The 144,179-nt window shown below is 33.6% G+C and overlaps 1 long non-coding RNA gene across 1 annotated transcript; it reads right to left on the bottom strand.

The window, feature by feature from the left end:
• Positions 1-65,973: 65,973 nt before the first annotated feature.
• On the bottom strand, positions 65,974-131,887 carry LOC118201451 (uncharacterized). The gene is made up of 5 exons (XR_015038529.1): positions 131,514-131,887; positions 69,370-69,435; positions 68,883-68,926; positions 68,671-68,761; positions 65,974-66,305 (listed from the first exon to the last, which is right to left on the bottom strand). It is a non-coding gene; the product is annotated as an uncharacterized LOC118201451 (long non-coding RNA).
• Positions 131,888-144,179: the final 12,292 nt, after the last annotated feature.

Below are 144,179 nucleotides of genomic sequence, written 5' to 3'. Positions count from 1 at the left end.
CCTTTTAATTTTAATTTTATTATTATTATTATTATTATTATATATATATACAAAATTCGTAACATTGCCTTTTTCCTAAGGACTGTGCGTTCCTGGTAGTACAATCCCTGGACAGGAAGCCGTACTTACAACTAAAGAACATCAATGCAATACTAAAACTATAATTTTAATAATTAACATAAAACAAATCAAATACTAAATCAATAAATAAAAATCATAAAATTAGAAATTTATGAACAAATATGACCATTGTCTTTGTATAATACTTACATTGCGTACAGTATCTGGAAAACGTACTGTAGTTGTAGGAAGGAGGATAGCCTGTGTAAACAGCGATTTTAGGCTTGAAATCTGATGACTTATGAATCCGAACTACGACTTCATTCACCCTATTTAGGACTGTGTAAGGACCGACCCAAGGTGACTGTAGTTTTGAGAGACAGTCTTTTCCGTCGAATCGAATTCCATAACCACACATTGGCACGGTTGTTGAATGGATGTCCTGTACCTCTTGTTTCGTATTGGGTCTTCATCTTTTCCTTCGCCAAGATGACGCGCTCTCGTGCAAATTTGCGCATCTCTTCAAACCATGCCTGGAGATCTTGAATGTACTCCTCAAGCGATGTAGACACATCCGGAGGGCAATCAAACAGGAGATCACAAGGAAGCCGAAACTCGCGTGTGTGTGTGATTATGGCAAAGCCTCGAAGGTTATCTGCCTAAGAGGAGGGATGCCTTCGTGGAGGACTTTCTAAGGGAAACTGGCTCGTATACACGTTACACATGGGGAAAACCACGAAAACGCCCATGCAGCCAGCCCGTTCGCGGGATTCGAACCTCGGACCGAACTACAAGTGTTCAGCGACTTTACCGCTCGGCCGCTGGTGGGCCCCCGAAACTCGCGACCGAAGAGCATTTGGTTTGGGGATACTTTAGCCGGTACTTTAGTGGACAACACTGCGATAGATCACTAAGTACAGAGGTAACTTCTGGTCACAGTCCTGTTGATTTCTGGAAACAATCAGCCAGAGGTTGTTAAGGATTAAACCACTCTACGATGCCTTTTGACTGAGGATGTAAAGGCGTAATTTGGGTTTTGTCGATGACGAATAGCATGCAGGGTTCTTTAATTACAGCCGAGATAAAATTCCTTCCTTGATCGGAATATAAATAAAGAGGCACTCTAAACCTGGAAATGCAACGCTGTATCATTACCTCCAGTACCGTGATAGCCTCTTGATCCGGGATAGGATACACTTGAAATCAATTTGTGAAGTAATCAGTGACAACAAGGATGCATTTGTTACCATCAGCAGTTCGTGGCAGGTACCAGGACGTCAAAGGCTATTCGTTCAAAAGAAGCTCCTACATTATTAACGTTGCAGCTTGCCTCGGCTGCGTTTCTTCTGCCCTTTTCGACCCGCACAAGCATCGCTCGATTAGCACAACGAATGACATCTAGAAAGAATGACATTAAGCACCCATTTTTAGGTTAAGTTGAAATACAATTAATGAGACGAAAACAATTATGATGTACAGGCGGGAAGATCATATTACTTACCTTAAGTAATTAATCTCCATATTTTGCGAAAGCTTCAAATAAGGTAAAAATTTAAGCTTAGTAAGAGAATACTGCTTTTTGTTCAAATGCTATAATGTATTCCATTAATTAATGAAAATGAAAATCGCTACTTCAAGGCCAATAATTTATTAATGCAGTCGTTTATTAGTGGTTCTTTTTATGACAATTTATGAAATGTAATCTGGTTCTTCGGAGAAGATCAAAAGTTAATTTCAGGCATTCTTTATCCGTTCTGGTCTTTTATACATAGATTCATGATACTCTGTGGCATCAGTTAGCAAGTATGTAAATACTATTATGTCTCTCAAGATTAACACCTCCCTAACGTGACCACTTCTGAGGGTAACCGATATTGAGAATATACAGAAATTTCGATATGATAATTTTATTATTATTCCCTAAGACAGCGACTTCCTTCAGAGATAAATATATTTATTTAGGAGACTGCTAAAATATTTAATTTTGGTATTAAACTATAATTATTTCTGGGCTTTGGTGTTGTCACCTCAAAGACCTCGCTGAACTTGTGACGTCTTCTATAGTTGGTGCTGTGAACCAATTATGCCTGGTCTACTCTTAATTAGATATTAATAGCGATGTTTGCCATCAAAGGGGGACTATGAAGGTCGCTCTTCTTTGTTGGAGCTGCCGTGCAGTGTATAGAACTCGTGAATTAGGGTGCACTAATCGCTAAACCGATCGGTGTCTGAAACGTGCTATTTTAGCGATATCTTTTTATGCGCGCCGAGCGCAGCGACAAAGATTAAAGAGGTGGAAAAAATTCGACAAGGAGTTAACATCGTAGCATTTACCATAATAGTTTTAATGATAACCCCTGCATCATTACTGTTGCGTGCATACAGGGTCGTAATGGATTGAATGCACCCAGAACCGATGATAGTTTGATAAAATTTATTTTTCGCCAAAAGAAACACTTTGCACTTCTCGAGCTTTCCACAAAAATAATAGCACAGGTTCTCACATTATCACAGAATACAACCGGTAGTTAAAATTTCAAACTACTAAGACCGTTAAACACAGCACAATCGAAATCGCATCCAAAAGAAGAAGCTCACGCAAAGATGTCTCAATATTTCGAACTCAACGCTGAACTAAAGAACTGAGAGCTGATGCTTTCCTCGGTCTTATGTAGTTTTGACCCCGGAAGCCGAGAAATCTTTAGTACCTTCCATTTCTCAAAATTTATGGAAGGCATATATAGTGAAAATTACGTATAAGCGCCGAATACGATTGCGGTAGAAGTCAATTACAGTTTTACAATTGCAGTACCAATTACAGTTATACCTGAACCGGAACAAAATGTCGCCAAACGGTTGCCAAATTTGGTGACTAAATGTGGCGATAAAAATTAGTCGACAAAACCATCACCAGCTGGGACATATCTCGCCAATTTAGCGAGTCAGCCATGTACCTCAAAATCAAATACACTTGCCCCAGTAACCTTATTTTTTGGCAGAGCTTTACTTTTTCAAACATTTCATGTTACATTATACAAAAGATACTACAATTTAATTAAAATTATTTACATATATACAAAATTCGTAACAATACATATTATTATTTCACATAGTGATGTTATTTGTAGCAGCGGTTCTTAACCTTTTGACAATCACGTACCATCTAAACAAAAATTGAAAACCTTTAGTACACCAGTATATTTAGCAATAATTATTTTTTAATTTCTTAATAGAAATAATAAAAAAAATTCTGAAAGCTTTTAGGTTTTATATTATGCTCAAAGAGGCGTTTTTTTAACGTTTTGTGTGTCATCTTTATTTATTAAATATCATATTCTTCTAATTTAAACCATAAAATTCAATTCAACAGTAATATCATAAAATATTTAAAACGGCATATTTTTAGAATTTCCGATATACAGTCTCGCACGCTGGAGATAAAAATGTTTTTTTTTTTCTTTTTTTTTTCGGTACAGTGTTGCCGTTGGTCGCTTTAAATAGTTGAGTATTAATCAAAATTTTGTTAGAGTGTTACAAAATATGAAATCAATAATAAAACAAATTCCAAATTAGGGCTTTCGGGCTGAAAGCTTTCGGATTTTACATTACGCCCAAAAGGCTTTTTTTTCAACATTTCGTGTGTTACTTTTATTTATTAAATAATATCCTGTTCTAGCCCTCCTGGGCTAACGCCCTTTGGCTGAAAAAATGTTGCCATTTGCACAACTTATATATTAATTTTAAAATTTAGTGCGAAATTTGGGCCTGTTTTAGAGAAATCAATTTCTTTATGTCTGATGCTATTTTAATTAGTTTTAAGCGTAAATTAGAATCAAGATTTAATCTTGTTCTGTATTTATTTTTTAAATATAACATGGAAGGAAATCCTTGTTCACAGATATAGGTTGTGCAAAGAGGCAATAAAATTTGATAGCTTTATTTGCAATGCTTCTAAATTCTTTTTTCGGTTAAGCCGAAAGTTAACAAGTGTGTTATTTTTGAAATCTTCAGAATTCGATCCCAAGAAATTTCTTTCAATTTTTCTTTTCCTTCTCGAGATAAAATTTCAGGTATATTTGAACAAAATGGATTTATAATCCAATTTTCTTTTTCGTAATTCTCGGGAAAATGCATGTTGAAATTATTTATCAATGAAAAACAATGATTTTCAAAGTCGGCTGCTCATTCTTCTTCTATTTTCAAATTGTTTTCGGTTAGAAAACTTTTTAAAAGTGGCAGAAAGCATAGGATATTATTATACAATTCTTTGATTATAACCTCGAGTTTTTTCATCATTGCGTTTATTTTTTCTCTAATGGTAAACAAACTAACACTTTGTCCTTGTAATCCTAAATTTATTTCATTTAAATTTCAGAAAATATCAGCTACATATGCTAAACGCGCCATCCATAATACAATAAATAAACATTTTTGCAATTCAAATTTTGAATCACAGAGGAAAATTTGAATTTCTGATCTAAGTTCAAAAAGACGATTTAAAATTTTGCCTCCGGTTAACCACCTTACTTCGGAATGTAACAAAAGCATTTCATGTTCACTACCATCTCTTGGCATAAAATCGCAAATATTATTGAAGTGTGCATATATTCTTTGAGGTGTGTGTGTGTGTGATTATGGCAAAGCCTCGATAGCTATCTGCCTAAGGGGAGGAATGCCTTCATGGGGGACTTTCTAAGGGGATACACGTTTCTAAGGGGATATACTCGTATACATGTTACACATGGGGAAAACCACGAAAACGCCCATGCAGCCAGCCCGTTCGCGGGATTCGAACCTTGGACCGAACTACCAGTATTCAGCGACTTTACCGCTCGGCCGCTGGTGGGCCCATTCTTGAAGTTGAAGCTCGGCATTAAATAAAATTAACAATTTTCACAGCATGATTTAAAACGATTTTCAGGCTTTCAGGGATTGCTTTGGCTACTAAAGCTTCACGATGTAGTGAGCAGTGAGTAAATTTAGTTTCAGGTGCGACTTTCTTTATTTGAGAAATCACTTTGGAATGTTTTCCTTTTAAAGCCCGAATTCCGTCACTGCATACGACAATGCACTTATTCCAAGGAATGTCATTCTCAGACATAAAATTGTCAATTACTTTGAAAATTTCATTTGCAGTTGTTCTGTCATGAAGAGATTCACAAATAAACTTCTACGAAACGTATGTAATCTAATAATTGAACAAGTTCATTATATCAGTACTTTCATCCAATTGCATTGCAAAATACTGTGTTTTATTTTTTGAATAAGTGTCTCTTTTATGGAATCTGCCATTTCATGAATTCTTCGACTTACTGTATCATTTGATAACATACTATTGTTAAGTTCATTAGCCGCTTTTTCGTTGAGTAAGGTTAAAACGTTATCTTTAGCTGCTGTAATATAAAGTTTTCGCCAATAGTGTAAGACTGTCCAGTCTTAGCAATTCTTAGGCTTACCAGCTTTCAAAGCTTTTTCACTTGAAGTAACAAAACCTTTCATTACTTGTATACTATTTTTGAACTCCGATAATTTACTCTTAAAATATTTCTTCACATTTATAAATTGGCATGCTTAGATTCAAGATGTCTTTTAAAAAACGATGGTTTCATACTTTGATTGGATAATAGTTCACCGCAAATGACACAATGAGGTTTCCATTTCATCTCCATTCCAAGTAAGCGTAAATGATAAATAACTTTCATTATGTTTTCTAGAAACAGTTTTTCTTTTCAATATTCTCAAGTGCTAGTAGATTGTCCTGGATCCATCACCTGTGAATCGTCACTTTTGCGCTTAGTCAGTTCTAGTCATTTTTCCATTTTGAAAATTTTGATTTGTTTTATTATTTTTTCACAAATATTTAAATGCACAATATATTACGAGTTATTCAAAAACGGAAGACAATATTCTCAAATCGCGTAGAAAAGTCAGGAATACAAAGCAACAAGAAGACAAAGTACCTGCTGTTAGAAACAGCAAATCGACACAAAAAATGATTCTCATTGAAAATGGAGAATTATAAGCCATGAAATGGCGACATAAAGTGCTGACATGCTAATAAATCTATAAACTCTAAGAGAATTAATGAGATACTATTATCTTTTTTATAGGAACTTATTTTTATTTCCTATTAAATACAGCATCCATTTCTATCACGCCTTTTAAAAATATCCTTTATGGCAAATTTTGTTATGTCTACGGCTAAGAGAATATTTGCTTCTTTGCGTACCACCTATTTTTCTCTTGCGTACCACCAGTGGTACGTGTACAACCGTTTGAGAACCCCTGGTCTAGAGGAGATATTCTTCATAAATAACTTAATACATTCGTATGTTTTCCCTATTATACTACCAATAACACCATTTTCTGTCTGTGTAGCTGGTACTGTACAGCAGAACCAATGTTCAAATAGTACCAAATAGTCCCATTCGTTTTCGATGTTAATTGAATCACTTCTATTTATTGCTAAAGTTATAGCGTGGCGAGTCTATTTGAATTTTTGAAGCCTGAAACAAGTGGACAGATGATAGCAGGGGCCAGACACCCCGACGGCTTTCATAGACTGTTCGGGTAACGTCCGGATCTTAAAACTGTCTTGAGTTGAACCCTCCTTGGGCCCCACAAGGATAGCAGGACCTCATCGGGAGTTTATTTTGTAATGATAAGACGACAGTACAGTGCCATACTGGGGCTATAGGCATTGCACATTTCTCACATATGTTACACAGGGGCGATACTAATACTTAGGGTTATGCTAACACCATATATGATGATTCCCTATAGATAAGACATGAAAATACCTAGCTGGAACATTATTGCCTGTATACTATTGGAACTTGAAACATGAGAATATCAGCTATGTCGCCTTCGGGATTTGAAGTCTAGACCTGAGTGCTGGCCGGACTTGCTTCCAACTGCGCCCGAAGTAACTGTGAATCGAAGGTGGGGTGGGGTAAGAACGGAGAAAATTCCTTACATTTGTTTTACACTTAAAGGGCTACTGGAAAGAAAAGGAACCCAGTCACCAAATCCAGGTAATGAAGAATTATTCTGAACCACATTTTGTTAGATATTTTGAAAGCCTAGAAACACGAAAAATCAGCCTTGCTTCTACCTTGATTAGAACTCCAGATATTCCAAGTGCTAAGCGGACCTGCTTCCAATTACAATACGACAGTGCAGGATAAGGAAGGAGAAAATACCTTATAAAGTAAGTGTTCACATGCATTATTTTTTAATTTTGAATTTCTTAGACTTTTCTTGTAAGATGATTGTGGAAAAAAGTAAAAGCATACAGTTTCGAAAATCGATTACAACTTTTAGGGGGGCTATTGGAGGTGTACTGCAAAAGAAATCGGCGGATAATTACTAAATAAGTTAAGTAAAATGCGGAGCCAAAGCATTAAAACACACAGAAAATGCAATAAAAGAGAAAGACTACAAACATGTTAAAAAATATAAAAAAGGAAAACGCTTGACTTAAAGAGCTTTATGCACGAAAATAGCTAATCAGTGACAAAGTTCTTTAACGAAAAGACTGCAAGGTATGCATAGCAACTTTAAATCAAGTAATTTAGCGTAAGGAGTGAGCAGTTAAGAATTATTTTGCCAAAAGGTCGCATGGAAGATGCATATCGTTTTTATAAATTTGTGTAAAGTAAGTCCTTCCGTGTGGAGATTGCCCTCATAAATAAAAGATTAAAACCATTTATAAGATTGAACAGACGGATCTGTATCATCATAATTTGCTGACTAAATCACTGCTACTTAATTATTTTAACGCGTATGTTCCCAGAAAGTTAAAATAAAATAAAAATCTTGTGTGTCATTAAGTAGGAAAAACTGAGAGTTGATTATACTACTTGGAGTAATAGTTTGGATATAGGATTTGCGTTTCTTGATGCAGTATTTAATGCTCCTTTGCTTTAATCTATACAGTGTGTATCAGTACACCAGTAACAAACTTTCAGGAAAGCATTTTACTGTCGTCGCTCAGAGCATTTTACAGAATGTTTTTGCTCCTGAAGAAGAGGGACCTCTGTCTGAACCTCCTCGAAATCGACAGAGTTTTATTTGAAATCTACGCCAAAGTAAAGTTACAATTTTGCCTAGTTTTAAATTTAACATTAGAACGCTTCTCTTCCGATTTGATGTCTCAGTGTTATTTTGTAAGTTCATTAACCAGTACATTATTTCTTCTCTACTTTCGCTACTACTTTCGTCGGCTTCTACCAAAATACAAATTACTTAATACATTTAAAAGCAGGGTTCTTGAGTTCAAGACAAATTGTGAACCGTGTGACACGTCTATATGGACACGTCGTACCGTACTGAACACGTCATAATGACGTGTTCAATATGACAAGTCCATGTGAGCCTTTTGTTAATGATAACCCCTAGATAACTTAAGTTATTTACACAGAATTTGTGAATTATTTTGATTTACAGAATTTGTGAATTTACCAGGAATTTGCGTTAAGAATTCGTGAATCGTGTAAGATCGTGGTATCGCAAACCAACATTCTGTATTCCTTATAAATTACTCTGGATTGTATGTCAACAAAAAGAAAAGGATGCTGCGAAAAAAAAATAAAATTTCGTTTCTTATGTCTCGAAAGCGCGACTTAGAACATGTATTAGATATAGATATAGCATTGTTCTAAGATAGGTATTTTGACACAAAATCGGACTTTTTCTGAAATAACATACCACATTTTCCCATATTTCGATTCTACGACTCAAATTATGCCTAGATATTAAATTTTGAAAAATTTGGTGCTAAATTTACGGAGAAATTCAAAAATTTATCTTGGCGAATTTTTTTCGGTTTGGACACTTGGCGAACTTCTTAATATATGGTAACCAATTTTCCTTTCCCTTCCGTTATGCCGGAGCGGAAAAAAGGCACCTCATTTCTGTCCTTTTACGTTGTGTATGAGCGGAAAACTCACATAGTTTCTACTTCCAAATAATTTTAGCTAAGTGTTTAAACCACATCTGATGTTTTATGGCTTTCAACAAATATGTGAAATTTCAAAACGCGCCAATATATAAATTCACGTATACTTTCAGAAATTTTGAATAAAAAATTGTAATTTTTTGCAGGTATGCTTAGAAATATGAAAGGAAATAAAAGTCAAAGTTTACATCTGACTTGGGGGGGAAAAAGGCAAAAAAGGCATAGCCAACAAAGGTATACCTCGGGAAAAACGAAAAAAAGGACAGTTCTATATCTCCCGTTCTACTGGGCAGATTGACAAAATTCAAATGGCGTTTTTCATGTGTCGAAAGCGCGACTTAAAATTTATATTAGATTTATATACAGCAGTGTTCTAACATAGGTATTTTGACACAAAAACGGACTTTTTCTGAAATAACATAGCAATATTTTCCATATTTCGATTCTACAACTAAAATTATGCCTAGTTATTAAATTTTGTAAACTTTGATGCGAAATTTACGGAGAAAGTAAAAAAACTTATTTTGGCGCAATATTTTCTTTTTGCGCTAAGAATAATTCACTTGGTGAACTTCTTATTATATGGCAACCAATTTTCCTTTCCCTTCCATTATACCGCAGCGGTGCCTCGTTCCTACCTTTTTACATTGTTGCATGAGAGGGAAAAAAGTCCCATCGTTCTTAATTTCAAATAATTTAACAAAGTGTCTAAACTACGTTTGATGTTTTATCTCTTTCAACAAATATGCCAAATTTCAAAACGCGCCAATATTAATTCTCGTATATCTTCGGAAATTTTGAATACAAAACTGTAATTTTTAGCAAGTGTGCTTAGAAATATGTCTACTTTAAGATGATGGTAATAATTTTATAGATTATAATTAAAATGTTTTAAAATTTATAAAAATTATTAAAAAATACAAATTTTAAAAATAAATCATAAAAAATGGGTGAATTTTATTTGGAAAGAATCTGAATTTCAAAATGTTAAAGGAAGAATCAAATAAGCTTAATAAAAAAATAGAGATTAATAAATATATGCCAAACTCAATTAAGATTGAGGAGCTAAAATCTTGAGAGCTAATTTTTTAAAAGCTACTCGTGCGATTTTACAAAACTTGGTAATTTGGCGTAATATAAGTCGTAGAATCGAAATATGGAAAACAAATTGGTATATTATTTCAGAAAATGTCCGATTTTGTGTCAAAATACCTATATTAGAACAATGATGTATATAAATCTAATACATACCCTAAGTCGCGCTTTCGAGACATGAGAAATGCAAGTTGAATTTCGTCAATCAGCACAGTAGAACAAGAAATATAGAAATGTCTCACTTTTTTTTTCGCAGTGTACCTATACATTATAAAGCTAATTCTATTCTACGCATCTGCAGCCAAGGTGTCAGCCTCAAAGGCAGACTTCCGCAAACTTCAGGTAGTAAAGAGTAAGATTTTGAGAAGAATTGTAAACGCACATTACATGATTAGAAACAAACAGATCCATGACGACTTGAAAATTGACCCTATAGTAGACCACATTACTAAACCTAATAAGGTTCTTCAAAACTGGACTTAGCTGTGATGCTGCAATTTTTCAGTTCTTAGTTACCAAATCATTCCAGTAATCTGATCAGACCATTTGCTAGACCATCTCATAATCTGATCAGACCATTTTGCTACTCAATGCTTAAAGATCACAGCTGCATAACCTATAACTTTGATTACCAACTTTTACTCGTTTTCTTGCCCTGAGTGACTTGTCTCTCGTCGCCTTTCATTACGCTCTTGAAGTTTCACCTGATAGCTCATCAAAGTCATGTGCTCTCAGTGACTTAATTTCCTTATCCACTAGTTTATTAAGGCCCCTTCTGGACATAAGCAACTTCATATTCAGTTATCAGTATCAATTCAACACAGAGGTTTTGGTAGCTACCACTGACTTCAACTCTGTTATTTCCCTTTGCAAAGGGAATACTGACTTTAGTTTTAGTAGCCGTAATTGCTCGTGAGAATCTGAGGACTGAGGCAAAGTTTGTAGGCGCGCTTACTTCAGTCTGTTTCTTAATTACCACAAGCTGAGGAGATTTGAGTTTTGCACCATTACGCATGATATTCAACTGACAGGCTGATGAACATGTAAAAAGCTGTATCTTAAACATTCTTCTGAGATGGTGTTATTTTACTTAGAAGTTAAGACTAGACGATAAGTCAACTGACTGACTTTACAGTTCCGGAAATTAGCAGTCACCATAGTTTGGATTCGCAAAAATCTTTATTAGAGTTTAAGGGAAAAGGAATGTAATGTATAACTAAATCGTACATAATTATGTGATTGGTAGCAAGGTAAAGAATACATAGAAAAAAAGAAGTAGGAAGAAAAAAAGAGATGAAAAAGAGGGGAAGAATAATAATTCATATCTACTTGGAGCATGTGGAGATTAATTAAGTCAAAATAAAAGAAAATCTTTATATGGTGGACGGCAAAAGGCGAAGAAGACAAAAGGACCGTAAAATATTAGTCGCCAAAATTAAGATGCTATGTTTTTTAATGATTCTAAGGTCTCTTGGAGTAACTGAAAAATAATTACAACTAAGCTGCCATTTCAGTGGTGCTAAGCCTCTTGGAAGTTTATTAGCATTTATAGCATGTCTCAGTCAAGAAAACGCCGTCTCAATGCAGTAATAAATCTCAGTTTAGGTTCCCAGTATAAGCATAAAAGAAAGGGTAAGAACTTAAAAAAAAAAAAAAAAAAAAAAAAAATAGAACGAGAATTTAGATTAAACTTCCAGCCATGGTTGTAACTTGAAGAAAGTGATTTCAGATCGTTTCATCTTCATTAAAGTTTTGTTGACGGCTTTCCATTACGAGTCCTTGTTAAATACTTTGGTTAAGCCATTTATATTGATAGCAATTTTTATTATTTTGGTAACTTATGCGAGGAAGCAAATATTAGAATTTCAGGTTGTATCTTAGCCGAAGGTTCTGCTAATTAATGATTTAGTTAAAAAAATATTTGTTCCTGAAACGTGGCGAATATCTAAAACCTTTCATGCTTAAGGTTTGCTTCTGAAAAGCGGTCCATGAATTAGCTTAAAAACTTATTTTTTGCTGTAGCAAGCCTTTATCTATTTTTTAGCATCAGAATTCTTCCCCTGAAAGAGTAACTGCTAAATGCAACATTCCAAAGCCTTACACATTTTCATAAGCTGTTTCAGTCCTCTAAATGTTTGAATTACAATACATACTATATTAGATTCCGTTTCCTTTGTTTTTGATTGTAATATAAATTACATGAGTTTTCCCTTTAATAGTGACTGACCTACTCTACAGAAAATCTTCTTCCAGGAGAACTACTTTTAAAAATATCACGAGAAACTATCTAGGTTTTAATATATGTGTTTTTCAAGTTGTTATTCAGATGCCATTCATACTTATTCCAAAAAATTTGGGAAATAAGTTAAATATTTTCGTATTCGCAACCTTCTTCTTCTTCATTATCAGGAAACATATCTTGCTCAGCTTATTTTTACAATAATGCATGTGATTTCATTTTTCGTTAAGGGAAACAGTAAGGAAGTAAGAACTTCGGTTTCCTTGAGTCTTCTTTAGTGATTTGAATCACAAAGCCGAAATAATGCTGCTTTGAAATCTTCAGTAAAATTTGCACACATTTCTGCATCAATACTTTTTATCAAATGACCTTCTCATCAGTGAAGAATGTTAAGTGAGATGCTATGTAGTGCTAAATAAGCAACTGCGTTATAGCAAGGCCATTAAGAATAGGTTACACAAAATTCATATCAGTAGATATGCAATGTTAGTATTTTATTGCACATTAATAAAATACTTTCTAAGTTATTAGTTATTGCATGGTAAGAAAATATTTTATACAGTTTCAAAGTGATTAACATAGCTTGAATAATAAGATGCATTACTCAGTGAGTAATTTGTTAAACAAAATGCACATTACATAGTGATAAATTAGAAAACTAGAATATTTTGAGTAAAATATTACTCAAAGAGAGAGTACTGAAAAGTAAAGACTTTATCAGTTTCAGTGTTGTTTCTTAAATTTAAAAGCATGCTGTCATTGTTGTCTTGTCTTGCTCCTGAATTTCATGGAAGAATGTTTGCCGGAGCCTCAAGGAGTTTGCACTTCTATTTCCACCACAATTTTGAGGAAGAATACCCCGAGGGATGGTTCAAGGGTCTCCCACCCGTCTCCCCTACCACCAATATTTAGTCCACACAGGCTCGCCATATATTTAGAGTGCCTCATGCCGCAAAGACACTATACATTTACAAACATCCATACTTTTGGACCCGGGCCCTTCAATACCGCAGTAGCCTCCCTAACCACTATACCGTCTGTGCGGCAGCTAAACTGATAGTAGGTAGTAAGGAAAGTTAGCACAAAATTCATTTATATGGAACATTCAGTTCCGTGTAATAAATGCATACATGCTTGTAAGTAAATGCTGAATTTAGTCATTAAAGAAAGCTGTGAAAAGTTTACAGAACAGCAGACATTTTATCTAAAATATTTTAGCTTTCTTCGCCATAGCTTATATTTTCAAATGAGAAGTCTAAAAGCAAATTTCTGATATAATTTAAATTAAAGAAAAATGCGAATTTAGAGCACGCTATGGGAAACTTATTTATATGGCCTCAGTATTTTAAACAACAAAGCTATTCCATTACTATAAGCAATCATTTTGTAGAAACCAAATGCCGCAAGAGAAAGATAAAAGGGCTTGTTCTATAATTATAGGCTTCATTGTGTGTTAACTAAGGCCATATATAATATTCCAAGTTCTCATTGTTGGAAGTTGAATTTACATTTAAATTTTATGGTATAACTTGTTAGAAACTATGACCAGAATTACTTCACTTTTATCAAGTATTTGAATCATGCAATGGGTTCTCTTGCCAACGGAAAGTTAGGAGAATTCATCTATTATACTTGAAATTTCACACACAATTTAGCGCAAGCTAAATTCAAAGAACTCCCTAATCGCCAATTTAGTCGGTTTGGAATACTGGTCTCTAGTGAAATGCATATAATATAAGCAAATTCTGAATGGGCTGGTAACAAAGATAAAGCAGAATTGGCCAGGAAACTGAAATTAATCAGATGTTGAAATAGTTTCGCAACAGTTCCTAAATATATATTTGATATTTCATTTGAATGAGTACAAATCCGACTGTTTTATAAATATTTTAAATCATATCTAATTGGAATCATCAATGATTCGTTTAACGATAATCATAAAGTGACTTAAATAAATATAACGTACATTGTATTGTGGCTGAAAAGCTTTATTTTGCGTGATGGAAAAGGTTAGAGGATTTCTCAAACGCGTATTAGCATTTTTTTCTCTTATTTGATGTCATTAGGTAAGGAAAACGGAAGGAATGGTGTGCGTGAGTATAAACAAACGTATGCGCTGTAGGAAGATTTTGCTGTTCACAATCGGAGGAAAGCAAATTCATATAAATTAGCTACAAACCCTTTTAATTTGAGGTCTTTCAAAGCATTTTTTGGTACAGATAGAATCCTTTTCACTAATAGTAACTACAGTTTACAGCTTTTAAAAATTGCTCGTTAGATGTTTTCTTTGTAGAGTCATTAGGTTATTAGGAAGCAGGAGACGAGAAAAATGTGCAATGCCTTCAACGGGATTCGAACCTGAACCTCTCGAATACGCATCGAGTGCGCTAATCATTACGACACGAAGGCATACCGAAAGGAGGGAGAAAATACATTATACACTCTCCGTTTTTAAAGGGCGACTGGGGATTAGGGAACCTAATCCCCAATTCCTGGTGTCGAAGAACCATTATTCACCACCTGTTTTAGTTCGGGCGCCACTGTAGAATCATTAAGTTATTAATAAGCAGGAAACGAGAAAAATGTGAAGTGCCCTCACCGGAATTCGAACCTGGACCTCTTGAATACGCGTCGAGTGTGCTAATCATTACACCACGAAGGCATTGCGAAAGGAGGGAGAAAATACCTTATAATTTCTTTAGCCGTCTGTAGGAGAAAGTGATTAATGACTTTGACTACCCTACCGAAGGCTCGCGATTAGATTCCGGAGAAGGCATGGATGTAAACTGTCTGTCCTTTCATAGGAGGCAACGGTGGCCCACCTATTAGCTGCCTCCATAATGAAGTAACCATGGCTTTTGGCCTTGGTAATGGCTAACGCCTATAAAGGCTAGTGCTCGCCTTTATAAAAAAAGTTTGTTTCTTGAAAATATATAGATCTTTAGGAATGAAAAATAAAAAAGAAAGAGAAGTGATTACAGATACCTAACCAAACATTGCCACTTAAAAAGGATTTTAAATTAAACCAAAAAAAAAAATTGTATTTAAGCCATGAACATAAATTCATCGATACTTAAATCAAAGCTGAAAAACATTTTTTATTTCGTTCCCTATGAATATTTTGGATTATAAGATGGTGTATGGTTGCTCAATGCTTTTTTGCATTATTTGTTTCAAAGGGGAAGACCTTAATTAATAATGCAATGTAGCATCACTAAAGAATAATTAACATGTTATTTCTTACGTTGAATTTTTCTTGCATTTTTACTGCTTTGTCTGCTCTACCAGAATATGTAACTGAGGTGAGTTTAAGTTGTTACTTAAGTGAAACTCTAGTTTAAGAAAGTAGGATTGGGGACCTTATGCCGCACTGGTGAAACTCTTCTGTTACTGACTGCTTTTAGCCCTTTTGCTACGAGCCAATGAGTTTCTCGTTGACTGAACTTATATTAATATTCTGGAGACAGGCTACCAGGATTTCAATTTGAATTTTGACTTCCAATAATTTTAGTCACTGTTGCATGTTTACTCCGAAAAAAAATTGTTTAGTTAATTGTTTTAGTTTATTTTTTTTTAATTTCAAGCTGAAATGCAAATAAATCCTTTAGTTGCTTTTTATATTGTTGTAATTACTTACTTCTCAGCGACTGATATGTAAAGACGGCAGAGTAATTTATCCCTTCCCCCCCTCGATAGTCTGAGAAGGTTAGACTAGTGCACAGAAAAGGTATTCCCAAAATTTTTCTTGTGTCTACTTCTTGTAGAGGGATTATTTTCTTCGTCGACACCCTTAGAAATTTGTCTGTAATATACAGCATAAACCATAATCATAATACGAATAATTCCATATAAATAACTTAAAGAAAACAATTAGATTAGCTATGAGGGAAAAATATATTTATTACATTTATGTTTTATACTCTTTTATATCATTATTACTTTTTATTTTACAAATATAAACAAGTTTCCAAAAATTGCATATTCTAATTGCAGAAAAGCTCGATTTTAGAGAATATAAGCTCGATGTGTCGATGCAATTTCTTAATATTTGGCATAAAATTCCTTTATTTAGTTTTTAACTTCGCTCAAAAATATTCAACTCTTTTTTTTTCTAATTTTGAATTCTCCCTATTTTTTATTGTATTTTCTTGTGCTTTTGCGTTTTATTTTCATAATATTACACTTGACAAAAATAATTACGCATTTAAAAAATATTGATACTAAAAATATCTAAAATAATTTTAATGTGTTTCTTTACCTTATATTTAGTTCTTCCTTACTACGTGATACAGCTTTATATCAATAAACAGTGAATTATCAATTTCATTAATAAATTTTTTTGCAATCAAAGAGATCTTGAATATGACTGCCCATTACCGGTGCATACTCGACTATCGAAGCCTTGATCATCATAAGCCCCTTCTGAAATTTCATCGACCCCCAGGAGGTCCATATAGGCCCCGTTGAGAACCGTTGGGGTAGAGTGAAGGCCAACTGAGTTTACTTTGTAACCGTCATCTGAGGCTGAACTAAACTGTGCTAGCCTCAAAAAGTTATCTAGGTGTATTCCACCTAGGTTCCTTGAGTTAATTTTACCACTAAAATAACTAAACTCTTCAAGCAAACAGATGCAGATGTATTTAGAATGTATTCGACATCACCACTTGTGACAGTTAAATTTAAAATAATGCAACATAAGATTACCAGTCATCAGGATTTGTCTATAAACACAAGTTGGTCCTTAAAACTGCTTCTAATTAAAATATGCGATTTCCTCTAACAGAGGCTACAAGTTTCGTCGATGACTGCTGAGAGCGACTCAAAATTCTGGAGTTGACAGTCAAGTCTATTTTTAATCTGACGTGAGATAGCGGTTAATCGCAAAGAGACATATTAATATATACGATTTCTTCTAACAGAGGCTACAAGTTTCGTCGATGACTGCTGAGAGCGACTCAAAATTCTGGACTTTGTTGACTTTCAAGTCTATTTTTAATCTGACGTGAGATAGCGCTTAATCGCAAAGAGACATATTAATCGGAAGACAGTCAGCGATAATACCAAAAACTCTCACACACAGTTACGAGTTATTCCTCTACCTTCACACTAAAACTGCTTGCCATTGGAATCTGCATAAATTATGTAATCAGCGAACCTCAGCTAAATAATTCAGTAAAAGGACACATAAATTAAACTTTATTAGTGAAACTTAAGCATAATGCCACAACTTAATTATGTAAATTTTGATATTTGTAAAGAATGACTGCACAAAGATGTCGTCTGTCATTTGTCGATGGTCTATGTCTATGCGTTTGTCATGGTACATTTTTAAACCGCGCAATTTTAACAAGCTTCTCTCTACTGCACATTTTGCGAAAAGAAATCGACATTGTTTTCATTTAATGAATATATAGCTTTTAAAAATAATGCTCCAAGAAGAATAGTTATTTAAAATTCTATTAAAACGTAGTCTAATGAAATATTTAGCATTTATTTTAGATAAACATTTTTATCGGCACTTAAGTTGCCAAGAATTTTATGAGAATTTAAAAAATTTCAAAACCATCAAAATAATAATTAAAATGTAATAGTATACAATGAAAATTTCTCACTTTGTAAGTCAGGTTGTTCTCTGTTAGACCTCTGAAGATCTTTCAATTGCAGTAATATTTGAATGAAACTGGAAAAAATCATTAAATATAGTGCTTTTTTATGTTTTCTTAGAAGATATTTGTATCATAACCGTTTCTTAAACAAACAATTAAAGGACACACTCTAGTCTCAAAATTCCAAGCATGAGGAAACACAAAAGAAATTTTGCAAAGAAATCGGATTATTCCTAAAGAGAATGAATACAAAACTGCTGTTTTGTAAACAGGAACTTCCAGAGCGGCAAATAATTAACGAAGAAGCGCTAACGCGCACGGGGAACAGGAGATTTATGGATTTCATTCTGATACTGAAATATGTAATACTGAGTTTAATTCTGCATATAGAATTTATTTATAGTCTATAAATTTATAGTTATGTATAGACTACAAATTTTTATAGGATATATGCAATGAGTACGAAATACGAATGTATTATGGAGAAACCGCAAAATGCTAGCAGAAAATTGGTTAATGAAATTGACGAAAGTTCTATGAGTGAATTTAAGGAAGAGGATTGAACGATACTGTAGAGGTAGAACGACATGGTATTAACAAACTGCAAAATAAGACCAGAATGTTATTAAAATGGTTTCAGAATTGAAGTCACATCTCTATATACACGAGCAGAAATACTATAAAGTGTACAAAATTTAAAACTATGTAATCTCTACAATCTATAACATAATACATTTATCATTCAAGTACCTCGAAGATATTTTTGAATGGGTGGAAACGGCGTTCAAAAAAGTTTTAATTCAGGTAAAATAGATTGAAATAAATAAAAGGGAAAAAATGAATAAAACCCATACATTTTCGCTTCGTCGTTTCTTCTCATTTCCGTATGATCTTTTTATTTAGATATCGTATAGCGCATTTTTTTATTCACAACTGCTTTCAAGTTTTAGATATTATCCGAAAAACGGATATCGGAAAACGATCTTCAAGTTCAATCACTTCACCAGAAGAGATGCAGGAAACGATGAGAATCGGCGATGGAGAAAAGAATGAATCGGCATATCTATTTTTTTATGCAATCCTGTGCACAGTATGCACATGCGCACACACTAAGCAGCAGATATTTTATACACTGTGCTACTAGTGAGAGAATAGTGTATCATCAGGATGATATAGATTAAGTATATTGCCTCATAGTATAAGAAGATAATACAACTCAATCGCAATCCTTCAGAGATATGGTAATAATAAATGCTAATAATTTAGTGCTTAAAACATCTTATCCAAACTAAGATGCAATCTACATTAATGAATGCGTATAAGATCGATAGTTAGATTTACTTTAAAAGAAGAAGACTTCGGCACTATTTTTAAAATATAAATTATATATATATATGTATTTTTTAAACAACTAAATTAAGAGAAGGAATTAGGATAATCTGGTTATGTGACAAAGCACCCGAGAGTTACAAGGGTGTCTTAGTGGAGGATTTTCTTAGGGAATGGCTCTTATTAACATAATTCATGAAGAAAAACACAAAAAAGCCCCTGCAAGCAGCTCTTTCATCAGGATTTGAACACGGGTCGAAATATCGGTTTTCAGTGCTTATATCTACTTAGCGAATGGGTGATTTAAGAGAACGATAAAGTTTTGTTAAATATTCGCTTCTTTTAAATATAACAATGACAAAGTGGTTTTTATAACAAAACAGTATTTAATGTATTTCAAGGCTTCTTGCCTGAATAAGTAATATTGTTGCGCATTAGCGTGCTTCATAAATTATCTTCCTCATTATCAGAAAAGGATTTCTTATTTTGTTATTCCAACAAATTTTGCTAAAATTATGAGTAAAAGGCTCAGATAAATAATTTTAGATGTGTTCAAAAGAAATAGGATTCTATTGCCTTAAGCCGTATAAATTCCCTCTCCATGCCAAAACATATTTGGTTACTGAAAGCGTAAACTAAGAATTACGATATCGAAGTAAAGCACAAAGGGTATTCACACATTTTTGTAACGATTTTGCAAACATTTATATATAAAAAAACCTTAGAATTTATTTTCTACTATGTTCAATCTGATAGCTCTTTTGTTGAACTATCATATTACATCTTGATTTCCAAAATAAAATTCCTTTTCTTAAAACATCAAAGTTGATTTTATTCTACTCCTTCATAATCGTCCAGAGTCCATCCAATGTTTTGGAATGCCGCTTATTAAAGAGCTTGTTTTAAAAGTGCAAAAAAAGTTTTAAAAGTCCAGTAATCCACAGGAGATAAGGGACTTGGGTGGGATGCATTTACAGGAAGAGCTTCAGGTTTCATTTCTCATTTTTTAAAAAATAGAGCAGTAGATTCAGTGGTTTGGAGCCTTATCCTGATGGAACTTAACGCAGTGAAGATTGTTTGGATAAAGAGATGAAATACCTTCTTTAAAAATAGGTGTTAAAACATATTTCTAATAGTAATCTGAATTAATTTTAACATTTTATTCTCAATTCCTCATTTCAAGTTTTCTATTATAAGAAAAACCAGTAATAACCATAAAATTCTTAGAAAAATCGGTCTTGTTTTCTATGAACCAGCATATTAAGTCTTTTTCTCCTCCTTTTTCGGTGCTCACCAGCGGCCGAGCGGTAAAGTCGCTGAACACTGGTAGTTCGGTCCGAGGTTCGAATGCCGCGAACGGGCTGGCTGTATGGGCGTTTTCGTGGGTTTTCCCATGTGTAACGTGTATACGAGCCAGTTTCCCTTAGAAAGTCCTCCAAGAAGGCATCCCTCCCCTTAGGTATATAGCCCTCGAGGCTTTGCCATAATCACACACAAGCACCTCCTTTTTCGGTAGTAAATCGATCTTTCTCTATTGCAATGAGATAAGTCTGTCCAAGCCTCATCAGCTGCTACAATATATTTCCATTTTTCACCTGCCAAATAATTTTCATAGCAATCTACACGTAGTCTTACGTTGAGAAACAAGTTTCGGCGTTAAGAGACGAATAACATTTTTTTTGTTTGTTTTGATTAGCTTTAAATCAGATTTTATAATTTTGTTCACAGTTCCTACAGAGATACACTGGTGAAATAAATTAAGAGAATTTGCATATTTTATAGAATTGCATGAAAAGAACTGAACTGAAGGAAAAATCACTGCCTCTAGATAAAAATACAAATCTTGTACGGCAAATACATAAGCGTACACGTACACAGGTGACAGGTGACGGAAGACGGGGACGCCTGGTGTTTAACATAGGTAAACAGGCGTGTGTCCCACGCCCTTCCCTATCTAGGAATAACAACTCCCTGGGGCCCCGTAAGGCTGCCTCGGGAGTTTATAATACAGATTTAAAGATCAATACATGGCTAAACAGGGGCTGAGGATTATAGTTTGACAAACACGAAAAGTGTAATAGATATAGCCAAAATTTTGCGTAATAAAGAAACTATGTTTGCAGTGGTAATACACCTCTCACATAGCTGCAGGCCCAGCAGCGGCCGAGCGGTAAAGTCGCAGAACACTGGTAGTTCGGTCCGAGGTTCGAATCCCGCGAACGGGCTGGCTGCATGGGCAGTTTCGTGGTTTTCCCCATATGTAACGTGTATACGATCCAGTTTCCTTTAGAAAGTCCTCCACGAAGCCACCCCTCGCCTTAGGCAGATAGTTCTAGTGTGCTTTGCCGTAATTAAATAAACCAAACCAAACCCACATAGCTGCATATTTAATTGCAATGGGCCATTTCTCATTATGATGCAATTACTAAGAGTGTAGTGCAATTAGATATGCTGAAAAGTATAGGCTAATGCACTAATTACAAGGGACAATTACAAATATCAAGCGCCTGTAAAATGCATTAAAAACGTGAGAGGATTATTACGCACTGATACGCACATTTTTGCGGAATTTCTTCCCACCAGTATATTGTAATTACTGAAAACCCTGGCGAGAATTATGAATTTTAAAGGTATTTATTTAGAAAAATAAACCGTAACGCATAATTTACTACAGCTTTTATTGAAGTATTTATTGACTAAGGCATTTTCTTTAAAGACAGAAAGTTACAGGAAACAAATAAGGTTCTAATTACTATGTTAAAACTTTAAATTCATATATCAATTTTAGAATAAATTATTATTAAGGGGTATAAATATATTATTAAAAACTAGCGAAATTAAATGAAGTTAGATTTTGGAAAACCTGAACGTTAAATCTGCACTACCATCTGTAAACATGCACAAGTGATCGCATGGTTATTGTTGTTGCGACTAAATCCTCAAATGTCTGTCCTTATCAGAATAAGCCCACGAAATTCATCTTGACAAGGCGTACAAGTTACGCCTATCGTTGCCAAGAGCCTTGGGCACCATATAGGTGACAGTACGATTTTGCCCATTTCCACCCCAATTTTGAAAGAGAGTGTCCAGGTGGGGTTCGACGGTCTCCCATCCCTTTTCCCTTCCAAGCAAACAACACGAAAGCACTTTCCGCTGGTCCTATATTTAAAGTGCCCCCATGCCGATAAAGGCACTATAAATTTACAAAAAATAATGCCTTCTCCAGGATTCGAGCCCGGGCCTATCTGTACGGTAGTCAGAGTCACTAACCACTATCCCGTTTGAGCGTCGTGGATTTTCATAAGTAAGTAACTCAAAGTAGAAGTGCTTAACATGCATAACCCAGTTACTTGATTGTTAACTGTTAACCCAGTTACTTTATACGTATTAAGCATGCATAACTCAGTTATTTAAGTAGTAAATTTCCAGAATCATGTACAACTCTTAGTTACGTTCCAGTACTTTGTCTAGAACTTTTTCTGGAAAGTACTTGGCCTGCGAAGAATACCAACGTATGTTTTCACAGATCATATCTGAAATAAGTCTTTTATATGTTCCCAGATGACATCAGACCGGGGACAGAAGATAGAAGGTAGCTGACCAGTTTTAACAGGTGAATTGGGATCATCAGTACCAATGGAATAACCTTCAAATCAGTAGCGGCAGTTTCTATCAGAAGAGCAACTTTATTAGTATTAAAAACTCCAGGATCAATGGTATGCAGAAGTCTCACAGTATATCTTGGCGATAACCGTTGGTTTATGTTGGAAGTGGGAGTGTTGGTCGGTAGTATCTACTTTCTTTATGTCTTTGCTCTGAAAGAAAGTCGTCATACTTTTTTTTATTTAAAGTCACCTCTTCTACGTTTACTTTTCGAAAGAGTTCAGAAACCATATTCTTTTATATACATTCACATGAAAAGCTTAGATTTCGGAAGCTGTATAATTAAGCAATGTCTAGAATAATTACGCTTTTGAGCAAGTGTTAACAATGCTGAACAATTACGCTGTTGAGCAGGCAGCGATTTAAATCTATCGTTTTGTAAGGTGTTTCCCCGCCTCTTTTCCTAGTGCCTTCACTGTGTAATCGGAAAGCACGTCCAGCTAGCAGTTCGGAGATTCAGAAGTTCGTATTCCGACGAGGATTATCAATAATTTCTTCAGTTTCTTAGGTTGTAAAAATTCTAATTAACTCTAGAAGTGACGTGTGAAGTAAAGTATGGTGTTCGATAATTCGTTTCCACCTAGATTTGGCGAGCTTGTCCCCTCCTCTCCAATCTCCCTTCATGTGTGAGAGAATGTAAGGCATTTTCTCTTACTGTGTAACTTCGCGGTTTAACTGGAAAGCAGCCTGGCTAATAGTCGGAAGGGCTGGAGTTTTAGCCGGAGTCGGAAGGGAGGAATGTCTATGACAGGCTGTTCACTTGTAGTAACACAGGATTCCAATGTCTTTCCTTTAAGGGCCTTGTATACCAATGTAACTTAACAACATAGTTTAAACATTGTCGCCTACCCAGCCTCCTCCCCTCGAATCTTAGCTGTGGTGCACAGCTAGTAGATTTCTTCTCTAAATAACACACAACAACAGCTTAAGCATGATAGCAGGCCTGTTATCCTCATGGGGGTGTAGACAGAAAATTTATTACATTAATTTCAATCCAGTTCATCATAAGGCTTTCAGAATTTTAATACTTTTGTTATTATTTACTTACTACCTTCCTTGAATTGTGACGCCAAATTTTTGTTTTTCCTTTCCTCCACTTATTGCTTCCAATACAATATGAACATTGTTCCTCCTACATTTGAAAATCTTTTTTCCTGCTGAGAAGCGGGAATTGTGTCTGACTGATAGAGTTTTACTCAAAACATACTCCAAACTAAGGTTGCTTGTTTGCTTAATTTAAAATTTTATATTGGCTTTTTCTCCTTCAGTTAGATTTAATAATTAATGTTGCAAAGCTACCCGAAACATAAGACTGTAGCTGTTTCAGGCTGAATTAATGGATTTTAGAGATATCGAGGAAAAAAAAACTCTTTCGATTTTTAGCTTTCTACATAATATATATTTCTTTTATCGCAACAAATTTCTTTAACATATTCAATCATATTCCCGATGCTTCAAGAACAGTTTTGACCCATAAAAGCATAGTGACAACAATGTTCAGAGATATAAATTAACCTTAAGATTTAATTTAAAATATAAAGACCATTTTCACGACATAAATGGTTTATATGGCCTTAAAAATAGGTTTCTTCCTGTAAAACATTATTTATCACATTACAGATCTTTAATAGCTTTTAATATTTACGCTCGAAATAACGATTTTGTAGTATAATACTACCTCATATTTCCTAGAAAAACCACGTTATTTATTGCCCTAGCACAAGCAGTTGACTTTGCAACGTCAAATATATTAATTATTTAAGTTAATTAAAAGTGTGCAGCCAGATTGTTTAACTGTTAAGAAACTTCGGAGTTTAATGCATTACAGAATAATGCTAATTAAAAACTTTATTTATTCAGACGGCATATATTTTTCTAGAATTCCGATGGTTGCCATGTAAGTAGAACGCATTATTTCGAAACTAATTTTAATTATTTCTTTATTTGTTTTAAATTTGAAGCAAATGAGCGGATATAATTAATATTATATAATGCTTAAAAATTAATATTTATACAGCACTCTAGAATTAATTTTGAGCTAATTAAGTTATATGGTTTATTTAACCATACTTAAATCTCTTTCAAAAGTTACAGACGCAGAGGAGTGTTGTGTTTTTCTTAGGATTTATTGTTTGCGGTTTGCATTTCTCTAAGAAAAAACGAAATGAATTTTGTTAATAGTGAAAAGCTTTTAGAAAACAATTCTTGAATCCTAAAAATTAGTTAGCCGATGCCAAGACATTTGCAAAAGCTCAAGCCTAAAATTTCATAGCTATATTTACTCTTCTATTACCTAAAGCCCACCAGCGGCCGAGCGGTAACGTCGCTGAACAGTGGTAGTTCGGTCCGAGGTTCAAATCCCGCGAACGGGCTGGCTGCATGGGTGTTTTCGTGGTTTTCCCCATGTGTAACATGTATACGAGTATATCCCCTTAGAAAATCCTCCACGAAGGCATTCCTCCCCTTAGGCAGATAGCCCTCGAGGCTTTGCCATGATCACACACACACACACACACACACAAGTAAAATTACAAGTAAAATTTCATTCTGAATAAAGACCTACCAGGAGCCCAACGGTAAAGTCACTGAACAGCGGTAGTTCGATTCGGGGTTCGAATGTCGGAGAACGGGTATTCGAACACCCTTTAGGCAAGTAGCCCTCGAGTGCTTTGCCATAACCAAATAAACCGGACCAAACTTAGCACCTTTAATTAAGTAAATATACGTGCGTCTTGAAATACACCCAAATCATTCACGCTGTATATTGGGAGAAGAGGAAGAATTCTGATATAAAGTATCAATAGGTTTCGAAAATTTAATGAACAGAATATCTCTTTCTCGTGGAAATTGTTTAGAACTTTAAAGTTAAGAAGTCAAAGGCTTGAATAACTGGGGTGTTTAAAAGATTTTCGTCCTGTGTTCGCTTGTGGTGCAGTAAGTAGTCCGTATATCTGCTCAAAAATCTAAAGACAAAGGGTCGTTTCTCTACAAAGGCAAAAGTCAAAGTTCGTAATTTCTCTTAATTTGTATGCAAAGTTTAGGTTTTGAAAATCCGGTACTTTTGTAGGTGTTTAATCGGTTTAAGAAGACTTTCAAGACGTTTTTAGGTAGTATTAAATTTCTACATTAAGAAAATACCTGCTTCTAAACGAAGAACGAACGACCTGCGAATTCTTTTGTTTGCAGTGTCTACAGTATCACGTATTGGGAGTGCATTTAAAATTCTAGAACGCTACTTCACGAAGCTTCTTCTGCTCTGCTATAAATAGGACGCTAGGCGCTGATAAAGAATTGCTTCCGTAAAACCCCCGTGCTTCCATAAACTATGCAACAGTATTTTGAGAAATTAAGTAATTTCTTCTTTCTTACCTAGGATACGCTGAAAGAACGGGCTTTCATATAGTGATGATAAATTCATGAAAAAGGAAGTATCGGGCAATTTCTTAACTTAAAAGACAGCGATAGGATCAAAGGAATTTTAATTCAAAAATGCTCTGAAATTCAGGCTTCTTTTTTAACAACATTCTGTTAATCTCCAAGCAAAATAGGAAATAGCTATTTACTGGTTTTTGAAGAAGCAAATTTGCTATTTGAGCTTTGAAAGAGATTACAGTTCGCTGATGTAATCGCTTTTCTAACAGTTCCTGTTTTTCTCTTATTTTATTTATCTTAAGTAGTAGAATACTATAGCAAACGAACCGGCGATTGCTTCGCAAAAAGGAAAAACTTCTCTACTTTTATGGAATTTTATCTTTTTTCGTGTTTACTCGTAATATATTTTCCAGATTTTTTTTTTTTGAAATTTTTAGAGCGTTTATTTCAAAATGCGCTTTAAATCACTGCATAGTTTGTTTTAAAGGTTTTTCGTCACCAGGTACTGTAATATGTTTTTTTTTTTCAAATTTTAAAAAACTCGTTTTTTAATTAAAATTTTATGTTTGAGAAGCGACTGAATCAAAATAAAAATACAGTTACAAAAAATGCTGAGAAATACTTATTGGAATATTTTGCTGACTTTTCCGTGAAATAATACCTTGATTTCATAGTTGAAAGTTGAATCTGAAATTACTGTTTTCCTTAATTATGGTGTCCATTAACTTAATAAAACGATTCCAATGTGAGTTTCCCCGGAGGGCTCTCGAATAATTTAGGGCACTGATGCGCTGCACATTAACCGACAGCACTGTAAAGGAACAAGGAGAATATAGTGTGGCGTGAATAACTAACGACCTTATTAGACTATGAAATCTTTCGGGCAATGTGTTTCTATGAGAAACCCGTCGGATGAGCGTCAAAATATAGTTAGCCATCAGTGTGTATGTTAACTGGAATGCTAAATTCGTATTATCTGTCCTTCTTCGAACCTTACTGATAGACTTATCATTCGAAGTTCAGCTTCTTGGATCTGGAAATTAACAGTCACTTTTAATGCACGTACGCTGGAAAGGTTTCTCAGGTTGATGAGACTCAAATAAATAAGGGTACTTCTTTGTTATAGCGGTTCGTAACTATATTCGGCCTTGCTAGATTTGCGCCAAGATCTCAGGTATAATTTTGCCAAGCTCGTGAAGCGCAAATGTAAAAATAAACAGCACAGTATATAATAATGTTGCGTGCGTACGGATTCGTAATAGATTGAATGCACAAGTCCGATAAGAGGTTAATAAAATGTATCCTTATCAAAAGAAATATAATCTGGAAAGATGGAATTTCCCTCAGAGATATTCGTACGAGTGTTCAAAATATCACGCAATATAACCACTAGTTATACTTCATACTACTAAAAATGTTAAAATATAACGCAATGCAAAGAAAAAGTTAATCCGATCTCACTCTGAATTCGTAGCAATAACAACAGCAGCTATCTAAACAACTCAGCTGAGATGTTCTCTCTCTGGGCTTTTTATAGCTTTCAGTCGCGCGCGAGAAATTTCTAAAGACCTTTCTGGAAAGCAATGAGATGATGTAATTAAGGTTACAGCTAACACCGTAGTCAATTACATTTATTCAATTCCAATACAAATTACCGAGGTATCCATTAATAATAAATTCACGTGCTCCTGTATTTTTACTTTTCCGGCATAGCCTTTCTCTTAAAATTTGTCTCGCGCTGTATTGCACGAGGAAATACAACAATTTTAGGTACTATTCGGTTTCGAGGGCCGTAAAAAATCGCCAAACTATTGTTGATGCCAATGCTGCCAAAAATAATTGTGGCAACCCTAATAATTGCGGCAATAAAGGAAGTATAATAGTAAATAACTATCTAAGATTGATGTTTTAATTTAGATGAAAGGTTAATTTCATATAATACTTTTTTATTATTATAATTTATATGAAAAATACTAAACATGACTGAATGGATGCATAAGAGTAAATAACTATTTCAGATCATTATTATAATTTATATAAAAATTGCTAAACATAACTGAATGGATGCCTGCATCGCTATTTTGCTACCAACTTATCGCTAAAGCATAATTTCATCTCGTTGTTTGTTCAAACGTAATTTTCTGTAATGAATGATGCCTTTTCTTTGAAAATATTCTCGGTAAAGTGCAGAATCGCTCACTTATTTGTTTGCCGCTTTTTACAAGGGTAAAAACAATTAGATTTTTGTCAATTTTCTTTTACTTTTTAAGTGAAAATAGGTCGATGTGTACATAGATAAAGCCAAGGGTGTGCGCAGTGCCACTTTTGTGCAATTCTGGGATTTTTTTTAAAGTGGAAATAGGTCGATGTGCACAAGAATACCGAGTATGTGCAATTCTTAAAAACGCGTCAAACAATGGGGGATTCTGCACTTTACCCAAAATTCTATTGCCGACTTTTCGTCATGGGCAATTCCCAAATTGTTAAATCCATAGGATATTAAAAAATGATTTAAAATCAAAAAAGGATTTAACTAGTATTTCAATGGCATCTTAAGAAATATAGAACTATATAAACTTACGCAGTCTGAAATCAGCGTGTACGTTAGATTTGGCGCGCTGTTGAATGGGCGCGTATGCTAGATTTGGCGCTTTTGCGCATACATTTTCACTGCAATTTTTTACGGTCCTCAAAACGGAATAGTACCCAATTTTAATTATAATTCTACTAAAATTAGCTGTCTAAATACAAAATTCGTAACAATAATAGCAATAATACTAAAAATCCCTAAAAATATCCCTAAAATATTTTTAAGAATCCTTATCATTATTATTATTATTTTATCGCATGTAATTCTTCCAGTGCAGCAATTTGGCACGTATTGTTTGTTACACTATTTCATGGACGTCAACTCCTCTGTCCAAGAAAACATGAATCTAATAGCAGTGGCGAACGATATTCTGGAACCACTGAGCCAATTTCCAACACGGAGGCTTTTCATCTTTTGCAGTTTTTAACACTGCAGCTCCAAATAGTTTCACATTAATATAAAGTTTCAAATACTCATATGTCAGGTAAAAGACTTCTTTTTTGATAAAATGATATGGCATCCACCTCATTAATTGGTAAATTAGTCATATTCACAAAAAAGCAATGGATATAATTTAAATAAACAATGCGAATTCGAAAACCTCATTAAAAATTAATAATATGAGAAAAACGCGGTGACAGCAAAAATGCAAGACGGTGCTAATGTATGATTACGTGGCGAGGTATAATATCCTTGATCATCGTTTTATAAGTGGTCTATGACCTTTTGGCCTTTACCATTATGTTTTCATATTTCTCTTATAGTAAACGTGTTTTTTGAAACATTTGTGAAATCGAATATTTGGAAAACATATGCACTCAAGTGCTGCATTTAAAAGATGACTTTGGGCTTACAGTAGATCTTAGCAATTATATAGCAGTAGTAGGAGCTTATTTCACATGATGAACATATACATATAGCAATATTTGTGAACTTATTTCACATGATTATACGATAGCAATGCATGTATATTCTAAATAATTATTGTATAAAATAAATATGTACAATTCCCACGAACTGTCAAACACTGTTATCGGATTGGTGCTGACTGACCAATCAAGAGGAGGAATAAGAACATGCAGCCAGTGCTAATATACGCTGACGTGGTGAAGTATAAGAACACATAGCCTGATTTTGGCGAGATATTTCAGTTGAATAGCGATTCAACCTCGGAGGACACTATAACAAAGAAGTACCTAAATAAGTATCCGTAACAGATCTGCATTGCGCAATTTAAATTGCTAGCATACTAATTCAATATATGTACGAATTTTCATGAGAAAACAAATGATGCATAAGTGTATTTTTCAGAATTACGTTAATGAGGTCTGATAGCATATCTTAGGGAATAAGCAGGCAGTTCTCTTAACAAATATGATTTGCATGCAGATATAAAATACATCAAACAGCGAAAGACAATAAGTAAACCCATAAAATAACATCTGAAATTAAGCAAGCTTTGTAAAATACCGAAAAAATTACATGTGGTAGAAACGACAGTAGTAAATCAGATGCTGGGGAATGAGAGAGCTCCACATGTTCTTTGATACAAAAGTGTGACCTTTAGGATGATCAAATTTAATGTCTTTATGAAATCCATTTATCTATTAATTGTGTTAGATGAAACATTTTTAATTGCTTCATTTATATTGGCTAATTCTTAAAGACTCGAATGAAGTGACTTAACACCATATACTGGGAAAGAGATATCGTTTTGTGAAAACCATCTTATTAAACGTGTCTAACAGAACAAGCTTAAAAACTATTTTATTAAAAGCATTTTAATGTTAATTGTGTTTATGTTATAAATTAAGTAAAAGTTTTAATTAACAACGCTGTTAAAATGTTAAAAGATACATTTTAAAACATTACCCTTACTAGATAATTGAAGCATTTGTAATAAACGTACCATCCAAAGGGGTAAAGGTTAAATGTATTAATGATGAAAATGGTATTTTTGAATTTAAATGCAGTAACTACTTTCTGATTTTTAATTTGAAGCCCAATTAACCTTTGCTACATTAAAAGTTTTTAAGACTTCAAGTATTATTTATTTGCTTATTAAGTCAGAAAAAATTAAAACATTCTTAATGCTCTTGGGGAGTAATACTTAGCTCATAGATTACGTAATTAAGAAGGTCCCAAATTTGAAGTCTGCTAAAGGTACGTTTTTATTCCCAACAATAGCTCAGTCCAAGTCCTTTTCCTGCTTCACATTTGATATCCGACTTAACGCCAATATCCAGCTGATGTTCTTTTTTCCCTTTCTCTTGTGAATAGACACTAGTTCTGGGTTTCAAATATTCACGGAAAATATTTGAAAAGTAGTTCAGTTTGAAATATTAAAAAATATTTCCTGATCACCTTCGAAATAGCATCTATTGGAACGCATAACTTTTGTCCAGCACTATCATTGACTGGCCATGTCATAGTTTATGACCGCTTGCATTGTATGAAAGCTTTGATTGGTTGGAGCCATACTGATAAAAAAGGAAAGATCAATGAGTAACAATCTGGCAAATAAGGTGGTTGTGACATGACAAGGACCTTGTTCTACTAAAATTTATTTTAGTTTTTTTTTTTTTTTTTTTTTGCTTAAACCCTGTTCACACAACATGCGACATCGAGCTGAATAGTTGAAAAATGATTTAGCTCCACTTTTGAGCTACAACATGAACTACGATATCGAGAGGTTTATTTTGATTAACACTTTATTTTTATGTTAAATACGTCTTGCACTAGTATTACCTTCGGTCAGCTTTAACAAAAATGGAATTTAGGTAGGTTTTAATTAATTCTCTACTCTTCTTTCCACTCTGCTTTCTTCCGTTCCACCTTTTTAATATACTGCTGGGTTTCAACGAGTGCCTTTTGGCTTTTGCTTGTTCTCAGTAATCGTATTTACATTTTAGAAATCGGGTTGCTAGGTTTATGAATTACTATTTACTTGTACATATTTACTTTATATCTTTGGCAAACTCGCAAAGAATAGTGTTTATTTTGTTATACTTTAATTTGCAATCTGCGAGCTGTGGTACTAATAAATGTTTAGTTTGATTTTATTCTTGTTATAAAAAAATTAAATTTTTGGACTTGAAGTTAAAAGCAAAATCTATAAGTCGACTTCAGCCTAGGGAAGTTAAAGAATCGTGGGGTATTAGAGTGAAATTGAATTTAATCTTACGATGTCATTTCATATATTTTTTTCTATAGAGAACATGCTAAAACACCCTAACAGCACCCTAACTAAAACACGCTAAATTCATGTATTGCATATTTAATGCATCCGACATGAAATTTCTTGAACTCTATGAATAAAGGTATATATTTGACAATGTGTATTATAAAATCATATTCTCTGAATCTGATTATGATTTAAAACTGTGTAATGTAATATATGAACCTGCTGCAACCCTCGCTGCTGACTATGATCGGCTTCACGGTTAACGCAGCACACCCAACACTGTTAAAAACATCAGATCAAAATTACCAATATTATTCTGTTGCCATTTATAAAGTTCACCAATTCCTTTGCAAATCTAAACTCTTTTCTGCAACAACAGAATTCCCTTATGTTACCATGTGTTTTCCTAAACACGTCGCAATAATACGCAGTTTTCGACGAAATGTCGTCCACTGCCTTCAGCACTACAAAAATTACATTGCCGATTATTTTGAAAATTAGATCTTTTCAGGTACGCCGGGAATAGCCCGTGCCCAGTAATTATTTGATCGTAATCAAAACCGCATATTATTCTCATATTTTTAGAAAATTCAATATTCAACAAGTAATCTTTCTTTTTTTTTCCGAAATGTTTGATTTCTCTTTCCAGCAATCCTAATAGAAATCCTTGATTTTACCAATAACAATTCTTTTTGATGCCTGAATATTGAATGCATCCCCGGCATTACCCATAGTAGCCTCTTTGGTTAGCAATTCGACCCTCTCATTGCCTATAACACGAATATGAGCTTTTACCCAGTTAATTTTCATTTCATGTACTTTCTCAACTTTTACAAGGAGATCTTTTATATATGAGATCAAAATATTGGTGTTATCAACATCTGCTAGTGCTTCAAAACCAGATAGTGAGTCTGAATATGTAATAACATGTTTTTACAGTCAGGTTTTCATCAATCCATTTAAGAACAAATATGATAGCAGCAAATTCGGCTTGAAAAACCGAATTGTTAAGTCCAAGTCTAATTTTGCCATAGTCTGTTTTTGTACCATATATATAAAGCACATATTATGCACCATTTCTATTGTCATAAACCGAACCGTTTGTAAATATATCCTATTGTTCTAAGAAAACATTTGTTCTCTGATATTCTATTGCTTTTCTTAATGCAGGATGTATGCAGTCAATGATCAAGACAGAAAAACATACAATATGCAATAAAACTTTCGTAAGTAATAAAATCAACATTTTGCGAACTTAATTTATAATTATGAAAAGAATAAAATATCTAGAGGGGCACCATACCGGCCAATATGCAAACGGACTTCTGTCGAGACTGTTTTAAAGCATCTGGACAGAAACAGCACCCAGAATCGTATTGTATCTAATTTATTTCCGATTCGCTGTAGGTTCGCGGATCTAGACCACTCCATATAATATTATGGGAGTAATAAATATTCTATAAATTAATGTAATAATGTTCCTTTTCGGTGCTTATGATTCAGCTGAGAAACTTCTTTTATAATACATCAGAATAGAGATAGTTCCTCTATAAATATAATTAAAATGTTGTTCAAAATGCAATTTACAGTCGGAAAAACACCAAGATATCTAAGATTTTTAACACATTTAATTCTAAAAAGCACCTTTAGATTTTAGTTTCGGTGGTCTATTTTTTCCCCAGCTTTTGAGTAAAACAAGAAATCAATTTTTTGTAAATTTAATCTCAGCTTTTCTTTTTCAGTCCCTATTCCTTGATCTTCTACAGCAGATGGAAATATTTTCTGTAAGTTCTCCAAATAATTTTCACGAATAGTATTTCATGACGTTCTTACACCTTTTGGACACTCTTTAACAGTCCATACATTACTGTGGTTCAGAGCAGCGGAGCACTGCAGAAACCCTGCGGGCATCCTTCGTAAACAATTCTTTCAATAAAAATGTCTTTATTAAATGTATAAATAACTTTACTTTCGTTAAAATAACTAAGAAAGATTCTATAAATATTTTTGGGATCCCAAAATCTCTAAGGATGGAGAGCAAAAATGTCTATCTAATAGAATCAAAAGCTCCCGAGACATCGAAAGACCATAGCCACATGGAATTCAGGTAATAATATTGACAAGATCATAAAGATAATTTTCCGTCAAGCTGTCTGGCGTAAATCTGTATTGTTTTGATGACGCAAAATAATTCTCTAATAAAACGTAGTACAGTCTATTTGTAAATAACTATCGGAAACTTTTCGCACAAAATTTTTAACTTTAATTTTAATTTAATTTTTGCTCAAATTTAGGTCTGGTAGCTCCGCTAAATTTTGAAATATAAAAAATTCTAGAAACTTTCCACACTTTAGGAAAATAGCATAGATCAAGACATTTATTACATAGTAAGACAAATAAATCAGAATATTTCCAAAATAAAAGTTTCACTACAGTAGCCGTGATCCCATCCGGTCCTGGGGTACTACGTTTAAGCAGTTTCGTAACCTCGTTGCAAATTTTCCCCAAACTAAACCTTTTTCTCTCGTGATTATTTGCGAGACACACGTTTTACCATTGGCCGCACGAAGAAACCTTTCATAACATTTTGCACTCTGAAATCCTTCATAACATTTTTCACTCTGAACAAAGAATACTCTTTTATTTTGGCCGTTTTACTACCTTTATCATTTTCTTATATGCAGCTAGTTTTAAATAGGATCTTCCTTTCTATACGAACATATTCATCAATACTTTTAGTCTTATAATGTTTTCTAAATGCACGAATCTGTCGCTTTGCAGTTCCGGTCTCTACCACGGAATAACATTTTCTCTTAAGTCTCAGGAACCTGTTGGCTCTAGCAACTAACATATTTTCTAGTTTAACAACAAAGTCATCAAGCTCATCTTTCTTTGCAATATTTATCAATTCCTTCCTTAAATCTCCATTTTACTCCTTAAGCATTTAACCTATTTATCGACTCTTTGTATATCGCACGTGAAAATCTAATTTTTTCATCATATTCCACATATATTTCATTCAAATTAAGATAAATGTATTTATTGATCGCTCAATGACTCCTGCTATTCAATAATTAATTCCACAGACATTGAAGATGTTTCAGAGGACCCGAAAATTAAATCCATTCAACCTTCCCCAGCTGGAGATACAAAAGACGGTAACGAATTGGAATCCTTATAGAGAATAAAATTATTCTGTAAAATGATAATAAAAGTTAAAATTCCCCTATTAACAATATTTCTAGCTTCTCAGTTAAAATATTTAAAGTTAAAAATCTCCTAATACAAAAAAAAATATTACAACATTTAATAACATCATCCAACTTATAAGGTATTTCTCCCGCTTTTCTAGCGTGCCTTCGTGGTGTAGTGGTTCTGCACGCTGGGCCGGTATTCCAGAGGTCCGTGGTTTGATTCCGGCGAAGGCGGTTGCTAATTTTTCATGACTCCTGCTTGCAAAAAAATACCTAATGTCTCTACAAACTTAATATTAAATTTTCATGCAAATCCCCCCGATGGAGAAAAATATATAGAAACAATTCCCATAAAATCATTCTCGATGGAAACAGAAACCGCAACAATTGTATCTGAAGCCAAATTTGCAGTAAATCTAATATTTTCATTGGCAAACACCACAGCAGATCTAACATCATTCATCGTTACCGCTCTCCAACCCCCTTTCAAATATGCAAATTTATTTTCAATAAGTTATTGTTCCTGCTCAGTTATCACATGATAAATCTTGTCCAATAATTTCTCTATACTTGATAGCTGGCATGCCACAACTGAACAATGATTAAGATTAATATTTAATAACTTCATGGGAATAAAGCACAAATTGAAACAATAGAGTTATTTACCAAATTTAAAATTTGAAAGATGAAATGGTATAAAATCATCAAAAATAAAAGCCAAGTTTCAGTGATAAACTAATTTGTATAAACAATCTACATAAGTTAATTATATATCCCCATCCAAGTGTTCCACAATGTATTAAACTTCTTATTTATAGACTTATTTATAGTATCATAATCTGAATGAACTGTTTCTTTTCAAACTCGACGACTAATACAACACAGTTTCTATTCCTTACCGTAATATTTTCTTGTTCTCCAAAGCATCTTATACTTCTAACCCTATTTTTACAGTATTTTTAGTGTTTCTGAATTTCAGGCATTTTAAACAGCGCTTGGACTGAAAAAAAATGCCTGGCTGGTTAAGATTTCCATCCAATTTTCAACCTGTTACTCTTCAAATTGTCCACTCATATTTTACATTAATGCCGAAAACTCTGTGACTGGTACAATTTTCTCTACTTTTACTCATATAAAATAGAAAACGGACACAATAACATGAAAACGTGCAATCCAATTTAAACATTTCCATAATTTCTTCACTTTTTTTTATCAAATTAGGAACTTCATACACTATAACTCTAGATGGGATAAATTTCCTACTCTTAACATGTACTACATTCCTCAAATTTTGTTTTTCTTCAATAGCTTTAAGAAGTTTCTTTGTATCACTCTTACCCTTATAACACAATCACTTTTTCTCATAATAAGAGTTTAAAATTTTGATATTCACATCCTCTGGTTGTAAACAGGAAGGTAACTCATCAGAAGTATCAATATCTGTAGCAGTAGGTTTTAAGATCATTTCATTTCCTCCATTTTCTAAAATCTTTTTCCTTTCAAAGTCCTTTTCCGATTTACCACTATCTCTTCCATTCCCTTTACTTTTAAGTATATCTTTAATTTCACCCACATCTTTCCTAGTATTTTTCTATTCATCATATCTACTTTTAATAATATCAGTTTCCATCAAACAATATTTGCACTATGCATCATAGTAATACCAAAAATCCTATCAAGTGCTGCATTCATTCTGCCCGAAAGTGTTCTTGGCACATCGTTCTTAAGATCTGCTATCCTCTGCACGTAATTATAAAGTTCCTTAACTACAGTCAATAACCCATCAGAAGAGCCAATAGTTTGTTTTTCAAGATAATCGTTTTTAAGTTTTCTTTTGCACTATTACATCTCATTGAGGTATTACATTATTCAAATTACTTCCATTCTTATTATCATTAATATTATTCTCATCCACCACCACTTGAAAAATTTCACAGTTTTTAGAACCTATTTTACGTAATATTAACCACTTATATCTCAAAATAAATTATTTTACTACGGGAAGGCCTTTTACAATAAAATATAGTACATACTATTTCAGAAACACATACACAGCAGCAAACTGTTGAAAAACTGCACAAAGTCTATATACAAAAATTCAGTGCTCACGAGAAGTGTAAATAACTCAAAACACAAAAATTCAAGTCAGGAGTTAATTTTAGCTAATTTTCAAAAATTCATTCAGTGGGCAGATTAAGCTGGAAACATTCTCAACGAAAAAGGTTTAATGCAAAACTCAATGACTAAACTCACTCTCCCTCCAACTTGCTTACATGTAAACACTGATGTCCTCGTTAAGCTTAAGTAAAGTTAGAATTTTAAAATTTTTGAACTTTTAAAAGCAGTGCATACAAACATAAAACACTGATAAAAGTGCAAACCGAAGCACTTAGGCAACACAATAAATTAATTTAAAACACACAGTACAGTCTTTTTACTAATAAGTAATTTGCTCAGATATATACTTTGTCTTCCACCCGAAGCCCATCCATAGCTAGAAAATTTAAACACTTATATCTTTAAAAAACTGCACACAAATTCGAAACATTGATAAAAATTCAAACTGGTGCAGTTAAACAATACCATACATGCAATTATAACATAAAACACAGTCCATTTAGGAAAATATAAGATAAAATAAGACCGAGCTCACAAATCCGCTGCCAAACACACCCAGTGCAGCACTTGGACTGTAGTGTGAAAACATGTAGCAATTGGCTTGTTTAAAACTGTGCAGATAACCGCATCAGTAAGAAATCTGAGTCAAGTTTAAATAAAACTAGAAAAGTCGTTGATGAATTAATTTATGGTTTTAAGATTCCGAATGTGCATTATCTATTATTTTTGTTTATCAAGTTTTCTTGGTTTTTCCCGAATTTTACCAAAAGGAAAACGGAAAAAGGGATATTCCTTCAAATGACGCATTAAAGAATTTTCCAGTAACCGCCGATACAAAGTCAACAAGCTAACCTTTTGACACTGAAATCTATTATTATTATTAATTTTCCTTAGGTGTTTTTTGGAAATGGCACTAAAAGTAACTTCACACAGCTTATTGAATTCTGAATCTTGTTTCTGCTTCTGTAAGAAACCACCTGATAAGTAAGAGGGAAACGTGATGACAAGTTGTAACCACGTTGTTGTTTTATTTCTTCCTTTTGTTGATTCCTACGCGATTTCTATTACTTACGCGTGGGCCTTAGTCTATGGCATTGAAATGAAAATAGAAGACATTCCTAGCCTCTCTCATTCCCTCTTCAAAAAGGGAGAGTCTGTTAACATGAAACCAAAAGAAATAAAATTTATCTTTGTAAAGAGATTCGAAAATGCTTCAAGGGTCGCGAAATGTTTCTATGAATAAGAGCCACGGGTGGTATTCATGGCAATGTATGGGCGGATACCGGATTTCTAAGAAGTACCGAAAATAGTATATCAAAAGTTTAACTCAAATTTCGTTGTCAAACATTTAAAAGAATTTTCCTCAAAGCAGCAGATTTCTAGTTTTGGCTGGGTACTGGAGAAGCCTTAAAAGGAATCGAATCTGTATTCAGGCTGGCCAAAGTAAAACTGTCTTGGAAAATGTGTATAACTCTGCCACTAAAATTACTCTTTTTAATGAACAGCAAAAGTTAGATTGTAATGGAAGGCAGTTCTGCTAGTCATTTGATTCCGCTTTGTGGCATTTTTATCACTAAGGTTTCCATTGCTTATCTCGCTGGAGGGTTTGCCAAGACACCTTAAAATCATGCGCAAACGGTTCTTGTACACATTTTACACGAATTGTGCTTTGCATTACTCTCAATAATGAATGCGCGTTATTTTATCATCAGCACCATTTTGTGTTGCATTAAAACAATTGCTAAACAACATCTATTGCAATGTGCAATGATCTCTTTGCTGTTTAGAATGTATTTTCATGAAATTCCGGAAACACCTTTTCGAGCCTCTTTTATATTAGCCGCTCTGTACTTGCTTGCTAAAATTTCATAGCTAATTTACTCTTCTATTACCTAAAGCCCACCAGCGGCCGAGCGGTAAAGTCGCTAAGCACTGGTAGTTCGGTCCGAGGTTCGAATCCCTCGAACAGGCTGGCTGCATGGGTGTTTTCGTGGTTTTCCCCATGTGTTACGTGTATACGAGCCAGTTTCCCTTAGAAAGTCCTCCACGAAGGCATCCTTCTCCTTAGGCAGATAGCGCTCGAGGCTTTGCCGTAATTTAATAAACTAACCTAACCTAACCTATCTTCTATCACCTATCTTGATTTCATTTAAACACCTAAGGCATTTTATTTGTGATACAAAAATTGAAACTACTCATTATTTCACAACTAAAATTTCAGAAAGTAATAGCTTAAACACGAGACCAACAAAACATCCAGATTACATCATTTTTAAAGACGAATATTTTTGTTTTCTTTAAATATAAGTTACATAAACATTACCCAAAAATTACTGTTAAATTTCATGAAATAAAATTAATTTTATAAATTTGGAATCTTTTCAATTTTATTATTGGAACATCTGGAAATTTACTCGATCGTATTTTCATAGGTTCTTGTTATATTTTTGCTCCAGTTTGCTCCGAAAGTAACTATTCGGTTACCTTTCGCTATTGATATAGTGGTTAGAGCTCCTGGCTGCTGTATTGTTCGTTGGGTTCGGGTTCGAATCCCGGAGAAGGTATGGATACTTATAAATGTACAGTATCTGTGCTGGGCAAAGTTGCACTCATCTCTAAATGGTGCTCAAGGCCAATGGCAATAACAGACGTAGTCTAACGCTGCTTGCCACGATAAAATTCGTAGACTTGTTATGATTAGGTAAGACAAAGGAAATAAGCCACAACTCAGCAAGAACCAGGATTCGGTTTCGTGGAAAAGTGGATGTTCAAGTGCCAATTCAATTATTATAGCGCGCCATGCACTATTTCGTTGATCTATGTCTGTATCCTCATCGTATTAGGACTACTGTAGAAATCCACTTAGGATCACTTGGCATTCTTTCTGGACCAAGTAAAGATAAGTTGGACATTAATTCATTCCATAGTCAGGTTTTTAAATTCTTTCGTCGACTTAAGCGATTTAAATAAGTCATGTTCTCCCCATGCTCTTAAAATGCTATTAATTCAATTCAGATGAATGTTTTGGATTGGGGTGGATCATTTTATTGCGAAAAGCCCTCTAAAGGTGCCTTCTTAGTGGGTATGCTTTCGCGAAAGACGTTTTAAGGAAAATGTTTTCGCATTCATTCTACGTATGGGCAAAAGTACGAAAACTTCTATGTAGCCAGGCCGTTGGTCAGAATTTAAACCTGGGGTCGAATTACTAGCGTTAAGTGAAATGACCGCTCAGATTAACGCTTAGAGCGTAAAGATTGCTACGTAATATTCAGCATATATGTAGCCTACAAAAATTCATGTAAAAATAATTATTTACTATAGAAAATGTATTTTTAATTTATTTTAATCAATCAGAAATAGATTTGTTAAGATTTATGAAAAAAATAGCTTTATATTTTAATTTTAGCAGTGATAAATTAAAAACAAGCCGGTTTAATTTTAGGACACAATTTTATTCAATATAAGTTTCCTTGTTTTAGTTGAAGCACTAGAGATAATTTGCATATATAGGAAAATGAAAAGTTCGTTTTTTTAATTACGGCAAAGCACACTAGGGCTATCTGCCTAGGGGAAGAGATGCCTTCGGGGAGGAATTTCTAAGGAAAAATGACTCGTATACACGTTACACATGGGGAAAACCACGAAAACGCCCATGCAGCCAGCCCGTTCGCGGGATTCGAACTTCGGACCGAACTACCAGTGTTCAGCGGCTTTACCTCTCGGCCGCAGGAAAATAAAAGGAGATTCAGCGTTTAATTTCATCGACTGTTTCACACTTTATTTTACGTACGTACAACTATATTTTTAATTGTATTATCACTGCTGAAATACTATGTGATAAACTATAACATGAAGCCCCTTTACTTGCATTACAATAAATACCTAACAGGGTTATATATATTAACAACAACCATTGTCAGTTATTCGGATTTTTTAAATATCCGAATGTGTTGTGTGTCCGGGTGTTTAGAGTTCTGCTGAAATAACGCAGTAGCAATAGTAAGCACCTCTACTGTAGCAGTAGTAGTAAGCATCTGTGCTCTTCCTGCTGAAATGGCTCCGAGGCAATTTTGTAAGTCATGCTACTAATATAAATACCCATCAAGACCGTATACATTATATTTTTTTTCATCAATGAAAATTACAGAGATCCATTTGTCACCACATGCCATGTATTCTTGTGCCCATTGTAATCTCATTCACTAAGTCCTGAGAGCAGTAATGATTGCAACATTTTTACGTGAATTATATTACCAGATTCCTTGATTCGCTTTAACTTAACAAAGTTTTGGATATCAAAGTTTTGGATATTTGCAATCCAGAAGCCCTTGTAATTTCGTGAACCTATTTTTTCTGTGTCAAAGCCGTTCTTTGTATTCGCCTATCGCTGCGACTATCTATCCCTCGAAGTCTTCCTGAACGTGGGTTTGTCTGATGTGGCGTCTTACGAAACATTACACGAAAAATAATGCTTACAGTTCGAGTGAAAAATTTAGAAATTTCTTCAACAGACCTACTGTGAAATTTAAAGTTATCTTATTAAGCTTAAGGAAGTTGCGTTGCTTTAGGCACACATAAACGCTGTTTAAATTATCTTTCTTCTTTTACAAATTGAAGGTTTGAATGAGGGCATTATCGTATAAAAGGCTCAAATTCCCAATCATGATTGTTGCTAACTAATTTCGATAAACGTACTATAAACTTTGGGGGACACATATGTTTTCAATTTTTATTTTTCTAAAAGATAAATTGATATTTTTGTTAAAATTTACTCGAATGCAAGCATTATGTGTTTTAAATAAACATATTTTAATTGGGTAATTGTATACATTTCTGTTTTCCCTATACATGTAATTTCGTTGGATCTATAAACTTTTGGGACAGAGTGTATAGGACATGAGAATTATGTAGCAGATACGTATTATCCCAGTGGTCAAAATCTAGGCGGAGGGCCTCAGAGAAGTTTTTGACACCACAACGTGCCATGGTTACGTCTACTCGTCTACAATAAACTCTTAAAACTAGCTAGAAAAACCATATTTTTTTATTTGTTAATATAATAGAATCAGCTCCTAAAATATAGAAAGCTATAATATAATAAAAATGATTTCTGATAGGAAATCTTTCTCTGTAGCTTGAATTGCTAATGTAAGCGAAGTAAAGCGCATAAAGTTGATATATATCTATTATACTACGCATTTTAAATACGTGCTGACTGACGGAAACTCGACACTAAACAGAATAATTTATGAGCCACTATTTAGACCGATGGAATGCTTTGTGAAGTACTGACACTCATTTTTGAAATTTTTCAGGAAGTTAACAGATTGCTAAGTAGACTTTGAATTAGCTACAGGGGCTGAGGATAGGTCTCAACACAACCTCTGAAAAAAGAAAAAAACAGAAGGAAGTTATTGGCATAACTTATTCAGTAACGAATTAATTTCCCTCCTTCTTTGTTAGAGATGTCCATGTTAACAATGATTCCATTGGTTTTACGATAGGTTCGTCCTTTTTTATTTTATGATTTTCCAAAATGATTTTCAGATTCATCTGACGTTGGGAAAATGAAAATGATATGGAAGAACGAGTTACTGGAAGCTTTTCAAAGAATAAAATCACTAATTAGCTACGACGAATAAAAATGCACTCTTGCTTGGTACACAAGGAAACGAGATAGGGAAAATATCCTAATTAAAAAAAGTGTGAATAAGTGTTTAGAAAGAAATAAAAATTTATGCGTCATTTGTGTAATTCAAGAATACCGAAAAACCATTTGATTAGACGCTTTTTTTTCTGACTAATCAAAGACAACTCTTAATAAAAGGAGAAATATTTCAACATAATTACATTTGCTTATGGAAAATTCTTCAGACAAAACATTAGTGCTTGAAATTTATAGAAAAATATTCATAATACAATTAAAAATGTCAGCCCAGTATGTAAATTGCTCAGAATCATGTTCAAACGAGGTTGGAGAATTAAGAAATATATTACATCAGATTTTTGAATTAACATATGGCTCAGAATACACTCGTGCCCTAAGAGCAGATTTCGTACATTAACATATAACTACTAATATAAGTACAAAGAGTCTGTCCTGTGTCTGAAAAATCTAGATATGAAGAACTGGAAAGATGAATTTAATCTTGTTCTATGAATTCCTTAAAAAAGAATGACAAGTTGACAAAGTAGTAAAAATCCAAAATCTTTCTGAACTTTTATCGCTGAATTGAAAACAAAACTGGCTAGTGATGAAGTCTTCCAACGTAAAAACATAGAAAATAAAAACTTAACAAGAATCTATAAAAATTCTGGAAAATTTCAGAAGTGCAAACATCGAAGATCGGAAAACATTTCTTTGCCCTGAAATTTGGAGATATATTACAGAAATGAAGAATACAAGTCTTTAACATGGGGATGCTTTGACATTTTGTATTTTCTATATTCGTGAATGGACAATTAAGTGCTGTGGAAGTTGACAGCTATTCAGACTAGGAACGTTCATTTTATCTTAATGCACGCTCAACGACAAATAAATTTTTAGCATGCTTAACAATTAGAGAAAAAAAGTAAAGACGAAATTCACACAATACAAAAATTATTTAATATAAAAAGATTCACTATCCAAAATATATAAATCATTTATAATATATACTCTAGCTATCGCTGTTACGGGAAAAAAATCAAAAGCTTTAATGTTCTTTGCGAAAGGTTTAAGGCGTGTTTAATGAATGAGAGAAAATGAGAAATTAAAACGCAATGGAAAAATTATAATCTCAAGAGACTTATCCCTTTTCGAGAAGCAAGAAGATCTTGCTCTAAGAAGTTACACAGAAACTTGCCATTTAAACCGATACAGTGGTTTGCGTTGATGGCTGCTGTATCTTTGTGTCTGATTTCGAATGTTTATAAATTTGCAGTGCCTTTACTGAATGGGAGTACATAAAATACACGGTGAACCAAAAGTCCTTTCGAATTGTTTGTTGGTAGAGGAAGAGGGGTGGAAGACCCTTGAACCTGGACCTGGGCATTCGTCTTGGAAACTGGAACGAACTGGCCAAAGTCGTACTATCACCTATAGTCTGCCCAATGCCCCTTCCGTTTATTATGCTAACAATAAACGGAATTCTATGCTCCTCACCACGATAAAGTTCGTGGACCTGCTCTGATGTTACTGTCAAACAAATGAGATAAGTTCCAACTACATAGGACTTTAGCATCGCACTTTAGCTTGAATCTTAGCGTATGTCAACTAACCATTACTTTCGATATGGTCACCTTGTCTATTGGAGAATCTGTAGATTAAAAGGAAACTTTAAAACATTTTAAAAGGTTGTAAAATTTTCTACACCTTGAACTAATTACTCACACGATTAAACTTGACTACTTACACCTTTTGTATTAACAATTTATAGTAGTAGTATAACAGTCTTTAAATTCCAGTGGGATTAAATTTTGGAGTGACGAATAAAAACTCTCGCTCATATTCAGTTTAGCACTTCGAGTGAAACTGCATTTTCATTCTCAGACCTTTCATGTGTTATGTTCCAAATGAGAAATAAAATGTGTACCTAAAATATTTTCCACAACTGATTGAGTCTTTACAGCCAGCTCCAGATTTACCTGGGTAAATTGGAAGCTAGTTCATTCACAGTGCCGATTAATTGGAAATTACAATTAAACCAAGAATAGCTAAGTTAAAAGTCAGCGCAGTCGGGAAAGAGAATTCACTCATTTTATAATTACCAGAAAATTACTACTAATAATTTTTGCCTGCATCTCTCAAGCATATATTTTGGAGAATAGGTTTATTTGGTTACGTAAATTAAATTAGTATTAAAAAATTACATTATAAATAATGGAAGGATGCACCTCATTAAATATGAAGAAGCCAAGTTATGAATAACATTAACAAGATTTACAACTTAACTTTTTGTAAATGTGAGGCCCACCAGCGGTTGAGCAGTAAAGTGTCTGAACACTAGTAGCTCGGCGAACGGGCTGGCTGATGGACGTTTTAGTGGCTTTCCCTGTGTGTAACGTATATAGGAGGCGAGTGCCTTAAAAAGTCCTCCGCGAAGGCACCCTTCCTGTTAGACAGATAACCTTAGGAATGGAGAACCTTTTTTATATTAGCATTCCAGTTAAATTACAATTTATTATTTTTAGGTGCCCAGTGTGCCACTTTTCATATTTCTTTTTAAAAATCGTCTCTAATCACCTCTTTTGATTTCTTTTGAAAAGAATTGAAACTGAACCGACATCTTTGGTGCAAATACTAGTTGATGCTAAAGTTTATAAAAAATTTGCTGATGAGGCCAAGTTTATGTAATATTTATTACGACGTTTCATATTAACACCTGCTCAAAAAGTCAAAATACCATTTTTTTCCCCTTTCCTCTTTTTTTTTGTAACTGATTTCAGAATGCAAAATATAGGTAAAGATATATTTATTAAAATAAAGTAATAACATATCGAAATAATAAACTATTAATATTATATATATATATATATATCAATTTTTAATTATTTATAAATTATTTATTCACTACTCATAAATTAGAAGGGGCATGTTATTCACTACATTTCGTTAGGCAAAACAAATATCATACACTACCTCACTTCTACATCTTTTAAGTTCTAAAGAAATATCTGATACATTTGAAACATTTATAATCCAAATAATAAAAATTTATATCAAAATGTCACCCGTTTTCGTTTCTGAAACCGCCTTTGATTTGATGGCAGCTAGTGTTGATGATTTTCTTTCTTTCTTTCTTTCTTTTTTTTTTTTTTTTTAATTTTGTTTTCAGGGAATGTAAGTGAATAAAAGTAATTTAATATGTACTTGCGGGGTGCTACCGAAATACCATTTGTGCGCCACCTAGTGGCACGCATGCCAGTGGTTTGCCATCCCTGTCGTAGTGTGTTTTGTAATCTGATAAACCAAACCAATTTTGTAAAAATAAATGAATTGACTTCTTGTAAAATGTCAACGACTTCAGATCCATATAAAAATACTTTAGAATATTTTAATTCTCGACGAAAAATTTGATATTCTGAATTATCTTTTTTTTGTGTGCACATCCCGATTTCTGTGATATTTGTTGCCGCAGTTATTTCACATATTTTCTTGTATCTTTTTATATTTTCGACATACAGGTTTTTGCTATGTTTATAGCTTTTGACTATAGTTTTCCATCAATGCACAATAAACATATTTAATCTTTTGCTAGACACAACTCGGTTAATCTGTTATCAGGTTTAATGGTGAGTAGAGTGGATAACATCGATGAACAGTGGGAATTCGACTCAAGATCGTTGAATACTGGAAAATCGACCTGAGTTCAAATCTTGACGTACGAACCTGCATGGGCGTTTTCGGGATTTTCCTCATGTATCGATATAGGAGGGATACAAGCTACTTTGCCTTAGAAATTTCTCGGCGAAGTCTTGCTTGCTCCTTAGGAAGACAGACGTTGTGTGCTTTGCTGTAATTGTCTAAAACAAGCAAATAATCCTGTTGTAATGTTAGAGATTTTTAGATTTGGACGTATATTTTATAAACCCTTCATCTTTTACTGAAGTGCTACAATTGTCTACATAAAATTATTAAAGAGCTTCTCACCAATAAGGCGAAATTCTTAAGCCAAGAGCAATTGGATAGCTGTTCCTAGTAAATCTATACTACAGGTAAACAACTTTTTTGAATCGAAACAGCTGTATTTGAACGAAAACTTGAGATAATTGCGATCTTTGTTTATCAGCTCTGTTTAAGACTTGTATAATGATGTGTGTAGCATCTGGCTCTTATTAAAATTTAACATCGCATTTGAAGTTAGTGTTGTTTTAAGTTATTTTGGCATAACTGCTGGCTGAGCTTGTAAGCCTCAGGTGTGAATTCGCTCCTTAATTTTAAGTAAAAGGTTCTTTTACACCCTTCTCAAGTTTCAGTTATTATTTTAGACTTAGCGATAATTCATGTAACGTTTACGAAGCGTTTGGATACTATTACGTAATTGCAGAACCTACCAAACTTTATAAACACGCATTTTTAAATGTATTCTAGGTTGCTCGCATTTTTTGTTGACTCCGAACTCAAATTAAAGTACAGACTCACGCAGTGAAGAGAATTCCCACTTTAACCAGTAAAATAAACGTGTCTGTTATGTTCTTGACGAAAGAAATTTTAGTATGCCTGCTCAGTGGTAGAAAATACAGAAGAAATTGATACAATAGATGATAAAATTTAATATAGCAACGTAAACTCCATTGAACATAAAATAACTTGCAGTACATCGAAGATAAAAGCATTAAAAGAAAATGGCTACTGACTCGAGATAAAATATGAACTGCCACACAGAATTTTATTCTTTCAAGCTTTCTCTCCCTTTCAACATCTCCTGGTTAGTAAGAACAACTCATGTGAAAAAATATAAAAATATAAAAAGCAATGAACGATTTAAATTTTAAATTATAATCGCATGCGCAAATATTAGTAGCTTCCTAAAATAAATAATATATTCTGCAGGTATTCCAGCAAAATATAAAATATGTGACAATATGCAAAAATAAATTCCTTTAAAGGCAGCTAATTTTTAACTAAGATAATTAGAGATAGCAATGTGTGGTATAATTTGCATACATCTATTAATGAAATAATTAATTAAATATATATAGCTATGTTTTATGACCAAGATTAAAGAACAGGAAAAATTATAAATTATAACGAATTGGAAAGATGATAAAGAAAATATAAATTATTTGCAACAAAGTACACTTCAACAACAACCAAAAAATTAATTTAATCTCAAAGTATTTCAATCTACTTTCTTAAATATTGCATTTGAAGTAAACATTTTTATCTTTGTTAAAAGTGCTGAAGAAAATTAAATTAAGATTTAAAAGTAAAAAGAAAAATGTTCATTAAAACCACAAAAGAATATAATGCTACTTTTAATAAGGAATAGAGTATCTTATTTTCTTTTCCGTTACCCGTTTCAGACGTTCTTGAAACTACTTACATTTCTAGAATTAGGGTTCGTAAAACCGGCTCATTTTTAATTATTATTTGTTGATTCGTTTATTCTTCCATTTTTCACCTATGTAGGAATTATTTTTGATAATTTTCTTGCGTTGTTTGTTTCACAGCGTTGTTCTTCCATAGATGATTCAAATTATGACCTTAAAAAAAGAAAAAAAAAACGAAATCTGCTAATTATGAGGATGAGATGCTTTCTCATGCTTTCTAATTAACGACAATCCGCAAGGAAAGAGAAATAAAAATAAAACACAATTCGGAAAAACTCGGATAATATTCTTATTAGTGAAATTCTTTACGCGAGCAATGAAAGCTTTTTTCTTCCCACTTCCTTTGCGGACTGAGAGGTCCAATACAAGTGGAGATTCGATCTTAGCATTTTATCTTTGAAGAAAGATTTTGTTTCGGATCTATATGTAAGGAAAGAGACTTGAACGGCGGACGAAGAAAGATTAAAAAAAATCCGCAATTAATTATAGTCAGAGCTTTGGAAATTTATTTGCTGTAAAATCAATCAGTCATGTAAATGTTATGGAATATGAAATTATAATTATAATTTTGAAATGCCCGAGTAGTGAAAGACATTTATTCTAATTAATGATTTATCTGATGACAGTATAATTAATTAAACAAATGTTATTCTTTGACGTCAAACGAAAAACTTAGCTTTCATGTTTCATTTGCTTTTTTCCTTTTGATTTCAACATAAAGGGGAGAGAATACACATTCTTAAATTACTTCTTGTAACTTGACAACTAAAGCTCCGAAAATAATGCAGATAAAATTTGATTGCATTGCTCGATAACTCAGGCAAAATGGTCGAATAGTTGGAAGTGAGAAATAAAAAAAATAGTTAACAACGTTTGGAAGGCAATAAAGTAACTTTTTTCTATTCACTTGTCAAAAGAAGTTTCTGAAAATTATTTCCAGAACCAGTTTTAAAGCAACTTTGAACAACAGGTTTATATAATATGAGATTCAAAACTCAACTTTAATGTTTTCAGGGGATTATAAACATTTCAAATGTATCAGAAATTTCTTAAGAACTTAAAAGATGTAGAAGTGAGGTAATGTGTAATATTTGTTTTGCCTAACGAAATGTAGTGAATAACATGCCCCTTCTAATTTATAAGTAGTGAATAAATATTTTTCACAAATAATTAAACATTGATATATATATATAATATTAATAGTTTATTATTTCGATATGTTATTATTGCCAGCTTTATTTTAATAAATATATCTTTACCTATATTTTTCATTCTGAAATTAGTTACAAAAAAAGAGGAAAGGAAAAATGGTATTTTGACATTTTTGAGCAGGCGTTAATATGAAACGTCGTAATAAATATTACATAAACTTGGCCTCATCAGCAACTTTTTGATAAACTTCAGCATCAACTAGTATTTGCACCAAAGATGTCGGTTTAGTTTCAATTCTTTTAAGTTCTAATTAGCCTCCCAGACTTGAAAGTGGTTAGTGACTCTGAGTGCCGTACCGAAGAGCCCGGGCTCGGATCCCGGAGAGCCGGGCCCACCAACGGCTGAACAGTAAAGTTTCGGAACACTGGTAGTTCAATCCGAGGTTCGAATCTCGGAGAACGGGCTGACTGCATGGGCGTTTTCGTGGTTTTTCCATGTGTAGCGTGTATACCAGCCAGTTTTCTTTAGAAGGTTTTCCACGAAAGCTTACCTTAGGTGGATAGCCCTCGAGTGCTTTGCCATAATATATAAACCAAACCAAACTAAACTAATCGAATCCAGAAGAAGGCATGGATGCAAATTATCTGTCCCTTTATAGGAAACAGCGGTGGCCCACTTCTTAGATGGCTTTATAATAAAGTAACCACCATTTCTGGCCTTATCAGTAGCTAACGCCTTAGAGTCTAGTGTCCGCCATTTTGGGGAAAAATTCTAGTTCTACATTAAGAAACAGTGTTTAATCACTAAACTGCGTTATGATACTTTCTAATCTCAGTTGTTGCAGAGTTGATTATAAACTATCTTCTTTGCAGCTATTGTGCCGAAGAAGTAATTATCAGCATTTCGAATAACATCACTGAATGCGAAATATCTTAATTAATTTATATAATTTGCACAGAAAAATAAAAATATTGAACTCTTCATAAGGTGTAACAAAAAGGTTTTTCCAATATTTAAAGTAGCCTTACTAGGATAATACTTTAGGACTCATCATATTTGCATGAAAAAAGGGCCTATACGATTTTTCTCTTATATAAGCAATGAATGCATAAGAGACATGAGGATTTTGAAAAAAAAAAAAAAAAAGAATCCCTTAAAATGCTGGTATCAAAAGTGGGACTGAGTTTATCTTTTAGCCGCTAAATGAAGTTTTAGGGAAATGCGTTTAGCGTTTTAGGATATGATGTGGATACCATCATTTGTCCACTGACTAAGCCCATTGGATTTAGGAAGATACGATTCATCATTCGGAAAAAGAAATACTCATTACTACGTAATATTGAAATTAGCGAAGCCATGATTTATAATGCTATATACAGTGTGGTAATAAAAATCTTTTCGGCATATGAACACCTAGCGTCCTTTCGCTCAACTATTCGAAGAAAGTTCCAGGTATTGTTATTTGAAGGTTTGCGCTCGAGATTGTGATGGTTTAAAGAAAAACAGGTCTTACGGTTACGGTAACGGTTACAGTAAAAAGTTCGAAATTTTCAAATGGCCTCATCTTTTCTCCTGCGCAACTTAATAACTGTATTAGAAACCCGGAAATGGCGTTGGAACAATATACGTGTGACAAAAATTACCGGCGCAAAACATTTTCAAAGAAGAGCATTGTAAAGGTCCATTGAGATAACACAGAGAGGAGGTATACTGATGCACTTTGCATAATTCAGAGGAATAAACAGCATAATCACAATCACAGAACATAATGTGCAAAGCATTGCTTGTGAAAAACCTTTAATATGAAGTATTGGAAAGACTGTCTTCATTTATGTGTTCGAACCTTCTAACAAGATGACGCTTATAGCAACAAGACGCTAACAAGATGACGCGTTTATTAGTCTAGGTTATATTATCTTTTTGTGTTTTCAGTACAACTCTGCTAAATTAAAGGAAAACTTGCCTTATATACTATCTGTTTACTAACATGGATAAATTTTCTCGATTCTAAAATTCTTATCTGAAACATCTTTCAGGTGATTCAAATTTTTTAGGTGATTCAACAAAAGCGATCAACCAGTTGATTAAAGCTTAACAACTGGTTAATTCCTTTTGTCATTTTTAAAATATGCCAATGCTCAAAACTAAATATGAGTAATCATTTTCAATTTCAATACAGTTCTCTGATACTTAGTCCTACTTTGATTTCGTGATTTCCTTTCTATATCTGAAAATCTAGAATTTTCAGTAAAAGAGTAACTGTAGCAGTCTAGGGACTGAAGATCAAATACATTCAGTCAGCTCCCCCCAAGTCCTGCTATGCTGTCTCAATGTGGCGGCGGGTGTCACTGGGCGGAACGGGCGAAGTACGTTGGGAGCAAAGCTCCTGGTAGGGCCACCCTAAGCGTGAAGGCCCTTCCAACATTCCCAGCTAAAGCATAGCAGGTGAAGATCCTTCAGGGGATTACCGTCCCGGTGATCGGGTGTCACAATCCTGGAGCCCCAGTGACCTCTCCTCCTTTCTGCCTCCTCTCCTCTTACCTGCAGCTTTTCCCGTTTTCCTTCTCCCGTTTGGTTTCCTCTTCCGAGGTTCGGGATCGTCATAAGAAACTGGAACAGCCTTATCCCTAGTTCTTCGAGTGGCGAGAAAACTGCCCACGTGTTTGCCGTACGTGGAGACCCTTGTCACTGGAAATGAGGGTTCTCGTAGTTGAGGGGCGAGGTACTGTCTCCAACACACTGCTTTGGCCTCTGCTTCAGTCAAACGGGAGGCACCTTGTCGTCCTCACGGTTGTCAATCGGCTGGTCACTAGTCCTTGTGTTAGTGGCTTGCGGACAAGCTCTTGGGGATAAGTATTTGCTTTTGGGAAAGCCGACTGTGGGACTTCAGCTTGCGCATAGGTCCGGCCAGCCCTGGCGTAGGAATCTGCGTCCCCTTGTTGGGCTCCATGGTGGGTGGGGCAGTCGGACCCGAATCTTTCTCCATTTAAATATGAATGCTATGATACCTCCCTGCTCCACCAATGTACCCGATACTCCGACTGTGACTAAAAGACTAAGAAGCGACACAGAAAACACTGCATCAGATGTACTTTGTCCACGTTTCTTAATTATAACCAGCTCTGAAGAATTGAAAAAAATGTCACCCTTTATAATAAACTAACATCTTTTGTCTTCTGTAGGAGAACTTAAAAATATTAAGAGACTTCGATCTGGAGACCTTTTGATAGAAACTGTGTCTGAAAAGCAGTCTAATAGTCTTTTGAAACTAACTAAATTAGGACACGCAAACATTGTAGTTAAGCCACATAACACTCTAAATTAGTCCCGAGGAGTAATCTCCGAAATAGACTTACTGTCAGTAACTGAACAGGAATTCGTTAAAGAGTTGGCAGACCAAAACATGTGTGGTGCTCGTAGGATCAAAATACGAAAGAAGGTCAACTCATTCCCACTAAACATGTCATACTTACTTTCAAGTCTCCTAACCTGCCTAAAAACATCAAAGCTGGATACCTTAACTGTTCAGTCAGGCCATATATACCGAATCCAATGCGTTGCTTTCAATGTCAGCGCTTTGGACATGGAAAGACCTCGTGTCCGGTAGCCTCACGTGCGCTCGATGTTCCGTCGTAGGCCATGCTAGTGAAGGTTGCTCTGCTGCCCCCTTGCGTATAAACTGTAAAGGCGAGCATCCAGCTTTTTCAAGATCTTGTCGGAAATGGCAGACAGAAAAACAAATTCAAAACATTAAAGTTATACAAAAAATATCATTTGCAGAAGCCAAAAGACTTGTTCTCTTTAATCAGCCAAGACCTAATAAATCTTATGCATCCGCAACAAAATCATTCAGATCAATATCGACACAAACCACAATAACCGCATAGAAAAAAGAACTAGCAACGACAGAAGATCCTAGAAACCAAAAATCAGGGGAAAAACCTGATGTTGAAAGTAATACGCCGGTGACTGCGCCCAAAGGAAAACAGGATGTCCAACAGAACAAACATAGAAATGGTATGAAAGAGGAATATAAGCAAAAACCCAGGACTCCCAGTCAAAGTTCCATCACAAGCATGAGTTCAGGACGCTTAGACGACTCAGACGAAATGGACGTTGAAGAAGGGTTATCCCTTCCGAAATACCTTTTGCCTCGAAAGTCAAAACACCAACACCGCCAAAACAAGCATCCATAATGGGTACATTTATTTCGTGGAATTGCCGGGGTTTTCGTCAAAACCTGGATAACATCAAGGATTTGATAAAGATGCGTCAACCTGCCTGCCTTGCGCTTCAGGAGACCGTGTTAAAAGCAAGCAGATATGCTAAGATACGGAGATATACAACAGTAAAAAAGGACAACACATCTGGGGATCGTGCCTGTGGTGGTGCGGGCTTTATCATCTCCCACAATCACCCTTAAATTGCTCTCCCTTTGAAGACCTCCCTTCAAGCTGTGGCGGTTCAGATTAATTTACGCTTTTCAATCTCTGTATGCACCATTTATTTACCCCCACAATAGCATATCCATCAGCGAGAGTTGGGCAGAATAATAGAGCAGCTCCCAGAACTTTTACTGCTTTTAGGTGACTTTAATGCCCATAGTACTTTATGGGGAAGTAGGGACACTAATTCAAGGGGCCGGCAGATCGAACAATTAATGGAAGATCACTCTATTTGTCGCCTTAATAATGGAGAATACACTTACTTTCATCAGCCGACTAGAACATTTCATGCAATTGATCTGGTTTTTTGTTCTCGATCTCTACTACCTTTCTGCTCTTTCAATGTAGAGGAGAATCTCTATAATAGTGACCACTTCCCAGTCATTGTCAATATTACAGGAAATCCAAAGATTTCAAGACAACCATGCTTACTTTACGATAAAACTGATTGGGATCTTTTTGAATCTTTTGCTGTGCTGACGGAAGAAATGGTCAACGATGTGGACTTTAATACAGCAGTAAAAATGATCCCTGATACTATTGAGGAAGCTGCTGAACTCTGTATTCCGAAGTCCTCGACAAAGTTCCCAAAGTTCCCTAAACCCTGGTGGAACAATGATTGTCATAAAACTTCGAGAGAGCAAAGGAAAGCTTGGCGTATCTTTCGCCGATATCCAACCCTGGAAAATCTTCTTGCCTTTAAAAAAGCTAAGACGAATGCAAGAAATGTGAGGCGGCAAAGTCAGAGAAAATCATGGGTAGCCTACGTATTCACTATTACCTCCTCGATGTCTAACAAACAGGTTTGAGAAAGAGTTCGCAAAGCCTCTGGACTATATAATGATTATTCCTTTTTTGTTCTAGAAAAAGATGGAAAGTTGATAAGCACTAGAGAAGAAATAGCCGATGCTTTAAATGATACATTTGCTGCTGTATTTGGCAGTAGCAATTATTCAAAAGAGTTTCTGCCCACAAAGATGTTCTTGGAAAGGATTAAAATCGACGTTTCCCATCCTAACGCAGAATCTTATAATAAAGATCTCACCATGTTTGAATTAAGAAATGTAATATCTCGCACTGATAGGACTTGCCCTGGTCCTGATGGCATAAGTTAGTTGATGATAAAGCACCTGCCCTATGTATCTCTAGTGGTCCTTCTTGCTCTTTATAATAAGATATGGAAGGAACAAATTTTCCCTTCTGCCTGGTTCAGAGCCTTTCTTATCTCTATTCACCGTCTCACCTACTATCTGGAGACTAATCATTGCCTATATCCTTACCAAAGTGGTTTTCGTAAGGGAAGATCTTCACTTGATAATGCCCTGCTTTTAGAAAACTCGGTACGCAATGCATTTGTGAAAAGAAATCATCTGGTTTCAATCTTCTTTGACATGGAAAAGGCGTACGATAGAACTTGGGGGCATGGAACTCTTCATGACCTTTACAGCACTGGATTGCGAGGTAATTTACCCATCTTTATTCAAAACTTCTTGAAGGACCGCCCTTTCCAAGTCAAGTTTGGTTCGTTGCTTTCTCAAGTGTTTGTATAACAAGAAGGTGTACCACAAGGTTCACTGCTCAGTGTCACTCTTTTCAGCCTAAAAATTAATTCCATTTTAAGAGAACTTCCTCCCACAGTGTATGGTTCCCTGTATGTTGATGATATATTGTCAAGGTCAAGATATGAAATACATTGAGAGACTACTACAAATTGCTCTAAATAGAATCATAAAGTGGTCCAACAACAATTGTTATAATTTTTTAGCCAGAAGACAGTCTGCGTGCACATCTGTCGCAAAAGAAATGTACACCCTGATCCAGAGCTGCATCTTGACGGCTCTTTGATCCGCGTTGAGCCAGAAGCAAAATTATTAGGAGTTATATTTGACAGAAAGCTCACTTTCCTTCCGCATATCTTAAATCTAAAGAAAAAATGTGCTAAAGCTCTCAACATACTGAAAGTCCTGGCCGATACTTCATGGGGAGCAGAACATTGTTCTATGCTCCGCATTTATAGAGCTTTAATCCGTTCCAAACTTGACTATGGCTGTGTTATCTATGGATCAGCAAGACCTTCTGTGCTACTGAAATTGGATCGAATCCACCATCAAGAGCTAAGGATTTGCTGTGGAGCCTTCAGAACATCTCCAGTCCAAAGTTTATATGTTATCTGTTTTGAACCATCTTTGGAATTCAGATGCAAGCAGTTGTCCATTGATCTTCATAATAAAGTAATGTCACAGGCCGAACATCCTGTCCGACTCATGACATCTGATCAGCACTGGCGTCTTTACCAAGCTCGTCCTTCATGTATCCCACTTTTTGATCTTCGCATTCACTCACTGATTGAAGAATTCAACCTAAATGATCTGCATCCCAAAAACTTTGACCTTTTCGGTATTGCTCTCTGGCAAGAAGTGAACATTCACCTACTTAACATTTTTGGAAAACTAAAGAAGAGCAGTACCAATGATATCCAATATCAAAAAATTTTCCTAAAGCATAGAAGCAGTTATTCTAACTACAAAGCAATTTTTACTGATGGCTCAAAGAATCATGATCATGTCGGGGCAGCTTTTGTTTGTGATAAAGAAATAAATAATAAACTTCATAAGGCTGCATCTATCTTTACTGTGGAAACTTTTGCCATTTTGAATTCCTTAAACTTTATCTCTAGGCAAAATAGCAGAAAGTTCATCATCTACTCTAAGTCTCTGAGTGCTCTTAAATCAATAAATACAAATACCAGGCACACTTTGGTCCTAGAAATTTTTAAGGCACACCTCCGTTTGAGAAACGCAGGTTATTATATTGCGTACTGCTGGGTGCCTGGACATGCTGGCATCAAAGGCAATGAACTCACCGATATCGCACAAAATCTGCTGATATTACCTCAGAAAATGATGTCCCTTTTACAGACATACGGAATAACATCAGAGCGAAGATCTTGTCCAGGTGGCAAGAATTCTGGGAATGCCAAACTCTGAACACATTAAGGCAGGTAAAACCCAATTTGGAGTACTGGGAATTGAGAGGGAATCGGAAGGAGGATGTACTACTGACTCGCTTACAAACTGGTCATTGCAGACTGACACATCAGTATCTCTTGAAAGGAGATAATGAGCCTATCTGTGGCACTTGCAACGTTCCTGTTTCAGTCAATCACATTTTAACCTGCTGTCCTGCTTTTAGACAGAAACGTGAATTTTATTTTAACTCTACGAATGTTATCTTAACAGATTTCATTGGAAGAAACCCTCACATCAGCCTCATAAGATTTTTAAAAGACATATCTTTTTACCATATGATTTGAACAACATTTTATCCTGCTCTACCTGTTGCTAGAGCATTTCTCAGTCACATCTCCATGCCTTCATCTCATTGGAAGAAACCTCAACATCAACCTCATACGTTTTTTAAAAGATACCTTTTTTACCATATGATTTGAAGTAATTTCCCTTTTATCCTGATCTACCTGTTGCTAGAGTGAATGGACATTTCAAAGTCATTTCTCCATGCCTTCATCAGTATCTCAGGTCCATTTCATCAATTCACTTGATACAGTGTGTTTTGTATCTTAAATTTTATTCACCATTTGTCTGGCGCATAATAACCCTCGAGGTTTTGTGCCATTAAAAAATCAACCAACCAACCATTCAGTCAGTAGTTGCTGTGATGCTATCAGTTAGTTCTAGGTTATTAATTTATGTCTTGCTATCAGGAATTTATAATTTTAGCGTAAAGAGCAAAATGGTGTAACTAATAGCTGCAAATATTATTCAAGCATAAAACTCTCAAAAAGCTAGATGGTTTGCATTGAAAAACAAAAAAATATATTTTTAATATGTACTGAAGATTCTCAAAGGTCTTCTTCAGCTGCAAGAAGGAAAGAAAAGCAAAAAACAAACCGTGGAAATTTTTGAATACCTGATAGTATATTTCGTTAGCAAAATAAAATTAGAGGGAGCGGCAAGGAATAAAATTTTAAAATCTTAGATTAAAAACATTGTTATTCATTAACCGAAACCATGGACGAGAGAAAATTTAAAAAAGAACCCGTAAAATTAAAAAGGTCCGAAATATTCAGACTTGAAAAATTAAAATTTTTGTGATATAATATAATAACTTGCTTAAATACCGCCTGTGCCATTTAGAAGTTTAAACACTGATTCCTTGTACTAATAATTTTTGTTTTTCATAGTACAAAATGCACACTTTGCAAATATTTGTCACTTAGATTAAAAGCAAATATTTCACAGAGCTTCGGAGAATTTTCATCACATTCAAAGCCAAAAGCATAATTATAATCATGAAACGTGGCATAAAATTAAAGGCTTGTTGGGGATAATTATGTAGGGGACTTAAATGACTTCGTAGCTATTATATTCTTAAGCTGCTTAATTTCAAGCGCTGGGAAATAATATTTACTGTAAGGATATAAATTGTTATTAATTTATATCATCTCAAACATTTGTTGTATGATGAGAACTCGTAATTGTGAAAATAAAATAATTATTAGAAAGATATTCCGACATAATAATGCTAAAACGTCTAAATGTTCTTTAAGGGTTCTTATTAATAAGACAAATTATATGACGTATTAGTTATTATTATTATTTTTCAGTTTCAAAATAATTACATTTTATTCGGATTTTCACTCCTCATTTAAAAAAGTATATTAAGTTATTAAATACTAAATCTGCATTGAAGTATTAAATAAGAGTATATTAAATTATTTTATTAGGGTAACCATGAAATAACTTGACCAATTAACGACGTATTGAGGAACGTGGGAAGCGAGGAATCACTATACCATCGTTCCAGCCTTTGAAGAATAAGTACAGAGCTTGCGAAATCTGAAAAAAGTGTAGAACGGATATTGAGGATATAGTTAAAGCTATCCTACTGTGAAAAGTTTTAAATGCAAACGTCAGAATTTCAATATGGCAAGAGATTCTGCGTAACGTTAAACATAATGATAAGTTGGACTGGTTTGGATTAGTTGATTATGGTAAACCATACTAGCGCTTATTTGCCTAAAGGGAGGAATGCCTTCGTGTAGGACGTTCTAAGGAAACTAGCTCGTATACCCGCTACAAATGAGGAAAGCAACGAAAACGCCCATGCAGCCAGCCCGTTAGCCTGGAATCAAACCCAGGTCAGAATTACCAGTGTTCAGAGATCTTACCGTTCGACCGTTGGTGACCCTATAATACGTTGGTATGGTAAGTGTTGAGCAGATATTAAGAGGTGTCGATTTTCGAAGAGAGAGACGGTAGACGAGTAGATAATGAAACAAACGATAAGTGTCAAAGTGAGAAAGACTTCTTATTACAGAACAAACTTTCAAATGCTCAATATATCCACCTTTGTTGTCAATTACATACTGTACGAACTATAAGATGTAGACAACAGCAGCATGACGAATATCAGCTAGGAAATTTAATGTATGCTTAATAGGTTCTCCTTTAAGTCATTGAGTATATTAGAATTTTTTTCAGTAGTGGTTGGATTTCCTATAACGTCAAAGGTCCACATGTACTAAATCAGGTTAAGTTAGGTTGATTGATAACGACAAAACACACTCGGGCTGTCTGCCTAGGAGAAGCAATGCCTCCGTGAAAGACGTTGTAAGTGAAACTGGTTTGCATTCAGGTTACACATGGGGAAATCCAACCATGCAGCTAGCCCATTGGCTTGAGATCGAACCTGGGTCAAGTAAAGTATTCAGTTAAGTTAATCACTCGGCCACTGTTGAGGCCAGTTAAATCAGGAGGTCATATGAATGGAAAATAACGCTAGTTAATGCGATGAACCGATATAATCTCAAAGCAGTAGGTTCACATTCGTGACTACATGTGGTGAGGGACTCTTCTGCAACCAAACTACATTTTGAAAAACATAACGTGTTTACAGATCTAGAATAACCTTGGTAGGATAATATAAATGCGTAAGTTGTGGTTATAGCTATATAATAATATAGTATAAAAATTATATGTATGGTTTTAAAGAAAAATCTGAATCCATGAGATCGATTATCACTCTAATTATTACAGCCGCTTTCATATCATACAGTGGCTACGGCAAAAGCTCAGACTGATAGATTTCAGGCGACTAAACATATTTTTGTCTTTGTTTACCTGACCCTTTAAAGTGGAATTCATTTCGTAGGCGGTAAAGTCGCTGAACACTGGTAGTTCGGTCCGAGGTTCGAATCCCGCGAACGGGCTGGCTGCATGGGCGTTTTCGTGGTTTTCCCCATGTGTAACGTGTATACGAGCCAGTTTCTCTTAGAAAGTCGTCCACGAAGGCATCCCTCCTCTTAGGCAGATAGCCCTAGTGTGCTTTGCCATAATTAAATACACCAAACACCATTTCGTAGGCTCCTAGAATTTGTAATAAGAAGTTTTGGTCCTCCACTTGTTAGTGCAGGAATTACGGAGTAAAGATATGCTGAGCTCCGTTATCCCTGTTCATTTGCACATGTTGAAAAATCTAAGGAAAAGAAATTTAACATTGAATTGATACTGTTTTCCTCAATTTATTGAGATCAATGGCGAAAAGAGGTACTTGTTCTACATTCTGCATGAAGACTCGCTACTCTGCATGAAGAATTTGCTTTAAACTGAAACTTCTGCATGAATTATGGAATCTGTGAATTTATTGTAAAAGTTACGTTGAATTGCAGTCGCTTGTGTAATGCAGTTTCACGAGCTCTGTTTCGTTCACGAATATCAGCGGATGTTCTCTTGAGGCTTTAATTTCGTTGAATTCCTACTGTTTAGAAACCGATATCTCTTATCGTTTCTTCTACAAACACTGCTATTAAGCCGTATGCTATTTCAAGTTACTCAGAATTGCATACTATCGAGAAATCTCAGCACTTACAGGAAATTTTGAATATACGTTTACGTTAACTGTAACCATAATACTTATTCTACTTCATTTTCCGGCCGCCCAGACAGTATAGTGGTTAGTGACGTTTTCTGCTGTACTGAAGGGTAGAGTTTAGAATCTCGGAGAAGGCATGGATGTTCGTAGGCATATAGTGTGGGGGTTACTCAAAATATGCGGCGAGCCGCAAGTTTCCTCCAAAGGTTGGTAGTACGGGCAGAGGGGTGGGGGACTTTCGGACCGCATCCGAGGGGTTCTCTTCGTAATTCCTTCTGGGTCGAAATCTTAGCAGTTAGTAAGGCCCAACAAAACCTAATATGACTTCTTGGAGGTAAAGGTGCCGGCCTTGCTTCGACCTGTACAGGTACATTTTTTCTCATATATCACGAGCGCATGGCATCTTGTCCCGCAAAAGACGAATTTCATATTCTTCACTCTCTTGACGTCATCGTTAGTTACTCAAGTTAATTTATGGTCCTCTGTTATTATAATTATCTATTTGTCTGTTATTGTTGATGCTTATGCTCACTTGTCTGGCGTTGTCAGCCCAAACCCATGAAATTCCTCGCGGCAAGGAGTGCAAGATTACGTCTGTCCTTGGCAACAGCCTTGAGTACCTAACAATTGATAGTGCGATTTGGCTCAGTTGCGCTCACAATCTTGATGGAGAGCACTCCGTGGGGGGAGCGTAATGGCAGACCGCACATTGAGTTGAATAGTGTTAAGCGAATTTCGCTTACTGCGCATGCTTGATGGTGTACCTTTGGCGCGGGGAGAAATATTGGCGACTAAGCAACCCTATGCTAGCTTATGCGTGATCTCCATGGCTGTTGATTGTGTTCGAGTGATGTTTACAACTACAATCTTGTGGAACTTTGTTTATTAGTTATTTTAACGACCATACCGATAGCACTTGCTTATTTTTCTAATATATATTTCATTTTAATTTGTCAATAAGAATGCGTTTAATATTTGTTAACATATGCTGTGCGTAATAATTCGTTATTTAGATGTAATTTGTTTACATGTTATAATTCAGTAATGTAAACTGGAGTTTGTAATGTAAACTCGCTTAGTTTGTAATGTAAACTCGCTTAGTTTGTTAGCGTATATTCGCGCTTTTATTTTCTCATTTATTCTATATTCTTCAGTGTTTCTTTATGTATGTACGAATGGAACGTATGGTAAATCAAGAATTGTTTTTGCTTAAAAGTGTAATGAATAAATTTTGAACTAATATATCTTAAATTTCAGTCTTTTTCTGGACGAAAATTTGTACAGTTCCAAAGGAATGTGCAGAATTTCATAAGTATTACATCTTACATTTTGAATGCAAACACTGCTTCACATTATATTGTAATAATGATTTAGATCTTACCTCTCTATGCCTGTATCAATTGTTTCATCGGATTATTTATTAATAATTCCTGGTAGAATTAGAAATATATCTATTAGAAAAGGTTTTTCCTGTTTCATCTCCAAGGAACAGAAATTTAATTAAAGCGATGAATTATTGGAATGAATTTTAGTCAGTATTTGAAGTTATTTAGAATTCTACTGCAGTGGAAAATATGTTATCTAGATTTCTGTTGCATTAAAAATTATTTAAAAGCTGGGTAGAAATATTTTGAAATGTAAAAATTTTAAGTAACAGAATTAAAATTATTTAAAAGGTAGCTATTGTCATTGATCATAGATTAATTGACTTGTCAAGGGAAACAAACTAAGACTTCAGTACATAAACAATATATTTTTTATTTTGGGGGGTGAACATTGTTATTAATGGTGATATAATCAAATAAATAACAAAGAATCTGCAAGTGAAACGTATTTTACCATTTCTTTGAATTTAGGTATTTTTTCAAATATTCCAAGCATTTAAAAGAAATATATTTTACGTATTATGTAACTGTGGATGTATTTCTATTTCCTGAAGTTCTGAATGTCTGCAGAAACACATATTTTGATCTATGATTTAGATGGCTTAGAAAGTTAAGAAATAAATTTTTTCTTAATATTTTGGAATTATCAACAAATGATTTTATATTAATTAGAAATTGATACATTTGTAATTCCCCCCAAAAAATTCTTTAAGACTGGCAAATACTTACAGAAATTTTAGCTGTAATTAAATATGATTCCCCAACCCAAGTACGTGTGATGAGTACGTTCCGTTAGACTTTGTGATTATTTTGTGACAACTATACTTGTTGCCAAAATTTGGTCTTTATGTATATATATAATGTATACAACATGCATGCAAAGTTATGTTGTGTGTGATTATGGCAAAGCCTCGAGGGCTATCTGCCTAAGGGAAGAGATGCCTTCATGGAGGACTTTCTAAGGAAAACTGGCTTATATACACATTAAACACGGGAAAAACCACGAAAACGCCCATGCAGCCAGCCCATTTGTGAGATTCTAACCTCAGACCGAACTACTAGTGTTCAGGGACTTTACCGCTTGGGGGCCTGTGCAAAGTTATGATAGCTGTCAATTTAATCATAATTGACTAAGCATTACGAATACTGTTTCTCTTTCAAGATACGTACTTTCAGTTGTTTTCATAAAAACTTCTGTATTTATTTAGAAAAAATTCTGCTGATAAAATACTACACGCAGAAATATTTTTAAAATTGTGTTTAAGAATGCTGTTGATTTTTCAGAGACACAGTAACAATTTAACTGGTTATAAACTTAACAGAGCATAGATGTTGAACAGAAAAAAGAATGCCATTGGAAATGCTCAAATGCCAAATTAAAATATTTGATCATAAAACAAATGTAATTACAGTAAACTGATTTTTGAACTTGAAGACTGATTATCAAATGCAAGTTAATGTTTTAATAAAAGAATTTCATGAAAACAATCTAATTTTGAAGTACAATGAAAATAGTAGATTTTACTTTAACAAAATAGCTTAGTACGAGGATTTTGCATGTGTTTTTTATGTTTATTTATGGGAAATTCACAGAATGTAACATATATTATGAAGATAAAGGTAATTATTTTTTATTTTAAACTATCGCTAATTAAATATAAAATATTTACAAAAGTTTGAATATTTGGTGTAAAATTCGATTTTTCATTATTAAGATTAAAAGCCTTTTCCACCGATTACTTTTCTTGATTTAATGAATCTCCTTTTGGTCTTTCTTACAACATATAAGAGTTTCACCCACTTTGGCAATATATACTGTGTGAGAATTCTGGAAAATTTAAGCGACTTCTAGTTATGTTTTGGAAATTACAACAGAGGTTTGGAATAGGTGTAAAAACCCTTTTATAAACTCAGACAAATTAACAGAGTGCACAGCTTATTCATACATAATCAGCCAGCATTTATGGCGTAAATCAAAAGTAGCAAAATGAATTTAACTAAGTAAATTTTAGTTAGCCCAAAGGCTACACAGACAGAAAATGCACAAATTGTCTCGGATCTAATATTGGCATGATAAGCTAATGGCGAGAAAAATGCAGTGCTGCAGATAACCTGCTCCCAAGAGTACCCAACTAGTAATGTGGTCTTCAAGTAGATTCTTCGTTCTGATTCTACCACGTAAAACCTCTTCCTTTAAATATTACTGCTTTCTATCTCATTCGAATACACTCAAAATTAGAATTCTGGCAGAAAAATTGAAAGCGAGGAAAAAAAAGCTAATTAACATAAAATAACTGGTTAATAAAAATAAATGAATACTCTACAACCTCAATTCACCACTTTAATTTAGCCATTTTCATTTTCATGTAGCCTGTATGTCAAAATATACATTTGGTTTGGTGATAATAAACTTAATTCTTTCATTTTTTACCTGATTACATAACATCACATGCAACAGCTGTAAATATGAAAAACATATGCATATATCCAGCAGGTATGTTAATTTCTTTTGAATATATGGTGTCTGTCATCTACAAAAGCAAACTGTAAACTTAAAATATAAGATGTGAACACAGGTCTCCTGTTGGATAATATAAGGAAGTCACTTTGTCTGGTATTATTATTTGTAGGACCTAAGGTCCTACAAATAATAATTAAAACCAAATATTGTGTGGAGAGTAAAAAGCATAACGCAGAACCTTTGTGAAAAATTAACATGTATATCACTTTGTCCTAGTGTTATAGTCAGAATCCATTCTGTATAATAATATATGCATTTGACATTATTAGGTATTGCTAATTAAATTAAAATTTTAATACTTCAATGAAATATCGAGAAAATGAGAAAAATTATGAATACTACTTAATGTACGATATGAATTTTTTTAAAGTCAGCTAATTAATAAACAAAGACCAAAATATATAATTCCATATTCCTTATGCTGAAGTCTACTTCATGCTATTATATCATCATTAAACATTGTAGTCTTCACTTTGCAAAATCCATGAGCAATATTTTAATAATACTATAGGAAAATTTCATATAATGGAGAGTAGCTGAATTGAATGAAATGAGTATTTTAAATTTATAATTAAACATATTTTAAATTCACTAGAAATTTAGGGACATATAATGTTTAAATATTTAAAGTTTCGGAGGAAACCTTTTAAAATGCCTTCTTTTTTGGAGACGGGTTGCTTTAACTGCTTATGTGTTACAGATTTCAGCCGTATAATCTCATAAATAGCATTTAAAGATTATTTTTTTAACCCAGGCAGATTATATTTCCTCGTATGAAGTTATTATTCAAAATGTATTCACTGCCTTACTTATTTATTACACACACAATATATTCAAATACTGATTAATCATATAGTAATACAATATTCAAACACTAATAATTAAATCCTTAAAAAATGTTCTCTATTAAAAGGAAGAACATTTTAAAATGCCCATTTGAGCAGTATTTTTTTTTTAATCTCAAAATACGTCCCTGTTGTATTATTTTTCAAATTCGTTACTAATATATAAGTAAGTAACTCGATAATATGTAAGTAAACTCGAGTATTATTTAGAATCGGGGATTAGTGATATGGGTGTTTTGAATGTTCAAGTTTTTATGGAAAAGTACTACTGAATGGTAAAAAAAGGTTTATTAAAATTCAAATATAGTAATTCAATGATATAATAGACAAATATAATTAATATGTACAACATACAATTATTGTATGAAATGCAAAACAGAGCAAAAAAAAATGAAAACATATACATGAATTTACAATAACATAAGCTGCAAAATAAACAGAATACAGGAATATTCACATAAATTTACAATAATATGAAACAACTAAGTGCTATGAGTAATAACATTACATAGATTTTTCCTTATAGTTAAATCTTCATTTTCATTGTTCTTTTAATATCCTGTGTTGGTGGTTGGCCTGCACCCATTCTTTGAGTGATAATCTCTGTGGCACTTCATAAAAGCCTATATTGTTGAAACAAGCATTATCAAATGCTAACTTGTAATGACATTAATACATGTAGCATAACAAATACACAATGAAAATTAAGAATGTACTAATATTTCTTGTTTCAGTAGTATTAATTCTTGAAATATCATAAAAGAGGAATTAGACATTTTTTATTAAACATTCAATTATACATCTACCAGTTTCAGTGTTATAGTGTGGCACCAGGATAACTATGCGAGACACACTAATCCCCTCAAAGAATTTTGATATACAAAATAATTTTGGCAGTAACTTGTAAAGGCTAAAAAAATATTATCAAAAAGATACAATTCTTAAGTAATTACATATATTTTGCATACTTCGGAATTGTTTGAGCTGGTATTCGTGAGAATCCTCGAGTAATTTTTTGAATGCAGAATAATTGAACTGAGAAACAATAGAATGCAACCAAATTATATCCCTAAGTATTCTTTCATTTCACTTTCTAATGCATGCATAATAGCGTTAATTAAGAATTTAATAAAAACATTAAAAATAATTACATGAAGCAAGATCTCTAAAATTTCAAAATTGCATATAATTAAAATCTAGTTTAATATCTGCAATACATTTTTAAGTCATTATATTTTCATAAATTAACTTTACAATCTAAGACGAATTACAATAAAACATACTTTATGACAAAAGAACATGAACTTTCAGACTAAATATAATGTGCATCTAATATAGTCTGAGATTAAAAACTATACTAGGAAACATTCTGGAAAACCATATTTAACACATTGGTTGCCGCGTGCATTTTACGTGGTTTGCCCATGGTGCCAATATGATTTTTTTTATTATGCGATGTATATTATGTTGAAATATTATCTACGGAAGATAAAACGAGTTATATAAACGTGTTTAATGTATTTTTTGTGGTGGGGGTCACCGGTGACCCTTGAGGAGCTGTAGATAATTTTTGCGATTTATTATTTAAGTTTTTGTGATTTATTATTCTTCAAACCATTATAGTTACAATGGTTTTATTTAAAAATTTATCAGTATCAATATTTACTCCAATTATGTATTTTTACTATTAGTCGCATCGTCGGTCATCGGTGGCCCCCACAGCACTGTAGTGAAGTCGAGTGCCGGCCACCGGTGACCCTCATGGCAGTCAACGTGTTAATACGTTTTAAACTATTTTACTTTCATAGATAAAGTTTCATCCATCTCATCAAAATTATTAAATATTCATCAATGTTTTGATCGTCATTTTCTATTACCTGCTAGTGAGGCAGAATGTATTCACCATGACACAAAGAATGTGTATTACATACATGTAAAATATAAAAAATACGATGACTCTGCTCTATGCAAGCATGCAACCTATAATTAACTTTCCGCAATTTCAGGATCTTCCCCCTAGACCAGTACTTTCGAGAACATTCTGGCATGTTATATAACCGCTAGTATAAATACTGAGTACGTGCCATTTTTGTCAGACTGCTTTCTTCTACCGCTGCTCATCCCATCTTGTTCTTTCTTTTGTTAAAACAGTTATGACTTAAAGTCTAAGTTTAATCTTACTTAGTTTAAATCAATATTGAATATGTAATTCTGAGAATTTCATCTAAAGGCAAAATGATCTGCTGTAATTAAAGATGTGGGATCTAAAACGGCTAAATCCTTCTTTGTCGTCATTTTGCAGCCTTATACTCAGCCATAACAATGCCTGGACTATGATGCAGTTATATCGTCAAGCTTTGTCTTTCCTGTGCCTGCCTGCCAAAATATTACATACATACGTATGTAATATAAGCTACATAATGTAATATAATTAATATAATATACTACAATTGTTTTGTCACAGTATTTAGAATAAAAGTCTGAAATATTGCCATGTCTTACAAAATAGCAACTAAATCTGTACACAAGATACAAAATATCAACTAAATCTATACACAAGAATTTTCCATTAAAAATTTCTGTGCAGACTTGATAATCATTATATATACTGTTCTTTGTGTAATGTACTGAACAGTAAAGCTCCCTGTATACAAAAAATTTCAAGACGCGTGATATTTATTCTGTTGCAGAAGCACACTGTTTATTTTCAATGAGTATAATAATAAGCAAAGCTGAGTCAAATTTTCAATTCTATAATTTTTATATCTAATATACAGTGTACTATTATGCTAATAAGCAATCTTTATTTTCAAATCCTTGCATTATATGTTGGTGATTATAGATGGTTTTTTATTCATCTGTTTTCTTATCCGTCATGGTGAGTACACTAAGACTGTTAATCAAGGGTCAAATGTATCCCTGCCTCCCGTAATTTTAAAGAAATATTTGAAGGAACGATAGGTTAAATTACATAATAATTATACGTACTTTGCTTGTGTGTTTACAGTCCGACATAACACTCAACAACTAGTATGCTTGAAAATGCCCAAGTGGGAATGAATGGATTCAATAACATATACTGGAAAAGTAAATAAAAGTATTATAAAAGTATTGCCTCCATTTTAAATAATAGTTGTGTAATAAAAGTACATTTTAGATATGAAATTAACTAATTTTTTTTAAAATTTTATCTCTTTTACCTTTAAAATGGAGGTAATGTTTCTGGTTGATATTGTGCAAATACCTGAAAAGCAAACAACAATTACACTAAATCTAAAAATGTTTCCAAATTTTATACATCTGCAAGAAACTAATAAGGTCAACATTCCCTGATTAACTGAATTTGTTGGCAGATGATGATTCAAATCTGAATATAAGAGACATGTAAATAGTATAAAAGCACACCAAATTTATATCAGTTTGCAAGTCATCGTATTTGTGAATGAGTGCCTACTATAAATTAAGTATAAATCTTACTCTGAACTACTTAGTATGCGTATGCACTAATTTTTGCATTTTCTTAATTCATATATTTAATGAACATTATTACAAAATTAAATAATGTCTGTAATAATTGTAATTGAAACAATCGTATTTGAAAGTTCACCTTTTTCATTAACTTCATTAGCAAAGCATACAATTAAGTGCTTCACAGTATTATTAACTGTAACTCAGATATTTACTTACATCCTAACATTCCACTTCCAGAAACAACGGTCAAAATTTTTCAGCTGCCATTCACTGTGCCAATGCCTGAAATTAAAATCATTTTATAAAAATCTTTAAAATGATGATTCAAGTATTGAAAAATCTTAGATCATAACATGGTCATACATACAAAATATTTTATTATTTTTATACCAATAAAATGATATGTTTTTCTTGTCTGAATGAATTATTTAACACGAGAATGTCAATGGTTGTGAAATCACATCATAATAATAAGAAAATTTATAAAAAATGAAATAAGAGGTTATTGTATTTAAATTTCACTATTTAATTAAGAATGATTATCTACTAACTGTAATTCATATATTCATCTCTGGTACACACTTTCTACAAATAATCTTTGGCTACTATAGTCTGTATAATCAGCTTGACAGATACAAGCAAAAGATGATTGACAGTCATAATTATTATCTTGTCTTCCTGCTACATGTGCAGTACATATACATGTTTTCCTATAACTTTCATAATGGCATATATACTTTTCACTGCAGAAACATACAATTTTATGAAGAACTAATTTGCAATAATATATAGCACACATGAAAACAATCTAAGCATACTTTATAATATTAAAGTGCAATGTTATGTAATCATTGACGAAAAATTACATACATCAAAATATACTTTATTGTTGACTTTAATATTACTTTAGGATTATTAAAAATCATCATCAATTCCTACATGCTGTACAATCATCTGCCTTTGAAAAATAGAACTTGTTACATTTAATATTTCATCAGATTTTTCTATTCAATAGATAATTAATAATATAAGGAGTTAAGTAAATTTAAACCAATTATATTTTATTTTTACCAATTCCTTACAGTTATACCACAATTCATTACATTACGAGTTCATTACATTACTTTATATCATATTAACTTCAATCAAAACATTTCAACATATTTTGAGATAAAAGACCCAAGTACCTTGTATTAGTTTTAGCTGTGATAAAATTACGCAGTAAATACTAATAGTTTTTTTCTTGAAGTATCTTGAAAATGATGTTTCTTTTCGAAAAAATTACAACAGTAAGGAAACAAATCATTCCTTAAAACGTTTTTCTTAATGTTACATAAGGCCCACCAGCGGCCGAGCGGTTAAGTCGCTGAACACTGGTAGTTCGGTCCGAGGTTCGAATCCCGCGAACGGGCTGCATGGGCGTTTTCGTGGTTTTCCCCATGTGTAACGTGTATACGAGCCAGTTTCCCTTAGAAAGTCCTCCACGAAAGGCATCCCTCCCCTTAGGCAGATAGCCCTAGTGTGCTTTGCCATAATTAAATACACCACCACTTAATGTTACATAATAAAGAAATTTCGGAAATGTTAAAAAAAGTTAATGAACTCCATGTGTGTTAAGAAAGATGACAGTGTGACATAGTAGATAAACATACTTGCATTTCTATCAAATTTACTGAAATGGGAAAATATATACATACCTGAAAGCAATCTTGCAAATAGCATTTGGTTTGGAACTCTTGCACTATCCGCTGGGGTATTTGTATTTACGCTGAATTCCTTTACCCCATTTTTTGCACTCTTCAATCGAATTTATACTTGATCGTATCATTCAGCTTTCCAGTTGTTGGAGCAGTACAGCAAAAAATTGTATTTTAATACAGTAATTACTATACATTTACATTATACTCCACGAAGATTTAAACGCCAGATTTGTTTACAATCAGATGGCGGTACATCTACCATATACCGTATTTATCCTCTTTTCAAATCGTGCCAACATAGTAATTTGCCAAATTTTTTTCTGGGCATGCGCAGTATGCGACATTCGTTTAACACTGTTCAACTCAATGTGCGGTCTGCCATTACGCGTGGGGGGACGAGTCCGAGAGTCTCCCACTCGTCTTCCCTTCCTCCAAACCACACGAGAGGACTTTCGGCTCGCCGCATATTTAGAGTCGCGCCATGCCGCAGCTACACTATACATTTACAAACATCCATGCCTTCTCTGGGATCCGAACCCGGGCTCTTCCGCAACGCTAAACACTATACCGGTTAAGATAATGGAACGTATTCTTTAGAAAGAAACACGGGCTACATTCTGATATCTACAGTGCACTGTATACTTTAAAAAAGAATCGAAGGAAGATCTTCGTTAAAGTGCAGTGAATAACAGTCACAACAGAAATAACGTTTTCGTGTGCCCAGGTATTAGCCTATTGGTTCGTAAAAGTCTTATATGAAGTTATGAAAGGGCAAATTATGGAAGCAAGTTATGTGAAGTTTTGAAGATAAAGCGTATCAGAGTTATAAAGTGTTGCACAGCTACTGGATCTTAAAACGTTATAAGGATAATTTTAATTTTATAACCTGTTATTTTATGTCGATTCTCTTTCTTATCAAGCCTCGTTTAATTTGCCTGCCAAAATGCAACTTTTTAGCACGCGCGATAACCAAATTAGATAAAAAGAAGGAAGTATTTAAAGAAGGTTTTGGTTGCTGAAATCATAGAATGTTATGCCTGCCTGAAGGTCACGTTGCTAACTTTGATTCTCTATAGATTAGAATTCTGCGGCGTTGGGTTATACTTGCCCTTAGGCTTCTTTACGCCGACTTCGGTCAGAACCAACTTGCGTGCTAGACTGTGAAGTTATCCATTATCTTTGATTTAAACCCATACGTGTTGACTTCGGTATGCCATCTGTTAAAATTTATTCGGATTAATAAAAGGGCCCTTTACACGCTCTCCCAATCTCTGCTATACTTACAAGACATAACTATAATTCGTCACTTGTCTTCCAGAGTTTTGGTCAAACGTATGCTCCCTAAGGAGATAAAATTATATAAAATTTTTAAATGTTTCTACTTCCAAGCAGTAAAATTCCGATAATCCGATAATAATGTATGATATGTTGGATAATTCGGCATGCCCAAGTTCGATCTTCCTGCCTTCCGAAGGCACTACAAGGGTGTCATTTAGCAATGTTATTCGGAAACATTTAGGAGATGTTCTGCTCCACAGCCATTTCTGCTAGTCATTTTTTACTTATGGTGCAAAAAGTTTTAAAAATAATTTTGAAAAATATGGGCTTCCTGAAGACCTTTTACTAAACTAAGGAAAGAAATTAAGAGCTTTTCCGTTTTGGACAACTAAGGGATATTTCTCTGGCTTTTTATTTTGTATCAAGTTATTTTTTACAAAATATCCTCCTCAAATATGAAACTCTATATCTATTAAATGTATGAAGGCGTTACTTAATCTCTAAGAGCGAATACAGATGAACTTTGAGCAGAATTTATTAAATTATACTTGCAAACTTAAGAAATTCCAAGTTGAGTACTCAGTACCTAGTCAAGGGATGCAGTAACGGACAGGGAAAACGTAGCACCATGAAGATTTTGCCGTAATATGCATTTAAATGTATGTATATGCATTATAAAGAATATGTAGTTCTAAGATATACTATTCTGATGACCTAAAAACTCAAGCTGCTTCCGTGATTGTGAGTGAGGTTGTAGAGACATTAGGTATTTTTTTGGAAGCCGGAGAGATGAAACATTAGCAACTTGCCTTCGCCGGGAATCGAACCGCGGACCTCTGGAACACCGCTCAGCATGCAGAACCACTACACTACGAAGGCACGCTAGGAAGGCGGGAGAAATACCTTATAAGGTTAAAAAAGAGAAAAAGATCAGTACACATTAACAATCTTCTGCTGCGCAAGGAAACCATTATTTTTTTAACTCTTTTTCTTTCAAAATGACCGCTAAGTTGAAAGCCATTTGGAGAATGCCGTTGAAGAAGTTTTCGTCAAATTGCAAACTTAACAAGCGGTTTCATTTTTGTCGTACGACCTGGTAGTTGAGCATAATATAGTGTTACACTACTGGGTGCAGGGTTTAGAGATAATGTACCAAAGATGGGCATATATATCTTTATATGGACACAGATGCGTCTAGATAACAATCGAAAGGCTTGGATCGAAGCACCAGGAAGGTACGCAGCAAAGGCCTTGCAATCCACTGCTCTCGACATTTGATTGCTCTCGACAGATTCTACTAAGATGGATCCTTCAATTTCAACGGAAACAATCCCTGGATATTGGTCGAAAATGGCTTGCAATCAAATTTTTTTTTTTTTTTTTTTGTGAACTTTACCTCCGATGGCAGCATGCTGAAGTGAAAGATGATAATGGTGTCAAGACCAAGCTTCGTCTTATAATGAATAATACAGGAGAGTGTGTAATGCTGAAGCTCGTTTCTGCTTTACTAATGATAATCATCGAATCAGAGTTTGAAGCGATGCGAAGACTGATCAAATACTGCTGCGATTAGCGAATGTCATAGTCTTTGTCAGCGGCATCATTATTTCGAGTGGCTATCAGCATCAATAGCCTGTGATATATAACTCGTACTTTAAGTATAATTAAGGCGAACAAATACATAAATGAGGTGCTTCAGCTTATTGCACTACCACCTTCAAAGGTTGTAAAATGTTGTTTTTCAGCAAAACAACATGCGACCACATACGGCGAACATCAGAATGTAGGCTTTCACTTGTTTCTTTGCCCATCGTTGTAGTGAGATAGATACCTTCCCAATAAGGCATCTGTGGGGCGTAACTGGTTTTGTTGACTTCAATGCTTCAGCCTAAGATGGAGAACTAACTATGGATACTGATGGAAACAATATGGCATGAGTCCAAACAATGATTAAATTTGAATGATGACTGGTTGAACATGTTTAGCCAGACTCATTAATATTTTATGCTCAGATGAGACAAAGCATATAATATTAGATCAGGCTCACAATACACACCGTTAAAAGAGGATTTTTGTATACGTTTTTTATATAATTCTACAAGACATCTATTTCTCTCATAATCTGTTGAATTTCTCTAGATTGAAGCTTAAAAATATAAAATAAATGCAATTATTTCTTATTGTTATGTATTGAATAATAAATTTGAGATAATAAATAATCTTCTCTGTCTATTTTATTATAAGTAAAAGTCTTCTCTAACGATTTTACTGTAAGTAAAATCTCTTTTACGTATATAAACGAGATAGAAAAGGAAGAAAATTAAGGTGGAAAAAACAACTAGAAAAGTATATTAAATTTATGAAATTACAAGCTGAAAAGAAAAAATGATTTAAAAATAATGAAAAATTAAGCATTCAAAAAATTTCGAAGAATTTCATAAACCTGTTACTAAAGAAATAGAAGAATATGAAAAATCAAATAAAGAAGTTATAAAAAAATATTCAAGATGCTATACAAAACATATCATTTACTTCGTTACCATCCAAATTTTCAAACATTTTACCTAAATTATATTATGCGGATCGTTTTGAAAAATTATTTCAAGAAAAGCAGCAGGTACTCAGACTAAAGAAAAAGTTCATTCATTTTACTTCGATAAATCTTTAAACATTGTTTTAAAAGTCGTAACTTTAAATTACCTATTGAACCAAATAAAAAAAGATTTGAAACAACAAATGATTTAATTGAAAAAGCAAAGAAAATAAAAAATAAGGCTGCAATAGATGTAAGATCCTCAGAACCGGCGAAAACTATATCACAAAAAGAAAATGAAAATCCCATCATGAATCATTTTTAATACTAAATAAACACATATTCTATCAATTGAAACATTATACAGACGCTTTAGAACATATTCTTACTACTAAAGGAGAATATGGTACGGGCTATCAGTTAAATATTAAAAAACGTTAATTGACAAAATATGGAAAGGAAGTAAATCGGGACCGTCAGCTCCTCTGTCTAAGAAGTAATGTAAACAAATTGTTACATCATGAAATAAATTAAAAAGAAATGGTGTTATATCTAGTGAGGAAATAAAACAATATTGTGATCAATTTCTATCCTTATTAAAATAGTCAGACGCGAGGTCAATAGTCTTTATCCTTAATAAATGACAAATTATATAAAAAGAAATTTTATGAGTGATGGACTAATTATTAAATTAAAATCTGCTAATAATAGAAAAGAGGAAGTAGCATTACAGGTTGATAAATCTAAAACTATGATTTAAATTTAGCAAAAAAAATTAATCAAATTAATAATGGAAAAATAATTACAATAAGTAAAGCTCAAGTATCTAAATGATATTTTTAAAACCAAAGTTGTCTGAAATACTTCAAACATTAAAAAAATGGATATTTGGATCCGGAACACTTTCATACGCTGTAGAGTTATTAGTTATTTAAAAGCAAAAGACATGAAAAATGAGCAATGTCCTCGCCGGGCAATGTACCTCTCGAATACGCGCCGAGTGTGCTACCGTTACACCACGAAGGCATGCAGAAAGGAGGGAGAAAATACCTTATATACTCCTCCCCTTATAAAGGCTGACCTGGGGATTAGGACACCCAATCACATAGAGATTTGCTTTCTGTACAACTGTGCTGAATCTGCTTTTATATCTTTTCAGCTCCTTTCTCTATCCGTGATGTTCACGTTTCTCATAGCCTTGCATATCAACAATGTACTGATATGCTTCGTACTAATTTGAATAACTGCTTATGGTTTTGTGAAAATTTTTCCTGTCTTTACAAATATGTTACATTCCTGACAAGCAATCTAAGTACGACGTTCCCGTAGCTAATGTCAGCAGCTCACTTCCCATTGCTGAAGGTTGCCTACTTCTGTGATCCATCTCCTGCGCCAATGTTCTCTATCGAACATGAGGCCTACGAGCAGCCGAATGGCAGGATCGGCGAACACTGGTAGTTCGACAGGGTTGCTATTCCGGGGAAAGAGTTGAATGGAAGGTTTCGTGATGTTCCTCTTGTGTAACGTGAAACTTCACTTGCAAACGCCTGCTAGATAAAACGGTGAACACATTGAAGAAATTGTGCGTTAAAGTCACTTCCCATGGCCAGAAAATTAATTTTGCATTAATGTTGTACTATTTGGATGATAAAGAAATGTATAATAAACAAACCTAATGGTATGACACTTCGTGCATCATCTTCTATTTACTATGGTGAAATGTTTCTGGAATTTATTCTGACTAACCTCCTCAGAAACTAATTTTTAATGTGCTAAACAATAGTTTAATTTTTTGTTTGATGAAGTGTTATTCATTTCATATCGGCATAAATTCTGTGAAGCAGAAGGAACTGAAAAAATAAATATACAATAAATAATTAAGGCCACATATGTTAATGGGTAACTTGATGTGTTAATGTGCTAATGGCAAATTTTGAATGAAAATAATTCATACATTCAAAATATCAGTTCTTTGTATTTTTAGCAAATTCGTTTCACACAAATTTTAACTTGAGAGCTTGGAAGATTTTTGAATTCCACTTTTTTTAGGAGAGTGAAATGTACAGTTTAATCTTATTTCGGGAACAAAGCAATGTTTATCAAGTTGAATATATTGTCAGCGCTGGCACACAACGAGATTTTTATTTTTATTGATGAGACATTCTTTAAGGAGTAGTCCCTAATAGATTTTCATTTTCTTCCACTTAGAATGATTTTTATTAAAGAAAGCTAAATGTTGACATACGTGTGAATGTCCCCCGAAGATGTTTAAGGTTCTTAACTTCGAATGTAGCTATGATTTATTAGAAATGGAAAAAAATTGACAGTAAGAATTATCGCGAACCCCATATCTTCAAGGCTGCTGAAAACAAAGAGAGAAAACGGAGGAAGAGTACTGGCAGAAAATAGTGCAATAATGATAATTAATTGAGCAGAAAAATAATTAATTTATAATTATGGATATAATATTTATTATAGATAATTAATCAAGAAGGAAAAGGTAGTTCGAAAATTTCTCGCGAGCCAAAAAACGTATTCTCCCAATGACTCGAACTTAGGGGCCACAGGCATCAAGTATGTAAAATTGACAGTACGTGTATAAAAAGGTTTTGTCTCCCCCTCATTTCCTCGTTAAAAACTGATACACAGATCATATGGAAAACAAAATACTGAAAGGAGAATATTCGAGAAGTTTCTGCAATATAGCGACCGGGGAATGAAAGAAAACGAAGCATTTAAAACCAAATGTTATTCTAATTAAACGCACTTGGAGTGTCGTTTTTAAGCTTATCAATAGGTTTTAATAAAATTGCATTTCCAAGAAAGAAATTCACAGTGCTTCATTTAATGATCTTCCGTGTAACTCTTTCCTAAATATAATAATTCGCCAAGACTTTTATTTGAGAATAAAAGTTACAGTTTCTCCCTCAAAAGACTTTTTCTTAGTTCATTAATTTCTTACGAATAATTGAACTTCCTAACTGCAAACAATGAGATTAATTCCGCTGTTGATGAAAAATGATTTATTAATTATATTCGTTATCTTTTTATTTAAATGAATTACTGATAGAAGTTTTTAAACTAGCTGCAAGTATTTTACTTAATTTTTCTTCTATTTTCTCAAATTTTCAAATAAAAAAAAAATATATTTAAATGCTTATGCAGATGTAATGTTTTAATTGAATTTTGATAAATTAGTTTCTTTCTTGTAGTTAAACATGGCTTGAAAATTCTACTCATTTTACGTTAAAAATTTAATTGGTATATATTAAACAATTTTGTTTCGGAAAACACTTTCTGTTAATTAATCTAGAAAATAAGGTGGACGGAAAATGTCAATTTAAATAAACTTGGAAATATTAAACTCTGCTCAATTTGATTAATTCAGTTGAGGAACATGTAAATTTCTTAATCATAAAAATCTGAAAAATAAGGATTACAAAAGCTATTAAAACTGATGATGAATTAAGATGACTTCCACTTGTTGACTAACGTTGATTATTTAAAATGCACACATGTTTTAATTAATTCGTGGTGTAAAGATAAAAACAGTCTTTCGTCTGAATTTGGTAAAAGATGTACACTTCCGACTGTAAGTGAAAACAGAATTTACCTAATGATACAAAGTTTGTTATTCTTTAAGCATAGAATGAAAACGGCATCTTGTACGTCAGGTAAAAGATAATCGAAGTTTATTGAACAAGTTCTGATTGACAATAATGTCAGATATTAAAGTAAAACTTTTGTTTCAGATGTAAAAGCTTACTTCGACTAAATGTAAAACTTGTTTGAATATTTATTACGTACTTCTGTATTAACCGGTAACCACTCATTCAAAGCAAACAATTTATTGACGCCTCTTTTAGCGATATATTTTTGACATGAACAGATCGATGAAATAAGTTTATGATTTCTACTGGGAATATATTTTTGACATCAATAGCTTGATAAATAGGTTTTCTGATTTACAATGGGAATATATTTTTGATGCCAGAAGCTTGATGAAATAGGCTTTTGATTTTAAGTGGGTACTGCTTGACAACTGCATTTAAAATCTCATTTCAGATTATTACTATCCGCGGCTTGTTTCTGCTGAATTCTGCTGTAATGAAGGACAAGTGATTTCCCTCAAACAGCTTCCCAGTTCTTCTTTAACCACTTTGTGAATTGTTGTGGGTTTTGCATTTTGTCGAATATCTTCCATAATGATAGTTTCAATACGTAGGAACCGGAAATCTGGCGATCTTTTTACCTGGAAACAATCGACAACTTCTGCTTCATTTGTTAGCAATTATAATAAACGCATGATCAAAATGCAGCAAAAATTAACACGAGAGGAGCAAAGTTGTCCAGAGAATTTTTCATGGGGATTAGGTTACTAAAAATTGAGGCAGTGGTGATTTGCTCTTTCTTTAATTGTTGAAATTGATGCTAAAATTAAATATATAATCTAATCTGCAATTTGAAGTTTTCAGATTTTATATTACGCCCAAAGGGGCATTTTGTAACGTTTTGTGTGTTACTTTTATTTATTAAATATCATGATCTTCGCACTTAAACCATAAAATTAAATTCAACAACAATATCACGAAAAAATTTAAAAAGAACATATCTTTAGAATTTCCTATACACAGTCTCGCGCGCTAGAGATAGAAATGCTTTTTTTTTCCGTACAGTGTTGCCCTTGATGGCTTTGAAATCATTGACATTGTTAATAAAAAATTCGTTAAAGTTTAAAAAAAATATGAAATACATAATAAAACAAATTCCAAATTTGGGCTTCCAGATGCCCATATTCGGGTGGAGGATTACGTTATTCGAAATTTGATGGCTCTAGGTACCGTTGCTTTATCACAATACGAGAAACAAACACACATTTATACAGATTCTTCATTATTTAATTTCTTTAAATACACTGCCCTTCAAAAGTTAAGGAACAGCATGTTTTTCAAGGCTCCCCATTACAAAAACGTCAGTAACGTTTGAATTCTCAGGTCATATGCATGACAGTAACGAAGTTTAAGAAAATATATGCAAAACCAATAGCTACCACATTTATTTTATAGAAATGAATACTTACAGTGGATGGACAAAAATATGGAAACACCTTGTGAAATGCATGTTTGAAAAGAAAGATTGATTTTAATGAAATATGTAGGTGGCGCTGGCGTTTTTGACTACTGACGCCACCTATACAACTTCGTAAATGTGCTAAACAGTTCAGTTGTTGTCGGAGTACTGTTATGTGAGGTTGTCATTGCATTATGTCAGAGTTAACAGACTTTGAACGTGGGCAAATTGTTGGAGCACGTATGGTAGGTGCTTCCGTAAGCAAGGTAGCCGAGGTGTTTAGTGTTTCAAGAGGTACTGTATCGAAGATTTATTCCGCATATTTGAAAAGCGGAAAGACATCATCTGCTAAATCACAGCGCGGACGAAAGTGTGTCCTGAGTGATCGTGACAGACGATCATTAAGGGCAATTGTGACGAAAAATAAGAAGACCACAGCTGCAAAAGTTACTGCTGAAATGAATGTTGTGTTACCGAACACTGTGAGTACCAAAACAATTAGAAGGGAGCTTCATAAACAGGGAATTGCTGGCCGTGCTGCAATTGAAAGCCACTCATCAGTGATGCTAATGCCCGTAACAGAAAAAGGTGGTGTTTAAGTCATAAAGCCTGGACTATAGAGCAGTGGAAGCGAGTAATATGGTCTGACGAGTCTTCTTTCACATTGTTTCCTACTTCTGGCCGAGTTTACGTCTGGAGAACGCCATCTCAAGCCTATAATACAGACTGCTTGTTGCCAAGAGTGAAACATGGCGGGGGTTCTGTTATGGTTTGAGCAGCCATATCATGGTTCTCTGCTAGCCCCAAGATAACTGTGTCAGGGCACATGACTGCCAAGACTTATGTGAACATTTTGGCCGATCAAGTTCATCTCATGGTACAAACTTTGTTCCCCGATGGTGATGGTGTCTTCCAAGACGACAAAGCCCCTGTTCACACAGCTTACATTGTCCAGGACTGATTTTCTGAGCACGAGGAGGAGTTGTCCCATCTCCCCTGGCCACCACAGTCACCAGACTTGAATATTATCGAACCTTTGTGGTCTACATTGGAACGGAAAGTGCGTTCTCGTTATCCACCGCCAACATCGTTATCTGAACTTGCCACCGTTTTGCAGGAAGAATGGTATAACATTCCCTTGGCAAACATACAGGAATTGTATTTATCCATTCCGAGAAGACTGCAAGCTGTTTTGGATGCCAACGGGTTTCCTACACCATATTAAGCAAAGAAACATGTTTTTTTAAAGGTATTTCCATATTTTTGTCCAACCCCTGTATATAGGAGTTAGAGAAAAAATGCAAAAATTGTGATTTTTGTTCATGAGTGTTGATCTTCAGTTCTTAGTACAGTTTCGTGGACAATATACAGGAGAAGTCGTTTGCCCGATTTGTTGAGGCGGCGAGGGACCGGATGGATGGAAAAGGGGATGTCACAAGCTGATGCTGCTAGACGTCCCAATGTCTCTCGTAGTGTGGTCCACCGACTATGGAATGAGTTTGAATCAGAGGATTCTGTGTCTAGAAGACATGTTCCAGGCAGACCTAGAGTTATAACTTTTGCGGGAGACCGTTATTTATCTCTTTCGTCCCAAAGAAGGAGTAACATTACTGTGCTTCAGCACATGGTAGATCATTTAGTGGCAACAGGAACAAGAATCTCAACTACTACAGTGCACAAAACGCCTGCACAATACAAATCTGTATGCAAGACGACCCGTTGTTTGTGTCCCTTTGACCCGAGGGCGCAGAGGTGCCCGTTTATGTTGCATAAGAGAACACGTCTCCTGGACCAGTCAACAATGGGCGTCTGTTCTCTTCAAAGACGAGTCCAGGTTCACATTGGATTGGAGAGTGATTCAGGTCGCCAGCTGATCTGGAGGGAACAACGCACCAGGTACAACCAATCCCAAGTTGTGGAAAGACACAGTTACAGAGGTGATGGAATATTGGTTTGGACTGGGATCACTCCCAGTGGTCACACTTACCTGCTTATGTTCCATGCAGGGACTTTGATCGATGTGAGATATCAATATGTTCACCGATATGCCGCTGATATTTGTCATGGATTTCTTTTGATGCATGACAATGCGTGACCGAACCAAGCTCAGGTTGCTGAAAAATATCTTGAAGGTCACGGTAGGAAGCGGATGAAATGGCCAGCTGAATCCCCAGACCTGAGTCCCAAAGAGTATCTTTGGGACTATCTTGGGAGACAGGTTGCTTCTTTAAGTCCTTCTCTAATGTCGTTAGAAGAAGCTTGAATAAGTATTACTCCGTGTCTGGCCGTTGCTTCCCATTTCACTGACCAACAATTTAATTGATAGCATGAAACGTCGCTGCCGCCAATGTATTGCAGCTAGGGGTGGACACATTCCTTATTAGAACCCATTTTTGTAACATTATCGTCCCATTTTTCCACAAAAAAACTGTGATATACCGTTTCTACAACACTAGATTTCTCTGCCAAGAGGGCAATTTTTTGTTGTAATTCATGTTTGTGTTGTGAACTTTAGAAAGATTCTATATCGCATTCATTAAAGGACTGTTTAGTGAACACGTCCTGTAAATTTCTTGTTTCTAGGTTGCTTCATTCTCTAATTAAACACACACACACACACAAAAAAAAAAAACAAAAACAAAAAAAAAAAAACTCGCTGTTTCTTAACTTTTGGAGGGCAGTGTATAATACAGGGCGATAATATTTCGTGGCAAAAATTTGAAAAGTGATTAATCGCATTTAAGGTTTCGACGCAAAATACCGAAATGAAATTAACCGCCCTTCTGGGCAAGATTGCCCCTTCGGGCTAGAAAGAAAACATACCCACCTTCTCTTCGGCTCCCCTCTCCCTCGAAAAAAAGAGAACATTGTAATGAAGAGAGACAAAAGTAAAAATCTCATCACTTAATCGTAATAATTTTTGGGAATGTACCGGCTGTACAGCTGCATCATATCTCGAAATGCGATCGCAATCCGAGAGGTATTTACTTGAAGGTTAAGTTCTTTAATTACGACAAAGCCTCGAGGGCTATCTGCCTAAGGGAAGGGATGCCTTCGTGGAGGACTTTCTAAGGGAAACTGGCTCGTATACACGTTACACATGGTATTTACTTGAAAGCAAGTTAATAAGGGCAGGGAATATTTTACATATCACAAGCTAACTATTCAGTACAAGCAAAGAAAACTATTTTGTACAATTTTCGGTATGTTACTCTGATTTTTATAATTACTTTCTATATCATATAGTGCGTTTTATCGATTACACATGTTGCAACCCTTACTCTTCTTGCGGTTTCTTGCGATACATTCTCTTTGCGATTTTTCCAGTAAATTTTTATTTTATCAAAATAAATTACTGAATTTATTTTACGAAAATAAAAATTTACTGGAACTTGATAGAAAGAGAAATACTTTATTTAATTCTAGTTTGATAACATTTCCAGCAGAAACGTATGTCTTAAAATATAAACCACAGAAGATTCATCATTCAGAGTTTTCTAGGGTAAAATGCAAGTAATCGATCAGAAGATTTTCATAAAATACGATATTTGAAAAGCTAAAACTTGATCTGCTTACATGGAAAGTTTAACTGACGAAGCGACTGGATGAAAACTTCTCTTTCAGAGAAATGCAAAGCAAAGTGAGTTGTCAAAGCACTTACGACTGCATCAAAAATTTCATCACGAATTTTCGTCTTAATTTATTTTAAAGTTATAAATGAAATAAGAATTTTTTTAGTTTTTAAACTGGAATTCAAAATTGATTAAATAAAAATTATTTAGCCTGAATATTTCAAGACCGTTTATCATCAGTTCGGTAAGTTAGTTACTCATCTACATGTACTGCACTGTTTACAGCAATATCATTTCAACAGATAAATTGGTTAAGACACAATAACACGCCGAACAAATACTAATTCAGAAGTCAAACTAATTCAGAAATTGTTTGACTTCTGAATTAGATAAATTGGTGTTTTATTACTGAATGATTTTTCCTTCAAACCAAGGTAGCAATTTATGTCATCAGAAAACTTCTAAACAAGCTAAAATATGGAATAGCATTAAAATATTCCAGAATTTAATAGACTTAATAATTACCTGAATAAATAATTAATAAGCAAAACCTGGCGTTTAGGACATATTTTTCTTAATAATTTATGTTTCCCTATTACAACTGAATGCCTTTAAAAATTTATTAATTAAATCAAGTTGAAACAATTAAGAGATGTAAAATAAAAAGTCCATGCAATGTACTTTTAAACATAGTTAGAAGAGAAATTTAACAAAGTAATTTGTACCTCATTTAAATGCAGATCAACTTAAGCGGAGCAAGAGTACGCTACCTAGTATGCACTTTTAATAGATACATTCATGAAGTGTATAAGAGGGATAGTGACTGTAAAAGATCTAGAGCTGGTTTCCGTACTGAGAATGGCGAATTTTTATAATTTAAATGATTTTTAAAGTGCTTTAATAATTGACGCATATGAGACTGATAATAACATTTCGGAGGTAAAATCGAAGTCCGGAAATTCACATTTATCCATTTCAAGAAAGTATTGTGAGTGGAAAAATTCGGGCATAGTTTGAATTTATAGCAACAACATAAAGAGCTAGAGGAACATGACCAGCATTATTTTACTCAAGAATTATTTAACGTGACCAGCATCATTTTGTTCAAAAGTCATTTTACGAAACAGGGATATAGCACTATCCCAAATAACATATCGGAGTTCAAAGCTAGGACCTCGAAAACACCGACAAGAGGATGTGAAACTTTACCTTCATTATATGAGCTTCTGAGAAACCGAAATCCAATCAAGATACTCTGATAAATGCACAGTGCAGAGCTATGCAACTAGCTTTGCTTTGAAAGTACAAAAGTTGTACGTTTCATATCTGGAATTAAAGATTTTACTATGCCAAATCGCGTTGAAATAAAAAGATATGCGTGGTGAGAAACCTTCTTAATCCATAGATCCACATATGATTGAGAGACTGTGTAGGTTTTGGCGTTTCCGTTATAGTTTTGGTGTAGAGTTTCTTTAACTGCAATTCAGAGGGATCTCTAATTTGCGGTTTACAAATGTCTCTAACAGGTGGAACTCTATGTTTGAAGCTTTTTTTTTCATTAATCCCACCCATTTATTTATATGCTGCGTTCAATGTGATAAGAACTTGGTTTACTCTAACAGGACAAATGCTCAGTCACATACTAGGCACGCCAAATGAGAATTAGAGGAACACTTACCGGAATTTTGAACCTAGGCATAGCTGTCTAAGTTGTCAGACCTCAAAGTTATCGAAGACATTGGGATGTGAAACATAGAAATTCTTCAACTCCGACTACAACCAAACTATGGACTTCTTTGCGGGAAATGTTGTGTTCAGTGCTTACGAAATACTCCTACGTACTTGTAGAGTTCATTTTTATGAAACTCAATGCTCTAATAAAGAACTTAGAAAATATTAAGCTGGTGTGATTTTTTTTTTTTGGGACAATTCAATTTTTTTTAAAGCAGAAAAGCTTAGGTTTACAGCGGGAAATTCGTTTTCCTCCTTTGAATTACAATTATATCAGTGTTTTATAATTTGAGTATTTTTAAAATTATCAATTATTAATCTTTAAACTGGTAAAGATATTTAATTTACTCTTTTGTTTCTTTGATATGGTTTCCAGTAAGTAAAATTTAGTAAGGTGTGCAGAGCGGGATAAATCAGGCTTCATTTCAAAATCTATTTTCATCCAACATATTGAAATATAATAAAATTAAAATTGGGAGTCCAATTTTAAGATCTTGACAAATGCCCATGCTTTATATTTCCCTAAAACTGAAGATTATTATTCAGTTTATAGTAAATCCTTTATATAAAATCAAAACATTACTTCACTTTTCAGTGTCACTATTATAAAAGAAAACTTTCATGATAAATTACGTGTATTATATGGTTCAAGAAATCTCAATAATGAAACTCATAGATTTTAATGCATATGTCTTTGTTGGAAATGCTATTAGGCAGAAAAAGAATGAGGCATTACCTTTATTATGAAATTTTTATCAGGAAGAATAAATGCTTCTGACAGCATACATTACTATAGATAGATAATATATTGCTATCTATTTATAGTAAGTTCTATCATTTAAGATTATTTTGGTTCCTTTTCCAACAGATCCAGAGTTCTCTGATCTTCCTTCTAGAAAGAAATACCTGCTTCCGAGTAAAGGAATTTTACCGAAGTGTCTTTTATTTATCGGTGTGTAGGGTATTTTTAATGGAAAGACAAAAATACGGAACTTTAAGCTTTCAACCACGTCGCAAAATGGGAAAATGCTACCTTTTCCCTACAAATCCTATCTCTTTTGTTTCGAGACAAAGAATGCTTGGTCTACCTGTTCCCATCACTTTATATCTTACATATCCTTTATACAGTTACGACTGAATGAATGCAGCAAAAAGAAAGAAAGTAATAATACCTAGAAGCTAAAGGAATAAAGGAAGTTTGATAGAACTATCTATACGGATAAACGCAACCTCGCCCTCTTTTTACTCCAGTTGGGAAATAGTCAAAAACGTTTTCGGACCAAAGGTTCTCAAGAGAAAATTAAATTTGTTCTGATCCTCCAGATACTTGATGTTGAGAAAAAGAAAGAAAGTGCTATAAAATATGCAAAACACCATCTTAGACTGAACATTCTGCCGTGTGTGCTTTTTTACTTAGCGTGTAAAAAGTCTTTATTTCCTAAATCTAATCATTTCGTCGCTTTTAAAGAGAAACGTGTTTTGCCTTTTCAAAAATTCGCGCATTTATTCATCGCGTTTCTCATAACAGAAGGCCAAAATCATTCCATCGAAAGCGATTAAAGAAAGTAATAAAATTTAAGAAGATAACGTTCGTATTTCAAATTAAACAATCGTCGGAAATGAAATTTTGTAACATGTACAGACGTGGCTTATGTATAAAATACGCTATTTCCATTAAAGAATTAGATCTCTGTGAGTCTAAATGAATTAATATGAAGTATTATGAGTCTAAATAATTTCTAATGAATTAGTTTGCCTATAGAGAGCTTAAAGGGTGTTCAAAGTAAGCCTTAGATTTGCTTTTGTTTGAAAATTAATTATGAATATCTTAGAATAGAAGGACTGATGAGCGCTCCTACTATATCTGCTCAGAAAAAATATATAAATTAAATGTTTCTTTTAAATAAAAGCTTAAATCTCCTGGCATTCAGGAAGTACATGTGCTGAATTAATCTTGTTTGGAATGAGAGATTGTGTTCAGCCATCTAGAATTGCACTGATGCCTGTTTAGTTTAATTCATATTGAAATGTTTTTATTAGAAAACGAAAAACATAATTTTTACTACGTATTTTATATTGGCATTTGAATATATTCAGGGGATATTTTAACTTAACGTATTTTCTTCCTACGAATTTAGTAAATATTATATTAAGAGAAAATAAAGAATATTCTCATGGAAGAAAATTAAATATTTAATTCATTTCGCAAATATATATCAGCATATTTATTTCAAATTATTTCAGTTGAAAAGTAAACAAAATGTGATTTTATGTTCCTAATATTAAAGAACATTTATAAAGAACATATATTTGGAACATTTATAAATTTACTCTGCCTTTTAGTCGTAAAGAAGCAGAATGGATCGCCTTTCTTCTGTAACTAGCCGCTTGCGGAGCAGCCGCCTGAAATAGTTATTACAAAAAAGAAAAAAATATATATAAGGATTTTAATGAATCTTAATGTAATTTTACGGGTTCGCCTAGTAATTAATACTAATTTAAATGAATCTGCGTTTATTCTTTTAATTTAATTCGCTTAGCTTGTTAATTAATAACAGAATATATTTGAAAGAAAAACTAAGTATCTTACACTTTTCAGAACGACAACACATTGTGCTTGGAAAATAAAAATATTATAATTTCGGCAGTGGCAACATATTTATTTTAAATCAGTTTGTTGATTAAATTCGAAAGGCAAATATAATCTGTTTTGCTGAGTGGCAACACAATTCTTTAACTTCGCTTAGCTTTCTGATTAAATGTGAAACATTAATAACTTACGCTTTGCCCAGTAGCAACTCAAAGCTTTAATATCACTCAATTTTTAATAAAAAATTCGTTAAATTTGCACAAAACATGATATAAATCAAATGCAAATTCGAAATTCAAATTTCGGGCTTCGAGATGCATATGTTCTATTAGAAGACTACGTGTGTTCAAAATTGCATGGCTCTAGGCATTTGCAAATTTGCAAATTGCATGGCCGTTTTTCCACAGTGCGAGGAATATGCATACATACTTACATACATACATACATACAGATGTAGATTCTTCATTATTTAATAGCGGAAACTAAAGTCCCTAATTATTAAAATGCATCCGTTGTCTGTTTTTGTTTCCATATATATGGAGCATGATACAGAGTGCAATTTTAGGTTTTTCAGGTTAAATATTAAGTAGACCGCGTTGATAAAACGTCTTTTCGGTATCAGAATGCTTAAAACCGCATGAGATGAAATTTATACTCAGATTATTAAAAACTAAAAAGTGTGAATTAAAAAAATAACAGTTTAATATATATATATATATATATATATATATAAAACTGTTATTATATATATATATATATGGGATTTTAAATCCATAGCTTAATATTTTTCCTCGCGCGCTGTTTAATTATTAGCTGTTGACTGCACGAGTGAAATTGATAGAACTCTCGCCACTTTGTTTTATGAGAGGAGCTGTAAGATGTTATAGATGCTGTATTAATAGATGAACTATCTTATAGATGCATTAATGTTTCATTAAATGTGTTTTGTTTGAACATGAATTGTGATTTTGAAACTAAAGAACCCACAAAATTGGTGTCAGAATCGGGATCAAATTACAAGCAAATCAAATTACAAGGTTCCTAAGAAAATGACAGAAAAACACATCTTGATTGTTCTTTATGGCTACTGCTCTCGCGTCCGCACGTGCACACTAGAAGATCTGCAAGCATCCTCACTAATTAATTATGATGACACAAAATTATGTTTCCAAATTATGTCGACGGCCATGTTCTTTAAATCACATGGACTATTTTTCGCATGTAAAATTATTTAAACATTACACATGCATCGCAATACCCACAGCACATGGTGAACGATAGATGAAGCTAGCCGATTACGCCGGGAATAACTCAACTTTTATTGGAAATCAGGCAGTGCAGAAATTACTGTAGTTCGGTATATATATTTTACTTATTCATAAATGATGCTTTTGTAGAAAAATTGGAATCTGAAGAAGGGATCGACGAGACACTCACTTAAACGTGCGCACAAAAAAAAAAAAAAAAAAAAAAAAAAAATACTGGCGGAGGGGATCCGTTGCAGCTCTCAATGAAATAATATATCACAAAACCGGTTCGGTGAGACATTATGCTGTCGCACTAAGCGATGACGATTATTTCATTGAAGTGGCAGCGTAAAAGCTTGCTTTTACACTAACACATGCTTTATGGTTTCAGGTCTGGTGATCTAGCGGGCCACGGCAGATGTGTAATGGTTTCTGTTGCAAAGAACACAGAAAATATATAAATCAAATATATTCAAAAAAAGTTCATTCAATTGCGGGCTGCTTCTACCTGAGGCTGGATGCATTATGAATAAAGACAAAAAAATTCTTAATAAGCCATTCTTTATTTTCATCAAAACAGTCTTACTCTTCCGAGATCAGCTTTCGTTCTGTCTACAAGCAAAACATTCGAAACACTCAGCACGCCATGGACTAACCCAATGGGCGGGGCGCGCGTCACCGACATGTCGGCAAGAAAGAGTAGGGACGATCTGGTTTTCTTTAACACTGAAACCTCTGGCGTTTGTATCACATAACTCTTTTTAATTATTAAATGTGATACGTTGTATAGTGATGAGATTATGAAAGTCACAATTTTTTCCAAATAGGATTTAATATATCTCATTAAAGCACTTTTTACTGCATTTAGCGAATTTTTTTCAGGCGTAATTCTTATACAAACATCTTTACTTTGGTAAAACGGTAAAAACTCTAAGCACAAAATTTATGATCTTAATTTTGCGTACAAATACACATAACGTAAAATTAAATAAGATTGATGGTACGTGATGCTTTGAAATAAATAAGGTAAAATTAAACACGGTCTGATAATTTTTTTAAAATTTAATGACCATTTTCAGGCAGTGATTTTCAAAACTATAATAACATTACAAAACAATCATTTAATTTGATTATATCATCATTAGCTTATTAACATTAAAATGGAATATTTATTTTAGTAATTTATAATATCCGGAGCATAAAATTTTCTGAGTGTAATGAAGGAAAAAAAAAGGTAATATAAAATCTAGAAGCACTCAGATTTTATATTACGCCTAAAAGGAACCTTTTTTAACGTTTTGTATGTTACCTACATTTATTGAATATCATGTTCTTCACCCGTAAACCACATAGTACATTTGAAAACAACATATCTTTAGAATTTCCACACTGGAGATAAAACTGTTATTTTCTGTACGGTGCTCGCTCTGAACGCGTTGAGTTTGTTTATCAAAAATTCGTTAAAGTTTTACAAAATATGAAATAGATTAAAATAAATTCGAAATTCGGCGGTCCAGATGCCCATGTTCTAGTGGAGGATTACATTATTAACAGTAAATAAAAAGAATCTTATGCAGAACTAAAAATAAATTTAAAAAAATAATCACTATAAAATACAAGCAAAATTAATTATTACGGTTAAATACAGTTTTAATGTTAGAATTAAATGTATAAAATTTTTTAAGGAGTCAAAAGTGTTTATCACTGTGATGTATTATGAAATATAATTGAAATAAAATTCCTTTATAGAAATTGTGCTATAATTCTCACCTATAATTTTAAAAAAGCAGCACAATTTAGAATTTTAAACAAAACTTTCAAAAATTCGTTTTTAAATATTATAGTATTTTTTACTTATTTACACCAATAAGAAGCATAAAAATTGCAAGAGAAAATTGCTTGTTTGAAATTTTCTATTAGTTCAGATTTAAAATATTATTTTCTAAAAGAAGTATTAACAAATTTCTTTACAGCATAGGAAAAGCTAAAAACATATCCAGCCCTGAAAGCATGCAATAGTTTATAATTATTTGTAACGTTAATTATGCTTGATAAATATGCTAAATTTTTAAAAATCAATCCAATTTCAAAAATAAAAATATGTTGAAATTCTAATTTGTGAAATGAGGCGCTACAACCAGATTTTTCTGGACAATTATACAGGCTGCAATAGGCAACCACTGTTAAATTTCTGCAAATCGTCCCTACTCCTCCGGATGTGATCAAGGTGACAGCTAGGAACGCCTCAGACGAGGGAGAAAACCCATTTGGGTTAGTCTATTTTTTATTAGGTCCACGCAGCACGCAGGCTGACGTCACGAACAGCAGCGCCTCGCGCCAGTTATTGCTTCAGTTCATTTCACAACATCCTCCCCCCCCCGCTTGACTGAGTCTCAAGCTCATAACAAACATTATTTAAAAGATCAAGTCATTTTGGAGCTTTTAAAAGTCGTCCAGCGGAGGAATATTGTTGCATTACCATTTTATTAGGTGCAATTCCCCCTTTTAACGTACATCCAGCACTGGAATTAGATGCCTCTGCACCCAGTTCCTTATCAGGAATTATGTTTCTGTCATTGACCTGTATCTCCAGAGGAAAGATGCGTTGTATTGGTCGTACAACTGTTCCATGCCGGGTCTTAAGTTTAACCGTGCGAATCTTTCCATCACGTCCAGGGATCAATTCTGTAAATCGGGCTGAGGGCCAAAATAAACGTTTTTTGTTATCATTCCCCATCAGTTTTTTGTTATCATTTCTCCAACTACAGGTTCCCGAGATCGTTTTTCATTATGCTTTTGAACCAGTTGACTAAGGTACTCTTTTCTAAAGCGTTGTCGCAGATCATTTAACAAGTTAGTTCTATACTTTAATCTCTTATTAAAAATTGACGAATTTAATTCATCAAGATCTTCAACATTGGAATTTTTCTTCTCGATAAGAAACATGGCGGGTGTCAGAGGAACAAATTCCTGCGGATCTTCAGAAACATATGTTAAGGGTCTACAATTAATTATAGTTTCACAATCACAAATAATACTATAAAGTTCTTTATATGATAACACTGATTTACCTAAAGTACGTTTCAGCAATTCTTTCACTGTACGAACCAACCTCTCCCACCAGCCGCCCCACCAAGCTGCAGTAGATGGAATAAATTTCCAGAGTATCCTTTCAGTTCCCGTTTCCTTTAATACTTTAGCCCAATTTAGTTTTGATAAATCATTAGATGCACCCCGAAAATTTGTCCCGTTATCACTATAGATTATTCTAGGGCGTCCGCGCCTAGCAACAAATCGTCGAAGCGCCAGGAGAAAAGCATCAGTAGAAAGAGAATTTACGAGTTCAAGGTGAATGGCACGGTACACAGCGCACGTGAACAGCGCGATCCACACCTTTCCTCCATTTTTAAAAACAGCGTCCAGCCAAATCAATCCCTATGATTTCAAACGGCGCACAATCCGTAACTCGGTCTGGTGGCAGAAGTGTTGGTTTGCTTGACATAGCCTTAGTTTTAAATCTTTTACAAACGGTACAGTTAAAGAGAACATTTTTAATGGCCTTTCTAGCTCTGACTATCCAAAATCTTTCTCGTAATATACATTGCATCATCTGAAGACCAGAATGACAGTTCTTATTATATACATTTCTGATTAATAACTTAGTGAAATCACATTTTTCTGGCAACAGTATTGGACACAGAAAAGATTCATGGTCATTATTTAGCATTCTCATTTTAACTCTCAGAATACCATCATCATCAGTGAGCGTTTCAATAAAATTATAAGATTTCCTATCATTCAGATAATAATTTTGAACCAAACGAATTAAAATTTTCTCAGAATTTTCAATTTTATACTGTGAAAGTTCAATGTTTCTATTCTTTTCAGAGCCATCTTTATAATTATTTACAAATCTAAATATCCATGCAAATATTCTAATCATTTTATCATAATTGGATACACTGATTCGATGCCAAGGGTGTGCGTCTTTTGATAAATCAATATTCATTATTTTTATCTTTTTCCTCTCCAATTCTACTTCTTCATGCAAACAAATAATCTCACCAGTGGGCCAATTTTCAGGGCCTTCTCGCAACCACAAGGGGCCTTCCCACCATCTAGACCGAAGAATTTGCTTCGCAAAACATCTGCGGCAAAATTCAGTTTCCCTCGGACATGTCACCATGAATGACCTCGCGTCAACTCTCGAATCTCTTTAACCCTATTTTCGACGAAAACGGAACAACTGCCTTGCTCTGTTATCCACCAAAGGGCACTGGTGGAATCAGACCAGAAGGTAACTTTTAACTCAGGCAAACTGAGGGCCTTGATAATAGAATTTGTAAGGCTAGAACCTATACAACAGGCCATTAATTCTAAGCGAAGAATGCTCAAAGGGTTTAAAGGCGATACTCTAGACTTCGCTCGCATGAGATGTATTTTTATTTCAGAATTAAATACTGATCGGACAAAGACGCACGCTGCGTACGCCCCCTTGCAAGCATCCACAAATACATGTTGTTCAGACGTGTCATTAATAAATAAGTATCGAGGCAAAGAAACATCTTTCAAAACATTAAGTTCTTTAAACCAGTTCAAAAATGTTTTTACATCATTTGGAGACAACTCATCATCCCATGCAATTTTCACTTTCCACAATTTTTGCAGAAACAGTTTCGGAAGCAATGTAGTTGGCGTTAGTAAACCAATAGGATCAAAATTTGTTTGCACAATTCCAAAATTGTCCTCTTTGTGATTTTCGTATTACAGGTCAATGTATCTGTGCAGCACCTCAGCGTATCATTATACAAATTCCAATTTACTCCCAAAACGGAAGTATCCCCTGAATGATTGTCAACATTTGTACCAGCCACATTGACTTCAAAACCGCGCAAGTTAAAACATCCATTTGACATGATTAATTTGGAATGTTCAATAAAAGTAAACTATTCATCAATACTAAAAACACTAGATAAACAATTATCCACATAAAATGACGATTTCAATTTTTGAGCAACTTCACTATACTGACGTGGACAGTTTTCTAATAGATGCATTATAGATGCGTTCAACAAGTAGGGGCTGGAAGAAACTCCAAACACAACTCTGCAATGCCTATAAATTAATTGCCCTTCATTGCATGGGAAAAAAATCTGAGAAAATCTCTATCTTTAGATGCGACGGATAACATTAAGAAAGCTTTTTCAATATCGGCACTAATACCTATCGGTTACATCCTAAAACGATCTATAATATCAGGTATTAATTCAATAAGATTCATTCCTATACACAAATATTCGTTCAAAGAGAGTTTCCCTTTCTCAGATGCAGAAGCGTCAAAAACAGGACGAATTTTCGTGGTTTCACTTCCTAATTTGATTACAGGCTTATGCGGCAAATAATGACATTCATTATTCAGTTCGTTTTCTGGTACGCATTCAATAATATTCAACCTTTCCCATTCCTTGAACACATTTTGATAATCATCGAAAAATTTACTACATCTGAGTTTATAGATCATCTTTTGATACCTTTTCCAGGATAATTCTTTATTATCGGTTAAATGTGTGGTATCACATTTCCACGGAAGTTCTACTTCATATCTTCCATCTGGAAGAATTTTCATTTTATTCTCAAATTCAGATAAATTAAAACTTTCTTTCATTCTAACAGTTTCGATTGGAGCGCATATTCCTATTTTTTCGAGTTCCCATAACTCATTCAAAGGAACTCTCCTAACATGCATTGAAAATGTTTTCAAAATATTATCCTTTTCACCCGAATTTCGTTTTCCAAATACCGTCCACCTAAGTTTCGTTTCGACAGCCGTTACACCCGACTGTAATTCAATAGAATTTCCCGTCAATAATTTTCCTATAACATCTGCTCCGATTAAAAGGTTAATTTCAGTTTCCTTTCGCAATGGATCAGAAAATTCGATTTCCTTTTCTTTTAATTCATTCAATATCTCTTTATCCTTAACCTTAGGAATAAAACCGCAAATCCATTTTTCAGAAAGTGCTTCAAAACTACATGCGAGCGTTCCCTTTAAATTGCTGACCTCAACCGAAAACACTTCATGTTGTTTAGGTTTCGTTTCGTCCCCCCCCAAACAGTACATGTAAAACTGTCTCCTTCCTAAGTGGAGATGCTTTAAGCTGACTCATCATATTTTTACTAATGTAGCTACTTTGGCTTCCGCTATCAATTATGCAGCGAATAAGTTTCTCACGACCTTGACACCGAATTCGAACACACAGCGTCTTCAAAAATACAGTTTTGCTTCTGTCGCAGTTAGAAAGAGAACTCTCTTTTGAAACACGTATCTAATCGTTATTTTTTAGCGTTTGATTACACATTACATCAAAATGATTAAAACTTTTGCAAATAGAACAACTTAACTTACCTTTCAAAAGACAAAATTTACTAATGTGATTCGCTCTTTTCAGACAAGAGAAACAAGCACCTTTTTTCAATAACAATTGTTGTTTTTCAGCTTAAGTTATTTTTTTCGCGGAGTAACATTTTTCACTAGAATGTTTCTTTTCACAAAAATTACAGTTCAGAATACTTTTACCTGATTTCTCCAGACTTACTAGAGCTGACGCTTTTACGGGTTCATTTTGCTTTACCTGTTTGTGGTTAAAATCTTTCTTCCGATGGTTCTGTTGGGAAGCGAAACCAGTTCTTGCGAGTTGAACCATCTCTTCGCCCTTAACTTCCTGTTTTAAGAAATTCATTAAATTTTGCAAGGATCGAGTCCCTATAGTTTCAATGGAATCGTGATTTCGGCTTCTTTCCCACGCCATCAGTACTTCTTCTGGTAAGCAACTTTCCACTAAGGGGGTCAAAAAAGCGCCATATTTTTCTTGGGTTCTCCCCAAACTTTCCAACGCTCGCAATTTTCCTTCTAATTTATCATACAGGGAGGATAGATCAGTTTTTGCTCTTCCGGTTACGGCGTTCTTCATCACTAGGCTTAACAAGTCTCTCACATAGATTTGCACAAGTAAATCTTCGCGTCCAAAGCACTCTCTTAGTTGTTCGATGACTTTGGGATTATTAGTTGCCGTTGCCGGGAAGCTAAGAACTAAGCGTCCTGCCTTAGATTTGGGTTCCATGGCCTGCAACAGATACTGCATTTTATCTTCATCAGCGATACTTTTGTCGTCGTGGATTTTCTGGAACTGACTCTAAAAAGTCAGGTAATCTTTAGCTTCACCACTGAATTTCTTAAGCTCAATTTTAGGCAATTTAAATTTCCTTGATTCGGAGTTACTTGGAAGAGAGGAGGCTTGTATTTTCGCATCTATTTGAGCACACTCTTCTAGAAACTTATATCGGTAATCCTCCGCTTCTTGAAAATCATCACTAAATAATTTTTCTCCATCTTCAGTCTGCAAAATCTGCTGCGAGATAGCACTCTGGCATACGTCAAGTCTCTGGAATTTATCACAAAGTTGACACTTCAAAATCGAAAGTATTTTTAAATCTCTTATTTCTTTAGTTAATTCACTTTTGGGTTTCCTTGAGGTTCGAGAAAATACAATTCTAAGTCATCTTCTTTGGGCCTTTAAAGCGATCAAATCCATCTTCAAAGTATATTAAAAATCGAAGTTCAAAATCAAAAGTTCAATCGGAAAATACTAATCCATAGCACCCGCTCCCGCCGAGGGTACCACTAAGTTGCGAAGAAAACAGAAAATATATAAACCAAATATATTCAAAACAGTTCATTCAATTGCGGGCTGCCTCTACCCGAGGCTGGGTGCATAATGAATAAAGACAAAAAAATTCTTAAGAAGTCATTCTTTATTTTCATCAAAACACTCTTACTCTTCTGAGATCAGCTTTCGTTCTGTCTACAAGCAAAACATTCGAAACACTCAGCACGCAGGCTGACGCCACGAACAGCAGCGCCTCGTGCCAGTTATTACTTCAGTTCATTTCACAGCAGTTTCACTCTCCAGCTAACTCCGCATCACTCCAGCTTCATGCGGACAGGTGTTATCGTCCTTAAATATCGCGTCAGTACCCGTTGGAGTGATAAAAGGAGCACAAGAAGGTGTAGAATATTTATCGTGATATCGGACGTCTGAGACAGAACCCCTAGGAATCACAGAGAATTCGGTGCGGCCATTCGTTGCTATTCCAGCTCATCCAAGTAAACCTCATCTTTCGTAATGGTTTCATTCGACGATGTTCCCAATTCTTACCCTTCGGGAGCCTTTCTGGATGTCATAACATTATTTTTCGGGAATCGTGACTCATCCGTAAAGAGTACATGGCTCCATTGCTCAGGTGTCCAAGTGCGATGTTCACAGTCCCAGTTTAACCGTGTTCTGAGATACGATGGAGACAAAGCAACACAAACTACAGGACATTAGGCGTACAGTCCACCTTCATACAGTGGAAGCGATACAGTTTGGCGGGATATGGGCCGTTCCTGCAGCAGCTGCACAGAGATGCGACGTCAGATGAAGTGCAGTTAATGATCTACGGCGTCTTGCTCATACAAACAAGAAGCTATTGGAAGCTGCGTTAATTCTCCGGCGTCCAGAGCTACGTCTTCTAGAGGGGTTTTGTTCCCTTTACTTTTCCACAGCCTATTGACGATGCACATTTAGCTTTCTCACAGCAGCGGATTGTCATGCACCAGGTTGCAACATTTCGACAGCCTTCCAACGCATTTAATCATGCAAACAGTGCTTTCAACTCATGCTTTCCGCTGTGGCTATCTCGGATTACACGGATTTATCGCTGCTTGCGAACTGAAGCATAGCTCCGGCAGGCTCCTTTTTAAGGCGCTGTAGTGCGAGTGCGGGATTGGGTTTTATGCTGATTTTGGTTGCCTATTTGCATTTGTCGATGCAGGCCTTTACCCCATATGTATAGTTTATGTTTTAATTCCCCGTTTTACATTGTTGCCATTTCTTTTAGCGTTTGGTCACCGAACACTGGTAGTTCGGTCTCAGATTCAAATCTCGCAAACGGGTTGGCTGTATGGGCGTTTTCGTGGTTTTCCCCATGTGCAACATTTATATGAACCAGTTTTCCTTAGAAAGTCCTTCACGAAGGCATCCCTCACCTTAGGCACATAAACTTCGAGGCTTTTGCGTAATCACATTAAAACAAAAAAAAACTTTTTAGCGTTTGTTGCTTATTTTTTAACAGGAATTTATACATATATCCATGAAAACATCTAGAAAGGTGTCTTCTTTCTTAATTTTTAATTTTACATTGGCATATTCTCTTTTAAGGAGAGATACTTTCCAGTTATTTAGTGATCAGCAACTGTCAAATAAGTTCCTGTAACTTCAGGAACAGTTCATTTATGAAAATCTGCATTATAAATATCTGTGTATTCTCAAAGTAACTGTGCACCGCCTACTGAAATATCTGTGTCTGAAATATCTGTGTATTCTCAAAGTAACTGTGCACCGCCTACTGTATTCTGAAAGAAATATCCTTTCAGGTCTCAAACTCTACACAGCCCCCGAGAGTAGCCATCATCGTACTCAACAAGTCCTAAACTCCACTCATTATCAAGGCTCACAAAGATGTAGTCACCATATCCCTATCTGGGTCTTCCCAATCTCCATTGCAATCTCGATAGCCACTACCACCAACCGAACTTACAGGATTTTAGGATGTGTCCAAGATCGAAAATGCGGTAGGAAGCGGTATTACCATAAAAACAAATCAGGCCTCCACTCCGAATGACAATGGTACCTACGGCTTCAAAACAGCGTACATCAAGCAGAACTCACTGTCATACTAAACAGCATTATGCAAATTAGAGACTTAAAAACAGATGCCATCCATATAAATCAGTCAGTTCTTCATACATACCATCAAATAACCGCACACAAATTCTCCGATGACTCGGCAAATTCCAGACATCATAAGCACAAGTAATAAAAAAATGTTCTTTCATGGAACCAGAGGGCACAACGCCGGTGAAGGCAATGAAAAGGCCCATTTTCTAGCAAACTAGAACAAACAGGATCTCAGATTCATATCCCATGGTCTAAATCAGTATTAAAGTACGAACTAAAACAAATGAAGAATGAGAAATGGTAACGCCAATGACAGCAAGGCCCACAAGGACGATATTCATTCAAAGTACTCCCCAAGATTGATGAAAATACTGCAGTATCAACCTACGTCCTCCCCCAGTACATCTCGGGTCACGGCCCCTTCCTCAAGTATTAATGATCACAATATGGCTACGTCGGATAGATGCATATACGAGGAAAGTGGAGATCCTGAACATTACATGTTTCAGTAACCACTAACGTCAGCTCATCACATTCGGCATCCCACCGATACTGGAATAGAATTCAGGAGATTCATCCTCAAGAACCATAAAGTCTTCCAAACCATCAAAAATATTATTGATTTCTTACACCGCCAAGGGACTAGACCTGTATCATCCATTCCATGCAACTCAAAATATTTCGCCAAGTTCGGAAATCCACTCTCCTTCCACACAGTTTGCAGGAGTGCCTTTAGAAAACACGCAGAATAACATCTCCATTTATTGAGACAACTGTGTCTGTTCTCAGACGTACTCAAACTACGAACTATGAACTGACTTCATACTGTGTAATGTGTGAGAGATGCACCAGTACTACGCACTCAGCACTATGTATCATGAAATAAACTTTTTAACTGTGTTCTGAACTATGAACTGTACTATGGATGAATTTAATAAACTGCGCACCGCGTAACAGAACCAAATAAACAACGAACCGCGTACTACAATCTTTTCCTCCCACCAGCAAAAATCCAAACAGAAACACAAAAGAAATATGTATATACACCTGTAAATAACTTATTATATTTATCCATACTCGTGTAAAGAATACCTTATGTAAATTTTTCTGTAATGCAAATTATGAACCATTAATAAGTAACCATTATGAATGTGGCAACGTAAAAAAATGCCTTAGCATGGTGTTAGTATGCTTTGTCAGGAGGCACTTCAATAGAGGGTTAGGGCAGTGGGGCGATACTACCCAAGCAGCATGTCTCCAAAAATATACGTATAATTTTGGTGAAAAAAGGGTGTGGTATTTTTTGCACGTTAGTTTTACAAATGTTTTATGAAAAAAAAAAAAAAAAAGCAGAAGATATTATCGATGCATTATCATATTTTACGTACGTTATTTTTACGAAAATTATACGAAGCGAAATATACTAATAAAAACTGTCGACAACGCAGTACTTTTAATTCATTACATTTACGAATATTACACGAATTCTAAAAACCTTTTAAAAAATCTATGATTCAGAGTATCTGTTGCTTTCTTTTTCATTTTACAGTCCCCCACTTTCGAACAGAAAAAGTAAGTGTGTGCAAAAATAGATTTTTTAAATAGAATTTTAATGTCATATACTAATACTAATACTAATACTAATACTAATGCTACTAATACTAATGCTACTAATACTACTACTACTACTACTACTACTACTACTACTACTACTAATAATAATAATAATAATAATAATAATAATAATAATATCTCTACGAAACTAGAAGCTGAATCCTGATATTTAACATAAATTTCAATTACTTTAATTGTTGTTATAAAAGTCACTTGCGGCTAAAATTTTTTAATTTCGTTTAGTATACGGGGAAAATTATATAGTGATTTTAATAATTTTTATATGAGGAAAAAAATAAATAATGTAAATAAATAATTATATTATATTTTTCCTGATACAGTTAAGGAAATTCTTAGTTTGAAGATCTTCAGAATAAGTACAACGTTCTGGTTAAATGAACTCAAAAGTTACGTGGTTAATTTTATGCTAACTTATCAAAATTACCCGCTTTTACGGTTATACACTGAGAATGCGCATAGAGAGACATTTCTATTTTTTGTCGAAAAATTGAATTATTACTTTATTACAGAAGTGCTGTGAATAAAAATTTATGCAATAAGAAAATAAATTTATTTCATATGCTAATTTAGAGGATTTCGTGATATATTTAATTATGAAGGAAAAAAGAAGGCGTTGTAAATCTTGTTCAGTGACTAAGGGGAAAACGGAAAACATCTATTTCTAGCAGTGTGGCGGGATTTTTGTCAGTCAGCAATGGCGGAATTTGTTAGTGACTGCATCGATGTTGGTGTATCGAATCTGATATTATAGTATTATTTGAAATAAGCAAGTAAAAATTTTATCTTTTCAATGTTTAATATTCATGCTTTATTCACCTGTGTAAAATTTTATGAATAGCGTTAGTCGAGAAAATGTGCTTTTACCTGTAGCATGTGTTGTTCTTTTGTGAATGTGCCGAATGAATCATTTTCAACATTTGCTACTGTTAATGACATAAAATACCAAATCAATAAAATTGAAACTTCCTGTTTTGCATTTGTGTGTTTCTCACTGTTTGTATCACTCCGGTTTGTGTGTTTCTCACTTTCTTATATTTTCTTTTACTCAAGCGTTTTAATGTTTATCTTAAAACATATTGTAATTAAGCAGGAAATAGCCTAATGGAAAAAGAAAGACAATATTAACGTGATTAATTGTTCAAAAACCTGTTTTAAAAAATGCGTACATTAACTGCCCTTGAAATATATACCTTATGCCAAAATGTAAAACATTTATTTATGAAAATAAGTTTTTTATTTGTTTAGTATTTTCCGTAATAATTTAATTTGCCATTTTTGAATTTAATTTTATAAATTTGCCTTTATATAATCTTTAATTCAAAGATATTGTGCTATTAAAAATGAAATTTTATGTGATAAAACAGTTACTTTTGTTCCCATATCTGTCATTTTTTTTTATATACTGAATTTTCATGCACTTGCAATTACTAAAATATAGTTTTTAAGTCTTTCATGAATGCAGTTTAGTTTGTTTGATTTTTGTTGTTTCAAATAATCTGCCGTAATTAAAGAAAGAAAATTAGGTACTACTCTTATATACGCCCTCAGATGTATGGCGTCACCAAATGTCGCGATATGTGTTCTGCGTTGGGTTTTGGCGCGATGTTGTTTGTATGGCAACCCTTTTGACGCTGAAGCTTTATTTTGCTATAATGGTTGGTTGGTAAGTTTGGTGGGAGTTTTGAAATGGCATATGTTGCAATGAAAGACGCGGTGGCAAAATTTCAATCTCGTATTTTGGATTGTGTGCAAGGTAAATTTAGTATTAAAAGGTACGATGTTGGAGTTGTTAACGAATATTTTGTTCACGAGTGTGTTTATGCGGATTTTATTCACGAATGTATGCTGGACTTTGTATACTGTGTGTCTCTGAAGCTAGGGTGGAAGAATCAAGCGGTGGAAATTGATGAGTTTTGCTGATGCTTGAAATTGATATTTTTGCTGTTTGAAAAAGCATTCACAATGGTGAGTGCATTTTATTTTATTGTTGTTCTTAATTTGTAGAATGAATTTCTATCGTTATTGTTGTTTTTTGAATTGTTTGTAATTTATTTTAGTTAGTTTTATTTTGTGGATTTGTGCGCGATGCCTAGATTATGAAATTCACCGACTTCTTTTAAAGTTAAAACATAACGCTGTGTACATGGTATTGTTTGAAATTTATTGTTGTTATGTTTATTTTAGCGAGCTGTGCGTAATTCCTAGATTCCTATGCTGCATAGATTGTGCAATTCTCTGATGCTATTTTAAGTTAAAAAGATCACTGTGAACATGGTTTCTTGTCAAATATTTTTGCCTAATCTTTGGAATATGGTAACAGGTAGTTTGGCGACATTTTGGTAAGGCGATAACGGTTACTAGCTAGGAATTTAGCAGTGTACATGGATAAAGTCAAGAGTGTGCGCAATGCCATTTTTGTGCAATTCTGGGATTTTGTTTTAAGTGATAATAGGTCGACGTGTACATGGATGATACCGTGTATGTGCGATTCTTAAAAACGCGGCAAGCAGTGGGCGATTCTGCACTTTCTCCCAATTTCGCACCTAATCTTCTTCATGATTAAGCATTTTTGTTCCATAAATGTTCTAGTATAAGCGTAATTCGGCTAGCAGATTGTTGGAAAAAATGTTGAGTTAAAAAAAAAATAAAATGCCTTTACTTCGTGAAAACCAAGTGGCGTGTAAAACAAAACTAGCAGATTGCTGAAGCAGGGTTGGTCGCCAAATTTTCGCCAAATTACCATAATCCGAAGATTAACCACATTTTTGATTAGAAACTTTACGTTTTTACTATTTTTTTGTTTCGGATTTTAGGCGTAAATTTTGTGTTTAAAACATGGTTTTTGCACGTGCGAAAAACGCGTTTTTGCAGACATTTTAGGATTAAAATTCGAAATGTAGATAAAACATTTAGATAGTAATATGCCGCCGTGCAGTTTCTCGCCAACCGAGGGCGTGTATAAGAGTAGTTCCCTCTATACATAATTTTCCGAATCAAAACTTGATGGTTATTTCGATTATTAGAATTGCACGAAAATATATATGTAGAAGTTAGTATAGGATCTAAAATACCTTAAATTATTTGACTTATATTGTATTTAGTCGTGTATTTTGATATAGCTAGATATTTCCAAAAAAATGAACATTGTAAATGTGCAGAAATTGTTATGTAAAATCAAGAAACTGCTGATATTTTTGTTGTTTTTTCCCTTGTAAATTAAAGAAAAAAATATTACAGTCTAGTGAGTCAGCACTTTGAGCTGTAGTAAAGCAGATGTCCAGACCATCAAAGAGACAACTTCAGGATTTTACATCTCATAGCTCTTGAAATCATAATGGTACGTATGTTTGTTAATGCATGTGACAGAAATGAATTCTAATACGCTAAGAAATTATTTATTTCTTATTAACTATAAAATGTAAATAATGTAACAAACAATTTTCTTCATAGTATTTCACTAAGCATTTAAAAGAAATAGGGGAGTCTTATTTATAATTCCGCCATAATCTACTAGATTTATCACCTTTATTAATAGTAAAGTATGAGATTCCAAAAACATAAAACATTTCAGGAGTTTTCACTCAGTATATCTTGATGATATGTAAAATCATGTTGTTAAACGGAATATTACTTTTGCACAGACAAGTAATTTTATTGAAATATTTGTAACATATAGAATTAGTTTTTCATGGAATAGAAAAGGTTGTAAAAATGTTTAGTCATTGGAGAGGGATAATATAAATGAGATTGTTCTGGTATAGTTTCAGTAGGAAATGAAACTATGATTTCAGACTTTAAGAAAAAATAATGAAACTGAATCTGCGGATAGTGAAGATGAAATTCTCTACGTCCAAGAATTCTAATAAAACTCTAATGTAAATCCTATAAATTAATGTATTGCAACAGATTTAGAATGAACTATTTGTACAAATGTGAAAAATACATGCTAAAAGTACTGTTTATTTTCTAAAAATATTCTGCATAGTTATTTTTTACAAGGAAAAAAGTTAAAGATAAAAAAAATAGCTAAAAGACGGTATTTATTTACTTATTTATTATTTTAAAATTAAATAAATAAATATAATAAACTAGTTTTCAAGAATGGAGTAAAACTAGATTTCCACCCAGTTCCGGTAATTTGAGTTAATGTTTTGCTATACCAAATATGAATTTTTTATTTATGCATAATAATTAATTGTTTTTCTTTAGAATGAAGCATAGAATGTTTGGAATATGTCATTGACTACTGCCACTAAGTCGCGTTGAATACGTTGCAAGGTAACTTTCTATTCTACATTAACTCAATTAACCTGTTACAGATGTATTTTTATGTTACTAACATAGTAAATTTATGAAAATGAACCATTCTTACGGCAACCATGCTGTGATTAATAGTCTCTCAGTTAAGAAATGCAGCCATTTTCGTATGCGTTCTTTTTTTGCATTCCAAATTCCAATGGTTTTTATAAAAAAAATTTCACAATATTTTTTGCCTTAGTTTTAAAATATGATCTGATGGAATTTGAAAGTAATTCAAGAAACTGCGGTACAATTTCAACAAGGATACACAATTTTGTTACAAAATTCAACAAGAATACAAAATTTTATTATAAATAAGTTTTCTAAAGGAAACAGCGAGGAAATACATTTTTTTGATAGCTGCTGCCAAAGATTGTACGAAGCTGAATCTCCGCAATTCTGTGATGTTTTTTAAGCGAAAAACAGGTCGCTATGTACCTCGGGAGAAAAATAGAGAAAAAGAAAATTGCAGAAAGATTTGAAGAAGAACGTAAATGCTTTATTTTTTAATGTAATATGTAATCCTTATTTAATAACTCTAATTTGCATTTAAATGTTGATAATATTTACCGACTTGCTATATCGACAGTTTGGGAGTCTTTCTAAAAAAGGTACGACAGCCATTAGTTTGCACTCTGTAAGTATTTTTTATCTGTAAAAAATCGCAAAACTGCGCCAAGATTGTTGCGTTAATACGTAAATACTAACGTAACTTTATAAGTTCCTACTTATACGGAAGTAACTAATTAAACTCTAATTAAAGGGAATTATTCTGATAATATGGAAACAAATCTTTGGATATTTGGCAAATAAATTAAAATTTATATTTATTCGTAATTGTTCATTCCTTAAAATCTTTAACAGTACTTCTACGCTCCGGTTTAAACTAAATGTACGTGGTTTTGAAAAATATTTTATTCAGAAGTTCTCACTCAACGTCTTTGAAGATCGATTAGTTTAATTCCGAACATTAACACAAAATACACTTTTATTTTTACCTGACCAGATGTGATGATTTTCTGTCAGATATGTTAATTAGTTACATAGTATCCAAGATAAAACAAATTATTGTATGTAAAGCTAGAAATTTTACGATGAATAAGGCTACTCTTACTTTGCATAAGATGGGGAGTAAACAAAACGCATGCAAGCAGACTATTCTATCAAAACTTAGCTTGAGACGGAACTACTAGTGTTAAGACCATTTACCAGTGATAACTTTAGTGCAGAATGCAACAATTGTGAATTGCATTGCATTTTTAGATGTTTAAATTAGTTTATAGTATAAAAGTACTAATGAATTTTATTTCTGAAATGCATACTGAGTGTACTAAATAAAATAATTCATGTGCAGAAGTATGTAAGACAGCATTTTCAGTAAATTTAGACATCTTCTCTTTTCTGAAAAATTAAAAATAATGCGCGTAAAGTAGAAATGGGGACTAGGAAACTTTAAAATTGTGTAAACGTTGACCAGGCGTAAAAGTGCAGTTAAAAATAGAAAGGAAAAAAAAAAGAAAGGAAAATCTGACGGGTAGGTGTGAGAATCTGATAAATTTTCTTTTCTTTAGGTAGCTAAAATGCTTTGCAACTGTTCTACTAAACTTCTTTGTTTGAAACGTAGGAATTAAAACCAACGAGTAACTATGGCATTAGTTATTGGAAGAAATCTGCAAAAGCTAAAATAAATAGATGGAATAAAGCTATCTGAAAAAAAAATCAAAATGAAACTATTAGATTTATAAAATTTGATTAATGACAAAAAGCTTAAGGTTAGGTTATATGAATACGACAAATCACGCGAAGGCTGTCTTTTCGGTTTACGGGCCGCCAGTTGTAATTGTGCTGTGTTATTCTGTTTATTTTCTCTCACGAGTAGTGATGCGATGATGACACTGTGAAGCAGCGAAAAGAATCGATTCAGTAAATTCTCAATTCAAATTCTCAACTTATGCAAACACGTCATTCTTTCTCTTCATTTTCTACGGAATTTATTCTGCAAACTGCAGTTAAGAATAAATAACTGTACCATTGCTTGTTAGAATAGTTATATGCTTTCATATTTGCGAACTTCTGCTTTTAGAGTCACTCACTCTAGATATAGTAAATTAGCCATTCTTTTTATTGAGGCTGCATCAATCATTAGGATTGCGATTCCGATCTCTAGATAGATTTTGCGCCAACATTTAAGTTGGGTGCCAAACTGCGCTTCGTCAACCAGAAAGTAAGTACTTGTGTTTTGCAATCAGATTTTGCGACTTTACATAGATCAGTTGATGAGTTATGTTACGAACATGCTCCTCTGTAATAATTAATCATGCTGACTCGATTCCACGGAGATGCTTGAGTGGATAACAATGCTATGAAACTCTCATATCAACTACATGCAAGTTTCTCATCCCTCCATAATCAGCCTAAGTAAAAGGCAAAAATACAACCAATTTCTTTACAAAAATTTCTTCGAGCGAGGACAGGTCAGTTAAGCTTCTCGCGCTGTGTGATTGTCGAATTTCCAATTATCTCTGCCATTTACACAATCAATATAATTTGACGGTTGATCTTTGGATTATGGTAACTTGGCGATTTTTTGGCGAAAATTTGGCGACCAACTCTGCTACAGCAACCCTCTGTTTTTTTTTTTTCGCCGCCATTTTGTCTTCACGAAGTAAAGATCTGTTTCGTTTCTTTTTATTTACTGAACACTTTTACCAACAATCTACTAGCCGAATTACACTTATGCTAGAAATTTTGTGGAACAAAACTCCTTAATCATGACAAATATTAACTGCAAAATTGGGAAAGAGTGCACAATCGCAAACTCCTTGCCGCGTTTTTCAAAATCGCACATACACAGTAACCATGTACACGTAGACTTATTTGTACTTAAAAAAACATCCCAGAATTGCACAAAAATGGCATTGCGCACACTCTTGACTTTATCCATCTAAACTGCTATTTTCTCATAAATTACAAAAACTTGCACGAAAATGCAGGAAAATTTTGTGAATCTTTAAACTCGGTAAAAAGCACATATATGAAATTACTTGATCGCGAAAAATTATATACCCTATCCAAGGATGAACATTTCCACATATAATATAAATAAAATATCCAAAAACTTTTACCTCTAAATTATCTATTATAAACGTCAGCAACGAATTCATAACAAAACATTAAAAATGGTTACAAATACTTAGTGTCAAATATTTAAATTATTTCCATGCACGTTTACTTCCACTCAAACGTATACAAAATTGCTACAAACATATAATTCACAAAATAACTATCATTTAATTAAAATATAATTAAACCATGTTCACGTCGACTTATTTTTACTTAAAAACACATCCCAGAATTGCACAAAAATGGCATTGCGCACACTCTTCACTATATCCATGCACATTGCTTTTTTCTCATAAATTAGAAAAAATTCACAAAAATGCATGAAAATTTTGTGAATCTTTAAATTCGGTAAAAAGGACATATATGAAATTACCTGATCGCGAAAAAGTATATACCCTTTCCAAAGATGAGCATTTGCACGTATAAAATAAATAAAATATCCAAAAAGTTTTCCCTCTAAATTATCTATTATAAACCTCACCTACCAATTTCTAACGCAAACATTAAAAATCGTTCCAAATACTTAAATTCTTTCCATGCACATTTACTTCTACTCAAACGTATTCCAAAATACTACAAACATATAACTCTCAAAATCACGATCATTAAATTAAAATATAATTAAATTAAAAAAAACACTACTTAAAATATAAATAAGCACATACATTAAATTAATAAAAATTAGCTTACAATCCTAATTACTTTAAACTAAATCATTGCTAATAACAATTTTCCAATAATACCATATTAATTTATTTACTCCTTACATTTAGAACAATGCATAAAAATAATATCCTCAAATAATTCAAAATACTAACTTACCTAATCTTCTACAGAATCTTGAGTGCATGGCGGATCACAAAATGTCCATTTTCACCAGATTTCTTGCACCGCCATTCAAACTTATCTGTAATATCCTTCCTTTCCCACAATCTCATTTCATACCCACATGTTGGACATTCATACTTATCCGAAATTAAGCAATTCTTTTCAATTACACATAAACGCAATAAAAATTTCGGATTTACTTTATATAGGGCCATGGGATCCAAATATTAAACAACACTGTTTCACAGAACATAGAATGAAACTAATGCTGTACAGCAGATATTTTTACAAATTTACCCCCTTTTCCGATTAAAGAACAGTGATTCGTCCATTAATGTCACATGGCATATCTCATGATCTCTCATTTCCCTCACACAAAATAATGCGTAATCGGAACATTACTTCTCACATTATTCCCAAAGTCCTAGGTAGTAACCTTTATCGCCTCCAAAATGTCGCCAAACTGCCTGTTACCATATTCCAAAGATCAGCCAATTTGATTTATAAATCAGAAATATGATTAAAAACCATGAATATGATATTCACTCGTAATTACTAAGGTGCATTATTAAAGCCCTATGCGGTTACATTTTAGAAGACACTGAAACGTAAACTCACCGCTTGCATCTGAGGGTTATTTTAGTTAAAGGTAGAAATTTACTAAAGGAGTTATTCAGTCTTTTATAATGTGACGTAAGTTATTTGGAAAAGGTCAACCTACAAGCTCGGGGAACTTAATAATACTTATATTTTAATAGTATTGGTGGTGATGTTACTAATCCTTCTGATCTGAATCTCTGCCAAATCAGGTCCACAAATTTTATTGTGACCAAGAGGCAAGCGGTAGTGCTATATTTTGTTACAGGTGGGAGTGCGAGTTTGCTCAGTTCCCTTTAAAAGATGAAAAATGAAGGAGAGAAGGATTCGAAGGTTTCTTACTCCTCTTCCCCTATCATCAATTTCCCGAGAGAAAGTTAAGCTCACTAGCATTTTAAGTGTCTTTACACCGAAAATATACTGTGTATTTATAAGCATTTACGTCTTTTCCAAGTTTCAAACCCGTGCCTAAAGTTAGAGCAGTTGTCTTTAACTAAGTCGTTAACTTTGACGTATATATAACTAAGCCAAAAGGCAATGTAATTAACAATGATGTAAATACATCACCACTTATGATATTAAGAAATCATTATACATTTTTGGTTCCTTCATTAATTTATGCATAGTATTTATTAAATAATTCATACTTCTGAAACTAACCCTTTTCATACTTGCGTACTACATTTACATATAGATATACATATATATCAATTGTGCATGATACTGCATGGACTGGTAGTGAATGTGAATCTATGAACTGGTGATGAGACAAATTTATAAATTAGAATTTAATACTTTGTTTAACCATAGAAAGGTAATCACAGAAATTAGTGCCTTTATCAGTCCATCCCCTACAGGCTGTAGTAAGTAAACATGCGCAATTTTTCAAGAGAACCGATAATGTAAAGAAACAGCATTAAAATCATAATTTTATAATAATTAAGTAAAAAACTAAAAATCATCCAGCTTACCAAGTCTAAATGACAAACCCAACTACACACAACCAAAATAAAACATAAAACATATGGCACAATAAGGTAGAAAAGGGCCCATGCAGTGTCCGAAACTGTAATAGTAGACCAACAAATGTTTTAAAAATGAAAATTCTGAAAAATACCAAATAGTATTCTAATTAATATAAATTAATCGAAATAACTAGTAGAATAATAAGTAAACATTAGAACACAAAAATGAATTTACTGTGAAAAAAGGAAAAAATAAACCAGCGATTGATCTGGATTGTATGACCGGAAAGCTGCAACCGTGCATGAAATGCTGCCCATCTCAGTTTAATACTGAGTATCTTGGAGGGATGTATGTGGTAAACTGAAGGTTTACTCACGTATAATCGAGGTGATGGTTAGTTTTTTTCTTTTACAGTACATTTGTTTTTGTACTACACTATGTTTAATGTTGCATTAGAAAGTTTTTCAAATTCTTTTTGTTTTACTTAAACAGTTTGATTATTATTTTATAACAAAGCACATGTTAGGATTAACTCTTCCAAATGCTTCAGAACACAAGGTCTATTCTTATTTTTTTTAATATCCTATTAGTTATTTCGAATTTATTTTATATTATTTAGAATTCTATTTAGTATTTTTCAGAATTTTTATTATCAAATCAGTTGTTGCTCTAGTGTTAGAGTTTCGAGAGCTGTCGACATTTTTTAGATCTTTTTTACTTATTTTTTAAACGAATGTATTGTTTTGATGCTGTTTCTTTACAACACAACACTGCTTCCCTCGAACAACTGCTCAGTTTTACTCTACCTACTCCAGCCTATAGTGTTGGAATGATTAAGGGCACAAATTTTTATGATTAAGTTTATAAGGTTAATTAGTGTATTAAATTCTAATTTGTAAATTATGTCATTACCAATTCAGAAATAGGCTGATTCATGTACTTCTTTTTTACACCAACCTTTGACGACGGTATGGCAAAGGCATTTTGCTGAATCATTTTGTTGCCACTTCTCATGCTATTTGTCATTTTGTTTCTCTATAGTAATGCTAATGATTTGTTCCAGATTGAATCTGAGATGGATTTAAACGTTTTACCTTTATTTTACAATACATACATAAATAAAAATATATATAGTATGCGCAGTTATGAAAGGCATCGAATAAGCTTTCGAAATTAGTTGAAGAATTTAGAACAAATCGTTTTGTTCATCGCTTAAGGATTCAGAAATCCTGTGCAATAATTGCCTGATAACGTGCTAAAATGTGATAAGAGTTCCTTTATGCACCCTACATTAGATAAAGTAAAAAAGCAGATAAGAAATTCTAACACATTTTCCCAACTAATCATAATTAGAGAAAGAACTGTGGTTAAAAAATAGAATGTTAATAGTCTGAAATGAAGCATCAAGAAGAAAAACTCGGTACGCCGGCTTTTGCTCGAAGTATAACACTGAAAAACAAGACTTTTTTTATTAAGAAAATAAACTCATCCACAGCTGCATTATAGACTTTATCTCAAACTCGCGCTTCTGGCGATAAATTTTTCAAATAATTTATCCCTATCGGGTGTAGTATCGACTGGCAAATACGCGGGGTAATCTTTAGGCTGTCTTAACTACTTCATATATCAACTCATCTCTTAATAAACCAAGGTGGTTTATGATCCAAGCCGAAATTGCTTTTATGCTACGGTCGTGAGAAGTTGCTAAACATTGCTTTCCGAAAGATGTTCTTGGATTAAAATTGGAAGCATAGGAAACTCTGAAAATAGTGGATCCCTATTTCCTTACATTAAACCTGAAGTGTGTTATTTAAGGGCGATAGCAGCAGCTTTATAAATCAAAATCGCTAGTTTAGGAGAAAATTAAGTCAGCCAAGGTACACATGCAATTTATTCTCAAATTTGGCATAAGATGTTTATTAAGGAAACAACGCCAATTTATTAGAGGGGAATTTATAGTTATTGTAGAACTATCAGATAGGACACGAAAGAGAAAACAATTTTGTCACATTATCATGGAATAAATAGTTTGGCGCATTTTGATAAGAGTCTGGTGGGTGGGCTGTCAGTAGGATATTACTACATCTTTAAAAATTGCTAATTATGTGAAAAGGTAAAATTTGGAAGACAGACTCAGGACTATTTTGAATTTTAGTAGGAGAAGGAAATATCGTAGAATCACGTTTAAGTATTGGTGGATAAATGATAATACCGAGGTTATATATTGAATATAATTTAGAAAGTTTCAGGATAAGTAGTATACTAAAGATTTTCATAATTTCTTTTGTATTATGTAAATATTTTTATAATGATTTCCAGTTTTGGTTAAAAAGTTATCGAGGCAAAGTTTCCCTTTTAAACAAAGTATTAAAATATTAAGCACTTATTTGTAGAAATGCATTATAAAAATAAACTCTAATGTTTAAATATATTCTTAGTTTTTCGCTCAAACTTTGATCAACAGATTGATATAAAATAGAATTGTCTGAAGTTCACGAACTAATGACGCTTTTAATCTTCGTATAAAAACTTACCTGACTTAAGATTTTCATAAATAGCTATATACCGTAACTTAAAGACGTCATAACTTCGGATTACTTAAGTTTGTAGAGACAATAGGATTTTTTTTTTTGGAAGCAGGAGAGATGAAAAATTAGCAACGCCTTCGCCGGGAATCAAGCCACGGACCTCTAGAATACCTGCCCAGCGTGCAGAACCACTACACCACGAAGGCACGCTAGGAAAGTGGGAGAGATTCCTTATATACTCTCCTTTTTAAAGGGCGACTGGGGTTTTCAGGGGACCCAGTCACCAAATCCTGGGTGTGGAAAAGGTCATCCAACATCCTTTTAGTTCGCCCACCACTGTAGAGACATTAGGATTTTTTTTTGGAAGCAGGAGAGATGAAAAATTAGCAACGCCTTCGCCGGGAATCGAACCACGGACCTCTGGAATACCGGCCCAGAGTGCAGAACTACTACATCAGGAAGGCACGCTAGGAAGGTGGTAGAGATTCCTTATGATGCCTTTTTAAGCTTTATCTTGGTAACACTACAATTCCCAGTATCTCAAAGCATTTGTCTGAAAACGATGGTATCGTGATTCACGGATTTAAGACTGAAGAAATCTTAAACTTCTTTAAGTAACTCGGCCGGCTCCAAATCCCTGATAATCTATGCTTAGATTTCCCACTAGCGAGTGTGCGGTAAAATCGCTAAGCACTGGCAATTTTTCCAGATTCAAATCGCCAGGAACACGCTGGTTTCATTTGCATTTTCGTGATTTCCCACATCTATAATGTGACTACGAGCCAGTTTTCTCTGAAACGTCCTCCAAAAAGGCATCCTCTCTCTTAGACAGACAGCCATCGACTACTTTGCTATAATTTAAATAATCATAATCTATGCCAAATTTCTAAAAGTAAAATATTTTGAGAAACACAAGTTAAAACATTTTGCTTACTTATGAGTAATTGAAGTATTACAATTCATATTGAGAAATATTTCGTTTAGTGAATAAATAAAGGCTTAAATAATCACCTAAAAATAACAGTTTATATGTGCAACTGGATTAAAAACGAAATTAATTAGATGACAGTTATAATTTTATTAATGTACTTAAGACACTAATCAAAGTTTATAAATTTAATGGACTATATTAACTACTTCATTAAGCAGTTTCTTTTAGACATAATGGTAGTTAATTAAATCTAATTAATTTCCACTTCCTTATTTAAAGATACGATAAACATACTAAAAGACTTACGACAGTAAACTTTTATCGTGATTTTCTCCAATTTATTTTTACATGCTTTAAGCTTAGCTACGGCATGTAGACGACCTTTAAAAAGGAAAAAAAAAAAAAAAAAAGAAGAAATAAATAATTGCCATTTTTCGTATTCCCTAAAAACATGGATTTTAAGAAGTCATAAGCATTCCTTTCGTTGGAACTCCCTATGCAGAAATTGAAAAACCACTATCTAAAGTTAGTCTACAGTTACATTCTATTTAGGCTAGTCAATGGTATTTAAGTAATCCAAACTCGATTAATTTACTCTTCTTACTCCTTAGTTTTCTCTGTTTTGATTAATTTCTTCAGTTTCGTTTTAGACGTTTCTTTCGAAAAGGAACCACGTAAACTTTCTGCATCTTTCTAGTCCATTTTCAGTTAACCAGTGTGCGCAGATTCTTCATAAGTTTCAAGTAAGACCTGCGAGTAGACTAGAATTTTCAGTGTATCATGAAATAAATATATAAGCTGTCTCTGATAAATATCTCTTCTTTTATTCTTATCAGGTAACTATTAGGCCTGCCAAGTGATCTGCCATGAGGGGAAAAGCAATTCACCTAATGAAGGTCTGTAAGCTGAAGAGTATTATTCACAATTTTTAATGTCCTATCATTTAGATTATAATTAATGGAAGTCACTTAGAAATTTCTAAATGCTATTTAACAGCTTAGAAACTTCCCCAATGCTTTTTAAGGGATCAACATTGATCAAGACCTTTCAACATCGATCAGCATTGGCCTTTATTCAGGATATTTCTGAGGCAGAGAATGAAGTCTGTATGTTGATTCTAATTGTAAAATTAACCGTTTTACAAAAACAAATTGTGTTACTTAGGAAGCTAGGAATTTGACTGTACCTTATCAGTAACCACAGCGATATGCTAAAATAAGAAAGATATTTAAAAATGCTTCAGAATAAGAAAAGTTTCTAAAAATACATACGCAGTAATTTAAAAATTCGTTTTATAAATTTTGAAACTGATCAGTAAAAGTGTAGTGTTTGATACCACTCTCTCCTCTCTTCTTCTAGGGAGAAATGTAAGTAGATCGGCTCATGCCAAATCAGTTGTCGAGTGGTTAAGATCGCCGAATACTGGAATCGATTTTGATTCGATCTCAGGCGAACGGTTGATTGTATGGTTTTGTTACAAAACAGCTTCCTTTTATAATTCCTTCCCGAAAGCATCTCTTCTCGTCGCCAGATAGCCCCATTGGCTTTGTTATATTCAGATAATATAACCTAACTTGGCGAAAGACAGCCGCAGGGACTCACTCAAAGTTTGGACAGAAATTGTGTAATTGCACTAGCCGAAGGTATACATCTTGGTCTTTAGGAAACATGCATTTCGAAGTTAATCTGATGTAAATTTTCTAAACAATATTTCTACACCTCATATGTCCGAATGAAATTAATTTTTGAGCTCAAAAGTTTTAAAATGCCTCCTTCTTCCGTGAATTTCAAGAAATCATCAACTCGATCCACCCCAAAAGGATTCTAGCTAAAAAAGGTACTTAAAAATTTTTGCAATAGAATTAAGGACAAATAAGTGATTACTACAGAGGGCGTTCATGTACTTTTAGAAAAATTTAGATAAAGAATTTAAAAAAGCAAATGGCTTGGAATAAAAAATTCTGTAAAAATTCTGTAAAACAGTTATTATTTGAAATGAGATATATCATCTACTTTTAAGTATATTCTTCTTTTAAAATGGCGCATATAAACAAGCTATGGATTCAAGGATATGTTTTTGCGCTTCGCGAAGAGAAACGGTCCTCTCGTAGCTCAGAAATGTTGTGAAATGCATGGTATTAAAATTTCTAAGTGCAAAATCAGCAACATTATTGGTCGGAAAGGGAAAAATCACCAGTCTTTGTTTCTACATGGAAAGAAGACTCCAAACGATTACCCGAAAAAGGTACGTACTGTTTCTAATATTTCTAAAGTTAAATCTTTGGTAACAAGAGGAAATCCACAAACGCAGAAATCATTTGCAAAGTCTTTAAATACATCTGTAACAACAATAAATAAAATAATAAATCAAGATTTGCGACTTAAAAGAGCTAAAAAACCTAATGTTCATAAGATTTTACCGAGACATGTGGTTCAATGTAGAACAATTTTTAGAACCCTGTGTGAAAACTGTTTAGCAGAAGGTAAATGAAAATGCATTGTGACCCTTCATGAAGTATGAGTTTACATAAGTGACTGCAATAAATAAAGGTCTATTTATTATCGAAAATGAACAGATAAAAATGCACAAACTTGACTTTGTGAACGCAATGAAATTCTCAGTATACGCAGGTTTATGATTGTCGCAGGAATCTTTTACAATGGGAAATAAAAAATAATAAGAATGGGAAGAAAAAAATGTTAAGATATACTCAAGAGAACGTTTTACGTCCGGTATCTACAGAGGAATTCCCTTTCTTTGTCCCAATGACATTCAAAGAATGGTTTGGTTGGTTTGTGTAATTACGGCAAAGCCTCGAGGGCTATCTGCCTAAGGGGAGGGATGCCTTCGTGGAGGACTTTCTAAGGGAAACTGGCTCGTATACACGTTACACATGGGGAAAACCACGAAAACGTCCATGCAGCCAGCCTGTTCGCGGGATTCGAACCTCGGACCGAACTACCAGCGACTTTACCGCTCGGCCGCTGGTGGGCGCTACTTTCAAAGAATGAAACTTCATCAAGGCAAAGCAACAAATCATACTTCGAAAAGTATCACTGCATCCTTTGAAAAATGAAAACTGATACAGATATTGCATATATACGTTTTCAACGTATTCCTGCAAGGACCCCTGACGTTTGAACTACAGGCTGGGCTTTCGTCTTTCGAAAAGAGCTCTTTCCAAGCGCCAACTCACCACAGTTGTTGGAGTCTGGAAAGTTGAGGAAGAGGAATAGTAATCAATAATCCTGGAAATTTTTTAAAAACACCTTCTATCATGAAACTCACGATGCAGACTTTTAGTCCAGAGAGGAGGCTATCAGATCAATTATTTAAAAAAACACTCTTTACGTTTTAAACTTTAATTAAACTACCCCGAATTCGATCTAAAAATGTCTAAACACCCTCTGTAATAGATTTAAATTTAAGATTCATTTTCGGTAATTCCGATTACTTTTAATAAAGAATAGACTAACAATAGTCCGAAACATTACAAACTCCTTAATAAATATAACCTCTATCCATGACTCGATTCCAAAAAGAACAGATTGGCTGCGTGTTATTTTTCGAAGTTTTATTTACACGGAACGTGATTAAAAGCCAGTTTGCTCTAAATACATATATTTCTCTTTTCTGCTGACCACAAAAAGTGAGAAATTAATTGCATAGCCTAACTTGTGGAACATTAATTAATATTGTAATTATACAATTAATTACATTACCTAATATTGTACAACGAAAATCGTTTAGTATTCTCTAGTCTATCCGAGCTCAAATCCCAGAAAATGGGCTGGCTTATTGAAGCTTTACTGATTTTCTAAATTTAAAGTGGAAACGAGCCAATACCATTAGCAAGTCTTCCACGAAGGGAACCCACTTCTTATGCAATTAACCCTTATAGGCTTTGCCGTAAATCAAATAATCCAAATCCACTCCAATCCATAACCTATTAGATTAGCAACAAAAGCTAAATGTGAAACTAATAATAAAATGTCATCATTCCTATTAAATAGGTACCAAGTAATAAAATGTGCCAAATAATAACAGTAAAAAATAACAAATATTTATAAGTTTTTCGAAACCAAACTTTAAAATGTTCTGGAATATAAAAATAAAAGGACACAATATGAGATTAAGTAAAAATCGTTAACTTAATTTAAGCTAAAATTTTGAACTAACTAATTTAACCAAAATTTTGAATTAAAGAAAAAATGAAATTTGAGTTTAATGAAAAGTAAATGAAAGAATACATGTTGCAGAAACAGTGCTACAAACATACGCTTGTATCAGTCAGACAACTGAATCGTAGTCGGCTTTCGCTAACACGAATTATCGGCCCTTTTAGATTACACGAACAAATTTGAACTTGATTCAGCTTATTATTATTATTCTTGTTTTCTTGCCACTTCTTTTTAATATATAAAGTAGAATTTTGACTTTGACATTATTTAATTCTGTTTCAAACTATTTTACCGTTCTTACATCTGTTACTAGAGCCATCCTAAACAAATTTTCCCACTCTATGTATTTTTAAGCATAAACGTTCTTTAACACTGTTCGTAAATTAGCATATCTAAGTTATTGCAAGTTAATGGAAATACATCTGAGAAAATATTTAAGACCATAAACAGAAATAAATTCCTTACGTAAGGAAAAACACCTGCGAAAAAAAGCAGCTGCATATTTGGAAGATTGCCTATAGCCCCGTGTGAACCCTATTTAATAAGAATGATGACTTTTTATTATATTGTGCTATAAAACCCGCATTCATTTATGCAATGGAATCGCCATTTTGCAGGAAAAGCGGTTACATTAAACACAAGAGAATGATTTAAAATTCCCTAAATTCTTTTAAAAATTCATTTTATTCCACCGTATTTTAGGAAGGAATTCAATTGAATAGGAAGCCTAAGAGAAATGTGGGAGGAGAAAGTAAAGGAAAAAATAGACAAAAGGAAGCTAGCTAGCTATACGCATTTGAGGGCAGTCAATCACCCGGCCAACACGGGCAATCTATTCTCTATGCAGCCATCGGCGCACATAGGAAAAGCAACTACCGAGAATCAGAAGGGAGAAGAAGTGGGGGGAGATAAAGTTTCCTTGCAGCAGATTGAAACAACACCATGATGCATCAAAAGCAACTTTTCCCCGAGACTTTTGATTATTCCTCTGCCTTAGACTCTGAGGAAAATTTCTGGTTTCATTATACAGTTGCACAGATATTTCAGAGCCATAAAATTCAAGTATGCCAAACATTCCATTTGAGATGTCCTAATATTGAAAGAATGACTTTCCAAGTTAGAGAAATGTTTTCTTTATTATTTCTTAGGCTGTTGTTGGATGCAGCACGATGAAAGTACTTCTATTTCTAGACAGAGCAATACGACGAAAAGCAAGCAGATTCCAAAATATTCCGAGAAAGAAATCGAATTTGAATATCGTAAAAGAAACTCAAACTATTTTGAATTATACTCTCCGGATCTTACTAAAAGAGAACTTTAGTTACTTTACTTATTCCTCTTATTTGTACTTTTATATAAATGCATTGACCCAGCAGTTGAACTTAAGCATGGTTTTCTTGGATAATCTCTGTATTTATTTCGCAATGTATTGTTATGCATTGTTAAATAAATGAACATTATTAAATAAATAGGTGCATTACTAAATGAATAAAATTCATAGGTGGAATATAAAATAAATAATATACATAAGTGCATTTAATATGCCATAGTTTAGTAAAGGATTTGTTTTAAGATATTGGAATATATACTTTTAATGAATTTGAGATTTTAATTAATTAAAATAAATAATTTACGTGAAGTTTTATAATGAACCAAAGTGACTTTGATGATTTCAACAACGCAAACGCTCTTAGACGAACACATATTTATCCTGGCGAGTTTCTGCCTTTTATAGCAAAGTGCGGTGAAGATGCATATTTAATACCACTGATTCATTAAAATTATTAATAGTAATGTTTACAGCATTAAAGAAAACGGAGGAGAAATAGGTTGATCTTTACAATATGGTAACTGGTAGTTTGGCAACATTTTGGAGGCGATAAAGGTTACTACCTGGAACTTTGGTAATAATGTGAGCAGTACTCAGTTCCGATTACGCATTATTTTGAGTGAGGGAAATGAGAGATCATGGGATATGTCATGTGATATTAATGGACGAATTACGGTTCTTTAATCGGAAAAGGGGGGGAAATCGGGAAAAAATCTGGAAATTTTGTATTTGGCTTCATTCTGTGTTGTGTGAAACAGTGTTCGTGAATTTTTGGATCCCATGGCCGTAACTAAAGTGAATTCGAAATGGGTATTTAGTGGTATTGAAAAGGTAGTAATAAATGTTTCTTTAAGGTTGTGCGAGATAGAAATAAAGATGTTTTATTAAGTTTTTTATTTTACCTGGTACCTTGCTGTGAAATATAAGTATGATTTTAAAGATCCTGAAACAGAAAGAAGAAAAGTTTATCGGACACGTAATCAAGATTCCGAAGAAGATTAGGTAAGTTAGTATTTTTAATTATTTGAAGATATTATTTTTATGCATTGTTCTAAATGTAAGGTGGAAGTAAAGGAATTTGGTATTATTGGGAAAATTGTTATTAGCAATGATTTAGTTTAAAGTAATTAGGATTGTAAGGTAATTTTTATTAATTTAATGTATGTGCTCATTTATATTTTAAGTAGTGTTTTTGAATTTAATTATATTTTAATTAAATGATAGTTATTTTGTGAATTTTATGTTTGTAGGAATTTGGTATACGTTTTAGTTGAAGTAAACGTGCATGGAAATAATTTAAATATCTGACACTAAGTATTTGTAATGGTTGCGGTATGAATTCGTTGGTGACGTTTATAATATAATAGATGATTTAGAGGTAAAAGTTTTTGGATATTTTATTTATCTTATATGTGGAAATGTTCATATTTGGAAAGGGTAAATACGTTTTCGCGATCAGGTAATTTCTGAGAAAATTGTCATGTATTTTCGTGAAATTTTTCTAATTTATGAGAAAAAAGCAGTGTACATGGATATAGTGAAGAGTGTGCGCAATGCCATTTTTGTGCAATTCTGGGATGTTTTTTTAAGTAAAAATAAGTCGGCGTGTACATGGTTTATGTGTATGTGTTATTTTGAAAAACGCGTAAGGAGTATGGTATTGTGCACTTTTTCCCAATTTTGCAGTGAATATTTGTCATGATTAAGCAGTTTTGTTAGATAAAATTTCTAGCATAAGTGTAATTCGGCTAGTAGATTGTTGGAAGAAGTGTTCAGTAGATAAAAAGAAAAGAAACATGTCTTTACTTCGTGAAGACAAAATGGCGGCGGGGAAAAAAAATAGAGGGTTGCTGTAGGAGAATTGGTCGCCAAATTTTCGCCAAAAAAACGCCAAGTTACCATAATGTAAAGATCAAACGAGAAATATTTAGAATTTCGTTTTGGACTAACATTTTATAAAATGTTCTTGAGAGATAGTTGAAATAAAATTATGGAAGCTGAAAAGAATGTGGAAGCGAATCTCCCTCAGCGAATATTTAAAAGATAGAAAAAAAAGTTCGCAAATTTCGTTGCATTTTCAAAACCTTTATCTGTACCTTTGTTTCCTGAAAAAGTATACATACATTACTGATGTAATTACTAGGAAGGAAATCGAATATTAGGCAGTGAAAAATAATCTAAACATCTGCATGCGTAACTGAACAATGCTGGAGTAGGCGTCTATCGTAAACAGGACATTATCGAAATTGCTATTCAGCTGAATGTAATAGAAAATTATCGTTAAGTATCTTTAATATTGAAAAGCATGTCTTGCAGTTTTGATGCAAGTCCACTGAAATCATAAATAGTTGTACCATGGTAACCAATAGTAAAAGCAGGCTTCGTAGAGCTTCAATTTTTAGACTTACGAGAATGGACCCTAATCAGTGGCGGATTCGCCAAAGAAATCGGCCCTGGCAGAAAAAAATATGTCGGCCGTAAGGCGCCATATGGAATGTCATTATACATATAAGTTATCATTGTCATAATCATAAAAAATAATGTCTTTGGATTATGGTAACTTGGCGATTTTTTGGCGAAAATTTGGCGACCAACTCTGCTACAGCAACCCTCTATTTTTTTTTTTTCGCCGCCATTTTGTCTTCACGAAGTAAGGACATGTTTCTTTTCTTTTTATTTACTCAACACTTTTTCCAACTATCTGCTAGCCGAATTACACTTATGCTAGAAATTTTATCTAACAAAACTGCTTAATCATGACAAATATTCACTGCAAAATTGGGAAAAAGTGCACAATACCATACTCCTTACGCGTTTTTCAGATTTGCACATACACAGTAACCATGTACACTTCGACTTATTTTTACTTAAAAAAACATCCCAGAATTGAACAAAAATGGCATTGCGCACACTCTTGACTTTATCCATCTAAACTGCCATTTTCTCATAAATTACAAAAACTTGCACGAAAATGCAGGAAAATTTTGTGAATCTTTAAACTCGGTAAAAAGCACATATATGAAATTACCTGATCGCGAAAAATTATATACCCTATCCAAGGATGAACATTTCCACGTATAATATAAATAAAATATCCAAAAACTTTTACCTCTAAATTATCTATTATAAACGTCAGCAACGAATTCATAACAAAACATTAAAAATGGTTACAAATACTTAGTGTCAAATATTTAAATTATTTCCATGCACGTTTACTTCCACTCAAACGTATACAAAATTGCTACAAACATATAATTCACAAAATAACTATCATTTAATTAAAATATAATTAAACCATGTTCACGTCGACTTATTTTTACTTAAAAACACATCCCAGAATTGCACAAAAATGGCATTGCGCACACTCTTCACTATATCCATGCACATTGCTTTTTTCTCATAAATTAGAAAAAATTCACAAAAATGCATGAAAATTTTGTGAATCTTTAAATTCGGTAAAAAGGACATATATGAAATTACCTGATCGCGAAAAAGTATATACCCTTTCCAAAGATGAGCATTTGCACGTATAAAATAAATAAAATATCCAAAAAGTTTTCCCTCTAAATTATCTATTATAAACCTCACCTACCAATTTCTAACGCAAACATTAAAAATCGTTCCAAATACTTAAATTCTTTCCATGCACATTTACTTCTACTCAAACGTATTCCAAAATGCTACAAACATATAACTCTCAAAATCACGATCATTAAATTAAAACATAATTAAATTAAAAAACACTGCTTAAAATATAAATAAGCACATACATTAAATTAATAAAAATTAGCTTACAATCCTAATTACTTTAAACTAAATCATTGCTAATAACAATTTTCCAATAATACCATATTAATTTATTTACTCCTTACATTTAGAACAATGCATAAAAATAATATTCCCAAATGATTAAAAATACTAACTTATCTAATCTTCCACAGAATCTTGAGTGCATGGCGGATCACAAAATGTCCATTTTCACCAGATTTCTTGCACCGCCATTCAAACTTATCTGTAATATCCTTCCTTCCACACAATCTCATTTCATTCCCACATGTTGGACATTCATACTTATCCGCAATTAATCCTACACTCATACACCATTCAACCAATTCTTTTGAATTATCAGATAAACGCATTAAAAATTTAGAATTCACTTTAGATAGCGCCATGCGATCCAAAAATTAATCAACAGTCTTTCACACAACACACAATGAAGCTTAATACAAAATAGTATAGTACTGCAGATATTTTTCTAAATTTACCCCCTTTTCCGATTAAAGAACTGTAATTCATCCATTAATGTCACATGACATATCTCATGATCTCTCATTTCCCTCACACAAAATTATGCGTAATCTGAACTGAGTACTTCTCACATTATTCCCAAAGTCCTAGGTAGTAACCTTTATCGCCTCCAAAATGTCGCCAAACTACCTGTTACCATATTCCAAAGATTAGCCAATAATGTTATAAAATAAAAATATACCTTTACAGAAAAGTAACTTTATTCACATATATATCTATATACAGGGTGCGGCAGCGTTAATAGCGTAATTTGACTTGCGTAGCACAATGACGTACTGCATGAATGCGCGCCAGCTCGTGCGGCATTGGTGCACTAATGAGCTGCCATTTTGAGTGTGACAATGCTATGGATCGTTGGAGTGCACAGTATCGTACCTTTGCTGTTGAAAGTTATTTCAAGACTAACTACTCTGTTATGGCTACCCAGCGTCTATTTCGGCAACATTTCAACTTGGGACGTTATGAGAAAGTTCCAGATGGACGGACCATTGCGACAGGCATTTCCAGCTAGAGTAAGTTCCCCTTTTAGTGACATTTCCTAGCCGCCTCGCTCACCTGATCTTTCATGTGCTGACTTTGGGGGCACCTGAAGCAAGAAGTTTTCCGAACACGTTGTGACACCATTCCTGAGTTGAAGGATCGCATCCGAACTGCCGTCGGCAATGTCCCAGGGAATACGTTACGCCGAGTTATGGCAAGCTTCTAACGCTGCCTAGATGAATGTGTTGTGCAGAGGGGGCATCATATTCAAGAAGTAATCCACGCAATGGACAATGACTTACACATTAATAAATGGCATAACTTTAACTATTAATTGACATAAGAGGTAATAAATAAATTACAGTTACTGCCTTATGGTGTCCTTTTAATATCCTACCATGAACGCTGCCGCACTCTATATAACAATAAATAACAGCTGCTAAATAATTATATAAACAAAACAGTGGTTGATTCATAAATTAGCCATTTAATTAATTTTTAATTCCATGTGCCTGGGCAAATATTTCCTCCATTATATCTTCAGTTTTTTTTTGCTTTAGCCAAAATATCCTCCTCTATGTTCAACAATAGTGGTGACTTCAAATTAGCTTGCTTCATAGTATTCCTAAATCTACTTTTTACAATTTTTAATTTTGAGAAAGCTCTTTCGCATTCAACTTGCGTTATAGATAGGTGATATAGGGTGAGTACAAAATTATAAGCAAAAAAGACATTGGTGTACGCATTACTATATAAATTATATTTCAAGAATAATTTATACACATACAAGACACAAGTTTTTCAAAAATTGCATATAGCTTTGGATGAATGTTCATTAATATATAGAGCATTCTCTCCTTCTGACTCAATATCAGATTCAAAATAATGATTTTCAATTGAATTTTTTAGTATTTACCATTTAATTGCTAGATCCTGATATTCATTCTCAAAATTATCAATTGTTACACTTGCATAGTGCCCTAATAATATAAATAAATAGTCGAAAGAGTTCGGCGACAATGGCTTCAAAATGTTTTTGGGATCGAGAAGTGATATGTCTTCACACAGCTTCCTGTGCCCTTAAAATTTACTTTCCATCGATGAAATGGTGTTATCCGTTATAAAATTAAAAACAGTAACTTCGAATTGTTTGATAGGGCAATTGAAATCCTAGTCGGACGATTCTTCTACGTCCATTAGTTTAACTTTTTGGCATTTTCTAGCAGGTGGTTCTTCTAAAATTATATCACAACCCAGCCTTTCTAGTTTATTATTGCAATCCATTGTAAACAATTTTGGAGCGTTAAATATTAAATCGAAGTTTCTAGAAATAGCTTTTGAAGAGCTTGTAGCCTCCCTAACCATATTTTTACGCTAGGATCTAATCTAATACTTTAGTCTGCAAATATTTCGTTACTGGCTCAGTATATTGAAATATTTTCAAATATACGTGAGCAGACAAAATTATTTCTAAAAAGTGATAATTTATCCGGAATAGATTTTACCATTTGTCCTATCTATGCATTTTGTATATCATTGGAAGATATGCTTTTGAGTGAAAAGTATTAATTTTACTTACTCTCTCTCACGCGCAGGACTGTCTCGCAGAGTCATCTGTATCGATTCGATCGTTCGAGTTTCTTGATCGGCCTGAAATCGCTCCGGCCCACCGGGCGCCTGCCGGCCCTATCCGCCACTGGTTAGAGTGAAAGATTTTTCTACCGTTTATGAGTCATCGGTAGATAAGACCACACAGGGTTGTAACGAAAGTTCTATATCAAAGTCGAATCACTCATAATCCAAAGGACGAGATGCATGGCCTGGAGGGTTTTCCATAAATTTTAATTAAACTTAATATTTACATATATACAATGTAGGCTAAAATGCCTGAATCGAATATTTAATGCTCAAGAGGCAAGAACTGAATAGTTCCAGCTTAAATCTAAATCGAATTCTATTGCGTAGTGCATCGAAATTCTACCTTCAAGAAGAAGTATATTTTTTTAAGTCACGTGTTTAGAAGGGGAAAGGTCAAGTAAGCCAATAGATGGACTCCTAACGACATCTCTTGGCGATATCAAAGAATATTCCTTAACACACTCCCCACCTGAACTCTGACAAGAGTTCATCTAACTCAGTTATACATACAATCAAGTACATAAATCACTATTCTATAAAAATATTAAAAAATACTAATTAGTCAAACACTTCAATTCCAATACAGGTATCAGATAATAAATGTTATAACTAATAAATGAACTAAATTTTAAAATATTTTCCACTTAATTGAACAAACTTAACTAAGGATATTCAATTTAATCATTAATAGACAAAAAAGGAAAAAAGCATAACTAAATCGTTAAAGTTCAAAATATCTAAAGTTCAAGAGGATATAGATGTTGAACAGTACGTTTTAAAATCCCATTACCAGTTTTTAATTCGAATGATCGGACTTTACCATCACGTCCAGGAATAATTTTTATGATTCTACCAAGTTTCCATAAGAGTTTGTTTTTATTATCTCCTTCGACTAAAACAACATCTCCTACTTTTAGTTCTGGTTGAAGTTGCGGATTCTTCAAGAAATGGGCAGTTCTAAGATCTAATAAATATTGTTGCTTCCATTTCCACCACAACTGTTTTAACAGCAATTCTTGATAACGCTTTCTTTTTAACAGCGTTTCTCTTGTCGTTTCGCTACCGATGATTCTAGCAAAGGTCAAAGGATACTTCAAATCAGTTTGTCCAATGTTTAAGAAGTGCATTGGAGTCAACGGTTGTGGCTCGTCATTGTCGTTGTAAACGTAACTTAGAGGTCGTGAATTAAGAACTGACTCCACTTCGATAAGTAGTGTAGACATTTCTTCGAAAGTCAACAATGCTTTTCCTACGATTTTTCTTAAACATTCTTTAACAGATCTAACAAGTCTCTCATAAAACCCTCCCCACCATGGGGCTCGTTCGATTATAAATTTCCAATGGATTCTTTCTTTGGCAATGAAATTCTTGAATTTGTCATCTTTTAAAACTTTCGAAAAATTCTCAAGTTCTTTCTTTGCCCTCTTAAAGGTCTTGGCGTTGTCAGAGTAGATGATTACGCAGTTTCCTCTTCTGCTCAAAAATCTGCGAAATGCAAGTAAAAAGGATTCTGTTGACATATCTGATACAAGTTCTAAGTGTACAGCTCGGGTTACTGCACAAACGAACAAAACAATATAGGATTTTCGAATGTCTTTAGAACTCTTTACGTAAACTGGTCCGGCGAAATCAATTCCACAGACTGCAAATGGAGGCGATTCTTGGATTCTATCCTTTGGTAAGGGTGCTGTCATCTGGTCTGCTGGTTTAGCTAAATATTTTTGGCAAATTATACAACCTTTTAATGCTTTTTTGACTAACTGTCGTCCTTTAGGAATCCAGAAGCGTGATCTGACTTTAGCTAAAGTTGCAGCAATTCCTCCATGCATTATCTTCTCATGTTCTTTGCATACAATCAGAATCATTAGTCGAGAATTTTTAGGTAAGATTATTGGATGTTTGTTATCTAGTGAGAAGTCAGAAAATTCCAGTCTTCCTCTCAACCTCATGATTTCCTTTTCATCAATGTAAGGAAGAAAATTATACAAAGGAGAATTTTTTCCAACTGAATTACCTTCTTTGAGGGATTTATATTCTTTGCAAAAAACTTCTTTTGCTCTGATCTTATCCAGAAATTTTCTGCTTCTTGTAACTCTTCAGCTGTGAGAGTTCCTTGAATGTCGCTAGTTTTTCTTAATTTTTTAATGAAACGTGTTGTGCAAGCAGTGACTCTTAACACCTTCTCTAATTTGCTATATTTTGATATGTCGAAAAGATCATCTGCACTTTTTTCGATTGTACATTCAAGTTGATGTATATCACCGGATCTCTTTCGGTATTCCAGCTTGTTTTCATCTATTGTTTCTTTAATATCTAATCTTGGCCAAAGTTCGTGAGGGAGTTGAAGCCATTGGGGACCTTGCGTCCAAATGGTCTCATTTATTAACTTGGAAATCTTCGTTCCCCGAGATACGAGATCTGCAGGGTTGTCGACACCTGGGCAATAATGCCAATCTTGAGGTGAACTCAATTTTTGTATTTCTTCGACACGATTCCTGACAAAGGGTTTGAAGGCTTCAGGTTGTTTCTGGATCCAAAAATAAGTAATTGTTGAGTCTGTCCAAAAATAGCACAGAATTCTCAATTTCAGTGCTTTTAGAATATTGCTGACTAACTTAACTGATAACAATGCCCCCATTAATTCTAACCTCGGTAAAGTAAGGGATTTTAGTGGGGCTACCCTATTTTTAGAAGAGACAAAGGTCGTTTTGATTTCTTTATTTTCTGTCGTGAAACGTAAATATGCGACTGTACCATAGGCTTTGACACTTGCATCTGAAAAGCAATGTAGTTCGAGATTTTCGACATTAATGTTCGAGTGCATGAAAAGGTAACGAGAGATGGAGAATTCAGCCATTTGAGGTAGCTCTTCACACCACCTTCTCCATTCAGAGGACAAATCTTCAGGTAACGGTTCATCCCAATCTATTTGTGACAACCAAATCTTCTGTATTAAGCACTTTATTCTAACAGTGAAAGGTCCTAAAATTCCAATCGGATCGAATATCCGACCCAACACTTGTAGAAGAAATCGTTTTGTTTCTATTGGTTTAGATGTGAAAGACAATAAGTTCCGAACATCAAAATATAGTAAGTCCTTTGAATTATCCCATGCCATACCTAAGACTTTAAATGGGAAATTTTCTCTATTAAAATCTTCAGGATTTTCATCTGGAACGATACCCTTTTTACCCACAATTCATGTAATCGTCTCGAGTTACTATGCCATTTGTGAAGCTGCATGCTTGCTTCCTTAAATATTTGGACCGATTCTAGACTCGTAGTTAATGCTTCATTGATCGTTGGTTGGCTTCCAATCACATCATCTACATATACTTTCTCATTCAAAAAGTTAACCGTTGTAGGATAAAGTTTATTATATTTTTTCAGATGATGTTTAATGGTAGCGGCTAATAGAAATGGACTACTATTTATTCCGAATAAAACTCTAGTGAACCTATATATGTCAGGAGAAATGGTTTCATCATTAGGGAAATCGGAAAACAGAAACCTGGTTGTGTCTCGATCCTTTTCATGTATGAGAATCTGTAAAAAGGCTTGTTTTATATCTGCGGTGAAGGCTATTAGATTATACTGAAATCTTAACAATATTTCGAATATTTCAGGGTATAAATTTGGCCCAACATGTAGACAATCATTTAAAGAAATGGATCCTGGGCCATGCGATGATGCATCATAAACAATACGTAATTTACTTGTAGCTCGATCCTCGCGTATAACTTCCCTATGTGGCAAGTAAAACACGACGTCCTCTTCATTTGAAATTTCTGAAACTGGTTCGATAATATTTTGTTTTAACTGATCTCTTAATACGTTCCTGTACTCGGAAAATAGATTAGGATCTTTTTTAAATCGTTTTCTAAGTCGATGAAATCTTTGTTCTGCGATTTCCCTATTATTATTTAGATTTGATGTGTCATGTTTCCAAGGCAATCTAACTTTATAGCGAGAATTTTCATATGTTATATTTGATTCGAAATATTCGACTACTTCATTTTCAGTTGAATCGAATTTTTCCCTCTTATCAATAAGTCCTGAGTTTTCCAAGTCCCAAAATTTTGTTATTTGTTTGGAAATCAAATCTTCCCCTACAACTACATTGAAAGCATCATCACCTTTTCGTCCATGTAGGCACCAGCCGAAAATAGTTTCCACTGCAACAAGATTTTTGCTTAAGTATTTAACGTGTCCCATTACTATGTTGTAATAATAATCTGCACCAATTAGAATGGCAATGGGTTTTTTACAGTCGGGAAAATCTGCGAGCAGCAAATTTTTTAATTGTCTGTTTTGCTTAATTTCTTCTGATTTAGGAGGAGGAATATCTGTACCTGATATATGATCAGTTACTAATAATTCAACTTCTATTCTAGAATCGGGAGAACTTCTATGTTCTAAAGTTAATTTAACTACGTCATAATTTTTTTGGATGGGAGAAGTATTCCCAAAAGTGTAGACAGTCAATTTTTCTTTTCTTATGACTTCGAGGTTTAACCTGTCCGCTAACTCGCGAGCACAAAAACTTTTCATACTTCCACTATCCAAGAGAAGTCTGGCAAACACCTTTTCCTTAGCTGTTTTAACTTTTATCGTGCAAGTCTGTAAAAGAATTGTATTATTTGCATTATGTGAAACGGCCGAAACAATTTCTTCTTTCTGTTCCTTAGTTTGTGTATCATTTTTCGAAATTGATATACTATCCTTTTTATCACTTGGTGTATTTTTAACTATCGAACTGGATTTAAAACATATGGCTTCTGAATGTTTACCTTTGCAAATTTTACAAACTTTAGTTTGGTGTTGCCGGCACTGTGAGATTTTGTGTTTAGGAGCCAGGCAAAGAAGATAACGCGCTTGTTTTTTTAAAATATCTCTCTTCTCATTAACTGTAAGGCATAAACAGGACTCTGAGTCATGGTTTTGAAAACAAAAAATGCAGTTTCCATTTGATGACGCAGCTGCCATAAATTCATGTGTGGTGACAGTTTGTTTATGTTTCAGCGTCGGTGGATATCTGTTAATACCTTTCATTTCCGGGTTTGACTTGCGTGGAAAGGATAACGAATTAATCTTTTCTCGCGATTCTATTTCTAATCGGAGAAAGTCTAGAAATTTGTTTAAATCATAGGTTGAAGGATTTTCAGTATTTGTACGATGAAATTCTAAAGTTATATCGTTCGGGACAATTTTCATCAAAATTGGAATAAACATGTTGGAATATGTTTCTGGTTTCACACCGAATGCTAAAAGGCTTCTGACTTGAACGTTAATTGTATCATAAAGTTTTCGCTATTTTCCCACTTCACTTGAACTTTGAACGGGATTTAAATTTAAGAGATTAGAAATGTGTGTATTGATAATAAGGTCACTTTGACCGAATCTATTTTTAAGAATGTCTATAGCAGAGTCATAATTAGCCTCTGAGATTGAGAGACCTTCTATGGCTGATGCTGCGTTTCCACATAAATAAGTTCTCAAATAATTAAATTTTTCTATCTTTGAAAGTGTAACATTGTCATGAATAGTGACCTTGAATGAATTCCAAAAATTCATCCAATCGTTATAATCTCCGGAAAATTTGTGAATTAACAGTTTGGGCAATTTCACATTGCCTTCAATCTGTCTTTTGGTTTCAACTTCTGTAGATGAATTATTTAAATTCGTGTTGATATTTTGAGTATTGTATTTCCTTAAATAACGGTTGATTTTAGACTTCGCTATTATTATTTTATCGTTATATTCCATAGAAGTGTTAATATCTGAATCTAATTTTGATTCATCTTCAATCAAATTTTGTATTTTTTCATTTAAATCATGTAGTTCCGTTTCTTTACTATTTAACAATTCCAAACAATTTTCTAACTCTTCTTGATTTTCTTCTTTTAAATACTCATTTACATTTTTAATAATTTGAGTTACAGAAGCACGTATATGTGCTCGATTCTTAATTAGTGTCTTCTGTTCCATTTTAATAAATTATCAAAGGAGACTTACCGTGAGAAGTCTTCGCTTACAAAGCTAATCCAAAAGGCGAAAAACACAAATTAATCAGATTCTTTTCTGTGACCGATGCACCATTATGTAACGAAAGTTCTATATCAAAGTCGAATCACTCATAATCCAAAGGACGAGATGCATGGCCTGGAGGGTTTTCCATAAATTTTAATTAAACTTAATATTTACATATATACAATGTAGGCTAAAATGCCTGAATCGAATATTTAATGCTCAAGAGGCAAGAACTGAATAGTTCCAGCTTAAATCTAAATCGAATTCTATTGCGTAGTGCATCGAAATTCTACCTTCAAGAAGAAGTATATTTTTTTAAGTCACGTGTTTAGAAGGGGAAAGGTCAAGTAAGCCAATAGATGGACTCCTAGCGCCATCTCTTGGCGATATCAAAGAATATTCCTTAACAGGGTATAAGCTAACGTTTGCTTTTGGTCCTTGCTCACAGCACAATGAATGATAAGATATCTAATTCAATGGTACGCTTATATGATGTGCTGTAATTCTGGGGAAAACAAGCTAGTACTACTACTACTACTACTACTACCGGAAAATTCTGCTCTGGATTTATATTTACTACTTGGCAAACTATTAGCCTTATTAAAACAAATTGTAACGTTCATATTATATATATGATTTTAATGTGCTTAGAATTTTTTTTACTTACAATATCTTAAACTTTCTATTAGGAGTTCCTATATTCAGTTATTTAACATTAAATGTATTTATACACTTAAGTCCATATTCAAGTTTGCTCTCATTTAAGTAATAACACTAACTCTGGTTTGGCAAAATCCTTAAGAACATAGTCGAACAGATAGTGTATTTAAGTAAGCATGCAGATAGCTATAAAGTAGATATGTAAAACTGTTAGAATATAACGCTGTTGTGTTTTAAGTTCGTATAATATTGTACATAGATCTAAAGGTACGTTAATATTAATCAATTAATCTTTATCTGAATGTCATAGTGCAGTAATCACATACTCTTGCGAAATGTATATATATAAAAAAAAAAAAAAAAAAAAAAAAAAAAAAAAAAAAAAAAAACTTATCCTGAGTATGTTGCAACTACGTTTTCGCGCAAAGAGGCAAACACAGTTAGCTCAAAGTTTTTTTTTTTATTCATTATGTGCTTCGACATTAGGCAGTAAACGGAGAGATCAATGAATATAACATTTTTCAAAGATTTAATTAATCTATTAGACTTTTACACGGTTTATTGAAAAGTTAAAATACTTTTTTGAAATTACCGAAGCTTCAGTTTCCAAAACAGGCGGATAAAACAAAAGTTTGAAAATCATTTGAATATTTGATTTTGATTGCACAACTACCAGATTCTAATTCTTCCCATACTCTTAGTGTGCTTTATATCGCCTTTATTCAAATTTAATCAAAGCTATTCTAAGTTAAAAAATTTTTGTCGCCCATAATTTAACAGTTTTATAAAGATAACGTTTGTAGAACTAAGGTATTCCGTCAATAATTTAGGTGCTGGTGTATTTAATTATGGCAAAGCACACTAGGGCTATCTGCCTAAGGGGAGGGATGCCTTCGTGGAGGACTTTCTAAGGGAAACTGGCTCGTTTACACGTTACACATGGGGAAAACCACGAAAACACCCATGCAGCCAGCCCGTTCGCGATTTTCGGACCTCGGACCGAACTACAGTGTTAAGCGACTTTACCGCTCGGCCGCTGGTGGGCCATTCAATAATTTAGGAATAGTGAACAAAGAATTCTTAACGAATAGCATGATTTTGGAATAAATAACTTACTTAGATTTAACTTTTTATCCCTCTTTGGTAATGTGAACATGGCATTACCTAGGCTTAAGAATTTTTGAATATTATACAGATAGTTAATCAAAAATCTCTTTGGTATTTATTTATTTATTCTCTTTCAACTGTGAGAGAAATGTTTTGCAAATTTGAATCTGTGGTATTTTTAAGTTGGTAAAATTCAAATGTTTCCGTAATGAACGCAGTTGACGAAATTTGGCAAATCACCTAAGAAACTGTAATAGAATTCAAGATTCTCAAAAGAACAGTTTCCATCACAATATTTAAATCTGTAATTGACTATTCTGTTTTTCCTGATTGAAAGAATAATTCATTAATTTTGAAATTTCCAAGAATAATACCAAAATTCTGTTTAGGAAAAGTTCATTACTATTTTTATGAAAGGACATAATAAAAATGATTTATTTTGAGAACTTGAAAGTGTAAAAATATTGCTCTAAATTCAGAGATAGCATTTTATACTTTCTAAATATATTAATTTGGTTGGGAATACCCATTGAAGTTTCCCCCTCTAGATTCATAATCAGTTATGAAAATTTATTTGGAGCAAATTTGTGTTTTGGTGTTTAAAAACGCGATATATTTTAATTTATTATGTGTTTTCTTTTATCATAAATTGTTTATTTAGTTTAACAATCCCTACATTTCCTTATATCAAGTTAAGTATTTAATAGCTGAGTACTAAAAATTTTTGTTACTATATTTCTGCGCTTTGAAATAAGTATTAAATAAAGTAATTTGATTAATTAAAATTAAGAATTTGATTAATTGACTTTGACTGATGTTGTTCAATGGATTATAATAAAGCATGTAATCAGTCTAAATAAGGGATGCCCTAGTGGAGCTCTATATAAGGAACCTGGTTCATATTAATGATTTCATTTACCAGGAAACATACAAAAATCATAAAAAAATATACAGATGTTCACAGAAAATGTTTTTATAAATCTCTTTTATGTATATTGAATTGCTATATATGCTGAATTACATAAAGCATCCTGTGTATAAGGTGAACAATACTTTGTCACAGATGGTTTGGACATAGTAAGGAATGAATCTAAGGCAGCAATTGAACTTTTATTGGCATACACGTAATTATACATAATTTGTTTATGCTAATTTATACACATTCTGATTAAGGCATTTTTTTTCTGGAAAGGAAGTACTAAGATATGCTGACCTCTCAATATAAAAGACAGAGTATGACAATTACTTTGTCTGAAAAAAATTGAAAAATTCTCAACAAGATAGATAAACGAATTTGGTATACTAGTATTTCATTGACAAATTTGCCACTAAATACATTCTGGCTAATTTATTATTAAGTGTTCCATAAAATGTATAATTCTGAATAATATTCTGTAGGTGCATAATTAGAAATACTCAAAGTGATAGTACATATAAAAAATACTGAAAAAATAATAATCAAATAATTTGTAGTAGTACTTAGGAATTCTCTCATTCTCCTGTACTTGCTCTTCCAGTGTGACTTGTAGCACTTACATTTAGCAATAGGAAGATCGGAAGTTAGGATCCCTGTGGGGGCATACTTAGTTATTCGTGTTTCATTCTCCAAATAAATATTAAACAGCTCTACAATCTTAAAACTTTTCTTGGGCTTGACTTACTATACTGGTGGCAACTGGTAATATACTGTAGGCAAGTCATACGGCACATTGCTTATACAGGCATACATTTATATTCCGGCGAAAGGTAACATATATATGCCCCTATTAATTATATAAATGCCTATGCCCCTTAAAAATATCGCTAGACTTGCAATAAAACACTTTTCTGTGAACATAATTAGGTTTGGTTTGGTTTGGTTTGGTTTATTAGATTACGGCAAAGCACTCGAGGGCTATCTCGCCTTAAGGGAGGGATGCCTTCGTGGAGGACTTTTTAAGGGAAAATGGCTCGTATACACGTTACACACGGGGAAAACCACAAAAACACCCATGCAGCCAGCCCGTTCGCGGGATTTGAACCTCGGACCGAACTACCAGTGTTCAGCGACGTTACCGCTCGGCCGCTGGTTGGCCTAAACATAATTAGGCTTTATATGAAACGTAAAACGTGTAAAATCTAAGAGGTAATCAGAAGTTTTGTTTTCGAATTTTTATCTTATTAATTATCTGAAATGGTTAACTTTCTTAATTTAAATTAATTACAACTTGTTAGAAGAGAAAGAGGTGAGTGAAGGTAATGATTTCTAGTATTATTTTTCATGCTCATCTTTAAATTAATTCAGCTCTGTGTACTTTTCCTAAAATAGCAATGATTTTGAAGAATAACTATCTAATCTCACAATAGAAATATAGGTTTCAAAGCTTGGTGGAGTACTAACGAAAAATTCTTGTATTAACTGTTACTTATATACATATTCACTGTTTTCAAAGTCTATTTCGAAAATACTTGTTTTATACTGTTCCGTAACATTCAAAATGTGAAGAAATTTAAAACGCATTATATTAAAGAGCATCATAAGCATTTTCTATGCATAGCAAATTCTCTTGGAGTTCATAGTGGTTTTTGGCATAAAGTTTATATTACGTTTTTAGTACTTTTTGCATCATTTTCTCCATTAACTGTTTTAGGCAGTAAAAGGCTGATGCAAGACGCAGTTTACATACATAAGTAAAACATAGTTCAAAACGTAATACAGTTGTGCTCTGATAACAGCAACAAGTGGTGGTAATAATGTAAAACAAAATAAAAAATTAAAAATGCATTTAAAATTCATCACCTTTTCAACTCGGAATAAATCCTATTCAAAACCAAAAACTGGAAACAGTAGCAAACTGCAAGAGAAAGGGGAAAAATAATGCAAAAACCAAAACCGAAATATGAAATTTACATCTTTCCCTGCGTCGTCATCAGGAGGTTGGTGCAACGAAAGAAGTAAATAAATAAAACAACATGTTTCTGAACCGACAAAGAACAATGCAAACAATGCAAAAACAATGCAACAATGCAAACAATGCAAAAATTGCAAAATTATAACATCAGAAACATAACCAAATTCCAAACTGTTGCGAAGAAATGGACAAATTCATTATTTTTTTTTTTTTTAGTATATAGCGTCCAAAAACAAACCTTGCAGAAATAATAATCCGATACTGGAAAAAAGCCATATGGAATTTTTTAATACAATATTTGAGAAACGAGATTAAATGCATTTTTTAAAAACGTACTGGCTGGTAAAAAATAGCATAAATTATAAACAAGCAATAAAGCATAAAAAATAAACCTAGCCCAGACACATGTAACAATATAATGTAAAAATGTAACACAGAAGTAATCCAGTATTTGAATAAACATATGAAATAAGTGAAAATTTGATCAAAAATAAAAATACAGGAGTTCTTAAATCTGCATCGCAAGAGCAACAAAAATTTTGGAATGAAAGAATATATTTTCTTTTGTATTAGCAAAGCCAAAATGTGTAAAGTAATAAATTTAGAAAAACTAAGAATTTTGAATTTATTATTTTTTTTTAAATTTATTTTTATTCAATTATGAATTATTCTATTCTTTTGCCTGGCTTGCATGTTTTCAAAAATTGCTTTTAACATGGTACTTTCAAGTTTTGGATTAAAAAAAATTACATATGGATTTGTTTAATAAAAATAATTTTATAAATTTTTCTATTTTTTCTCAATCTTTTTGAATTTTTCTATGTTTTTGATGCTATAATCTTACAATTTTTTGCACTGTTTACTTCGGACTGTAGGGTTGGACTGATAAAGATACAGATTATTTTTACTGTTTTTTGAAGTTTATTTTTAAGTTTCAAATTTAATTTGTGCCTTTGTCGGATCAGAAATAGGCCGTTTTAATTATTTGTTTTATTGCACCAAGCACCCTGATGACGATGCAGCGAAAGATGTAAATTTCATATTTCCTTTTTGGTTGTGACATATTTTGCCCTTCCTATATCTTGCGGTTTTTCCCTTGTACTTATATATATATATATATATATATATATATATTTTTTTTTTTTTTTTTTTTTTGCGTGTGATTTATTTCGAATTGAATAGAGATGAATTTTAAACTTATATATATATATATGTGAGTGTGTGTACGAAATACTTGCTAAATACCTATATTTCTCACTTACATCGGCAAATGTCGACATTCACTATGCACTGACAGTGAATACTGAATAAAAATGCTTTTGTAACTTTAATTATTTTGTTACTTCAATTATTAAAACATATTTTGATATACGTTGAAATAGCAGAAAACTAAAGTAACAGCACATGTAAATCAACTGTTGAACTTGAAACGAACAATATAAGCAAATGAGAAAAGGAAAACAACACCAATAATGAACTTATTTAATTATGTGGCTGACGCTAAAAATTCTTGTTTATCTATTTAGTCTATCTAATCTTATTTATTTATTCATCTACAAAAATACTGGCTTTAATTTTGAACAGAAATCCTTTCGCTACAAATAGTTTGCTTTCATTTAGAGATATGGAAGCGCATATTTTTCGAAAACATTTCCAAACTAGAAATAAATATGAAGAAATACTTCACGCGAATCAAATATATATTTAGGAATGGTAAGCATAGTATAATAGCATTAGTTGAATGCATCAGTCACAGCTTAGGTACATATTTTGTTTTGCTTGCAGAATTCAATTAAAGCATAACAATTTCATTCTGGGATTCTTTGCAGTATTTTTTACCAGCTATTTATGTATTCGTACTTTACGTATCCAACTATTATTTAAAATTTCCTCCTCGTAGTTCTTGTCTTTAAAAAAAATTTAAAATATAAATAATCTTCAATGTCTGTAAGAGTTAAAAACACAGGTCTCGAGGCCTAAAAATTTATTACAAGTATACCTCATTTTCTTAAAAGGCTTACAAAACTTTGATACTGAGAATCATGAAATCAAGTTTCTAAAAATGTGATAAAAGGAGTGAATACTCTGTAGTCAATGTTATTATTAAATAAAATTTTTATTAGAAGATTTCTTTTCTCAGTCTATTACTACATGAATAAAAAATCTATCGACATGCTGCAACGACAGGCACATAAGAAAATCCTATTAAACAGTCTGGGAGTCTAGATATAGACTTCTTTTAGCGTCTTTACATCAATTTTTGAGTTTTTATAAAGCAAAACTAAAACTATTGCTCTTTTATCACAGAGTTATGTAATGATATAGGTGGTCCCTAAGCCCTGAGGCTCTAGATGCAGGTCTTGTGAAACTAGACTGTAATCAGAGTTTGCAGGCTACTGTTGGCTGCTAGAGCAAAACTACAAAGTGTTCGCAATTCCTTCTTGCATTCAATTCTCAATAGCGATTACGTGGGTGATTTCAAGGTTTTGTTTTCCTCTGAAACCTAGATAAGTCCTCGGTTCCTTCAATAATTCAACCACGAACATTTTCATTCGTAGGCAGCAAAGGTTTCTTGTGCTTTTTCGTAATAAATTATCTGTTAACTTTAAAATTTCGCCGATAACAGAGTGACTCTATAAATACAAGGCGAAGATAGAAATTTCAGGTTAGATTTGGATTTATTAGGCAGTGTATGGCAAAATACAATCTGGCTATCTGTCTGAGGAGCTGGATGCCTACCTATCGGATCTTTTAAAGAAAAGTAACTCATGTTTACGTTATACATGGAGAAAGCCTGAAAACTAAAATGCAGCTAGTTTATTAGCCGTGATATTTATCTGGATCGAACTACCAATGTACAGTGGTCTTATCCTCTTGGGCGCTGGTGGGAATTTAGATTAGACTCTTTATAGAGAAATTCTCTAACATCATTGTAAAATATAGTAAATTTTCTGTAAGAGGACTACAATATTCTAAGATTAATTTGGCTTTCGTTGGAGGTGGTCCATCTTGCAAGAGGTGATTATCAGTGATGGAGATTATCGATTTAAGTAAGAGATTTACTTTATTCAGGGCTGTTGGAATAATTTATTAAAAGTTATATTAATAAAACTGTGAGCAAATTATGAAGATAATTAGTGAATAAAGTACGAAAAGGAAATATTAGGGAAAACATCTTCCATTACACTTACTTCACAGAAAGACAATAAGGATAATGTTTTATACCAAAAACAAATTACTGTTAAAGAGGGGAAGGAAACTTTATAAATCTTATATTCCGAAGTTTGTTTAGTGAATAACGCTCACCATTCATTAAAACTTTTACGCAATGAAAATCTACTTGATTTCCTATATTGCTAAATCACCTCCTTCTATAAAACAGTTCTAAGTTCAAGAAATACATTAATCATCATGTTTATTACTATTAACATTATGACGTATATTTCTTCCTTATTTTGATACAAACCACCAAAATCATCTTCAGTTACTTTTCAACGTGTTTCGAATTTTTTTTTCCTCTTTTGTTTTAAAAAAATTTAATCTGAAGTTATTAAAATAATTTAATCTAAGCCTCTTCAGATACCTTTATTTAAGAATAATTATTTAAGATTTTCGAAATTTAAAGGAAAAAAAAACACTTAAATAATTACTGGATTGCCGACTATGAAACGTTCACAACCATTTCCAATAACATCAAAAACAGATCTGGAGTGCGTAAACCTACTTGAAAAAAAAGGGTTAGGAATGTAAGGAATCATTTAAAAAATGTAATATCATAACAGCAAAATCGAGTTTTTATGATAAAAATTTTGTAGCGATGAGAAAGGATTAATTTTGAGTAAGGCATATATGAGGACTTCATGCTCCAATTCTATACTGTTTTCACCAAGCGTTATGCGTGGGAGGGAATATAAGAGTATAATTGCCTGTTTACTCCTAATTGCCGAACTCTTCAAGGAACTTTCGACTCGACAGATTTTAAATGCCGCCATTCTGCAAAGACACTACAATAAAGACTGGTGAAAAAACAAGTAGTTTTTGTATTTAAATGAAGTTAAGATTTAGTACAGTTTGGCAACTCATAACGTCCATGTATTGAGAGTGAAGAGTATGGGGAAGATTAGCTGCCTTCACATAGACTAGAACCACCGTTTCTACGGTGGCCCGTACCGGCTCGACAAGGACTGTAAGAGGACTGTCAAGTCTGTGTGTATTGTTATATGTAGCTCAGACAAAATCTGGAAATTTGTTGCTAATCGTATACGAGTTGCTGAACGGCCTGTGTCTGAGTTCTCTAGGGTAATATGTCATTATCAGTTCAGAAAGAGGCTTCTCCATTTACTTCTTTCGAAATACCAACTCACTGAAGAAGTTGCACTGAAGAAACCCTATTATGACGTAATCGGTTGCATGATTGCGGTAAATTCGTAAGGGCCTTGTGTGTGTGTTGGTTAGGAAGTATATTACTTGTTTAGTGGTTTAGACGGTAAAATGGCTAAATGTGGTAAGATTAATTTGAAGTTTATGTACGATTTGGAAAGAAAGGGGGAAAGAGCATCTTTTGACTGGTGTGTAAATGAAGGTTTACTTAGTAGCCATTATTAAGTGTCCTGTTTGTAGGAAGGAAATGTTTATGGCCGACCGTCGGACGATGAAGGGCGCTACGGAGGATACTTTTTACTCTTTGTTTTATGTGGCGAAGCCAGTATACAGATTCTAGTTCAGATAATTTTAGGAAGTTTTTGGATGCTGTTAAGGAATTTTGTTTGGCTGAAGATATTGTTGCGTTTTTCTTTTCTGACCCCAGTTGTTACTTTATTTTCTTCCTTCACGTTCGTACGGGGTTCGTAGATTTTCAGTGAATAACGAAAACACTTCTTGAAGTATTGAAGCACACTTTATTTGCCAGTATTGTCAGGACAGCTCCAAAACACGTTTTACAGTCGTCAATGAACCCGCTGACCCGATCAGCGACACAGCCTTCCTGTTATCAGGCTATCATGGTGGAGACGGCTTCACGGCTAAGCACTAGAGTACAGCTTCCGACTCTGCTTGGTCGTTCTCGGAACTTCACGTACTCTCGAGACTCTCCACGCTATAACCCGCGATGCACTCGACGACACACGAGCACAGCTCCCGACTCTTCGGTTCAGTCGTACCCGGAGCTCAACACGCTCTCTCGACGATGCGTTAACCGCGATGCACTAAGGGACTCTTTCGGTGCACTCGACGACCCACTCGGCTCTCGCTGGCCGGCTGTCAACTCGATCCACTCCTCAGGAATTCACTCGCTAGACGAGGCACACACACACACACTGACTGACTGAGGACCAGCAGGGTTTATATAGCTTTCGGCTTGTGTTCGAGAACATTCTGGGCTAAACCGGTAAGAATTCGTTCCAGAAGGTTCTCCATCCGTCCATGGCATATCGCCAATTTTGTCGCCAAATGTCGTCAAATGGGCGGTTTCTTGCCAAATGTGGCAACACTGCCTTCCCTCGCCACTTTATGACAACTATAAAACTGCTTTGCAGGGGAGCCACCTCACCGCGCCTTTACATTTCGTAACAATATGTTAATTCGTAAACAAGGAAAGTGGATATTTCCTTTGTGTAGTGCAAAAATTACTTTCCTTTCTTATGTTATTTCATTGTTTAATTTAAAATGTAGTTTATTGAGATTATATATTTTTTGTTGGCTGCTCCTTTGACTTTTTAAGTGAATATAGTTCGATGTTTTTAAGTGAATATAGTCAAGGGTGTGCGCAATGCCTAGTTTGTGCAATTCTCTGATTATTTTTTTAAGTCAAAATAGGCGAAAATTTGTACATGGATACCGAGTTCGTGCAATTCTTTGTCTTGTTACTTTGGCTTTGCGAAGCGGCGATTTTTGTGCCAGAAATTGCCGCTGCACAAACCAAAATAACAATTTAAAGAATTACACAAACTCGGTATCCATGTACCGCCAAAATCGCCAGTTTTCGCCAAGCGGTACCCGTAAATATATTTTTACCAATATTTGTATTGAATATAAGTTTTCGTTATAATGTATAGACCCTTAAAACAGCCATTAACTATATATATATATATATATATATATACTTAAAACAAGTATTAACTATATATTTAAAACAGCTTACAAATATATATATCCTTGAAACAATCTTTTTTAAATACTGTTATAAGTATTAAAAATTATTTTACTCTTTAAACATCTGTAAAATGTTTCATGGCTAAAACTTTTTATCTTTAATTTCATGCTTAGTTTTGTTGTTTAACTTTAAGAAATTATTACCGCTTTTTTGTATAATTTTTTATTTTTATTTTTTCATGGGAATGTTAAAAATTAATATATGTATATTAATGCATGTCCATACATATACAGTGAAAGAGATATCGAAAGATAAAACAGATGTGTTTTATATCCCCATTTTCTACTTTCGTTTTAAAAAAACTTTCGCTTTTAAGCAAGAAAATAAATTATTCGGATTTAAGATGTGAAAAAGTGAAGACCTTCTTCATTAAAAGCATTTTGACAAGTAAGAAAAGCATTTTAAAAAATAAATGTAACAGTTTATTTAAGAAAAAGATCATTAGCTAGGGTAATCACAGCTATGACTACAGAAGCATTATGTTTAGGACCTCGCTAAATAATTTTATACAAGCGGTTTCTAAGAATTGCTACTCATCCCGAAACGTTTGGAATCATATCTTTTGACAAATTATCTGAGTTTGATAGATAATTACTACAGAATTATGTACTGCTGCCATGGCCGTTAAAAAAATGCTCCTCAGTTTCGTCATTTCTATTGTGAATACTTAAATATCCGTGTTTAACTTTTCAGTTTTCAAACATCTAATAGTTCGGGAAAACGTAATGCGTCATTTTTTAGAATTTAAATTATATCGTACATAAATGTTAAAAAATGGTAACTGGCATTGCTAAAATTAAACTAAAATAATAGATTTTATAGAAATGATAACATAAAATGCTTTTACAAAATAAACCTTGCAGTTACCAATTTACTACTATATCTTTTTGTATTCTCTTGCAGCTAGCGAACCATTAAACTAATAGAGAAATTTTTAATCGCTTCTGAAAATGTCAATTATTGATAAAATTGTTAGTGGAGAAGAAATATTGTATAAATCTTTTATATATTTTGAATGGACAAATGTGCAATATAAAAACGCTGGGTTCATAGACATTTACTTTGAAATTGTGAACAAATTTTAAAATCATGCGACATAATTTATTATGGTGAATGGGATCTTAAAATGGAGACGTTTATAGTTTGAGCTTTCATAGTCCCAAAAATACATTTATCTTTCAGATCTCTTTATTACATAAAATATAGGAAAGGATAGACTTTTTTGTAATTTCCAGCCATATGCGTAAGCTCAAAAGTAAAATAGAAGTTATTTTTAAAGAGGTTTAGAAACTTTCCGGAAAAACTTTTGGACTTAACAATGCAAATTTGGTGAAAGTTAATCAAATTGGCAGACTTTAATAATCATTATATGTGTTCCCATTTCCTGAACTCGTATTAGCTGTTACTTCATTTAAAAATCAAGAAAAAAATCATATTACATATAAATACATATATGTTTGTTCGCTTTAAAATTTTGCAAGAAAATGGGGATCACTTTATTAATAAACTCACAATGAATCAAAAAGAAGTCAAGAACAGAAGTGTAAGATATAAATTTGCATCACATGCAAAAAATGAGACATCACTGCTTATGAAGATACAAATCATTAATTTCACTTTACCGGGTTTCTGTCTTTTATCTAAACATCAGCAACGCATCTCAGTGACATGTTAGTAAGAACAAAACAATACCAAAAATAAATATCTGCAATGCATTATCATTATTAACAACAGTTTCAGAAAATTACTTACACGGTAGAGGAGTAATACGTAATCCGCTGGTGAGAATATTAATTAAAGTCGTAAATCTCATTAGAAGTTGAAGAATGTTAATCCCAATAT

This window comes from Stegodyphus dumicola, chromosome X1 (genome assembly GCF_044657685.1).
Source record: "Stegodyphus dumicola isolate Sdum_Otavi_A_Nest chromosome X1, ASM4465768v1".
In the NCBI taxonomy this organism is placed as follows: Eukaryota; Metazoa; Arthropoda; class Arachnida; order Araneae; family Eresidae; genus Stegodyphus; species Stegodyphus dumicola.
Note: the sequence above shows the minus strand (reverse complement) of the source record. Positions and strands in the feature narration are given on the sequence as shown.